The 143,276-nt window shown below is 46.2% G+C and overlaps 2 protein-coding genes across 3 annotated transcripts in view; both read left to right on the top strand.

Annotated features, from left to right (window-relative positions):
• The first annotated feature begins 75,161 nt into the window (after positions 1-75,161).
• LOC130030156 (casein kinase II subunit alpha) lies at positions 75,162-126,374 on the top strand. 2 transcript variants are annotated; one of them, XM_056121363.1, is made up of 13 exons: positions 75,162-75,300; positions 103,459-103,668; positions 106,866-106,977; positions 107,730-107,831; positions 108,334-108,384; positions 110,893-110,952; positions 112,924-113,007; positions 114,696-114,806; positions 117,258-117,359; positions 118,770-118,870; positions 119,657-119,805; positions 121,386-121,472; positions 123,486-126,374. In XM_056121363.1, the coding sequence occupies exons 2-13, from the start codon at positions 103,568-103,570 to the stop codon at positions 123,599-123,601; spliced, it is 1,176 nt and encodes a 391-aa protein (XP_055977338.1). In that variant the 5' UTR covers positions 75,162-75,300; positions 103,459-103,567; the 3' UTR covers positions 123,602-126,374. The 2 variants fall into 2 exon arrangements, with proteins under 2 accessions (XP_055977338.1, XP_055977339.1); XM_056121364.1 differs by lacking the exon at positions 103,459-103,668 and having other exon boundaries at positions 75,219-75,300.
• Positions 126,375-138,460: 12,086 nt separating this feature from the next.
• Positions 138,461-143,276, top strand: part of LOC130030141 (TBC1 domain family member 20) — a 20,147-nt gene continuing 15,331 nt past the window's right edge. The window contains exon 1 of the mRNA XM_056121346.1: positions 138,461-138,654. Coding sequence (XP_055977321.1) covers positions 138,585-138,654 — 70 coding nt within the window. The 5' untranslated portion in view covers positions 138,461-138,584. The remainder of the gene's footprint in view (positions 138,655-143,276) is intronic.

The raw sequence follows: 143,276 nt of genomic DNA, 5'->3' as shown, positions 1-143,276 counted from the left end.
CACTGCTGTTGGGGTCCAGTATGGTTGGCAGGGAAATGTTGTATTTATTTATTTTGGTTTGGGAGTCACACCCAGCTGTACTCAGGGCTTCCTCCTGGCTCTGCCCTCAGGGATCACACCTGGGAGTGCTTGGGAGATCATGTGGGGTGCCGGGGATTGAACCCGGGTTGGAAGCATTGAAGGCAAGCGCCACACACACTGTACTATCGCTCTGACCTTTGAATTTATTTACTTTTTCGCTTTGGGGACCACACCCAGTGATGTGCAGAGATTCCTCCTGGCTCCTTACTCAAGAATTACTCCTGGCAGTGCTCAGGGGACCAATGTAGGGATGCTGGGGATCGAACCTGGGTGAGTCGGTTGAAAAGCAAATGCCATCCCCTTATTTTTTTGTTTTTGTTTTTGGGTCACACCCGGCAATGCATAGGGGTTACTCCTGGCTTTTGCACTCAGGAATTACTCCTGGCAGTGCTCGAGGGACCATATGGCATGCTGGGAATCGAACCGGTTGGCCGTGTGCAAGGCAAACGCCCAACCCGCTGTGCTGTCACTCCAGCCCCCTCCCCTTATTTTTGAATAGGGACCGTATTGCCTCCCATGGTTCTGCCTTCTCCCATGGTTCTGCCTTCAAGGGGCAAGGAGGATGGATGCTGAGGCGCTTCAGACATGAAATTTTTGTATTATCCCCGTGTCTTAACCAAGCAAATCGTGAAAAAAGAAAAGAAAAACTTGTGAAGGCTGGAAAGCTAGTGTGCAAGTTAAGGAACTTCCCTTGCGTGAGGCTGCTGGTGATTCACCCCTAGCACTGCATCTGGTCCCCAGAGCCCCACCAGGAGTAATCCCTGAGCATAGAGCCACGAATAAGCTCTGAACAACGCTGAGTGTAGCCAAGAAACCACCCCCAAAACAGTGTGTACACACATAAATCAGTTTTAGTCCAGTCACACACATATCCCACACGCTTCTTGTGGCTTTTTATTTTTTAATTAAAAAAAATTTTTTTTTTGCATTTTGGGTCACACCCCGCGATGCACAGGGGTTACTCCTGGCTTTGCACTCAGAAATTACTCCCAGCAGTGCTCGGGGAACCATATGGGATGCTGGGAATCGAACTCGGGTTGGATGCGTGCAACGCAAATGCCCTACCCTCTGTACTATAGCTCCAGCCCCTCTCATGGCTTTTTAAATCTCCTAACAAGATGGTCTCGCTGCATTGGAATGCAGAAATCAAGAGCGTCCTCCCAGCTGCAGCTGTGTCTTCATTCTGTCAGTGTCCAGACCATGGCACTCCCTTCACCATGCCATCGGCGCCCTGACTGAGGGGACAAATTCCCACACGTGCCCCCCTTGCACTGGCAGCTAAGGTATTTTAGCTGTTTCAGCTGAGGTGATTTGAAAGTGCGTTAACACTCACAAAAGGCACCTGGCTGGCACATGGCAGCGTGGCAGGGGGAGGTCTCTCTACCTTCCAAATCCAGACCCGTCTTCCCTTACCCCAGGGATGCCTGTGACTGCTGGCCACCATGACACCAGGGGTATTCCCAAGGCTGGAGCAATAGTGCAGTGGGGAGGGCCTTGCACGTGGCCTACTTAGGTTTGATCCACGGCATCTCATATGGTCCCCTGAGCCCCACCAGGAGTGAGCCCTGGGTGCAGAGCCAAGAGTGAGCCCTGAGAACTTATAGGTATGACCGCCCCCCCAAAAAAAAATTGAAAAAACCTGTTCCCCAGAACCCTGGGAGGTGAGAACCCACATGTCCCCATTTGGGATGGCTATGTCCAACTGGGATGTCCACACTGTGTTGGTTATGGGCACAGCTCGTCAGTGGAACCAGCAGTTCTTGGCTCTCTGGCTGGGCTTCCGTCCCTGTGAGGCCAGGACCAGAGACACTTTGGGGACAGGGGGCAGGGGTGCAGGGATGCCAAGACAGGCTCAGAACCAGGCTGCGCCCTTCCCTTGCCCGGTCCACATCATGTGCCTGTGTTGAAATGGATTCATTTCACACTTGGACTTGGATCTAGCGTTTTCTGACGGCTCACCTGTGATCCCCTGGGCTCTGCCACCCTGGGCACCTGGTCCCCTGACAGGCTGCAGGGGGCGCCTCTGAAGAGCAGCACTCACCCGGCATCCTCTCTGCCACATGCAGGCCTGAGCATGACCCACCCAACCTTCTGCTCCCACAGGAGAACCAAGGTCCAGAGAGGAGCAGGAGCCCCAGAGTTGCCAGTCCAGGACGGAGCGCTTGGTGCCATCACCACCCTGAACCGCTTGGGGAGAAGTGGAGGAGGGAGCCCCCATCCCAGCCCCCAGAGAGCTGCGTGAGCGGACGACCCCGCTGCCCCCGTGTTCCAGGGAGACTGGTCTTGCCTCTCCTGTGTCCCAGCGCAGTGGGTCTCCCCCTTGGGGAGCTAATCAGGAAAGCACATTGTGCTCCCACACCTCCCCAGGTCCAGGCCACCCTTGGCAAAGCCACAGGAAAAGGACTGTGACATCGTCAATGGCAGGAAGCCTGGGAGTAGGGCCGGAACAGACTTTTGGGTGCTCTGGGCTGGAAGCCCACTTCTGCCCCCAGATTTGCTGGGCGGCCCCGGAGAAGTTGCTTGACCTCTCTGCACTTCCCAGTAAGAACAGTTAGGCCAGGAACATGATCGTGATGATGATTTGTGCTCGCCTTGAGAGCTGGGTAAACAGTTCAAGTTGCTGAGGAAGCCTCCGTGGAAAGGGTGCACCTCCCTCCCCAGGCCCTACTGGAGGTGCCGTCAGCTGTGCTGAGGGTGCTTCAGAATTGCTCTTGACTCAAATTTCTTTTTCTTTTCTTTTCTTTTCTTTTTTTTTTTTAATTTCTGGGAGGAGGGAGGAAGACACACCCAGCAGTGCTCAGAATTTACTCGTGACTGTGCTCAGAGATCACTCCTAGAGGTGCTTGGGGATGTTGGGGCTCGAACCCGGATCAGCCGGGTTCTAAGCAAACACCCTACCTACTATACTCTTGCTCTGGCCCTGAACTTCTGGAAAAAAATATATATATTTCTAGGTTTCTCTACTTCTGTCTTCACTGCAAAAAATGCACAATGCTACAAGACTGAGAACTCGCACCCACGCCCCAAACCAACCACAGCCAACACGGCAGGTCATGCATTTACTGTAAAACATACCCAGACACATCTTAAACCAGTGTTTCCCGGAATAGACAGTATCACTCCCCCATTCAGGCAGAGGCCCTGGAATAATGGGGAGGGGGACATTTTGGCCTTGGGTGCCATGGGGGTGAGTGGGGGGTTCTGTTTGTTCACTTAAGGGAGATAAGTTTCCAGAAGGGTACAGAGTGATTTTTCTTCTGAAAAGGGGGTGTCAAGTCCAGTAAGTTTGAGGTCTCTGACTTAATCATTCATGCATCCTGTGCAAGTGTCGCACCACTGCCATGAGCTTTGTCAGGCCAAATCCCCAACCTGCAGACTGGGAAATGCTATCAGCAGCGTCCCAGAGCCGCTCCTGCACCCACAAACAAAAGGGAAGACAAAAGGGAAGAAGCTGGTAAGTCTCTTCCCTCGGGCCCATCAGTTCCAGCTCTCAGAGGCGACTTCTGCCCAGGCACTTGTGGGTCTCCGCCGTCTCCGTCTGTCCAGGTGGGTCACTGGGACCACCCGCTTTCATCCCTCTCAGTCTATGATCACATTGATGAAAGGGGAGGAAATTTCCCACCACCATCGCTGCAGCATGAAGTGACATTGTTCCTTTAGTTTCCGGTGAAGTTTCGAAAACCTGAGGAGGGCGCTGAGTGCAACGCCTTCCCACATATCGGGGATGACCCACAGGCCAGGCTACACACATCTTGGACCCCCTGAAAGTTGAGAGCTGCCCCAGACCTTTTCGCTGCTGCCTCCCCCTCCCTTGGGTGCTGTCTCCCCAGGGCCCCAGGAGGGCACAGTTGATAGCAGCTGAGCTCTGTGAGCTGCAGGATTCACCCCTCACAAGGCTTGAGAATGGCCTAGAGCGGAGCAAAGACCTCTGGGGACCATTTGTCTCCCTCCCCTGCTCTTGGTCTGTCCTTCCCAAGGGCGGAGCCCCACCAGGCTTCTCCAGGGTCCTCCAGAGCTGACTTGGTCCAGAGGAATTAAGGAGCTCAGCCCGAAGCGACCCGGTAGTAAGCAACTTCATGAGACCTCCTGAGACCCCGAAGGGAAGACTGACATTTCAGTCACACTCTGCCCCCAAACTTCTTAGACACAGTGACGTCAACATTTAGGACACTGTTACCACCTAGAGAAGCAACTTGCTGAGGTCCCGCCATGAGTCCCTGGTGCTGCTGGCCACCAGGAGCTCGGGGATCCCTCCTTATCTCTCGGGGCTCCCTTCCCTAAATCCACAACAGCAAAGGGGAAGTGCCTCAGAGGTTGCCCACAGCACCAGGGAAAGCAAAGCCCAGAGAGGGACAGCTGTGGTCCACTGTGCACAGCACCTGGGGTCAGGCAGAGATGCAGAAGCCTCCTTCTTGGCTCAGGCCACTTCTGCTTTTTGAGGTGCTACTGGGATTAAAAATAAAAATAAAAACGGGGTGGGGGGGAGGCGGGAGACAGCTCATGTCAAAGGTGCATGTTCTGTGTGTGCCCGAGTCCAAGGTGGAATCCCAGCACCATGTAACTCCTTCAGTCCCGCCCAGCACCCTTGGCTATGGGCCTGGAGCTCCTGAGCACTTCTGGAGTGGATTTGGTGGTCCTCAGCAGTGCAGGGGCTGAGCTGCTCTGCATCCTTGGACCCTCACACTGAACCCCTGGGCCTGGTTGGTCAAGCATTGCTGTGAGAGGTCCCCTGAGTCCCCTGAGCATTGCTTGGGAGTGCCCTCCAGAGTAAAATAACACAAAAAAAGAACCCTGAAAGTTATAGTGTCTGGGAACAGAGCCATAGTACGGCAGGTAGGGCATTTCCCTTGCACGCAGCTGACTAAGGTTCGATTCCCGGCACCCCATGTGGTTCCCTGAGCACTGCCAGGAGTAATTCTTTTTTCTTTCTTTTTTTATTTTGTTCTGTTACTTTGTTTATTTCACTGTTTCTCCTCTTCCTTTGTGTTTTTTAAATTTTATTTCTATAAAGGTGTTCACAATATTTGATTACATTTAATATTCGAACACCAATCCCACCACCATTACACCTTCCCCTACCACCCTATTTCCAACCCAAACCCCAAGCCCTGCCCTCAAAGCAGAACCAAAATAATTTATTTTGTATTGCTCTTTATGAATAATTCGGAATAATTCTTGAGTGCAGAGCCAGGAGTAAGCCCTGAGCACAGCGAGGTATGCCCCCTCCTTACTACCAAAAAAAAAAAAGGTATAGCATTTTTTGGTTTATTTTTGGTTTTGTTTTGTTAATTTTATTTGGAGGCCACACCTGGAGGTGTAAGCCCAGGCTTGTTCCTGGCTCTGCACTCAGGAATTACTTCTGGTGGTGCTCAGGGGAACCATATGGGATGTCGGGGATTGAACCTGGGTCAACTGCATTTAAGGCAAGCGCTTTATTATTGCTCCAGCCCCAAGTTAGAGTATTTCCAGAAAGCTAACTTTGAAGCAAGCACTCATAAAGAGTCCAGAAGCATGATGCATTGTCATAGAAACATTAAAGATTTTATCAGGACATTAGTGCAGGGAACATGTCAATTTGAGCGTCTTTGTTGAAGACTGTCCGCATCTCTTTCTTTCATGTTTTATTCCATGTGAATGTGCCATCAAATCCACACGAACTTGGACGGCTGAGTGCTACACAGAACCCTGGCCCGGATCCCACAGTGTGGGGGGAAATGCTATAAAAGACACAGTTGGACAGTTGACAAAGTTGAAATAAGAACAATAGCTTCGATGAAAGTCTCGAATCAATCTGAAATTTTCTGAATTTGCGCACAGTCTGGTTATGTAAGAGGATATCCTTGTGCTTAAGAAATACACACTGAAGTATTAAGGAAGGGGTCGAGATACGTGACATGGGTGACATACTTTCCAAAGGCTAAAAGAATGTATGTGGTAAGGGTGGACAGGTGGCGGCTGTGGGAGAAGGTGAAGACGTGGTAAATGCAGGTAAAGAAGGTCCCAGCTCTACTTCCGTCACTTCTATGGATGTTTGTAAGTGAGAAGTTCAAGGGGGGTCCCAGACCCTGCTGGGTGGAACAGTGCCAACATGGTCTCCTATCCTCTGTGACCTACCCAGGCGTCAGCGACCCCAGCAGAGGCTGGAAAATCTCTGCAATGGACCCAGGCATCCCTGCTCCCGGCTCTCAGGCCCTGCATCTCCCGGGAGGCTAAGGTGATCCCAGCCCCCGGCCGCCTGCCACCGTGATTGATGGGCCTGTGAGCCCCAGCAGCTGTGAGCACAGGGTCCCGCTGGGCGGCCTGCTGGGGGGGCCAGTGTTTGCTTCCCCGGCGTAGCTAATCCAGACCAGACTCACACACCCTACGGGCCTGGGATCGGACTCCCCGGGGGCCGGGGTCAGAGGGCAGGCCAGCAGGGCCGGGACACTGGGGAGGTGCCCAGGACGAAACGGCTGTGAGGCAGCGCACTGGCCTCTCCTCACGCGGCCTCTGCTGTGTGACTGAGGTGGGTGTCCACCCCCTCGGATCTCTCTGCCCCTTTCCTCACCGTGGCGTACCATGGAGTATTACGTGAGCTGTGTAAACTGGTACAGACTGGCCTTGCGGGAGGAAAATGGTTGACTTTTTTGGTTTTCTTGTCTTTTGTCTTTTTTTTTTTAAACCTGAATGTCCAGATTCTCTAGGTGTGGAAAAATCCCTGATTCGAGGTGGCATATTACTCTCCAGACTTGCTTGAGGTACTGTGATAGTACCATCACTGCCTCCTCTATAAATGCAGAAGCTGGCACCAGGAGACAAGGAAACTTGCCAGGATCGGGGCCAGGGGAGAGCACAGCAGCCTTGCATATGTGGAATCCCGATTCAATCCCTTATACTGCCAGGCACCCCCTACCCCTATCACAAGCTGTGGCTCTCAAGGCCTCAAAGTATGGCTGGGGTGGTCTTGAGGGTCACCCTTGCCCCCATGTGCCCAGATGGGCCCAGTGACCACTCTGCACTGGGCAAGAACCTGCATCTCCCACAAGCTCCCAGGCATGCTGACATCCCTGAACTGGAGACCCTCATACACAGCCCTCTGGGGAAGGCAGTCGGACGGGGATGGGGGTGCTCCCAAGCAATATCCAGAGGGCCTAGTGACCACTTCCGGGAATAACTCAGCCCCGTTGGTGCAGGTTCAGGGGTCCACAGTCCACCGTACAGTGTGGTTCAGGCCGGAGCCTCTGGGGGCCACCAAGCCTCGCACCAGCTCTCAGCCTCCCCAGCCCAGACACAGAAGCTGCAGCGTCTAAAGGGGAGGGCTTCTAAAGCACACAGGGTCCAGGGGGGACACCAAGGCCCAGGGCATGCAAGATGTCGCTCCACTATCACACAGCAAATCAGGGAGGAGGCAGGAGTGGGATCCATGCATCTCCGTCACTGCGTCTATCTGAAGACACTCGCCAGTCCCCAGCCCCAGCCTGGAGAGCTGAAGGCAGCCTGGGGTGACTGACCCCAACCTCCCTTCACCAGGGGCCTGTGGGCACCTCTATGAAGGAATAGCCCACGGCCACCTCCCTGGGCAATGGCAGAGCCAGAATTTGAACCCAAGAGGTCTAAGCTCCACGTTCCATGACTTCAGTTCCAGCAAAGAGCTAAAAAAAAAGAAGCAGAGAACAATGTTAGACAGGTGTTGGTCAGTCAGTCGATCAACACACGAAGGCCAAATCGCTCTCTCTGGAGCAGGCAGGCTCTAGGGGTGGCAGAGAGGAAGACGGAGGTAGTGCATGCCCTTAGATGGTCTCTCTAAAGGGCAAGCTCTGAGAAGGTGATAGAGATGGGTCGCGAAGCAACAGAAAACATTGCTGGCCGTGCGAGGTTCCGCAGAGGTGCCTGGGTTCCCCTGATTGTGACCCCTGCCCAGCCCCCATCTCCAACCTGAGACATCTCTGGGTTCTCCTGATTGAGACCCCCACCCAGCCCCCATCTCTGAGACATCTCTGGGGTTACCTGAATGTTACTCCTCCCAGGCCCTGGGCCCCGTCTCTGAGACGTCCTCTCTGAGCACCTCGAGAACCCTTGACTAAGCCAGGGCTGTGGACAGAGGGAAGGAGAAAGAGAAGAGCTGAGGTTTTCCCGGCCTATGCCAGGCCCTGCTGGAGCCCTGAGCACGTCTGCGCTCCCCAACCCAGCAGGCCCCAGGCCCACGAACCTCCTCCTGCCCGTCATCACAGGGCCACAGAAGGACAGACCAGGGTTCAGACCCAGTCGTGAGGGCCCTGACCCAGAGCCTTCCTGCTTCACTGCTTGACCTCTTTCCTGCGCCACCTAGACTAAATCCTAAGGTCCTGGAGCAGTGGAGCCCTGACCCAGAGCTGTACTTCTCCTACCCCCCCCCACACACACACACAGCAGACACTTAGCAGATTCCCCCTGACATCACACGCACACCCGGGGCCTCATGCTGTCTCTACTCTGCACCACCACCCTGAGTTCATTTCACCCACTTTACAGATGGGGCAAATGGCCAGCCTGGTGTTCACGACCTTGGGGTGCAGTAGGGAGACCTCTAGCCCAGCTCTGCTGTCCATCGCAGGAAGCGAGCCTATGCTGCCTGCAAGATGGGCTGTTGGCAGCAGGCCTCTAATAAGAGAGAGAGAGAGAGAGAGAGAGAGAGAGAGAGAAGGAAGGGAAGAGAGAGGAAAGAGTGAGAGAGAGGGGAGAGAGAGGAGGAGAGAGAGGAGGGAGAGAGAAAGAGGAGGGAGAAAGAGAGGAGGGGGAGAGAGAGGCTGGGAGCTCAGGGACGGGAAAGGCGCTGGCCAGCTGGGAACTTCGTGGGAAAGGCTCTGGCCCCCAACCCCACCCCAGCCCAAAGTGTCCCCCAGACAGCAGGCAAGGCAAGCAGAGGATGGGGTCAAGGGGGCGGGTTTGGGATTCCCAAGAAGCACACCCCATCCCGCCCTCTTTCAGCCTCTGCTGGTGGGTTGAGCAGCTCTCCAGGAGGGGCGGGGCCTGTCCCCCTCCCTCCCCCCTCCTTCATCCCTCCCCCTCCTCTCCATGACCCCCCCCCCCAGCCTTTTCCCACCTCCCCCCACGGCAGGCTCTCAGAAAGCCCTGGAAAGGCTGCTTTCTTTGAGACAGGAAGGTGTCCTCAAGTCTCAGGAAGGAAAAACAGTCAAGCTGAACCTATGGAGACTGTCTCCAAGGGGCCGGGGCTGGCGGCTGGCCAGGCCTGACATCACCTGGGAACTGCCTCGCACAGCTGCAGCACGCCTCCTGGGGGGACGCGCTGGCTATTTAAGAAAATCATGGTAACAGGACCGATAAAACGTTTCCAGTCTGGTGTTTTCAAATCTGCTTTTTATAGTCAGCCTCAGGGCATGGAGGGCTTGGGGGGGGCCCTCCCCTTTTTTTCTCACCTCCCTTTTTTTTTTCTTTTTTGTTGGAGGACCATAACCGGGGATGCTTCGGGGTGGCTTCCAGTGGTTCCATGCATTCCCAGATGGAGCCCTGGACCCCTGCAGGTGAAACCCTGCACTCCGCCTGTTAAACTCGCCAGTGCATGCGCCTCCCCCCCCCCCCGACCCCCGACACACACACACATACCTCCTGGTTCTCACCCTACAGAATGTTTGCCTCGGACCAGTTCCAGCGAGTTCCCCAGGAGGGATCTGGGAAGAACAGCCCCTGCCAGCCGCTGACCACCTCAGATTCTGTTGGTCCAGAACGATTTGTTCCCACTATTTTTTTTTTTTAAGTTTTGGGCCACACCCAGCGATGCTCAGTGCTCATTCCTGGCTCTGCAGTCAGGAATCACTCCTGGTGGAGCTCAGGGGACCATAGGGGATGCTGAAGACTGAACCCGGGTCAGCTGCGTGCAAGGCAAACGCCCAGCCCGCTCTATTATTGCTTCGACCACTGTTTCCAACTCTTCAACAACATGGAAAACCTTTGCCTGTGACACTAAATTCAAAAGGTACCTGAGGACATCTGGTAAAAAGCAAGTTTCTGCCTTGCCCTTTGTCACCTGGGTTGGTCCTCTGAGGCCACCCCTCTCTGACAGGTTCCTCTGCCATCTGAAAATAGAATGTTCATATTTGGCATAAGCTGGAAGGTTATTCTGGGGGTCTGGGAATGTTATTACCATGAAGGTATATGGAAAACATTTTCCCGAACATTCCCAGACCCCAAAAAATAACCTACCAACTCATACCAAATAGGAAAGTCAACTTTCAGAGTGTGGGGGAAACCTGTAACTTATACAACAAAAATCTCTCCCGGTACTTTCTACGGCTCTCTTCTCAGCAATGGGCTAGCAGTCGCTTAATCCATCTTCACAAAAACCACAAGAGACAGAATGCTCCCAAATCATCTTGTTTTCTTCTGAATACCGCCCAAGTTATTCTACATATATAGAAGAAAATCTAGATTTATAATCTTATCTCCTCCTTAAACACACACACACACACACACACACACACACACACACACACACACACACACACTCAAAGGGAGGTTTATTATAAACCATTGTCTACACTTATTAAAGGTAAAGGTAAAGGCCCTCCCGCTGATTGTCGATTTGCTCGAGCGGGCCCAGTAACGTCTCCATTGGAGACTTTGTTGTTACTGTGTCTGGCATATCGAATACTCTCGGTAGCTTGCCGGGCTCTCCGAGAGGGGCGGAGGAATCGAACTCGGGTCGGCCATGTTGGCCGCTTGTAAGGCGAACGCCCTACCGCTGTGCTATTGCTCCAGCTACACTTATTAACTTACTCAAAAATATACCTTGGGCCCAGATAGTATAGTGGGTAAGGCACTTGCCTTGAACTGGCTGACCTGGGTTCAAACCCCAGAACTGAATATATCCCTGAATCCCACCAAGAGTGATCCCTGATCACTAAGAAAATGATGGCTGGAGGAATCAGTCGGGATGGGACATGTAGATAATGGACCAGACATGATGACCTCTCAGTGTCTGTATTGCAAACCATAATGCCCAAAAGTAGAGAGTATGGGGAATATTACCTGCCATGGAGGTGGGGGGGGAGGGTGGGAAGCGGGGTATACTGGGGAGGTTGGTAGTAGGGAATGTGCACTGGTGGAGGGGTGGGTTTTTGATCATTGTGTGATTGTAACCCAAACATGAAAACTTGTAACTTTCTTACGATGATTTAATAAAATTAAAAAAAAAAAAGAGCGATCCCTGAGTACAGAGCCAGTAATAAGCCTTGAGCATTGCTGAGTATGGCCCCCAAACCAAAAAAAAAAAAATAAAATAAAAATTAAAATATATGCATATATCTTGGTGAATCCGGGGAGTTTGTTCAAGGAACGGGATGCATATTTTGCATGTGGGACACCTGGGTGTTTTTTTTTTTGTTTTGTTTTTCTTTTTGGGTCACACCCGGTGATGCTCAGGGGTTACTCCTGGCTCTGCACTCAGGAGTTACTCCTGGCGGTGCTCAGGGGACCATATGGGATGCTGGCAATGGAATCCGGGTCGGCCGCGTGCAAAGCAAATGCCTTACCTGCTGTGCTATCTCTCCAGCCCCTGGGTGTTTTTTTTTAAATACATCTTTTATTCATTATATATTGGTGCATTAAGAGGTTTATATTGACCTTCACAGTTGTATAGCATTCCTTTTGGTTACAAATACTGGGTGCGGGGCTGGAGCTATAGTATAGGGGGTAGGGCATTTGCCTTGCATGCAACCGACCCAGGTATCGATCCCCAGCATCCATATGGTCCCCCAGCACCACCAGGAGTAATTCCTGAGTGCAAAGTCAGGAATAACTCCGGTGCATCATGGGATGTGACCCAAAAAGCAAAAAAAAAATGAATTAAAACAAATACTGGATGCTCCAGTATTTTCTCTTTTGACTAATGCTATAATGAATAGCCAAGATGACTTTTCCAAAAGCATGACAGGTACCTCATGAATTTACTATCCCAACACTCTCTATCTTTCTCCCTTGGGTTAAATCAAGACCCCTTAGAGACTAAGGAAAGCATTGGACATACTTACACCAAATAGTTCCTGAACCTTTAGGCTTCATCTGAGCTTAAAGAAATCCAGAAACCCCACTCTGGATGCCATAGTGCCAAGAGAACCCCCCAACTGTATGATAAACTCCTGACTTCCTAAAGGGTATTTTAGAGCAGGTGAAGTGTTTGCCTTGCATTTGGCTGACCTGGTACCATATATGGTTCCTGAGCCCTCTCAAGAGTGACCCAGAGCACAGAGTAAGAGTAAGCCCTATGGGGCCAGAGCAATAGAGCAATAGAACAGCAGCCAGGCACTTAGCTCACAAGCAGGTGAACCAGGTTCAATTCCTGGCACCCCATATGATCCCCCTGAGTCCCACCAGGAGTGATTCCTGAGCCCGGAGCCAGGAATAAGCCCTGAGCACCACCTGGTGTGGGCTCCAAATTAACAACAACAACAAAAAAAAATGTGTACTTTAAACTACCAGTTGTGTTACTCTGTGTTATATGTCCTTGGGAAAATGGCTTAATTTCACCAAATCTCCATCTCTAAAATATGACTAATTATAGCAACTTCTTCCTTGGATTGTTTAAAATAAAGCATCTCCAGACTCTGGGGTGTTTGACTTGGCACATAGCAAGTCCTCAACCCGACTGGCTAGTGTAAGTTGTTCGTGGGGCATTGTTTTCTCAATCATGTATTCAAGAAATGCTTAATGGGAACATGCTATGGGCAGGGGATTGGAAGCTCAGGGAGGTGAGAAGAGGAAAGGAATTGTGAAAAAAATACGCATAAAAATCCTCTTCTTTTTTCAAAACTGCTCAAATTCCACCTCCATGAGACGGAATTCCCAAGAAGCCTTTCCCCAACTTTCCCAGCACAATCATTTCTAACTTGAATGATCCAGGTCTCTTGTTGTGACAGAAATTACCATCAACAAACACAAAAATAAGTTGTTGGTTTGAAGAATGTATATTGGAGCTCAGGGCACTGGTTTAATGGTTGAAACTGGGTAAACTCTTGATTTATTTATGTATTTATCTATTTTGCTTTTTGGGTCACACCCAGTGATGCTCAGGAGTTACTCCTGGCTCTGCACTCAGGAATTACTTCTGGCGGTGCTTGGAGGACCATATGGGATACCGGGGAGTGAACCCGGGTTGGCTGTGTGCAAGGCAAATGCCCTACCTGCTGTACTATCACTTCAGCCCCTCTTGATATATTTAGAAAACTCTCTCTGTCTCTCTCTCTCTCTCATCTCTTATCCTACATTCCTTCTCCTCCTCATCATCATTCTCAAAGTGCCTCTCCTCTTTTGTTGGAGAGATGGCAGCTTACCACCTGACTCTGAGAAGGGAGGTGTTTTTTTTTAATTTTTATTAGTGAAACACCATGAGGTACAGTTGTAGACTTACAAATTTTTGTGCTTGGATTTCTATTATACAATGATCAAATACCCATCCTCTACCAGTGCCCATTTTCCACCACCACGGGTCCCAGTATCCCTCCCACCCCCCATTCTCCCCATCCCACTCTGTCTCTGTGGCAGGGCATTCCCTTTTGTTCTCTCTCTCTTTTTGGGTGTTGTGGTTTGTAAAAGAGGCATTGAGTGGCAATCATGTTTGATCTATAGTCTACTTTCAGCATGATTCTCCCATCCTGGGGGGATCGTCCCTGAAAAGGGAGTTGCAGTAGGCTCTTCCCGTGGTCCTTCCCACGGGAGTCCTGGGAGTTCTTTACTGGACTGCCCAGGTCACATGCCCAGTCTGCAGCAGCTCCCCAGGGAATGAAGCATTCCGCTTCACCGGGACTAACTCCGGGGCCTACCTTTGAAAGCGGGTGTGAAGTTTGGTGTGAAAGACCAGTACCAAGAGCAGGGAAGGATGGGGTTTCTGAAAGAAAAGGGGGACAAGGCCACAGGACAGGTAAAAACCCCAGAGATCACTAGAGGGGTCTTTGTAAGCTGCCCTGCCTCCTGGATGTGAGGCAGCTTTGTGAGATGAGGCTTTCCCCTAAATCTGTGGGTTTCCAGGGGCAAACTCCAGGCCCACCTAGCTCAGTGTCTACTCAAGATCATGCCCTTCCAATACCACCAACTTCCCTCTGTTCCTTCTCCTTCTCCTTGGTGCACTTGGTCTGTGACCAGGTCAGCACAGTGACCAGGACACGCACTCCCTGACCTCTGGCTCAAGATGTCCCCGCTATAGCTGGGTCTCATTTTCAGCCAATGCCCTAGATGTGACCTTAAGAAAATCCCTTTTACCCGGGGCTGGAGTAATAGCAAAGCGGGTAGGGCGTTTGCCTTGCACATGGCTGACCGGGGTTTAATTCCCAGCATCCCATATGGTCCTCTGAGCACTGCCAGGAGCAATTCCTGAGTGCAGAGCCAGGAGTAACCCCTGAGCATCACCGGATGTGACCCAAAAAGAAAAAAAAACCCCTTTACCTCACTAAACCTCAGTGCTTCCTTCAGTGAAATATGGGATTGCTGAGTTTGGGGGTGCTTCCCCCCATTTTCAAGCCATCACAGACCTCTGGATATTTTTTTTCCTCCCCTTAGTACCACCTGAGCTTGACAGTTACATAATATATTCTCTTTAAAGGGACCTTCTCTTCACAGCATAAAAATATATTCACTTCGAAGGGACTCTGGAGATCCCTCCATAAATGGAAAACCATATTTTGTGCCATAAATAGAAGATAAGCATAAAAATAAGCACAATGAAAACAAAACAATGCCATTAAATTCTTGCCAGATGCAGCTGCCTGCCCAGGACTTATCAGAGAATGGTGGAGGCCCGCTCTCTGTTGAAAGGGGAAGTGTGAAGCGAGGTGCTAAAAACACCCCAGCAGTCAACAGAGACTTTCTCCTTCAGAACTGCTCCATGAGCAGCGGAGGGGAGGAAGGTTTTTCCTTTGGTCTTTGTTCTTCGGTGCAGCTCCACTTAACAAGGTTCAGGTGGGAACCAGCAGCCAGCCCACACTTAGAAGGAGGTGGGCCAGATGGGTTTGAGATTCCCTTGCACCAGGCCTGGTGGGGGGGATCAGACGCAGAGCCAGGATGGAGCCCATACTTGTTGATCTCATTCACGTTTCAGGGTCAGTGAGGGATGGACAAAGTAATGGGACCACTAGGCCCTGGGTGCTCATTTCCAACCTATCCCACATGGCATGGCAGGGGGAATGGACACGTTTATGACACTCTGTACAGGATCCCCCTTTTTTTTGGCTTTTTGGGTCACACCTGGTGATGCACAGGGGTTACTCCTGGCTCATGAACTCAAGAATTACTCCTGGCAGTGCTCGGGGGACCATATGGGATGCTGGGAATCGAATCTGGGTCAGATGCATGCAAGGCAAATGCCCTACCTGCTGTGCTATCACTTCAGCCTCAGAGTATCCCTTTTTAATTTTTTCGTCACTTGAATAAATTACTTGCTCACTTTTTATTTTATGAGGGCCACACCCAACTGTGCTCAGGACTTGTAAGCTAGTTCTGTGCTCAGGGATCATTCCTGGTGGTGGCCAGGGGACCATATGTGCTGCCAGGGATTGGTCTGGCAGGGTTGGTCATGTTCGGGGCAAGCACCCTAGAGCCCTGTGCCCTCTGGCTGCCAAAGCTTTTTTTCCCAGTGGAGAATGGTGGGGGGGGGGCACATCTGGCAGTGCTCAATGGTTACTTCTCATTCTGTGCTCAGAAGTTATTCCTGGTGGTGCTGAGAACCCAAGTGGGAGTGTTTGTAGAACACGGCAAGGCAAGTGTCTTGACTCCTGCACTGTCTCTTCAGTCTTGCTCATATTGAAAATAAGAAAATAAGAAAAAGTAAAAACCATTTAACAACTGCCACGTAAGCAACTTGGTGGTACGTTCTGTGAGTCCACTCCTTTATTCACTTACTCGTTCATTTTCTTATTAGCCCGTTCATTCACTAAACGTGAGAAACAAAAAACGAAGTCGTAAGCTAGGCACTATGGGTTTGCTGGCTTATTTGAATGAGCAACTGTCAGGACTCGAACTCTTCATTTCTGTGGGCTGCCACAGTTCCTTCAAAGAGCTTTTGGTCTAGGAGGAAGCAGGAGTTCTGAGAGACCAGGGAGCCGAGCAGTCAGCAGGCAGGGTGGGTGATGAGAGGTTGTTCGCCACAGAACTTTGCACATCCTCCTGGTGGAGAAAAGGAAGAGGGAGCAGAATGGCAGCACTGGGAGGTGAGTCCAGGCACGGGGTGGATGCCACATCTCAAAGGCCTTGCTGCCCGGGAGAGGAGTTTGGACACGATGTTCCAGGAAACAGGCATGGAAGGGGTTAGGTCTTTGATGCTGAGATGAATTTGCCATTGTTTCTGCCTTTCCCTAGAAAGCACCTCTCCAGTCCAACCTTTTCACTTCCGGTGACATCTTTCATGTCTTTTTGCATCTCTGCCCAAATGACTAGCTGGTCTCCTTGCAAGTCTCAGGTATTTACTTCATTCCTCTCCAATCCGCAAGACAGAGGGGTGTGTGTGTGTGTGTGTGTGTGTGTGTGTGTGTGTCTGTATGTTTGTGTGTTTTTTCAACAAAAATTCAGAGACATTTGGAAGTCAGACAAAAATTCTTCTGAAAATAAGTCTTATAAGAAGTTCCAAGTGAGGGGGCCAGAGAGATAGTACAACAGATAGGGTGCTTGCCTTAATTGCAGCTTATTTGGGTTTTTATTTATTTATTTATTATTATTATTATTTTTGCTTTTTTTTTTTTGATCACACCCAGCAATGTTCAGGGATTACTCCTGGCTCTGCACTCAGGAATTACTCCTGGCAGTGCTTGGGGGACCATATGGGATGCTGGGAATCGAACCCGGGTTGGACGCGTGCAAGGCAAACGCCCTACCCGCTGTGCTATTGCTCCAGTTCCCTTGGGTTGTTTTTTGTAAAAAAAATTTAATTTTTTATTTTTATTTTTTTATCTTTTAATGAATCACCATGATGTGCGGTTACAGACTTGCAAACTTTCATGATAGCGTGTCAGTCATAAAATGGAAGTTGATCTGGATTTAATCCCGACATCTAATAGTGTCCCCCAAGCCCTGCCAGAAGTAATCCCTAAGCACAGAGTCAGGAGTAAGCCCCAACCACAGCCAGGGGTAACCCCAAAACAAAACAAAAACAAAAGAAGATCCAGGTTTTAGAATAATAAATTACTAAATAAAAGTTACAACAAGAAGTCCAGAGAGATAGTCCAGTGGACAAAACACTTGCCTTGCATAGAGTCAACCCAGGTTTGATCCCTGGCATTCCTTGAGTCCTGCTGGAAGTGATACCTGAGTACAGAGCCATGAGTAAGCCCTGATTGCTACCTGGTTTAGCCCAAAAACAAAAAATAAAAAGTTACAACAGGGATGGAGCATTTTCTTTCCATGCAGGCCTGGGATCTATCCATGGCACCTCACAGTCTCCTGAGAACAGCCAAGAGTGACCCCCAAGCACCAAGGTGGAAGCAGCCACCCCCCTTCCCCAGGAAAGAAAGAAAGAATGCAACAGATATTGCAAAAGAAAAATATTTTCAAGAGTTAACTTGTCCAAAATAGGAAATAAAAGCAATTTTCTCATTTAACTATTTTATCTGCAAAGGTAATCACATACTTCCAAACATAATCTGGCAGAAGAAATAAAGTTATTATTTTCAGAAAATTATTTACAGAAAAGACTTCAGGCTTCCCTTATTTGAGGATTTAAAACAAGACAGAGTAGCCTGGTTTTTCTCAGGTGCGAAATGATTTTATAATCTAATAGACAAAAATGTCAAAGACTAGGTTTGGCTTCCAAAATCTGTCTTTCTCCCAGTGCTCGACTCCAGTACCAGAGGTCCAGGAACCTTATACCAGCCTCCCCAAGGGAGCTGCTGTGTCTGTAATGGTTTACATCAGCCCAAATTATCAGATCTAGCACAGTTCTGACTCATATCAGGGAAAACTGTAAAAGACTTTGAAATGACAAACACAAAACAAACCCACAAAGATTATTGGATGTCCTGTGGAATGTGATGCATTGTCTTCAGCTCATTTTTGCATTGACCCATTGTATAAAAGTTATGTTTTTCATGGTCTTTGAGCTATCATGCAAATGTGAGTTGCAACAAGGTATTAATACAAATAATTATTGGTCATAGAGATGCAAATACATGTTGTTTGCTCTAGGTAGAATTGATTTCCCTACCCCATCTTCAGCCCTCTTGGAAGAAAGTAGTCTTTATCTTCAGCAAGTAGCTTCGGCATTCTTCATTACATACTTGCATGCATGCATGCATGTATGTATGTATCCATATGTATAATTTTCTCTTTGGATTCCTCTTGAACTGGTGTTTAATATCTTTCTTCTTATTCTCCCATTAATAAATGATTAAAAAATAATGCTGGGTGGGGAGAGAGAGTGAGAGCAAGAGAGAGAGAGAGAGAGAGAAAAGTACCTGTCACAGAGGCAGGCTGCAAAGGAGGGTGGAAGGGAAACTGGGAACATAGGTGGTGAGAAATGTACACTGGTGAAGGGATGGGTGTTGGAATATTATATGACTGAAATCCAATCATGAACAACTTTGTAACTGTGTATCTCACTGTGACTCAATTTAAAAACAAATGAATTTAAAAATAATCATAGGGGCCGAAGCAATAGCATAGCGGGTAGGGCGTTTGCCTTGCACGCAGCCGACCTGGGTTCGATCCCCGGCATCCCATATGGTCCCCCAAGCACCGCCAGGAGTAATTCCTGAGTGCAGAGCCAGGAGTAACCCCTGAGCATCGCTGGGTGTGACCCAAAAAGAAAAAAAAAGTAATAATGCTGGGACTGGAGCAATTGTACAGCAGGTAGGGTGTTTGCCTTTCACATAGCTGACCGGGATTCAGTGCCCAGTATCCCATATAGTTTCCCAATAGCATTCTCCAATTACCAACAGGTAATTTTTGAGTGCAAAGACAGGAGTAACCCCTGAGCATCACTGAGCATGGCCTCAAACCTAACAATCACTTAATCACTTAACTTCCCGTTAGTCGTTGATTTGCTCGAGCGGGCGCCAGTAACGTCTCCATTTGTCCCTGTCGTGTGCTAGTGTAGCCCAATGGCATCTGTTCGCTCCGGGAACATGAAGGGCCTCAAACCGATAGTTCATGATCTTGACGAAGAAGTCTGACCATCTGGTAGGTGGGCGGCCACGCGGTCTTTTGACATCCTGTGGAATCCAGTCAGTAACAGCTCGAGTCCAGCGGTCGTCTTTAAATCTCATTACGTGACCAGCCCATCTGATTTTCGACACCTTGGCAAATGAGACAGCGTCCCTGATTCTTGATCGTCGACAGATGTCAGAACTCCGGATTCTTTCTCTCATTTGAGTGAAACGTGATATTCCAAGCATAGCTCTTTCTATTCTTCTTTGGGAGACCTGAATGGCGTTCTCATCTTGTTTGCGTAGGGTCCAGGTCTCTGAGGCATATGTTAATGCAGGAAGAACAGTGGAATCAAAGAGATGTGCCCAGAGACGGAGGTTCTTCGTCCTCTTAGCTATTTCTTTGACGTTCTTGAAGGCGTTCCAAGCCGCTCTCTTCCTCCTGCGCAGCTCGGGTGCCAGGTCATTTGTCATGTTGACTTCTCGACCTAGGTACACGTAGCTGTTGCATTCGGAGATCGTCGTTCCGTTGAGAGTGAATGGGGCATCAGGAACAAGGCTTTTTCTCATAAACATTGTCTTCGTAAGATTCAGCTGTAGTCCTACCTTTCCACCTCACGGTCAAAGTCGGCCAGCATTTGTGCCGCTTGGCTGATGTTTGGTGTTATTAAAACAATGTCATCAGCAAAGCGGAGGTGGTGTAGTTGCCGACCATCTATCTTCACTCCCATTCCTTCCCATTCTAGTCGTCGCATGATGTTCTCGAGGGTGGCACTGAAGAGTTTCGGTGAAATGGTATCACCCTGCCTCACCCCTCTCTTGACATCAACGATCACTTCTTTGTAGAATGGTGAGATCCTGGTAGTGAATCCGCAATACAGCTCACGGAGGATCCTGATGTATTGGGCTTGAATGCCCTGATTGGCTAGGGCTTCAATGACCGCTTCCGTCTCAACAGAATCAAAGGCCTTCTTTAAATCAATGAACGTTAAGCAGAGCGGCATCTTGAACTCCCGAGAAACCTCAATGAGCTTGGTTATCGTGTGGATATGGTCGATGGTGCTGAATCCTTGGCGGAACCCGGCTTGCTCGCATGGTTGTCCTTCATCTAGTGTTCTGCCAATCCTATTCAGGATGACTCGAGTGAACAACTTGTAGATGACAGACAATAGGCAGATCGGGCGATAGTTGCCAATGTCATGGATGTCTCCCTTCTTGAACAGTAGTACGGTCCTGCTGGTTTTCCATTGGGACGGAACCTTGCATTCAGACAGGTAGCGAGTGAAGAGCCGAGCCAGTGTATTGATGAGTACTGACGGCAGGTTCTTCAGGTGTTCAGGTCTGACCTTGTCTGGGCCGGGTGCTGTTTGTTTCTTTACCGACGAAATGGCGTGTCGGATTTCGGAAGGGAGAACGTTGGGAACGACATATCCATCCTGTGGAATTTGGTATGTCGGCAAGTGGACATGGCTATAGAAGAGATTTGAGTAGAAGTCATGGATAATCTTCTCCATTGCCGTTCTGGAGGATGTGATGGATCCATCAGGACGTTGGAGGGCAGTCATCTTGGTCTTGTAGTTGGCGAAGGACAGGCGGGCGTTACGAATACTTTTCCCAGCTTCTGCGGCATCTACTAGTACTTCTGCTCTTCTCTCTTTGAGGTCTTCCTTGATCGCATGTCTGCACTGCTTTGCGAGCTCGGACGTTAGCTTGCGGTTGCCTGAGGCATGCGCCAAACCACGCTGGCGAATTAGCTCAAGAGTTTTCGAAGACAGGTGTTTTTTTGTGGCTATCTCTCTCTTGGCGTTCCTCGTACATTCATGGAGGTGCTGAACCAGTCGATCGTATTCCTCGTCAATGTTGTCAACAATGGCATCTTCCCATGTTGCCGCAATAGTACCAAAGAGTTCCCAGTTGGTGGTCATTCTGGGAGTTCTCTTTTTGAACTTTGCAGCCCTTTCTCCCCGCTCTGTGAAGTAGAATTTTGCACGAAGGAGACGGTGGTCCGAGCCCGTTCGAAATTTTGGGACAACAGCGACATCAGTCAGGCAAAACCGTCGATTGAATATGATGTGGTCTATTTCGTTGTGGAATCATCCACCGGGAGACTCCCATGTCCATCGTTTAGATTCTGCCTTCTGGAACTGTGAGTTACCATGAGTGGTCTTGGTCGACATGATGAACTCAGACAGTCTCTCACCCTGTTCGTTCCATTCTAGGCCATGGGTCCTGATGTGAAGTTCTTCAGCTGATCTTCTTGGTCCTATCTTGGCATTAAAATCACCCATGATGATCTTGTAGAAGGTGTGGTCTTCTTTATAGAACTTCTCCAGCTCCATGTAGAACTTCTCGATTTCTCTTTCATCATAATGAGATGTTGGTGCGTAGACAACGAAGATAGAAACTGCAGGCAGTGAGCCACATCTATTCAAATGTAAACGTCCGATTCGGGTTGTTAGGCATTCGAATGAATCAATGCTCTTGGCCAAGTTTGTGTTGACAAGGACACCGAAGCCTCCAAAACCTAACAAAATGTTAATAATAATAACAATGCTGAAACTTTCTTGTCATTTCAACTGGGCCAAGGGAGAAGTTATTTGAATGGAGAGGAGACAGGGTGAGGTTTGAGACTACTGATGATTTAACTAAGACTAATTATTTATTTATTTTTGCTTTTTGGGTCACACCTGGCAATACACAGGAGTTACTCCTGGCTCTGCATTCAGGAATTACCCCTGGCGGTGCTCGGGGGACCATATGGGATGCTGGGAATCGAACCTAGGTCGGCTGCGTGCAAGGCAAACGCCCTACCCACTGTGCTAATCCTCCAGCCCCGACTAATTATTTAAATAAAAACATTGGCACAGGGGCTGGAGCGATAGCACAGCAGGTAGGGTGTTTGCCTTGCACACAGCCGACCTTGGTTCGATTCCCAGCATCCCATATTGTCCCCCGAGCACCGCCAGGAGTGATTCCTGAGTGAAGAGCCAGGAGCAACCCCTGTGCATCGCCAGGTGTGACCCAAAAATCAAACAAACGAACAAACAAACAAAAACATTCGCACATACTCATTTTTATTTGAATGAAAGACAATATTTTATTCTCTTGCAAATATGATCTTCTAACACATAAAATCCCTCACTTAATATTTGTATAATTAGTGGTGGACTGTATAGTGAGTGTGCTCTTATAGGAGAATATGTTTCCTGGGGCTTGAGCGACAGTCAGAGGGTAGGGCGCTTGTCTTGCCAACCTGGATTTGATTCCCAGCATTCCATAGGGTCCCCTGAGCCTGCCAGGAGTGATTTCTGAGTTCAGAGCCAGGAGTAAGCCCTGAGCACCTAAAAAAAAAGTATGTGCTTGTGTGTGTATATTTATATATACATGCATATGTGTGTATGTGTCTGTATGCTTATATATGTATACATAAAACATAAATATATATTCTTTATGCTGACCTCAATCTATTGATAATAATAATATTTCATAATAGTGAAGTGCCTGGGGGCACTCACCTGGGCCCCAGTGAGTTTCTCATAAACATTTTCCCTTTTAAGCTAATACAACCATTAAACCAACCCCTGGGGTTCTTATTATGATTGCAACATGCATTTCAGCAATAACTATCATGAAACTTTGGGGAAAATAGAAATTTATTACTTTCAAGACCTGAAAATTATAGCATACCTGGGCAACAGGGACTTGGTGCACAACTTAGGGTGGAGGAGAAAGAGAGAGGGGGAGAAAATGGAAGGAAGGGGGAGAGGGAGAGAGAGGAAGAGAGATGAAGGAGAGAGAGGAAGAGAGGGAGAGAAACTAAGGGAGAGAGGGGACAGTTTTTACTGAGTTCCAGGGTCGGAGAGATCTAGCATTTCCAAGGTGCAACATTTACTGGTGAATTTTTTTGGGGAAGAGGCTGCATATGGCTGTTTTCAGAGCTTACTCTTGGCTCTGCATTCAGGGATTAGTCCTGGAGTGCTCTGGGGACAATATGAGATGCTGAGGAACAAACCCAAGTTGACCGTGAGCAAGGCAAATGGCCTATCTGCTGTACCATCGCTCTGGTCCCTTTACTAGTGAATTTAAACCAAAAAAATAAAAATTTAGGGACTAGAGTGATAATGCAACAGGCAGGGCACTTGTCTTGCATGAGACTGACCCAGGTTCAATCCCCAGCATTCCGTATTGTTCTCCAAGCACCACCAGGAGTAATTACTGAGCATAGAGCCAGGAGTAACCCCTGAGCATCACTGGATGTGACTCAAAACAAAGCAAGACAGAATGAAAATTTAAAGCATGAAAGAGAGACAAAAAAGAGAAGAATGAGGAAGAGGAGCAGAGGAGGAGGTGGTGGTGGAGTTGGGGGAAGAAGGAGGAGGAGGAGGAGGAGGAGAAGAAGAAGAAGGAGAAGGAGGAGGAGGAGGAGAAGGAGGAGGAGGAGAGGAAGGAGAGGAAGGAGAAGAAGGAGAGGAAGAAGAGGAAGAAGAAGGAGGAGGAGGAGGAGGAAGGAGAGGAAGGAGAAGAAGGAGAGGAAGAAGAGGAAGAAGAAGGAGGAGGAGGAGGAGAAGAAGAAGAAGAAGAAGAAGAAGAAGAAGAAGAAGAAGAAGAAGAAGAAGAAGAAGAAGAAGAAGAAAGAAGAAGGAGGAGGAGGAGGAGGAGGAGGAGGAGAAGAAGAAGAAGAAGAAGAAGAAGAAGAAGAAGAAGAAGAAGAAGAAGAAGAAGAAGAAGAAGAAGAAGAAGGAGGAGGAGGAGGAGGAGGAGGAGGAGGAGGAGGAGGAGGAAGAGGAGGAGGAGGAGGAGGAGAAGGAGAGGAAGGAGAGGAAGGAGAGGAAGGAGAAGAAGGAGAGGAAGAAGAGGAAGAAGAAGGAGGAGGAGGAGGAGAAGAAGAAGAAGAAGAAGAAGAAGAAGAAGAAGAAGAAGAAGAAGAAGAAGAAGAAGAAGGAAGAAGAAGGAGGAGGAGGAGGAGGAGGAGGAGGAGAAGAAGAAGAAGAAGAAGAAGAAGAAGAAGAAGAAGAAGAAGAAGAAGAAGAAGAAGAAGAAGAAGAAGGAGGAGGAGGAGGAGGAGGAGGAGGAAGAGGAGGAGGAGGAGGAGGAGGAGAAGGAGAGGAAGGAGAGGAAGGAAAGAGAGAAGAGGAAGGAGAGGGAGAAGAGGAAGAGAAAGAAGAAGATAAGGAGAAAGATAAAAGAGGGGGAAGGATAAGGAAAAGAAGACAAAGAAAGGAAAAAGAAAGAAACAAGTTACTCTCAACTGGTCAGTTGCCCAAAGCAACCTAGATTTCTAAAACAAGTTGCCTTGGCAGGAGGTGTGATCTGGCTCTCACCTAGAGTGCTCACTCCAGTTACCATCTATGCAGTGGATGTCTGGGCATTTGCAGAGGATACCCAGGCATCAAAGCTTGAGTCAGGCACTTTGATTACCCAAGAAGTCAACTGATAGGGTGTGTACAAATATATACACTCATATCTATATCTACCCCAAAAAGGAAAGAAGAAAAAGAAGAGAGAGGAAGATCCAGGAAGGAAAGAAATAGAATTGGTAATGTTCCCCTCTGTCAGGAACAAGCCAGTATTCTGGAACATTCTCCATCGTTTGTCCAATCCCAGGCCTCACCAAGAGACCACAGAGGGGAAGATGCAGTGTGAGCCGGTGCGTGTTCTCTTGATGGGAGGGCTCGATGACTGCACCATCCCTTCCTCCCCACACTGCTTCCTCCTTTCCAGATTCTTCTCTGCCCCTTCACCCAATCCGGTGCTCTTGCAAGTCACCTTCCTGTGTCTCTCCGCTGCTGCTGGCCGCCTCCCAGACGCCTAGCCCGACCTTTAGTCCCTTCCACTGCGGTCATCTCCAGGCCAAAGGCCTCTGACCCACTTGTTCTGAGTCCACCAAATCTCTCTCCAGGGTCTGAAAGGTCCTTCTAAAGTCCAGTTAGAAGCTGTCAGGGACACCAGGGTGATTCAATAAAGCCCCCTCACTTCAAGGAGCATGTGGGCGAAAGGGCTAGAATCTGTCCCTCTGGAATCTTCCCAGCTGGAGGTCACTGCCCACACATCTTCACTTTGGAGCGGACGCCCCATTGTCCTGCAGAGCCATCCTCTCCTTCTCTTCTAGAAATCAAACCTTTCATTTTCAGCTGAACACTTAGCCACACAGAACCAAGACTACTTTTCCCACCCTCTTTCTTCCAGCTATTCACCGTTATGTGACCAAATCCTCACCAATGATATATGTTTGGAAGGGATGTGAAAATGTCAGTGTTTTGCAACCTTCGATGCCTGCAATTCCCTGGAAATAAAATTATTTTACTGACAGCTAAGGAAGAAATTTAAAATATTGGGGGTCAGAGTGATAGTACAGCAGGTAGTATGTTTGTCTTGTGCACAGCAGACCTGGGTTTGATTCTCATCATCCCGTATGGTTCCTCAAGCATGCCAGAAATGATCCCTGAGTGCAGTGCCAGGGAGGAATCTCTGAGCACCACCACGTATGGCCCAAAACAAAAAAAATTTTTTTAAATCTTAGTTATGGGCTAGAGAAATAGGACAATGGATAGAGCACTTGCCTTACACATACATGGCCAACCTGCATTTACTCTCTGGCACCCCCTACATCTATGAGGAGTAATCCCTGAGTACAGAGCCAGCAGTAAACCCTGAGCACCACCAGGTGTGGCACAAAAAATGAAACAAACAAAAAAATTACTTTTAGTGTATTTTAATAATCATTTAAAAAACCTGTTCACTCTGCTACAGGGTGCAGGGACTCTGTGTGTCAAGTGGCAGTAACTTTTCCGGGACTCTGCAGACGCACACTGCAGTTCATGGGCGGGGAATGGGAAACCACTGTTCTAAGTGGCGGCTGGCCCTGGAGTCTCTCGCTGAACATGGACACGGAGAAGCTCTAGGGAGACCTTGGGGGCCTCACACATGCAAGATGGGGCTCTTTGCTGATCCAGAAGAATACAACTTCACAGAAGAATACAACTTGTATTGCTTCACAGAAGAATACAACTCCTAAGTGTCCCTTCACTCATTTCCTTCCTGTCTCCAATCTTCCCTCCAAAAGCCATCATCTCCTCTCCTTCTCAAATCCATGGAAGCTGCTGGGATTTCTGTCATCTGTACCTGAGAAGGGAGCTGAGACGCAGGAAAAAACCCACTTCACTCCACCTCCAACCATGCTCGGAGAAAGCTTTCTCCTGATTCTTTTTTCTTTTTGGGTCACACCTGGCAATGCACAGGGGTTACTCCTGGCGGTGCTCAGGGGACCATATGGGATGCTGGGAATCGAACCCGGGTCGGCCACGTGCAAGGTAAACGCCCTACCCGCTGCGCTATCTCTTCAGTCCCCCAACTCTCCTGCTTCTTTTCTTTGTCTTTTTGGGTCACACCCAGCAATGCTCAGGGGTTACTCCTGGTCTACACTCAGGAATTAGTCTTGACGGTGTTTAGGGGACCATATGGGATACTGGGGATCGAACTAAGGCCAGCCACGTGGAAGGCAAGCACCCTACCCACTGTACTATCGCTCTGGGTCCACTTCTACCCCTTTTCTTTATTTGCCTACTTTCATTCTAAGTTTAGGAAAATGATAGTAATGGTCTAGAAGACTGTTGACAAGGTTACCAATCTCTGTCCTTTGCCAATTTTCAGTACTGTTGTGCAAATCACTTTCTCACTTTAGAACTCATATTTCCCCCACAAAAACCATCTTGTTGAACTTCTATTCATCCTCAAGACCCAGCCCAATTGCTACCACCTTTGTGACCTCTTCCTTGATTCCCTCAAAGTTTGTGGTTCCCTCTTCCTTGTTCTCCTTGGTGATGATCCTATATATCAGCCATCATGTTATGTAGAACTACTTCCTGCCCTGTCTGTCTCTCTCTCTGTGCGCTGAGCCACCTGAGGATAGACCATCCCTGATCTATCCTAGTGAATATTATCTGATGATTTGGAAAATAAAACAGAATTGGATTAGTGATTGAATGGATGAAATAAAATTATTAAAAGACGTCATGGCTGAGATTAGTACCAGGAATTTTACTCCATGACTTGGAGGCCAACCACACATACTAGGGGAAAAGGGAGCTCAGATAAAGAGGGGAACACCAAATAAAGGTGTTGGGAGGATCCTCCCAGGATGGGAGAAGCATGCTGAAAATAGACTATAGACCAAACATGATTGCCACTCAATGTTTCTTTTGCAAACCACAACAGCCAAAAGGAGAGAGAGAACAGAGGGAAATGCCCTGCCACAGAGACAGGGTGGGGTGGGGGGGATAGGGGGGTGGGAGGGATACTGGGATCCGTGGTGGTGGGAAATGAGCACTGGTGGAGGGATGGGTGTTTGATTATTGTATAATTGAAACCCAAGCACGAAAATGTGTAAGTCTGCAACTGTACCTCATGATGTGTCACTATTAAAAAATTTTATAATAAAAAAATAAAAAATTTAAAAAAAAAGACTTGTATGCCACCTCCATTGATGAGGACAGATGTGGCTAATCACTAATAAATCAAAAGAGGGAATGAAATATCAATGGTGGATGGAAAAGGAATAGATAAATAAATTGTTGACTTGATGATGAGCTTATATATGATAGATAGATATGAATAAATGAATGAAGACTCTTCATTATATGCATGAAAATTGGTGAATGGATAAATGTTGCATCCATCATTCATGATCAGTGAGTTAGTAGATGAAGGGTAAATAGGTGAATTGAATAATGAATGGGTAATGAACGCATGATTGTTAATAGCTATTAATGGCTGGTAAGTAGTAGACAGATGGGTGAAAAATGTGTAACAGAACGGAATAATGAAGATTGACGGATTGGGTGGTTATGTGGGTGATAAGCAGATTGGTGAGACATAGATATTAGAATGGATAATAGGTAGATGGATGGTGGGTTGGTGGTGAATAGTGATGATGGATACGGAACAGATGATGGATGAAAGATGAATGGCTGTTTGGCTAGAGGTATAGTAAACGGGTGATGAATGAACTTCTGGTGTTTAAATAGCTGTATAATAAACAGAAACTGCCTGGATAGATGAATAAATGATAAGTAAGCAATTTATGAAATGATGGGCGTTTGACCGTGGGTATTCTTGGAGGAGTCTTACGGACCTGATAATTTGTGGGTCCCCTCTCCTGGGAAAGGAATGAAACTTATATTTGATGACCTGCCATGGGCCAAACAGCTTCATGGGTGTTTGACATATAAACTCAATCGTTGCAACAATACTGCACAGCTGGTATTGTTATATTCGCTTTATGAATGAGGAAAATAAGGCTCGGGGGAGGAAGTGATTTTTTTCAAGACTGGCTCCACCTTCCTTCTGTGTCTGCTCTCTCTTTCTCCTTCCAGAGATGCTACCACCCCACCCTCGCAGCCCCTCATTCACCCACGTACCCCACTGCTAACCATTGCATACATCCTTTTCCCTTTCATGGCTGATCTCCTCCAAGAACCTCCCACATCCTATCCCTCAGGGATCTCTCCATGTACATTTGATACCTCCATAAAATGTAAGAAAGGGCCATTCCTTACATTTTACTTGGTTCTTACCCTGATTTATACTGTTCTCAAAACCACTCATTGAGGGGTTGGAATAATTGTACAGTGGGTTGTATTTGCACATGGCCAACCCAGATTCAATCCTCAGCATCCCATATGGTCCACTGAGCACTTCCAGTAGTGATTCCTGAGTGCAAAGCCGGTAGTAATCCCTGAGCATCACCAGGTGTGACCCCAAAATAAATAAACAGCAACAAAAAGCCCACCACTTATTGATCACCATGTACTTAACATTCGGCTTGATCTCTAAATAAATACATTCATGGTCACGGTTCTCCCGTTGTTCATCAATTTGCTCGAGGGGGCCCAGTAGCGTCTCCTTTGTGAGACTTGTTGTTACTGTGTTTGGCATATCGAATACGTCACAGGCAGCTTGCCAGGCTCTGCCGTGCGAGCGAGATACTCTCAGTAGCTTGCCAGGCTCTCCGAGAGGGGCGGAGGAATCGAACTCGGGTCGGCCATGTTGACTGCTTGTAAGGCAAACGCCCTACCGCTGTGCTATCACTCCAGCCCATGAAAACTCTAAAGGTATGTGTTAGTATCCTTATTTTAAATGTTAGCAGACCAACACTTAGAGAAGTGCAATGGCATGTTCAAGATCACCAGAGGTATCAGTCAGAGAGGGACCACAGGAAATCAGTCCAGAGAGTAACGTCTTTAACATCTTGATGGCCCCCATGAGAACCAGGGCAGAGAATTAAACCAACAAGCAACATGGTGACTGAACTGGCATTGGAATCTGAGCCTTGGTGCGCAACAAAAAATTTTGAATAAAATTCTGCCTCCTTGATCTTCTGGTCTGGGTGTTAATAATCAATAATAATAAAAATAATAATGATGATAATAAAATATTTTAGAAGAGGAGGAGGTGTAAGAGGAAGGAGAAGGAGGAGAGGAGAAGGAGGAAGAGGAGAAGGAGAAGAAGTAAAAGAGGAGAAGGAGGAGGTGGAGGAGGAGGAGGAGGAGGAGGAGGAGGAGGAAGCAGAAGCAGAAGCAGAAGAAGAAGAAGAAGAAGAAGAAGAAGAAGAAGAAGAAGAAGAAGAAGAAGAAGAGAGAGAGAAAGAAAGAAAGAAAGAAAGAAAGAAAGAAAGAAAGAAAGAAAGTAAATGATGATTATGGGTGCGAGAGCAATAGTATAGCTAGTAGGGTGTTTGCTTTGCACACAACCAACCTGGGTTTGATCCCTGGCACCCCATATGGTCTCCTGAACACACACACACACACACACACACACACACACACACACAAAATGAAGTAGTTCAACTGTCAGCCATATTCCAAATTAGTAGCTTCCAGTCTACTGTGCAGTAAAAAGTTAATCCTGGTCAATTCTGGTTCTATTCTTTCACTCTTTCTCCTTTTTATATGAGCAGAAAGGATCCTGGTCTCTAGGTGCTGTCAAGCCGCTCAGGTAACAAGGAGGATTGCAGCCTCCTTAGGTTCAATCCAGGTGCAAGGCCCTAAATTCTTGTCTCCAGCCCCTCCGGCATACTGTATTCCTTTTTCTGTTTCTGTATTCCTTTCCCTAAGTCACACACCAGTGTTTACATGCACCATAGTTTCCTCTATCTGGCCTTATGGATTACTTGGTATGTGCGTTCAATGATGGTAACACAGGCCAAACTAAGTAGGAGAGTTGACTTTGCTCTCAGAATGTAAGCAGACCAGACGGACATAGTGCCCCAAGGTGATCGAGACTGTGGCTCCCTCTCACATCCTTCTCGTGTGGTTTTCCATTTGTACTCCAAGTTGGCTGCACCAGCTCCTCTCACCACATCAAATTCTTGCTGGCAGGAAGAGAAAGAAGAAGTTAGGTGAGAAGTTGTCACTTTTTTGTCTTTAAATGCATGACCCAGAAGTCCCACACTCCATTAGGTTCCCATATTCTTTGTCACAGCCTGATCACGTGGCCATACCTAATGACAAGGTAGACTGGGAATTGTAGTCTCCAGCTGCCCGGCCAGCTGCAGCGACAAAAGAGGGGGAAGTTAGATAATTGCCTGACAATTAAATATCTCTGCTGCACTTCCCTTCTCTCCACCTCCCAGAGAATCTTTATCTCATTTCCTAAAGAGGAAAACCAATTTGGGCTCATCTGTTCTTCTGAGCCTACTAGTTATGGCAGAAATTGCATACTTTCAAATTGGCTGAATTTCCCTGGTTCCTGAAAAAGAGAAAACGACAAAAGCTTTGACTTTGAGACTCCAAAAAGAATTTTTTGCCTCATTAGTCTCCCCTCTCTGAAGAGTTTGGGGACCCCCAACAAATAGAGGAAAGGTAAAGTGTATAAAGAAATTCAGGAGTTGTCCTCAAGGTGGCCAAATGTTTTCACACACATCCCCTCTTGCCTGCTCAGTCCTTTCGGGGCTTTCCCCTGACCTTAAACTCTTACTCTGGGCTTAAATAGCCACTCTCCACTTATACCTCTCTGTTCACCTTATTTGTTTCATCATGATAGACGTTACAGTATAAACATAGGCACTTAATTGAGCTTGTGAAAAATGTGGGGAAAGGGACCATGTCTGTCTTTTCATTTTGCATGCCCAGTGGCTGCGGACACAAGCCTCTCACACAGTAGATGGAAATATATTTGATTAATTTAGGTATCAGAGCCTTATGAAGTATAACAAATGTTTAGGGGCCAGAGAGATAATATGGCGTGTAGCGTGCTCGCTTTGCATGTGATTGGCCTGTGATCACTGGGGCTTCAATCCCCAACATCTCATACAATCCCCTGAGTCCTTCTTGGAGTGATCCCCAAGCACAGAGCCAGGAGTAAGCCCCGAGCATCTCCAGGTGTGTCCCTGCAAAAAACTTTTTTTTTTGGCTCTTTGGGTCACACCCAGCAATGCGCAGGGGTTACTCCTGGCTTTGCACTCAGGAATTACTCCTGGCAGTGCTCAGGGGACCATATGGGATGCTGGGAATCAAATCAGCCGTGTGCAAGGCAAACGTCCTACTTAACACCTACTATCACTCCAGCCCCATCCTGCAAAAAAAATTAATAAATAAAAAGTTTAAATCCTTGGCCAGAGAGACAGTACGTGGTTAACTTGCCTTGCATGCCACCTTCCCCAGTTTGATCCTTGATACTCCATAGTCTCCCCAAGCACTGCCCAGAGTAGCCCCTGAGCATCACCGGATGTAGCACAAACCACCACTTCCCCCACTCACAAGGCAAAATAGACGTTCAACTCTTTTCCCGGGTGACTGAAACCAGAATAGGTGATACTCTCCTCCCAGTTAGTAGCCCTGGAGGAAATCTGCTTCCCTGACCCAAGAGGTCAAAATATTCACTCCTGAAGGGCTTTACCCAGTGGGTGCCATTAGGGGTGCATTTGAGGGCTAGAAGGAGTTTGCATTTTCTGACACCACGACAAACAAGGAGGCCAGGCAATGGTGAGTTATCAAAATGGAGAGTTCCAGTTCTCACTCTCCTGAGGACCTGGCTGACAGGAGAGTAGAGCAACATCGGGCTAGGGTCACATGGGCTGACTCAGGACACAGCAGGCTACAGTCACTCCACCTGAGAATCTCATAAGGCTAGAATCCCAGACTTCATTCAGAAAGAACAGGAGGGAGTGTCTGTCTCAGTAGGGGGTGAGACAAGGATGTGAGTGCAGTAGGCCAGGAAGCCAGAGGGACGTGGGAGTGTGAGAGAGAACGGAGGACAGCGAGAGAAGGTGAGTGACCAAGCCAGTTTCCACAGCATCTATCCATGTCTCATTCACTGAAGACCTGAGTTGCCAAGGGGACGGGCCTCCACTGCAGAGAGGCTGAGTCATTTATCTGCTAACTGCCATCCCTCATGCTCTGGAGCCCATCAGCTCCTCGAGTCCTGGCTGAGAGGATTTCCCAGGCTTATCCAAAGCCTGGACTTGGACTTGGTGTTTGAACTGGGATGCTGTGAGCGTGCTGGGAAACGCTCAACTCAGGATAAGGGCAAAGACTGAGGCTTCCCTCAGAACAAGAATCCCTTCCTCCTTAAGGGCTGGACTGGGAGTCTCTTGGCTGCATCTGCCTGGGGAGATTAGATTTTATTCCACCAGCATCTTGTTCAGATGAAATTGGAGGAGGCCAGAGAGATACAGGAATTTAGGTACTTGCCTTGCAGGCAGTGGACTCTGGTTTGATGCCTAGCACCATGTATGGTCCCCGAAGCGCTACAAAATGCGATCCCTGAGCACAGAGCAGGAGTAAGCCCTGAGCACTACTGAATGTGGTCTGACCTTCTTCCTCCCCACCCTGCCCCCCCACACACCAAGAAATTGGAGAGGCCAAAGAGTACAGGAATTGAGGTACTTGCATGCAGCTATTCTTGATTTGATCCCCAGAACTGCATATGGGTGACCTGAGCACTACCAGGAGCACTTCAAAGTGTAGCCCTCCCCCCTCACCCCCAACACACGCGCGCGCGCACACACACACACACACACACACACCAAAAATAAACTGAAACTGGGATGGGAAAGTTACATAAAGCAGAGGTGAGAGGGTTAACTGCAGTGAAGAGAATCTAGGCTTTTGGTGGAAATCAGAAAATCAGAATGTACCACAGACAGGCATGGAAGTAAGGCTATACGTTTGAAATGGGTGTAACGCTACAAACCGTTGTTACTTCAATTAAAAAGAAAGGAACATGGAATGGAAAAAAAAAATTTAGGGCCCAAGAGGTAGTTCAGCCGGTAGAGAGCTTGCCTTGCACGACACGCCGCAGCCCATCGGGGTAGAATCCCTAGCACCCCATATGGTTCCTTGAGCCCTTACCAGGAGTAAACCCTGAGCGTAAACCCTGAGAGTGGCCAGGCGTGGCTTCCAAACAAAAACCAAAAAAAAAAAGTTTTAGGTGCCTCCTGAGGTCTTTTAGCCAAATACCCCACCACTCCCCATTGTCCAGCGCTTTCAGATGCGCCGACCTGCCTGGTAGCCAGAAGCCTTTGATTTAGAGCCCCTGCGCGGGGTCCCTTATCTCCAGCTCCCTAACGCACAGCCTGGTCAGGGTCAGGACCTCATAAACGTTGGCCGAGAGGAGCCTGTGCGTGCTCCGTGCTGGGCCTGGGAGCTCACCGGGCTCAGGGCGGCCCTCGGTATTGTCTGCTCCCTGGCCCCCTGCCCCGCCCCCCCAGCCATTCCCAGTGGGGCCTGGGGGGTGAAACTCCCTGCTTGGGGTGAGCAGCAGGTTAATTTCCTCCTGGAGCTTCCCTCAGCAAACAATGAGACAATGGCGAGCCGGAGGTGGCCTGCGTAAGACAGCCGAGAAGGGGAAGTTGTAATCTGTACGTGAAGCCAGTCGCCTGGCAAAGGGGCGAGAAAAGCAGCCCCCGCCAGCCCGGGCCCTCCGCCCTGCCGGCCCCTGGGACCAGCGCAGGCCCCAACCTGAAGGTCACCTGAGTCGCCCTTAAGGAAAACAGCCACAAACCACCATCCTTGAGGAGAAAACACGGATGGGTGGGGCTCCCCCCCAACACACACACACCCCTTCCCTGTCCAGATGGTTCTCCTCTTTTTTTTTTTTTCTCTGCATAACTCCATCTGCCCACCTTCTGGGCCTGGGTGACCTGGAGATGGTCGCAGACGATGCGGTGTGGGTTTCTGCTATGTTCGGGCTGTGTGACCTTGGGGGTGTTAATCAGCGTCTCTGTGCCTTTGGCGCCTTCTCTGTGAAAAGGGAGGGATAGTGACCACCTCAGAAATGTTCCCTCACCCCACGGATCCCGCCGGGCGGTTGGCTCATGTACCTTGGCGAGGTGTGTGGGCTCTGAGCTGGAGGAAGCATCATAGCCAAGACAATGGCCCTGTCCTGGGTACAGTCTTAGGGTAGAAAGAGCCCGCGATGGGTCGTTGCACCAAGTGACAACAGGGAACGGCTATTCCCGGAACAGGAGGCAGCCCCACGAAGACCACGCAACAGGAGACCCAACCTCGCCTGCAGGTCGGGGTGGGCTTCCTGTAGGAAGAGGCAGTTAAACTAAGTTTAACAGGGAGTGGAAATTTACTAGGCCAAGGGGAAAGGGTGCAGGGAGCAAGGCGAAGGCCTGGAGGCTGGATCCAAGGGGGCATTCATGAGGGAGAGTCAGTACTTGTGCCGACAGGCTTCCTCTGGACAGTGGTTTCCAACCGCAAGCCCACGCATGTAAGCTGGGATGTGACAGGCTCTCATTGGGTGCTCTCCAGACCCAAGGGTGCCCTCAGCCTCCAGCTCCTCCTGCTCGTCACGCCTCAGCTTCCCCCCGCATACCTGGGCTGAGCCTTTCAGTGTTTCCAGCACAGGAGGAAACTGAGGCACAGCTGGATTGAGCTCCAGATGGCTCCCAGTCTCCACTGAGGAAGAAGAGCGGAGACTGGGAAGGACCCTGGCCTCCTCCCATCCCTCACCTCTCAGGAGGACCCTGGGGTCCCCTCCCGCCTCACCCCGGGCTTCTCTTCCATCCAGCTCCAGATGAAGGCATGAGGGGAGGGGTGCTTCAGTGACATAGGATGCCCACCGCAGATCATGCAAGAGCCCTCCCGTCCCCCACTGTCCCCAACCTCTGAGTCTCCATATTCAAAGCCTCCAAGGCCCGCCCGCCAACGAGAAGCTTCACTCTGGCTTGGTACAGAAAGAGCAGCTCCTGGCACGGACACCTGAGGCTCCAGCCTTCCTAGTCCTTCCTGCGGTGGGAGAAGTGTCCTGGGCACGCGGGAGAAGCAGGAAGCAGCTTGGCCCAGCTCCTCCTGCCCCTCCTGGCTTGTGCTGCTCAGTTGCCAGCACTGTCGTCGTCACAGGTGCAGAGCCTGGCACGGCTGCCCAGGGGCCAGCTGAAACCGCGCGCCCCAGGACTCTGCTTCCCCGGGGACACATTCTCCACCGTGCTCCGATCAACTCACTCACACTAGGCCCAGGCAGAGAGGCCCAGCCCTCACCCTCACACCACGTTTCATTTTCCTTCCAGGACTCAGCCTGAGCGTGCAAGCCTTTGGTTGATGGTCCGTGAGCCCCAAGACAGCGGTACAGAACTGGTGTCTTCTTCTTTTTTTTTTTTTTTTTGCTTTTTTGTTTTGGGTCACACCCAGCGATGCACAGGGGTTACTCCTGGCTCTGCACTCAGGGGACCCTATGGGATGCTGGGAATCGAACCTGGGTCGGCCGCGTGCAAGACAAATGCCCTACCCGCTATGATATCTCTCCAGCCCCAAAGACCTGGTGTCTTCTATTGGCCGCCAAGCCCCAGAGCACAACGGTGCCCTCCAAACACGTGCTGCATGAATGATATACAAGGATGCGGAGCCTTCCCATCATTCCTGCCCCGACGGCACGCCCCCAAACCCGTGCCCCCTCCAACCTGGCACCTCCCAAGCTGGGTTCAGTTGGGCTTTCAGGCTGAAGGAAGGGCCGAGCCAGCCTCTGGTGCAACTTGCTGGCTGGGCAGTGGCGGGGCCTGACCACAAGCCCCGCTCTGAGAAGTTTGTCATAGAACCCGCTCCCCTCGGGGGTGTCTCATTGGGTCCCCCCCAACACACACCCCTCTCCCCTGCTGCTGCAGCCCACACCTTGGGACCTCAGGTGCTTTTGCTCACAGGGTCCCATGGAAGGAACTCGGTCCTGGGGCACCTACCCCCGCCTCTGCTTTCTGCAACGGCTCCTTGTGTCTTGTGTCGAGGGGAGGGGCAGGGGTGTCGCCGCTGCCAGCAGCTTCCCTCCGCCCAGTGCTGGGACTCCAGCTCCACATGTTCCAGGAAATCCAGGCCACATTCCCCTGCAGGAGCCACCGCCCAGAGTGACTCTCAGGGGACCGACTATGGAGCATTTTTGAGGAAAAGGGGTGGGGGTGGGGGGTGTGGGAGAAAAAGTCACCAAAAAAAAAAAAAAAGGAAAACAGTGGCTGGGCCAGGAATGTGCCTGGGTGAACCGAAGCCAAGTCGCCTGTCACATCCACAGCTGTGCGGGCCAGGGCAGGAGCAGGGCGGGGCCGGGCCGGGTCACTCTCAGGACAGGACGGGACACCAGCTGCCAACCTGCTCCTGACAGGCGGGCAGGCACCCAGGGCCTGAAGCCAGGAGGGTGCGGGTGGGGGCATACTGGACACCAGGTCGGCCACCCTGAGTCTAGGCCTCAGTTTCCCCCCCTATGCCAAATGATGAGATTTGGAGAAACGCCGAGACAAAGGTGACTTTCTGAATCAAGTGAGAGTCACGTTTCTTTTAGCAAACATGTGAGGCCTGTGATAGAGAACTCGGAGACCCCCGTGGACTCGGGAGAGGGGACGGGCACTTGCTGGTCCCTGAGCTCTAACTGACATACAGCGTTTCCTGCAGCTACAGTGGAATGGGGGACACCCAGAGCTGGTGGGGGTGGCAGACTGCACCCTGTGACCTGAAGGAGGTGCCTCTGTGCCCTTGTTTCAGGGGCCCTACCCAGTGGGGTTCAGGGGCTACTTCTGGCTTGGTACTTGAGGGAGGGTCTCTCCTGTCAGTGTTCGGGAGACCCTGGGGAGAGAGCCCAGGGCTCCTACATGCCCTGCAGCTCCCTCGACCATTGACCCAGTCCACATCTGGTTCTAGAATGTTCCAATAAAGAAGCTCCTCGATTGTGGCTCCACACGTCTCGTGACCCGGCAGCGAGACCCTTTGCTCACTGGCTTCCTGTGTCATCCCAGGCGTTTTGTTGGAGGCACTGAGAAAATGTGATGATAAGAGGCCCATCCTATCACCCAGAGGGGAACAAAACCCCGCAAATTCCCACCTTCTGTGCAGCTCCATTTATCTCTGCGAGGGGAAGTGCTCTGTGTGCTGGCTTGGAGTGGGGTCAACGCACTAAGAAAACCTAAGACGTACAACATCTGTGTGGGGACAGCCTGGCTGCCTCAGTTGGCTCCAGCAACTAACATACCTGCCCCAAGCCCAGCCCAGGAACAGTGGCCCTCCCTGGGGCCAGAGGGAGAAAGTGTCACTTGATATCTTGATGACTGATTTTCTCCCCATTTTTTTTTCTATATTTCTATTCAGAAAGAGCTGAGATGCTGGGAAGAGGACTGTGAGTGTGATGGAAACTGTTTTTTTTTAAATCCTCCTACATCTACCAGATAAAAGCAGTTTAAGCAACAGGCAGCAAACCAAACTCCTGTGGACAAGGTTTTCCACAAAACCCCTACCCCCACCCCCAATATGACACACACAGTCACACATGTGCACACACGGTCTCACACACACACAGCTCCTCAAAACGGAAACAGTCTTGTGGAGTTACAGGTCCTGCACAAAAGAATATTCTCACGTGTGGCTATTTTCTGGGAGGTACATAAATTAAGAATAAGGTTCTTGGGCTGGAGAAAGAGTCCCGTGGGTAGGGTGCTTGCCTTGCACATGACTGACTAGATTTGTTCCTCATCACTCCATATGGTATCCCAAGGCCCCCAAAGAGTAATCCCTTAGGGCAGAACCAGGAGTAAGCCCTGAGCACTGCCAGGTATGACACTGCAAACAATAAGGTAAAGGTAAAGGTAAAGGTAAAGGCCCTCCCGTTGATAGTCGATTTGCTCGAGCGGGCCCAGTAACGTCTCCATTGGAGACTTTTGTTGTTACTGTGTCTGGCATATCGAATACGTCACGGGTGGCTTGCCAGGCTCTGCCATGCGGGCGAGATACTCTCGGTAGCTTGCCGGGCTCTCCGAGAGGGGCGGAGGAATCGAACTCGGGTCGGCCATGTTGGCTGCATGCAAGGCAAACGCCCTACCGCTGTGCTATCGCTCCAATATTGCAAACAATAACAGTAACAAATAATAATAATAACAATAATCACTTGTGTCACTTGCCATCCCGTTGATCTTCAATTTGCAATAATAATAATAATAATAATAATAATGATGATGCAGCTCTCACCTCTTCCCAAGGGGCCAGGATAGTACAGGATAGAGGTAATTCCAGACATAAAGCATTGAGTCTGGCTCAAGGACTGTATTATCTATCATAACTCTTAGGGCAAATTTGATAGCTCAATGGGACACAGAACATGCTTTGCATGTGGGAGACCCTGGGTTCAACTCCCAGCACTCCTCGGTTTCCAGACCACCACAAGGAGGGACTCCCAAGCACTGAGAAAGGAGTAGCCCTTGAATACCAATGGGGCAGGCCACAGAACAAAACAGAATAAGTATTCTTAGAGTTTACTAGAAGAATATCAGGAGTTAGAAAAAAAAAATAAAGAAGAACCAGGAAGAAAGAGCCCAGGAGACAGCTTAGCACCCGCAGAGGCCGACTGGGGGCTTCTGTGGGATCTGTGCTCAGCTGTCCAGACACACGGGCGACAGGGAGGCCCCTGCCCCCAGGTCAAGCCTCGGTGCCTACTGCCCAGCATCCTTCTTGGGATGAGTCATGTGTTTGTGAGCTGAAAGCAGGGTTGTCCAAGCCAGGAAGTCCTCAGAGTCATCGGCAAGGTGGCAGCTCCTCAAAACGGAAAAAACACAGACCTCATAGTCTGGAGATGTGGGTTCGAGTCCCAGGCCCGTCATTTAGTCGCCTGGATGTCAGAGGCACAGAGAGAAGGCACCTGCCCGTGCCAATGCATGGCAGGCCCACAGAAGCTTCCACGCTCCCGTAAACACTCCTCTGGCCACACCACTCCTCGCTTTGGAGCGCCTGAAAACCCCGGGTGGCCACCCACTGGCGTGGCGCAGGGCTGAGCACAGTCAGCACAGTTGGGCAGAGTTGCCCAACGCGCTTCTGTTCGCTCTCAGGAGCAAAGTCACCACGGAGGTATCCTTCTTCCCATTTCGCGGATGAGGAAACAGAGGCTCAGAAAAGGGAGGAGGTGAACTGAGGTCACACAAGCTTCCACCCAGGTGACAAGCGGGGGGCCCTGGCCCAGCAAGCCCCTACCTTACACAGTCTGGGGCCCCTGCTCAGGGGTTTGGCTAGTCCCTGTGAACGGGGCTATTTTTAGTGTCAGCAGCAGGGGCTAGGGGCTGAAGCCAGGAGTGACAATGGGGGGAAGGGGGTGGGGCAGCTGGCGGCCGCCCCCGCACCCAGCAGCCGCCCCATTTCCTCGAGGAACCAGGCTGTGCACAATACAAGGAAAGCCGAGTGGGGAGCGGCGGGGGGCTCCTGGGGGGGCTGACCTGGCCCATCAGGGCAGCTGGGGGCCCAAGGAGGCCTCCGGACCAGGAGAAAATGGATCATTAGTCCAGCTGCCTGCCAGGGCAGAAGCACCACGCGCGCACACACACACACACACACACACACACACACAGAGGCACGCACGCACATACACATGCACACATACAGTCACACACACAGTCACATGCACATGCACACACATGCACATACACCATCACATGCACACATCACAGTCACTAACACACATACACACAACATTACATGCAAATGAACATACGCATGCACACACACAGTCACACACAAGCACACAGTCACACACAGAGAGGCACACACATGCACATTCTCTCACATGTAAATCTCACACATGCACGTTTTTGCACTTTTTCACACCTACGCACTCATTTTCATTTATTTACTGACTTTTCTCACACAGACACACACACTCACTCTCTCTCACACACAGCCACATGCACACACAGTCACACATGTGCACACACGGTCTCATACACACACGCACACCATGAACATTGTATCACACCAAATCTCACACATACATGTTCATGCACTTTTGCACATATACTCACTCATTCTCATTCGGTTACTGCCTCTTGTTCTCTCTCTCTCTCTCTCTCTCTCTCACACACACACACACACATTTTTTTCTCTCTCTCACACATACACACATATCTTCAGTTAACTCCGAGGCCGGCACCAGGCCTCCCCTCCAGCTTCAGAGTCAGAGAACTGGGGCCTCGGGCCCAATAAGATGAGATTCCCTCAATGCCCTGTCACAGAGGCAGGGTGGAATTGGGGAGACGGGAGGTAGGAGGGATACTGAGATCATTGGTGATTGAGAATGGGCACTGGTGGAGGGATGGGTACTCAATCATTGTATAACTGAAACCCAAGCACAAAAATTTGTAAGTCTACAACTGTGTCTCACGGTGTTTCACTAATAAACATTTTTTTAAAAGATGAGGTTCCCTCAAAATTAAATTGGGAACCAGGCATAATTGATCTCATGAGCATCCCCGACACCCTGCCAGGGTCCTGACAGCCTAGAGAGGATGTCCCTACCTGACTGAGGTCTGGGGCTCTGGGCCAGGTGGGCTGTGGCAGGACCAGAATGAAGCTTTGCACTGGCTGGCACCGGGTTTGTCTGCATGGCAGGACGGGGCTCCTGCCAAAGCGGTCCAGGAGCCCCAGGAGGGGACAGCGGGATGGAAGAGACAGGAGAATATTAGTGGTGACACCAACAGGATCAGGACTAGCTGAGCAGAAGACACACAGGGCAGGAGGGCAGAGCAGGCAAGGAGGGCCCCTTTACTGAGCCAGGGAGAACGACAGGAGCATATTTGACTTCATCAGTGCCTGGACCTCAGGAGATGGATGGACATTCCTGATCTGCATCAAAGAATCCACATGGGGTTGGAGAGATAGTACCGCAGGTAGGTAAGATGCCTGTTTTGCTTCTAGCCAAGCCTGGTTAGGTCACCGGCACCACCTATGGTCCCCTGTGTCCCTCTAGGAATGATTCTTGAGCACAGAGCCAGGAGTAAGCCCTGAGCACTTCCAGGTATGACTCAAAACATTTTTTTTTAAACGGGGTTAGAATCTCACCTGGAGTGAGTCCCCTGGGGAGAGAAGATGGCAGAGCTTTGTTAGAGTAGCCATTGCTGACTAGGGTGAGGTTCACTTGTTTTGGAGTGCTCCCCCAAATGAGGGCTTGTCCCTGCTCACGTGGACCTACCCAGAGTTAAAGTCTTCTTCCCCACAGGATGGAAAAGGATCCAAAGATCAGGGCACTTTTGCAAGTGAGCTGGCAAGCAAGTTGTGCCCAGAATGAAAAACAGCCCAATGAAGGTATGTAAGTCACCCCCCGCCAAGGTGTGTAAGCTATTCAACAACAAGGAGAGACAGGCTGCTGGTACCTGCAGCAACAGGGTTGAGTCTCCTAGACCTCTGATGAGTGCAGGTGCAAAGGAGGATGTGCTGGGTTGGAGCGATAGTACAGTGGGTAGGGCACTTGCTTTGCATACCGCAGACCTAGGTTCAAGCCCTGTCACCCCGTAGGGACCCCCAAGCCCCCACCAGGAGTGATCCCTGAACACAGAGCAGGAGTAAGGGAGTAAGTCCTGAGCACTGCCAGGTGTGACCCCAAAAGCAAAAAATAAATTGAAAAGCATACACTTCCTGATTCCACTTATGTGAAATTCACTAATAGGCAAAACCCCTTTCCTCATAATGGTACCCAAAGTAAGGGTGGCCTGGGCCTAGGAAGTAAGACTGGCAGTGAGGGGCCACAAAGGAGCTTTCAAGGTCGTGGAAATACACTGCATCATGATTAGGTGGAAATATATTGCATCACGACTAGTGATTTTATATGAGTGGACATCTGTCAAGACTCCTGGAAAAAAATTCATGAATAAGTGATAGGTATCTTGGATTCTAGATAAAATAGATCCTGATACACTGATTATTGTTTGGTTCGGGGGGGCATAACCTGTGATTCTCTGGGCTTGCTTCTGGCCCTGCACTCAGGGATCAACTTGGTTAGCTTGGGGGACCACATGAGGTTCCAGGGATTGAAATCAGGCTGGCCGTGTGCACAGAAAATACCCTACCCACTGTACAGCCTCTCTGGCTGATTTTTAAATTTTTTTGGTATGTTCCTTCTCTACCTTGGCAATGGATGATTTTGCTCATGAGGCAGACTTTGTTTTTCCTCGTCATGGAAAGCACCTCATCTCTCTAATGGATTGTGTCTAAGGATCTGCTCGCTGGACTCCAGGAGGGGAGAGAGCTGTGAAGAGAATGCAAGTCCAACCTCAGTGCTCACACTGTGTGCACCCTGAGTTTTATCCATAGAAACATGCTTTCCCTGGGCCTCAGGTGACATGCCTGGGTCATTTCTACTTCACGGGAGAAGAAAGAGATGGACAAAGGGACCAGAAGACAACCCAGGGTTCAGGGAAGGCTTTGCACATAACCGAGCCCGGTTCAATCCCCAGGCTCTACGAGTGTGCCCTGGGAAGTGTCTAAGCACATCCTACCAGGAATGGACACATTCTTACTTGGAATGGACACATTCTTACTCGGAATGGACACAAACATACTCGGAGTGAGCACACACACATACTCGGAATGAACACATGCATACTCGGAATGGATACATGCATACTCAGATTGGACATATACGTACTAGGAATGGACACAAGCATACTCGAAATGGGCATATACGTACTCAGAATGGACACATACTTACTCAGAATGGACACATATGTACTTAGAATGAACAAATGCATACTCGGAATAGACACACACATACACAGAATGGACACATATGTACTTGGAATGGACATAAACATGCTCAAATCGGACACATGCATACTCAAAAATGGACACACACATACTTGGGCTGGACACACACACACTCAGAATGGACGCACACATACTCGAAATAGACACACGCATACTCGGGAAAATAGCCATAGGGTCAGGGAGACATCTCAAAGGGCTGGAGTACATGCCTGGCAGGAAGAGGCCCCTAGTTCCATCCAGGCACTGCTGGCTGTGGCCCTGGTGGTCCCTAGCGGTACTGCATCTCCAAGTTGAGCACCTCACAGTCAGGCTCAGAATCCCTGGAAGTGGGTCTGCGTAGCTCTGAGCAACTCTGGGAGGCATTCCCCTAACCCCATGTGGGAAAGAAAACATGGGGGCGAGAAACCTAGTACTTGGATAGGGCACTTGCCTTGAGTGGTGTGGCCCAAGTTGGATCCCCAGCACCGCATATGGTGTCCAGAGCCTGCCAGGAGATTCCTGAGCACAGAGCCAGGAGTCAGCCTTGAGCACCAATAAGTGTGGACTCTAAAAACCAAAAAATAAAAGAGGAACAAACTCTCTACCTAAAGGTGATGAGAATGAAAAAAAGCAGAGAATAGCAGTCTTTAGAACAGTTACTAGGGGCCAGAGCTTGCACTTGGTCGGCCCAGGCTCTATTACTGGCATCCCATATGGTCCCCCAAGCACTGCCAGGAGTAATTCCTGAGTGCAGAGCCAGGAGTAACCCCTGAGCATCACCGGGTGTGACCCCAAAAAGCAAAAATGAATAAATAAGTAAAATAAAAATAAAATAAAATAGTTACTATGCGACAGTAACTAGGAAGGCATTTGTTCCCACCGACTTTCAGCATCCCTGCTGGTTGGTCCACCTGTGAGCAGCCAGCTGCACCTGTCTCCTTGTTGGTCCTGTGGCTGGGCTCCCTGCTTCAGCCCTGGCTTGCTTGCCTCCCTGTCTTTGCTCCAGCAGCAGCTAGAGGGTTGGGGAGATCCCATTAAAACCTCAACTAGCTTTGGCACTCCTATGCTCAAATCCTTCCAATATTAGGGGCCAGAAAGAGAGAACAGGGCTTAAGGCATTTGCCTTGCATGTAGTCAATGCTAGTTTAATTCCTAGCATGGCGTATGGTCCCCCAAGCACTGCCAGGAGTGATCCCTGAGCACAAAGTGAAAAAGTCTTGGGTACTCCTAGGTGTGGCCCCAAGCCAAAAGCAAACAAGCCAAAAATTCTCCCGGGGGCCAGAGCAATAGCTCAACTGGTAGGGTGTTTGCCCTGCACGCAGCTGACCTGGGTTTGATGGCATCCCACATGGTCCCCAAAGATTGTTAGGAGACATCCCTGAATATAGAACCAGGAGTATCTCCTGAGCATACCGGGTGTGGCCCAAAAGTCAAGAAAAAAATAAATGAATCTCTCCAATATCCCCTGATGATATGCATAAAATAGCTAAAGTCCCTACAGCAGCCTTTGACACGGTACACAATCTGCCCCTCAGCATCTTCCATCACCCCCCTCACTCAACTGGCCTCCTTACTTACCTTTCATCCTCCTCCACCAGACCAGTCATGCATCTACCCCAGGGCCTTTGTACTGTTTCCTAGCTGCTGTCTCCTTCAGGTCCCTTCTTAAATGTCACCTCCACAGAGAGGTCTGCCCTGACTATCCTTACGAAACAGTGATGCTCTGAACTCTCATCACTCCTCATCAGCTTCACACCCTGACATGATGCTATGCATCATGTAAGAAATGATGTATTTCCTGCCCACTCTCGACCGCCATGGGAAGGCCCCTTTAGGAGGAACTGAACTTCTCTTCAGAGGCACTTTGCTTCATGCTGTGAACCCAACCTGGCTCCTGGGAGGCCTCCATAGAGAGTGGCTGAATGAATGAATGAATGAATGAATGAATATGCTTGCACAAAGCCCAGCTGATCATTTAGCTGAAGGCTCTATAAATAAACATTTACCTTCCAGGAATTTGGGTCCTAATAAGTAAATGGCAAGCCAAAAAAAAAAAAAAAAGAACTGCCCCCCGAGGAGTTAGCTAATCCTTGAGGAGGGATGTTTGCTGGCAACGCTCTCAGGTTGCAGAGAAGAGAAGATCCACGTCCACCTGCTTTGCTTCTTTTTCTTTTCTTTTTTCCTTTTTTTCTTTTTTCCATTTGAGTCACACCTGGTGAAGCTCAGGGTTACTCCTGGCTCTGCATTCAGGAATTACTGAATGGTGCTTGGGGGATTTACTGATTTACTGAATTACTGACGGTGCTTGGGGGACCAGACAGGATGCCAGAGATTGAACCCAGGTCAGCCGCATATAAGGCAAATGCCCTCCCCACTGTACTAATGCTCTAACCCCTCACCTGCTTCACTTTAACCTGAGAATGCAGTCATGGAGTCGAGGGTGTTCGCGAATATTAAAATCCTGACTGCCTCTTGTCTTGTTATTTGTGTAATAAGTCTGTTTACCAGACTCAAAATTCCAAGAGCACCTCTTAAGCAGTCCCATTTGTTCACCAAATGGACTGGAGAGTGAGCTAGGAATGCACACAAGACTGAACTGTTTACAGACTTGGCTTTTTGTCTTGTCTTTTTGGACTGCTATGCTTTGTTTTGGTCAAAACAATTCAAACTTTTACTTGTGATCAGTTCAGTGTCACTTGACATCAAGCCAACATTCAGAATAAATAACAAATCCTCCTTCAAATGATAAAGTTACTTTCTCATTTCATTGATTTCATTGACTGCACCCGATCTCCGTACAGGTGCAATTTGCCATTCTACTAAATAATTAGAAAACTTTTCCCTGAGTCCCAAATCAAGCGTGCAATGCTAACAAAGACCAGGACTGTTGTGGTTCCCTGAAAATCAAATGCTGAGATGAAGGGAGAGTTTAGACTGAGTGTTCCGAGGATGAAAAGGAAAGGAAAGAGAAGGAAAGGAAGGAATAAAAGGTGGGAAGGACGGCAGTAAGGACACAAAACGGTCCCTGCTAGCACCCCAGGATTAAGGTCAGGGGTCAGCGTGGCTCTGGTAGGGGGCTTGGACCTTATGGCAGGGTAGACAGCAACCACTGCTCTGGTGACAACAGGATCAGCAACTGGGAGAGTCAATCCTGGGTTCATGACAGGCCAGCTTCCACTCACTTGTAGCCAAATCACAGTCTCATGCCACCAAACAGGTGTTTGACTAGCCCCAGGCCTGGGCCAGTGATGTGCTGGGAACTCAGCATCTTCCTACTTGCCAAATTATCAACAGCCCAGAGGGATACAGCAGACTTACCTGGAGAGCCTCTTCCTTGTCAGACCTGTTCATTGTTATTTTCTTCCAGAGCGCTTGGACTAGGGGAGAGGGATACGGCCCTTCACACACCTGGCAATACCCTCTCCATGGGCTCTGTGCCCAGCCACTGATGCCTGGGGAGAGACTGACAAGGCTTCGGCTTCTCTTATTCCACAATGAGTCCCTGGGAGTCACTACTGCCAAGTGCGGGACTGAACATTTAGAAGAAGCAGCAGACAAGAGCAAACCGAACCCTTGCTCTCTCGAAGTCGGAGATAACTCCCCACTATGGGGGCGCTGGAGCCATCCAGGGGCCTATTGGTAGCCTTGGTGCAATTAGGAGGCACTTTATGATTGTTCCCTGAAGAAGGTAGATATCCAGGGAGCGCTAAGTAATTTTCTTCCTAAAAAGTAGTCAGTGGGTCAACTACGTTTGGGTCTTTCTGGTCTAGAAGCTAGACACAGCACAATGAACCTGGAGAGAGGCTAAATCACCACAAAAAGACACGAGTGCAGAGAAGGGGGAGGACAGAGCTCACATTTTGTAGGGAGGTACTGTGGGCAGGGCCGGGAGGTACCATTCAAGCTGGGGCACGAGGAATGAAACACCAGTTGATGGAAAATCTTGGGAAGAGCATCTCAGGTGAAAGGCATTGCTCCGGCAAAAGCAAAAATGGCCTTCAAGAAAGGCAAAAATCATGCTAGGGGAAAAGGCAGCTCAGACAGAGAAGGGAGCACCAAATAAAGGGTGTTGGGAGGATCCTTCCAGGATGGGAGATGCATGTTGAAAGTAGACTATAAACCAAACATGATTGCCACTCAATGTCTCTTTTGCAAACCACAGCACCCAAAAGGAGAGAGAGAATAAAGGGAATGCCCTGCCATAGAGGCAAGGTGGGATGGAGGTCATGGGGGGTGGGAGGGATACTGGGACCCGTGGTGGTGGAGAATGGGCACTGGTGGAGGGATGGGTACTTGATTATTGTATAACTGAAACCCAAGCACAAAAATTTGTAAGTCTACAACTGTACCTCATGGTGTTTCACTAATAAATTTTTTTTAAAAGAAAGGCAAAAATGGTATGGCCGTTATAGGCAGACTGGTGTGAGGTGGTGTGTGGGAAGGAAAAGAACCTGCTTGTTGCTAAGAAGCATGCCTTGCATGTGGGAAGCCCTGGGTTTGATTTCAGCACTGCAGCAATTTAAAGGAGCGGGGCCGGAGAGAGTACGCAGGCACGACACTCACCTTGAGTGCAGTCAAAGCTGGTTCGATCCCCTGCACTCCACATGGTCAAGCACCTCCAGGAGCGATCCCTGAGCACAGAGGAACGAGTAAGCCCTGAGCACTGCCAGATGTGGCAAAAAAAAAAAAAGGTAGGGTGAAGGCAGAGGGCTGGAAGAAAGGAAGGTGTGGTGAAGGAGGTGGGAAGGGAAGTGGATAGAGATGAGACCAGAATCCAAATCTGATTCTAACTGTGGCTGGAATGTCGGGAGTGCTTGGTCAGACGTCTCTGCTTACGCTACCACCCTCCACCCTCCCACCCCCACCCCGCGAAATGCAAGAGGCAGTTCTGGCTTCTATATCAAGAATAAACAAGGACTTTTGAAGTAAGTTCCCCTGAGAGCCAGGATGTGGCGAAGCACTTGTCTTGCTTGTGCGATGCCTTGGATTCAACGGGGAGGAGGATGAGGAGGGGGAGACGGAGGAAGGAGGGGGAGAGGGGAGGGGAAGGAGAGGGAGGAAAGGGAGGAGGGTGATGAAGGGGAGGAAGAGGAGGAGAGGAAAAAGGAAGACGAGGAGGGGAGGAGGAGGAGGAGGGGGCAAGGGAAGGGGGAGAGGGGAGGGGCAGCAGAAGGGGAAGGGTGATGAGTTGGAGGAGGAAAAGAAGAAAAGAACAACAACAAGGACAACAAGATTTGAGGGGCAGAGGATCCTTGAACAGTAGCCTCAACATCACCTGGACAAGCTGGAAATGCAGCTTTTTGGATCCCAACCCTGACCTCCAGACCAGACACCCTCTGAAAGATTCGGATGACACACACATTTGGGAAGCACCACTCTGGAAACCCACGTATTGGAAAAATGACCCCGAGTCGTCACCTGGTGGTACTTGGTGGAACTACAATGTGCCTGCCTCCAGCACTCACACCCGGGAAAGGAGACTGGGTGGGTGCACATGGACATACACACACAGGGGACACTGCTCAATCACGCTGCGAAATGAAATTTGATTTCTTTTTTTTCCCTTTTTGTCCCTCTAAGAAGGAAATGTCAAGCACAAAGGTCCTGAGGCAGAAAAAAATCATTATACCCGGCAATGTTCAGAACTTACTCCTGGCTCTGGGGTCAAGGCTCAATCTTGGCAGTGTTTAGGGGATCATATGGAGTGCTGGGGATAGAACCATGGTCAGTATCGTACAAGGCACATGCCTTAACCCCAATACAATCTTTCTGCACATAATCCTGCTTTTTGCGACAACATGGATGGAACAAAGGGCGGGCATCATCTAAGGGAAATGGCACAGGAAGAAAGACAAGGGTCAGACAATCGCTCTCATCCGTGGAATGCACAGCAGCAAATCAAAGGGACAGGCCAAACCAACCCCAACAGGCAGGTCGACTCACATTGCTGACTAGAGGGGCACCGGAGTGTGAGGGCACTCGGGTACATATGGTGAAGGGGGGCAGATAGACTGTGGTGGAGGGCTATGCCGAGCATGTGGCTATGGCTGTTGCAAGCCTGGTTCCAATCCTGGCACTGCATATGGTCCTCCAACTATGGCCCGTATGGTCCAAATCTCCCCCACAACCACCACCACCACCTAACAACAACAACAACAACAGCAACAACAACAACAACAGCAACAACAATAATAAGAGAGAGAGAGAGATTTCTGGAAGCTGAAGTGTGAGATATGGCCACTGTGGTACCATGATGTTTCCAAGGCAGGGGAAATTCATTAATCATCAGCCACATTTCCATCACCCAAGAGCCACGAACAAACAGCTAAGACTCCTAAAGGCCTGTCTTCATGATAAAGGGTCCAAGGGCAGGGTTCAGTTTCGCTCTCCCAAGAGGGCAGCACCACCAGGAGCAATGGGCACACCCCAGTGGGGGCAGGGGGTACCCTGGGCATACAACAGGAGGGGAGCAGGGATTCAGATATTTCCGCTCAAGGTCCCAGTTCTCCATGGGATTCAAATCTCCCTTTGGCATGAGCGTAGGTGAAAACTCTCTTTTCAATGATCTGAGTCTAGAACCAAGTTCTACTTTACAGGCAAATGCGGTATGTGGGAAGTTTTGTTTTGTTCATTTTTAACACAGTTTTTTTAGAGCAGTTTTAGGTCTCCGGGGAAAAGTGTTGCAGAAGTGACATCGAATGCCTGTCCGTTTCCTAACACAGTTTCCCCCACCAACACCCTACTTCAGTAGGATTCATTTGCTGTGTTTGAAGAACTAAAATGGAACGCTGATTCATGGTGTGCACTGGGCCCACTCTTTGTGTCAAAACTTCTGTTGGAGGCATAGCATGGTCCAAGCTTCTACGGACTCATTGGCAGAGCACGACAGTGGTCCCAGGGAAATGAGACTGTGTGCAAGCACTGGTCATTTGCCTCTGGTCTTGGGATGTCACCCACAGCCCACATGCTCCATGAACCTCCTTTGGGAATAGACGTGAATTTTGGCTTACATATTAATCTTAAAAATTGTTTTTAGGAGCTGGAGCGATAGTACAGTGGGTAGGACATTTGCCCTGTATGTGGCCAACTCGGGTTCAATCCCTGACATCCCATATGGTCCCCTGAGCACTGCCAGGAGTAATTCCTGAATGCAGAGCCAGGAGTAACCCCTGAGCATTGCTGGGTAAGATCCCAAAAGTCACGGTCACAATGATCACGACCATCCTGTTGTTCATCGATTGCCCCGAGCAGGCCCCAGTAACGTCTCCTTCGTCCTAGCCCTGAGATTTTTTTAAAGTGCCATATTCAAGGCTCTTTCAGGGTTAGGAGAATGAGACCCATTATTGTTACTGGTTTTTGGCATATTGGGTATGCCATGGGGAGTTTGCCAGACTCTGCCGTGTGGGCAGGTTACATTCAGTAACCTGCCAGTTTGTCCAAAGTAGGAAGGAGATAATAAGATGTCCAAGGGGCCCCGGCCCAAGGGGCTCCAAGGGGCCCCAGCAAGGACAGCCAGGAGCGGGGGCAGGAGACTCTGCGCTGTTCTCTTCCGGGAGCTGGGTTTTATAGTCTCTGGGTCTTGGCCGTTGATGGGATTACACGGCGCTAGGGGTCCAGTTGGTGGGTGTGACCCCGCCTTACTGGAATATGGAGGATCTGGGTAGGGTATGCTCAGCCCCGATCCGAGCAGGCTTGGAGATCTCAGCCCCGGGACCCAGGATCTCAGATCCCAAAAGTAAGAACAAAAATCAAAACATTATTTTTAGTTTCACTGTTTTTCTGTTCCCGTGCATAACCCTTTCACCTTGGCATTTAACCACCTTCATCCCTGCTCAATAAATGTTTGCCCAGCCGAGGAGCTTCCTCCCAAAAGAATATTGCTCCCCAGCCATCCAGTTTGCAGAAATGAACACATGCTGTGTCTGATTGATCTGCGGCAACCTTCCGTGGGGTTTTGACAAAAGCAAATCCTGTATCCACCATTACAGAATCCTACAGAGCATTTATCAGCCCTAGAACTGCCCTAACTTATATCTCTTCCTCCACTACCTGTCTTCACCCCCATCCTACCCCCAATCTCTGGGAGCATTGATTCTTTCATTGGTTCGATCATTTGCAGCAGAGTTTGTGTTTGCTTGACTTTAAGACACAGGCTGAAGCGACAGCATAGCAGGTAGGGTACTTGCCTTGCACGCGGTTGACCTGGATTTGATCCCCAGCAACTCATATACCCTCCCCACTTTACCCCAATCTCCCCAGGAATGATTCCTGAGCACAGAGCACCAGGTGTGTCCCCAAAACAAACAAACAAACAAAAAAGAATATCCTGGTCTGCCAGGAAACTGACCTCCCCTAAGCAGGGAAGATCCTGCCTTGTGTTTGGTTTGAAACTTGACCTGGAACCGTGCACAGCTGGGAACACGTTAGGGACCTGGGACTGTTGGTGCCAGCCCTGCAAGGGTCGTGTGGTTCCAATTGTCAGAGCTCAGGTCTCAGCTACAGATTCCCCCCTCATTTCACCTGGAGCCGCACATCCTCCACCTACACAGTTCTGTCTCCTATGTGCGATGCCTGGTATTTACATACTAATTGATTCTAAATTATTTTCATTTTATTTTCTTTTATAATGCAACTAGGGATGACTTACGCTTCAAAATATGTGTCCATAGGCTATTTATGAATTTTGCTCTAGAAGAGGAGCATTCCAACTGTCTAAAGGAACACCAAGAGGGCTGGAGCAATAGTACAGCGGGTAGGCATGCGGCCGATCCGGGTTCGATTCCCAGCATCCCATATGGTCCCCCGAGCACCTCCAAGAGTGATTTCTGAGTGCATGAGCCAGGAGTAACCCCTATGCACCACCAGGTGTGACACAAGAAGAAAAAAAAGTTAAAAAAAATAAAGAAACACCGAGTCCCATGGCTTTCAGGTCACAATCATGGGGCAGTGGCCTTGCAGCAGCAGTGGGTACTGATGGGTGCTGGCCCTGCAGAGGACACTGTGCTAGCTTAGGCATTCATGAGTGCCATCCATCATGTCCACAAAGTTCCCTCACCAGGGGTGTGCTGCTACCCCTCTTTGCAGAGAGAAACTGAGCCACTGAGTGAGGGTGCAAATCGACTTTAACTCACACCCTAATCACATCCCTGGATTTCCAAGGCCTCCTAGAAAGATCATGTTTATAAGCGGAGCATCCCAAACCTGAAGAAGCATCCCATATGGTATCCTGAGCACTACCTATAGGAGTAATTCCTGAGTGTAAAAAAGATAGGAGGAAGTCCTAAGCATTACTAGGTGTGTCCCCAAAACAAAAAGAACCCTCAACAAAGGGGGTGGGAAAGATCATACAGTAGGTAAAATGCTTGTCTTGCACACCCAACCCCATTGCAATTCTGAGCACTGTTGGGTATGGCCCAATTCTGTGCATGTGCACACACACACACACACACACCACAGGAAGAAAGAGAAAGTTGAAGTGAACACAGAAGACATGCCTACAGATTTGGCTCAGGATCTGGTCTGGGCTGAGATACTTACTCATGGGCAGCCCTGGGTCTGTCCTCTTGAGGTCTAGCTGCCTTCTCTGTACAATGGGATGAGGTCACCAAAGTGTGCAGGTACTGAGCTTGTCTGTGGTATGTGGAAATCATGGCTCACACAGGGCAAGTGACTTTCCCAGAATTCAAAGGAGGGTAACAAGACAACCCTTAAGGACGCACTCAATCTTTTTTTGGCTTTTTGGGTCATATCCAATGATGCTCAGGGGTTACCCCTGGCTCTGCGCTCAGGAATCACTCCTGGTAGTGCTTGGGGGGACCATATGGAATGTCAGAGATCAAACCTGGGTTGGCCGTATGCAAGGCAAACGTACTATCGCTCTGGCTCTGGACCCACTCAATTTGCCCAGTTAGGTCAAAGCCCAATTGAGACTCAAACATCTCCAAGAAAAGGCAGGAAGTGACTGTCCCTGACTGTCCATGTCTCCTGACTGTCACTGTATTGGACAAAAAGATCTAGAGCCCTTGATGGTCTAGAAGAGCTGGGGCTTCTCCTCAGAAGCACAGGCCTCCTCAGTTTCCCTGTAGCAGTCTCCGACCCCCAAACAGATTCCAAATTGATTCATTTGGGGCCTGAGCAATAATGCAGCGGAAAGGGCACTTGCCTTGCATGTGGCCAACTCAGGTTTGGTCCCTAGCATCTCATATGATCTGGAGCACCAACAGGAACAAATCTTCAGCAAAAAGCTATGAGTAACCCCTAATCACCACCAGGTGTAGCCCCAAAACAAATAAGCAAGCAAACAAAACCATCAAACTGATTTCTTCCTCTCCATCCCTGCTGTGTCCATTCTAGTCCCTGCCATGGCACCTTCTTCTCTCACACAGTCCACCTCCTTCCCCCTCCTTCCTCTACCTCCCTCTTCTGCACTCCCTGCCAGCAACTGGGGTTTTGCACAAATATAAAATCCCTCTGAGTCACTCCCTTGCTTAAACCTTTCATGGTTCCTGATGGTTCTTAAGCCAAACTCCTCTATGAGCCATGCAGGGTCCTGCCCATCTCTCTGTCTCCTTGCCTACAGTGCCCATCGCATTCTCACCTACCCCATGTATGCTGAAGCCATACTGGCCTCTTCCATGTGCCCTTCATGTGCCAGCCATGTCTCTGTCTTAGGTTAATATTCACACCCATATTGTTCCTCCTCCTTGGTCAGCTATTCATAGCCCAGCTTTGACTTTGTGGAACACTCATATTTTGGGGGAATCACACCCAGCAATACTCAGGGGTTACTCCTGGCTCTGCACACAGGAATTACTCTTGGTGGTTGCTTGGGAGACCATCTGGGATGCCAGGAATCTGGCAATCTGGGTCGGCCACATCAAGGCAAACACCCTCCCCACTGTACTATGGCTCCGGCCCCTCATGGGGCACTCTTCCACCTCCAGTAGATCACTTTTCCTTTGTGCCTTCTCCTGCCCCTTCCCCTGTCTCTCTGAACAATCATCTGTTTGTGATGAGAGATTTGTCTGATTGGAGTATCCTTGTCTCACTTGACAGAGTGCATGCCACACACACTGACTTGTGAACCGCTGTGCACTGAGAATCTAGACGCTTCTGCCGAGTGCGTGCTCAAGACTGAGTGGAAGGCATGAATGAACAGACACGCAAAGGAGAGGTGGGGCCAGGATCGACCACACGAGGACTAAGACTCCAGAACAACCTGAAGAGAAAGAGAAACCTGAGTGAAAACTGGGAGGCCAAGGGAGTCCCAGGAACAACCCATTCACTGTACAGTATGTACCCCTTGATTTACTTTGCCCTGGGGACAACAGTGTCAGCTAGGCTGCTAAGAGCACAAATCCAGAGATCAGCTTCTTCCTTACCTGCTGCACTTCCTCAACTGTTTGAATAAATCACTAAAGCTCTCTGTACTTTGACATCTCTCCCTCCAAAAGGGATGGTGCATAAAAGTTACTTGGCAAAAAAACCCCATATCTTAGGCCATCAGGATTCTCTGGAAACTCCAGTGGAATCAGTGATTCCGCTTCATTAATATTGTGGCATCACTTCTGTATTTAATGGCTCAAGAAAACTTTCCATTTCTCACTTTTAGTTTTAGTCAGAAATTGGGATTGGTTTGACGGAGCTGCAATTGTCAGAAGGTTTCTTAAGGAGCACCAAAACCTGACCTTTCCATCCTGGGGGTCTTTAGGTAGTTGACTCATGACATGTGTCTCCTGTACACCTTCCATTGTGATATGTAATGGTTTAATTGCAGTTTTTGCTCTGCCTTCCTTGTACCCTTGGAAGTAAGAAATGCCTTATCTTGATGTATTGCTTCAGAGATGGGAAAGTTAGAATCATAGACAGGTTGCTAAGCACAGGGATCCAGGAAGGCAGCCAGGGGCAGAAGACCTGAGTGTCCTGTTCTAGAAGCTAGGCAGAGTGAATAGGTCATAAATCATAAAACTGACCACAGCAGAACAGAAAGGCCCAGAACAACATGTTACCGAGGTGGGAATGGGAGGTGGCTCGCCAAAACAACTAGTAGACCATCAAATGTCTAAAACAGAATGCATCCCCCACGAAGATTCCCCACAACAACAGTCCCTTGTTGTGCCCCTCCTGCCTCAGTGTCCCTCAGTGTATTGTCACCAAGGAACCAATCGAGAAGCCCAGTTGTTTTGCTTTTCTCCCCCAGTGTTTTGCTTCTGTCCCAGTGTGCTGTGTTGCCAGGAATTGTCCTATTTAAAGTGCTCTGTATGAGGCGGGGTGGGGGATGGGGGTGGGAGGGATACTGGGATCATTGGTGGTGTAGAATGGGCACTGGTGGAGGAATGGGTACCCGATCATTGTATAACTGAAACCCAAGCACAAAAATTTGTAAGTCTAGGGGGTATAGTGTCGCCAGCAGGTCAATCTGTACCTGTGAGGCAAGTGCATCAGCAGCCTCATGGCTCCTTCAGACTTCCAGATACCCCAAAATTGCTGCTGTGCCTTTGGCCAGACCCCAAAAACTTGGGGCAAAGTTTACCAAAAAAGTAAACGGTCAAAAGTTAGGTATGTGGGAAACACACCCACAAACCACCTCCGGCTCAGCTATATAATTGGAGGCAAGGCCTCTCTGGTTCCTGATTGAACTGCTTAACGGCCATGATCCCAGAGACTCAGAAACAAATCTCGAAACCCAGCAGCTTTTGGCAGAAATGCGTCTGGTCCCTGCAGTAGGTTACCGGTGCTGGACCAACCCAGGAGGGAATAGGTTTCGTGCCTTGGCCTGTTCCCCCGGGCGGCTCAGTGGCCACCATCCTTCAGAAGCCACTGGACAGTCAGGTTTGGGCCCCCAGTGACAAGACACGCAGGGCCTCACAGGATGTGGGGGGAGCTGGGCCTGTCCTCTCCACCCCAACGAGACCCCAAGTCATCACTCATGATCGGCCTCTCTGGCTCCTGATCAAGCTGCTTAATGGCTATGATCCCAGAGACTCTGAAACAAATCTCTAAACCCAGTGGCTTTTGGCAGAAATCTCTCCAGATTTAAGTGTTAAAATTTTGGAATTTCAAAATCGTGTGGCCGCTACTGCAGCCACGCGACATTATATGTTATTCATAACCAGCAATAGAAAACAAATTGTCTACTGTTGCCTTTTCAGCAGATCTGAGTGTTGGGTAAAAATCTCAAATAATAATGGTGGGTCTGGTGACGAAATATTGAATGTGATCAAAGTAGAGAGAGAGAGTAATGTGGAAATCATCTGCCCCACAGGTAGGGGGAGGGTGTGGGATGGGGGTATACCGGGGTTGTTGGGGGTGGAGAATGGGCACTGGTAAAGGTACAGGTGTTTCATTGTATGACCGAGATTTAGACTTGAAAGCTTTGTAACTGCTCTCACGGTGATTCAATAAATAAAATTATAAAAAATGAAAAAAAAAGTAAGGTGGAGTTCATGCACAATTCAATCAGCTAATCAGTGGCTGAATAAATAGCAGTACTCCTACATTAAAAAAATTTTGTAAGTCTACAACTGTACCTCATGGTGTTTCACTAATAAAAATTTTTAAAAAATTAAAAAATAAAACAAAGTGCTCTGTAGGACTCATAAATAACTCTTGGAAGAGATCAACTAGCTGCAGAGATACCTCCAAACCCCTCGCCAGGCTGAATCTTGTTATGGGCACCCCGAAGGGGGACAGGTGAGCCCACTATCCTCTCAAACAGAGCACCAGCAACCAAAAACCTTCAAACCCCAATTACCAACATGCTCATGGCCAGATTCCGTGGACTCGGGACAAGCCTCATCCAGGAATGAATCTGTTTTTAAAATACTTCTGCTATGTGGGTTGTGTGACAGAAATCTTCAGGCTCTCACGGAGTCAGAGATGGGAGACCTCCCCCCATCTCCCTGTTTTTCTGGAAGCTTGGCAGTCATGCCCATGAGCTGCCTCTGGTGTCAAATATACTCATTCACTGGCTATGATTCAGAGACTCATAAATAAATCTCAAAAGAGATTTATCTGCAAGCTGCAGAGATGCTTCCTGACCCCAAAGTCACCATCCAGTTAACAATTTAACTCTAGCTATATCAATCCATCAAAATTTTAGGATTTCTGTACCACAAGGCCACAACATCTCATACTCTACACCACTTATATAGCACACCACATTGGATGGGATGTAAATTAGAAGGCAACTAATCTCAATTAAGAAAATATTAACATACAAGGCTTAGACTGTAACAACATGTTAGTAATCTCTCATACAAGGGCTTAATTGCTCCAGGATGTTTTTTTTTTTTGTTTGTTTGTTTGTTTGAGTCACACCTGGCAAAGCACAGGGGTTACTCCTGGCTCTGCACTCAGGAATTACTCCTGGCGGTGCTCAGGGAACAATATGGGATGCTGGGAATCAAACCCAGGTCGGCCGCGTGCAAGGCAAACACCCTACCCTCTGTGCTATTGCTCCAGCCCTGCTCCAGGATGTTTTATCAACAATCTTCACACCCTTTCTTTTAAGGAAATATTTTTGATTGTTTTTAGCAAATTATTCATAACAAGCAACACAAAATCATTCATTTAGGGCCCGCTATTGGGCAGATTTGGGTGGTGGTTGGGAAAATTGGAAATAATGGTGGTGGAAAGGTGTAATGGTGGTGGGATTGGTGTTGGGATATTGGATGTAATAAATCACCATGAACAACTTTATAAAAATTAAATTAAATTTTTTAAAAAATGCTCTGTAATCCTGTTCTTACCCACATTTTTAGATGATTGCCTAGTTGCAGGCTGTCTTCTACTGTTAAATAGGGGCTGGAGAGATAGTACAGCAGGTAGGGTACTTGCTTTCCACACAACTGACCTGGGTTCAACCCTTGGCATCCCATATGGCTCTGAGCACTGCCAGAGTGATTACTGAGTACAGGAGTAATCCATGAACATTGCCAGGTGTGGCCCAAAAACTGAAAAGAAAAAAAAAACTCCTTAAATAATTAAACCTCCTTACTTCTTTGCCTAAATATGTTTTTGGTGTAACTGATTGAATGAATTCCATTATGACATCATTACCTCCCATTCAAGCAGTGAGGCACATCACTTTCTACCATTCTGGCTTATTCTCTTCAGGGTCCCAACTTCCACTTCAATGAGCCCACCACCTTCCTCTTCATTGACTCAAGTCCATGAGGCATCATTGCACAAGTGGTGTTGGGAAAACTGAATAGCTACATGCAAAAGAATGAACTCAGATCTCTGCCTAATGTCAAGTACAAAAGTCAGATCAAAGTGGATTAAAGACCTTAGTATCAGACCTGAATTCATAAGGTAAGTAAAGGCCCTCCCATTGATCATCGATTTGCTCGAGCGGGCCCAGTAACATCTCCATTGGAGACTTTGTTGTTACTGTGTCTGGCATATCGAATACGTCACGGGGAGCTTGCCAGGCTCTGCCGTGGTGGCGAGATACTCTCGGTAGCTTGCCGGGCTCTCCGAGAGGGGCAGAGGAATCGAACACGGGTCGGCCATGTTGGCTGCGTGCAAGGCAAATGCCCTACTGCTGTGCTATAGCTCCAGCCCTCATAAGGTACATGGAGGAAAATTTAGGCAGAACCCTCCATGATATTGAAGCTAAAGGAATCTTTAAAACTAAAGTAAAACTTATTCTTTCTGAAAAAAATTAAAAAATAAAAAATAAAGGCATCTTTAAAGATGAAACACCATTGGCCAAGCAAGTGGAAACAAACATACACAAATGGGCCTACATTAAACTAAGAAGCTTCTGTACCTCAAAAGAAACAGTGATTAAAATACAGAAAGAGTCCACAGAATGGGAAAAAATATTTACCTAATACCCATCAGATAGAGGCTTAATATTCAGCATATACAAGACACTGCTAGAACTTTACAAGAAAAAAAACCTCTAACCCCATCAAAAAATGGGGAGAAGAAATAAACAGAAACTTCCACAAAAAAGAAATTCAAATGGCCAAATGACACATAAAAATGCTCTACATTGCTAATCATCAGGAAGATGCAAATCAAAACAACAGTGAGGTATCATCTTATACCTTAATTAGATCTTACACCTTAATCTTACACACATTAATAAGAACAAGAACAACCAGTGCTGGCGAGGATGTGAGAAGAAAGGGACTCTCATTCATTGTTGGTGGGAATGCCAACTGGTCCAGCCTTTTTGGAAAACAATATGGACAATCCTCCAAAAACTAGAAATTGAGCTTCCAATGACCCATCAATACCACTCTGGGAATATTTCCCAGAGATGAAAAAAATACAGTAGAAATGATATCTACACTTGTATGTTTATTGCAGCACAGTTTACAACAGCCAAAATCCGGAAAAAACCCAAGTGTCTGAGAACAGATAACTGTTATTGAAGAAACTCTGGTACATCTACACAACAGAATACTATGCAGCTGTTAGTAGAAATAAAATCATGAAATTCGCATATAAGTGAATGAACATGGAGATTATAATGCTAAGTGAACTTATTCAGAAAGAGAGGGACAGACAGAATGACTGCACTCATCTGTGGAATATAAAGTAGCATAATATGAGACTAACACCTAATAACAGTAGATAGAAAGGGCAGGAGGATCACACCATGGTTTGAAATCCGGCCCCATGTGCTGGGGGAAAAGGCAGTTGGGACTGAGAAGGAACCACTAAGTAAATGATGATTGGAGGGATTGCCTGGGATGGGAGAGATGTGCTGAAAGTAGACAAAGGACCAAACACGATGACCTCTTAGTATCTGCATTGCAAATCATAGTGCCCAAAATTAGAGAGAGAGTAAGAAAGATTGTACCTGCCACAGAGGCAGGGATTGGGATAGGGTGGGGTTGGCGGGTGGGACACTGGGAACAATGGTGGTGGGAAACGTGCACTGGTAGAGATATGGGTGCTGCTTTGTTTGACTGAAACACAATCATGCAAGTTTGTAACTGTATCTCACAGTGATTCACTAAAACTTCTTAAAAAAAAAAAAAGACTGCCAAGACCTCCCTGTCCCTGTCTCCTAAACAGTCATCTCTGCCACGTGAGCTGTTTTGACGTGACTTACGTGATGGCTAATTCACTTGAGGCCTTTAGTTATGGCCTGATAAGAACACCACAGGTACATCTTGTTATGGCCTGATATGAACACCACAGGTACATCTAGTTTCTCCAGGAAGTTCCTTCTATTTTATCCCATTTCTAGCACTGTCCCCCTCTCGAAAACTGAGGGCTTTTGCTTCAAATCTCAAAGGGAAAGTTGGAGTAATCGGGTGGTATTCCACAAGCTTCCGCTACACTACTACCCACCTCTGCTCACTGCAACCCATTTGAAAGTACTCAGCCTCTCTTCACTGACCCTCAGCAAGTTATCTACACTGCGGGTCAGTGCTAAACTCTTCCCTCATGTGTAGACCCCATTCCCTTCTGTCCTTAGGAATGTCACAGAAGTCACTCTCTTCTCCCTCTCAAATCATCATTATTTTCCAATCTACGGATCACTCTCGGCAACATTTTTTTTAAAAAGCATGCTCACAGTTCAGTCTCTTAACAACTTCTCTCAAGCCCACTTTGCTCTCCATCAACCACTCCACTTTAGTCCTCCAGCAAAACGCCTCAGAAAAAGGGCCAGAGAGAAAATACAGGGGCTAAGACACTTGTCTTTCATGCAGCTGACCCTGGTTGGATCCCAGCACCACATTTGGTTCTGTCAGCACAGAGCCAAGAGTAGCCCCTGAGCGACACTGAGTATGACCCATAAATAAGATATACAAAAACTTCTCAAAAAGTTGTCTGGGGAGGCCAGGGTCATAGTGTAGCAGAGAGGGTGTTTGCTTTGTACGCTCTGACCTGGGTTCTATGCCCAGTAGCACATCTGGTCCTCTAATCCCACCAGGAGTGATCCCTGAGTGCAGAGCCAGGAATAAGTCCTGAGCACTTCTGGGTTGGTTCCCCGCCCCCCACCTCGGGAAAAAAAAAGTTGTTTGGGAGAGGGAATACAGTTTAAAGGGTAAAACTATGCCTGATACTACATGCCTCCCCAAACACCCTGGATGTGGCCCTGGGGACAGCCCTAGTGGCCCCAGCACCACTGTGCCAAACAGCATCGTATCACAAGGCTGAACACAGAATGGTCAGGCCCTCAGTGTGGACCAGGTATCTCCCAACCCAGCTTTGTTCAACCATTAGTCCACAGACAGTGCCAGTCTGCAAGAATAAAATGGTTGCGTGCTGGAGCAATAGCACAGCGGGTAGGGCATTTGCCTTGCACGCGGCCGACCTGGGTTCAATTCCCAGCATCCCACATGGTCCCCTGAGCACCACCAGGAGTAATTCCTGAGCGCAGAGCCAGGAGTAACCCTTGAGCACCGCTGGGTGTGCCCCCCAAAAAACAAAAAATAAATCACTGTATCACTGTCACTGTCATCCTGTTGTTCATCGATTTCCTCGACAGGCACCAGTAACGTCTCCATTCGTCCTAGCCCTGAGATTTTGGCAAGTGCCACATTGGAGGCTCTTTCAGGGTCAGGGGAATGAGACTCATCATTGTTACTGGGTTTTGGCATATCGAATATGCCACGGGGAGCTTGCCAGATTCTGCCATGTGGGCAGGATACTCTCAGTAGCCTGTCGGGTTCTCCAAGAGTGAGAACTAGACAACAAGAAGTCACGCGGCCAAGAATGTGGCCGCAAAAGATATATAAATAAATAAATAAAAACACTGACTTTTAAAACAAATGGGGGAGAGGGAGAGCAGAGCAATAGTACAGCATGTATAGCATTTGCCTTGTGAACTGTGGCCAACCAGGGTTTGATTCCCAGCATCCCATATGGTCCCCTGAACACCACCAAGAGTAATACCTGAGCGCAAAGCCAGGAGTAACCCCTGAGCAATGCAGGGAGTGACCCAAAAAGACAAAAAAAAAGAGCTCTCTTTGATCACTGCCTTAGAAAAATAATATAAAAAAAAAAAAACTTGTCACCCAGGTTTTCATCTTTGCTTATTCCTGTCACTTTATCTACTTCCTCACTGTTTCCTCTCTCTGTCACCCTCTCAGCCTCCCGAACACACTTACATTAAGTTTATAGAGAAAAGATGAGCCTCGTTATCCTGAGAGACCAGTGAATTTCCCAAGAGCAAGGACACTCTCATACAACAAAATTCGTGATTACTGCATTGATCCAACTATATGCGCTAGCCTACACAATCTGTTCAAATTTCACAAATGAGACCATCCATATACGTTTTAGTAAATGAAAATTTTTTCCCTGGTATAGGATGTCCCGCTGCATCCAGTTTCCATAATCCAGAATCATTCCTCAGCCTCTGTCTTTTGTATCCTGGATACTATAAAGGAGTACAGACCAGTCATACTGTTGAAATATTCCTCACTTTGGAACCATCTAAAGTTGCTTATTAATCCTTTTGCAGTTCCAGAAATCAAATGTAGGCTGCACACATGCCGAGCAAGCCCTTTGCCACCAAGCCGCCTTTCCAGCCCTCCCGTCAAAATCTTTGGCCAGCAACACATTCAAGAGATGCTGTTTCCTCTCTGTGCTGCCTTGGGGAGCTCACGATGCCAAAATGCTGCACTGCTGGAAACACTCACTTTAGTCACTTGGTGGCTCTAAGTGTCTGCTGGGTTTCCACACTGTCAAGTCACTACTTCACCTTGGCAATGACTAAGCAGCCTGTGAAAGATACTCTTAAACTATGCACATATTCTGCTTCTCTTCAAACCTTAATCCATCATCCATTAATGATTATTTTTCTTTGCTTGTTATTTGTTTGGGAACCATGCCTTGTCGTGCTCAGGACTACTCCTGCTCTGCATGCAGGGATCACTTCCGGCAGTGCTCAGGGCACCTTATGTGGTGATGGGATCAAACCCAGGTCAGCCCTGCGCAAGACAGTGCCTTACCCACTCAACTCTTTCTCCCACCCCATTTATAATTCTTTCCTGAAATGAGTATTATGCAGTTGCCAAATAGCTATTTCCTATTCTTCTATATTTATTAGTTGACCTTCTACCTGAGGAAAGAGATTTCTCTGTGTGTGTGTGTGTGTATACATATGCATACTTATGCACATGTGTGTCTTACTATAGACTTATAGTAAATTAAAGAATATTGTGTTCTTTGGGCTGGAGAGATAGCACAGCGGGTAGGGCGTTTGCCTTGCACACAGCCGACCCGGATTTGATTCCCAGCATCCTATAGGGCCCCCTGAGCACCGCCAGGGGTAATTTCTGAGTGCAGAGCCAGGAGTAACCCTTCTGAATCGCCAGGTGTGACCCACCCACCCAAAAAAAGAATATTGTGTTCTTTCAGAATTCCTTAATCACACATCAGTCAGGTTTTTGCTCCCATCACTCTGCCTAAACAACCCCCTGTTGAGGTAACAATGCTCTCCACTTTGCTAAATCTTCTCCGTTCTCATCTTTCTTGACCTCTCAGCAGCATTTGCCACAGATCATCAATTTCCCCGCTTTGAAATGTTTTCCTTACTTGGTTCCCAGGACACACTTCATGGGTTGCTTCTTCTCAGGGTCTTTGTTGGTTGCTTGTCTCTCACCGCCGGGTTCCCTGGGCTCAGCCCTTGACCTTCTTCTCTTGTCTGTCTCTGCTCCCCCCACTTGGAAATGGCACCCAGGCTCACGACTTCAAAACTCATTTCTACATTGATGACTTTCTTATTATTCTGATGGGGCTGCCAGAAATAAAATGCTGGGTGGCTTAAAAGAAGGAACTTATTTTTCTTTCTCACAGTTCTGGACGCTGGAATTCCAAGTTCAAGGTGCCAACAAGATTGGTTCCTGGCTGGCGTTTCTCCCCGTGTCCTCACATGGCCTTTCCTCTGCGCGCTGGTGGAGAGAGTGTGTTCTGATGTCCCTTCTCTAAAAACCCAAGCCCTGTAGAATTAAGATAGCTCTCCATCCCTTCTAGAGCCACATTAAATCTTAATTACACCCTTAAAGGCCATTCTCCAAATGCACTCACATAGGGACATAAGGGCTTCAACATTTAAATTTCCAGGAACCTAATTCAGTCTGTAACAAATCTTGAAACTGCAGTGAGCAGCCTGGCTCTTTCTCCTGGGCTCTTCTAATGAGGCAGATCCACTTGGAAGTGTGACAGGGGCCACAAATGGAACAAATGCAGTCTGGAACGACTAATTCCTCTCTCCTTTCCCTCCTCCCAAATTCTCCTCCTAGGCTTTTCCCTTCTCTGTTGATAATGGCGATTCATTTATGACCGCCTCTGTTACAAAACCCTGGGATCATCCTCGATTCCTTTCTTTCTCAAACACTTCGTACTGTCCTTAACTTTCAAAGTAACATCATGGTCTAACTTTGTATTAAACCATCACTGTCTTCCACCTGGCTTGTGGCAGTGGCCTTTTCCTGGACTCCTTGTTTCTGCCCTCATCTCCATTTTATTTCTTCTACTTTCAGTAGCCAGAAATGCCCTATAAAAATGCAAAGCTGGGGGCTGGAGTGATAGCACAGTGGGTAGGGCGTTTGCCTTGCATGTGGCCGACCCGGGTTCGATTCCCAGCATCCCATATGGTCCCCTGAGCACCGCCAGGAGTTAACTTCTGAGTGCAGAACCAGGAGTAACCCCTGTGCATTGCCGGGTGTGACCCAAAAAGCAAAAAAAAAAAAAAAAAAAAAAAAAAAGCAAAGCTGGTCCTGTTCTCCTCTGACCCTAACCCTCTAATATCCCCTACCTCACTCAGAGGAAAGCACCAGTCAGAATGCTGACAAAGACCTCTGACATGGGCATGACTGATCCCCTGGGGATCTCCATGACTTCACCTTTCTCCTATTTATTAAATCCAGTCACCAAACCCACTGTTGGTTCTCAAAACCATGATGCGTAAGTCCACTTTACAGGCTGCCCATCCTGTACCCTCTGCTGGGAACAATCTTCTCCCATATACCCTTGGGGCCCTTTGCCTTATCTCTTTCAGATGTGTGCTTAAGAATAAACTGTGGGGCTGATAGGACAGCAGGTAGGTCATTTGCCTTGCATAGATCCAAGCTGGGTTCGATCCCCAGCATCCCATATGGTCCCAGGAGCACTGCAAGGAGTAATTCCTGAGTGCAGAGCCAGGAGTAACCCCTGAGCACCACCAGCTGTGACTCAACATGCAAAGAAAAAAGAAAAAAAGAAAAAACTTTGTAGGGGGCAGGGAGGTAGTTCAGTGGGTAGAGTGCTTGCTTTGTATTCTGCCACACCAACCCAGGTTCAATCCCTGGCATCCCGTATAGTCTCCTGGGCCCCACCAGAGTGATCCCTATGCAGAAAGCCAGCTGGGTGTGCCCCATATCACAAGAAAAAACCTCCGTAGGGGCAGAGAGAACAGGGGTTCACTTGCCTACTACCTCTCCAGCCCAGTCCAAATCCCAGGTACCATATATTGTCCCTTGAGCATTGCTAGAGGTCATTACTGAGCACAGAACCAGGAATAGGTCCTAAACACTGATATATGTGGCACAATCCTCCTAACCCCCAACCCTCACTTTAAAAATATTGCCTTATAGTTCAAAGGGTTAGAGTGCATGCTTTGCATTCAGGAAGCCAGGTTTGATTTCTACACCACATGGTCCCCGAAAAAGCACACCAGGAGTAGCCCCCAATACTGCTGATGTGAGCTCAACGCAAACAAAAGTGTCACCTTCCCAGTGAGGTTTGTCACCGCCTGACAGAGCATGGGATTTCGAGAATAGGACTATGTCTGCTAAGGCTCCAGAGGCACCCTGGAAAATAATGTCTTCCACAAACTGCATCTTTGGTATGTGCCAGCATATTCTCAAGGACTTTTCTAGAGTCATTGTTTAATTCTGACAAGAGTGGTATTAAGTGGGCATATCAGTTCACTATAAAATGCCAGTGCTGAGGGATAAATTATCCCCACAGTCTGTGACTTACAGCAGCAAATGTTGAGTTCTCCTCTCTCAGCGGGCTGGAGCGATAGCACAGCGGGTAGGGCGTTTGCCTTGCATGCAGCCAACATGGCCGACCCGAGTTCGATTCCTCCGCCCCTCTCGGAGAGCCCGGCAAGCTACTGAGAGTATCTTGCCCGCACGGCAAAGCCTAGCAAGCTACCGTAAGGTATTCGATATGCCAAACACAGTAATAACAAAGTCTCACGATGGAGACGTTACTGGGCCTGCTCGAGAAAATCGATGAACAATGGGAGGACCATGACCGTGACCTCTCTCAGCAGCAGTTATTTGGGGTTTGACTCCAGATGACACAGGCCTGTGCAGGGCATGGCTCCAGGCTAGGTCCCCTATGTGTGTCTTTCACTCTTCTAGGATCAACTGCCTTGACGATGGGATTTGATTTTTGTTTTTTGTTTTTATAAATTTATTTATTGAATCACCGTTAGAATAGTTACAGAGCTTTCGGGTTTAAATCTGTCAATGATGAAACACCTGTCCCTTCACCAGTGCACATTTTCCACCACCAAAAACCCCAAACCCCAGTATATCCCCCATCCCACACCCTCCCCCTACCTGCATGGCAGATGATTTCTACATTACTCTCTCTCTACTTTGATTACATACAGTATTTTGACACCAGACTCACTGGTATTACTTGGGATTTTCCCCCAACATTCAGACCTACTGAAAAGGCAACATTAGACAATTTGTTTTCTATTGCTGATCATTAATGGCATATGATTTTGGAATTCTGAAATTTTAATAATTAAATCTGGAGGGATTTCTGCCGAAAGTCACTAGGTTCCAAGATTTGTTTGTGTGTCTCTGGGATCATGGCCGCTAAGCAGCTTAATCAGTAGCTGGAGGAGCCACAGTTTGTGGGTGGTGACTCGGCATCTCGTTGGGGCAGGGGAGGACAAGGGCCGGCTCCACCCCCATCCCATGAGGCCCCTTGTGTCTCCTGACTGTTGGCTCATACCTGACTGTTCACTGGCCTCTGGAAGATGGCGGCCACAGAACCACCAGGGGGAACAGGCGGAGGGATGACACCTTTTCCCAACTGGGGTGGCCCAGTGCTGGTAACCTAATGCAAAGTCTGGAAGCATTTCTGCCAAAAGCCACTGGGTTCTGAGATTTGTTTGTGTGTCTCTGGGACAATGATGGAATTTGGAGAGAAGCTATTGCTTCCTTAAATTGGCATAGCATTGTCTTCCTGTTTTGCATAAAATACAGTTAAAAACCAAATTCTAGGAACCAGAGAGAAAACTCAGTGATCAAAGGTGCATGGGTTTCTGTAGGTCAGGTTTAAGCCCCAGTACAACCACATAGTCCCCTGAGTGCCACCAGGAGTGACATCCAAGAAAAGACTCAGGAGTATACCCCAAAACTTCTAGATATGGCCCCCCAAGAAAAACAAAAGCCCCAAACTCTACAATACAAAACAAATTTGGGATTGAGGGATGTTTTATTTTCAGTGCTAAGAATCAAATCTTTCACATACGAAGCATCCACTCCACTCTACTACAGATTCCATAGCTCCCAAATATTCCTTTTGTGAGGGGCCTTTTTAAGCCACACGTGGTGGTGTTATTCAGGACCCATTCCTGGTTCTGTGCTCAGGAGTGACCCCTGGCTGGGTCCATTAGGGCCGGGAGGGCTCTTACCTGCACCCCACTGGGGCACCCCACAGACTGAAATTTCAAGAGTGATATTTGAAAGCATGAGAGATCTCTGAGGCCTAGGTTGAGACTTGCACATTGTGACTTTTGTATCTATTCCCCTGACCAAAGCAGTTAAAAGGCCAAGGCTTATGTCAATGGAACAGAGAGTAGCAACCACTTGTGGACTGGGTGGGGAGACACGGCAGTCATTCAAGAGTGAACTCCTTTGCCACAAAATTTGTCTTATTATATTTGTCTTTTCTTCCTTTTCTCCTTCCTTTCTCCTTTACCTTCTTTCATTTCTCCTTCCTTCCTCCATTCTTTCTCTTTAACAGATAAAGAAACATGGGCTCAGAAAGGTCAAATATTTGTTCTAAGGTTATACTGCTAGTAAATAAAAGAACTGAACTCTAATCAAGTTGGAATGAATTTTACAAACACTGGAACTGGGTTAATAAAGAGGATAGAGCACTTGTCTGGCACACAATGGGTTGATCCCCAGTAGTCCGTATGGTTCCCCCTCATGACCAGGTGTGATCCCTATTCATAGAGCCAGGATTAAGCTGAAGCCAGGAGTAAGCCCTGAGCACCACCAGGTGTGGCCCCAAAACTTAAAAGGAAAAAAATGCCATGTATAGTCAAGAGACTTAAACTTTCCTCAAAAGCAATGCAACACCACTGAAAACTCTTGAACAACAAGGTAACATGGTGGCTAATCAAATCTGGTGGTGTGCAGGGTACCTGGGTGAAAAAGAGGAAGAGCAATTTCTACTAGGCCCAAAGCTTCAGGCCAAAATTGTTTGCTTTCTGGTTTGGGAGCTACATCCAGAAGTGCTCAGGGCTTATTCCCAGATCTGCATTCATGGATCACTCCTGGCTCAGGGTACCGTCTGGGATGCCAGGGATCAAACCTGGATTGGCCCTGTGTGGGCAGGTACCCTACCCACTGTACTATCGCTCCTGCCCCTCAGGTCAAAATTGATTAGGGGTCAGGCTGGGGAAGCATCAAGGTGGGGAAAAAAAATGAAGACAAAGAGAAACAGTAAAAGACAAACAAAAAGATGGGGGAAGGGATGCGGTGCTACCAGCAAGTCAACCTGTACCCAGAGGGCAAGTACATCAGCAGCCTGGTGGTACCTTCAGGCTTCCTGATACCCCAAAATTGCCACTGTACCACTTGCCGGACCCCAAAAATGTGAGACAAAGTTTCTCGAGAAATTAAATAACCAAAAGTTAGGTATATGGGAGTCATGCCCACAACTCATCTCCAGCTCAGCTATACAACCTCATTTATTGACCTTACTTCAGAGACTTCTAAATAAATCTCTAAAGATATCAAAAGCAGCAATTAATCTTGGACCCATGCAAGGCTGAACAGATCAGGGTAAATCGGAGGGGTGGGGGGCGTGTCAGCCAGTTGCCTACCCAAGCAGAGGCCCTGGCATCCACTTGCTTTCACAAACCAACATTGCCACCAATCCCCCAAGCCAGACTCCACCATCTCAGGACAGACCTCACTGAGATATAATCTGCTGAAAATTAGGGTATCCAGTTTTTGTGACTGAAATCTCCAGGCTTTCTGGGGTAAGGATGAGCTACCTTTCTCCACCTCCCTATACTTCCAGAAGCCTCGGCAGTCACATCCACACCCCAAAGCTGCCACCCAGTTAAAAAAGCTCCTCTAGCCTTACAGTCCCAGTAAAAATACTGAACACTCTGAACAAGCACAATGACCTCTTAGTACCTGCATTGCAAACCATAATGCACAAAAGGAGAGAGAGAATGAAGGAAAGTGCCTGCCATGAGATCTAGGGGTGGAGGTGGGGGGAAGCAAGGATATTGGTGGTGTCTAGCACTCAATGGATTGATACCCAGTAGTCCATATGGTGGAGGGATGGGTGTTGGATCATTGTATGACAGAAGCCCAATCACTAACAGCTTTATAATGGTCTAACGCGTGGATATTCAACAAAAAACTAAAAAACTAAAAAAAGAAAGAAAATACAAAGGAGAAAGTCTCTGAAATTGAGCACTCCAGCTCAGGGTGTATCATTTCTCTTACTTTACTTAAAGTACTCTTTCTCTCTCCTTTCTCATATTTCCATAACAAAACTACTGATTTATTTTTGCCTTTTTGGGCAACACCCAACCGTGCTCAGGAGTTACTCCTGAATCTTCTCTTAGGAATTACTCTTGGCAGTGCTCAGAGGACCATATGGGATGCTGAGGATCAAACCCAGGTTGGCTGCAAGTAAGGCAAATGCCCTAAGTGCTGTACTATCACTCTGGCTCCTGCTGATTATTATTTTTTTAAGATAGGAGAGAGACAAGAAGGACAATTAAAAGCAACTTATTATTTATGGAGTATTGAAATTAAAATTCATATTGGTGAATTTTTTAAAAAAAATCAAACAAAAATGTGCACAGTGTAGAAATATTTAAAGTAACAGTTCCCCCTCCTTCCTTTCTACAGAGATATGCTTCCTTAATAGTTTGTGGTAATCCCTTCCTGACCCGGATCTTACTTTTTATCACTTAATGGTAGGTCAAAATAAATGTTCCATGTCAGAATATTACAATGTCCTCATTCCTTTTTTCCCCATTATTGTTGCAGTCCCAGATCAAACTCAGGCCTCACACAGCTGAGGGATACACTCCACCACAAGTCACATCCCTCACCCTTCATTCTTTATGAGTTGGTTACTCACTTTTTTTTTTAAATTTTGGCGGTCCATTTTTTGTGGTGCTCAGAACTTATTCCTGACTCTGTATTCAGGGATCACTCCTGGCAGGATTGGGGGACCATATGGAATGCCGGAGATCAAACCTGGGTTGGCTGCATGCAAGGCAAATCGCCCACCCACCATACTATCACTCTGACAGTTGTTTAAAGTCATAGAGTGCTCAGCCTCTTCATAAAACCACAAGTGCCACATCTTGTGCAGTGTCTGACATATTCTAAGAACTCAAATTGATTAGTTCTCCTGGTTGTCCAAGTTTAGCTGCATCATATTTTATTTTATTAGTTTCCCACATATGGTCACTTAATGTATGGTGTGTTTGCAAAGATGTCCACAATAATTCTGTTGACCTGCTGGAACCTGACTCTAAAGTATCATTATGATGTTTCCACCATCAGTAGATAGAGTCTGTTTCTACTTCTCTTGAATGTCATTTGGCCATGGAACTGACTTTGATCAATCAAATACAGCGAAAGGGATGCTTTAGCATTTCTGCCTCAAGAGGTCATGCTACTTTTGCCTTTTCCCTTTTAGAGGCCTGATAAGAGGAAGCCTTGGCTGACTGACCGAAGAAGTCACATGGAGAAGAACCCAGTCACTCAAGCCAAAAGCCCAGTCAATGGCAAGACACGTGAATGAGGCCATCTAGGACCTGCCAGATAGCCAACTTGCTGACTGCAAATATAGGAGAAAACTCAGCAGGAAAGGAGCCTGGACAGCAGAAAATAACCCTCCCAATGGAGACAGCTCCAAACTGCTAGTCTACATATAAATAAGTAGATGTTGATTTAAACTTCTGTGTTAAGCAGCAACTGAAAACAATACATTTTGAGTCATCTTTTTATTTATTTATTTATGGGTTTTGAATCACTCTCAGCTGTGTTCAGGCTTTCTCCTCATTCTGCACCCAGGGATCAGTCCTGGCAGTGCTCTGGGGACTGCATGGGGTGCCGGGAATGAACCAAGGTCTGCCAACCCCCCCGGTATGCTTAGTACTATTTCTCCAGTCCCATTTTTTTTTTTTGGCCAGTATGACTCTAATATCCTAGGCTGGAATGCAGCATTCATTTCTGGCATGTGACCCCGAGCATATCCTGTAATATTTTTGAATTTCCCAATCTGCAAAATGGGAAACGTTTTAGTTCCTAATTCATCTGGACAGACACACGGCAAGGAAGGTCAAGACTTTATCAATGTTTATTGTTATTGTTTAATTGCATGCATTGAAGCATTCAAGGTAACACCTTTAATGTCATCACCTCCCTCCCCACCTTCAGTGATGATGGGAATTGAACCCAGGTCCTCACACATAGAGCAAGGCAAGTGTTCTATTACTATGCTCCATCCCCAGCTCATTGTGAATGAAGGCTATCCTGAGAGATGTTATGTGGGCAAGTAGGATGAGTAAGTATTAAAGATAACAGCAACAGTATTTGGAGGTTCCATAACTAATTAATACTGAATACCAGAAACTTCTTGGGACTAGAGACCTAACCAGGCTAGCCTGGGAGGCAGTGAGAGTTGGGTCTCAACTATGTCCTACATAGTTCAAAGATTGTACTACTGTGTCTGGGCAAGCACTCTTAATGAAGTCATGGGTGGAAGCTGGAATTGGGTGGAAGAATGAAGAACAGGCACTACAGGAGCGGTGGTTATGGGAAAGCTATAAGGAAAATGTCACCGCCCCCCTTTCCCTGATGAAATCACCTTCCCATGACCTGAATGGGCTGGAGCGATAGCACAGCGGTAGGGCGTTTGCCTTGCAAGCGGCCAACATGGCAGACCCCAAGTTTAATTCCTCCACCGCTCTTGGAGAGCCTGGCAAGCTACTGAGCTCCCCGTGACATATTTGATATGCCAAACACAGTAACAATTGTCACAATGGAGACGTTACTGGGCCCGCTCGAGCAAATCAATTAACAATGGGAAGACAGTGACAGTGACAGTGATGACCTGAACATCCTGACCACCTTTCCCATCATATCACCTACCACTTTTTTCCTCATGGGTGAGTCATCCACCCTGGTCTCTTTCCTCAAATTTATTAAACTCTTGGAGCTGCAAAGACAGTACAGGGATTTAGGCGCTTAGCTTGCATGCAGCTGACCTGGGTTCAATCTCTAGCACCACATGTGGTTCCCCAAGCACAGCCAGGAGTGATCCCTGAACACAGAGCCAGGAGTAAGACCCTCAGAATCTTTGTACTTACTTTGTCCTTCTTAGAGGGATCTCCTTCTGAACCACTTAAGCTAACGTTCTTCCCTTTTTTCTTCCTTTCCACAATTTTCATTCTTTTCCTTCATTGCGTTCCTTACTACCTAAAAATACATTATTGATTTGTTTACTTATTATTTCTCTTGGTGTTAAAAGGTGAGCTATGGGAGAAATTGGTATTTGTCTTGCTTAAACAAGTCCCCAGAATCTAGCACAGTGTCTGGCTCATAGCAAGTGATTCATAGCTGTGAATTGAATGAATATAAATAAAGGAGGGCGTGGGGTAAGAGCAACAGAACTGATAAGAAGACAGGCTTTTAATTTTTTCTATTTTTGGTTTTTGCACCACACCTGGCAGTGCTCAATGATCTCTCCTGGTGGAGTTCAGGAAACCATGTGGGTTGCTGGGGATCAAATCTGGGTTGGCTATGTGCAAGGCAAACTCCTTACCTGCTGCACTATTGCTCCAGCCCCAAGAAGATAAGGTTCAAGGGCTGAGTGGAAGACTAGTTCTTTCTTTGAAACACTTCACAGGAGATTTTGTGTTATCTTTTTGTGTATTTTATTTGTTTTGGGGGCCACACTTGGTGTGCTCATAGGTTATTCCTGGCTCTGCACTCAGGAATCACTCCTGGCAGGTTCGGGGGACCACGTTGGACAACAGATCAAACCCAGGTTGACCATGTGCAAAGCAAGTCCCCTACCTGCTGTATTATCACTCTGGCTGCATTTTTGTGTACTTTTGTTTTTGTACTACATCCAGCTATGCTTAAGGCTTACCCCTGGCTCTGTGCTCAGGGGTTGCTCCTGATAGTGACTGAATCTCGGTCAGCCACATGCAAGGCCACACACTGTACTCTCTGGCCAGTCCTTTTTTTATCTTTTTTTTTAAAAAAAATTAATTGAATCACCATAATCCAGCCAGATCTTGCCTTACCTCCTCAGCCCACAGGTGGGGGCAGCCAGCGGGTATGAATTCTCAGCCCACTGGGCTCAAATGTCACAATCTATGAGTCTCCATGAGACTCAGAGAAAGGTCGCAGCCATCTAAGGCCACTGCTGTCTGTCTGCGGCCACAGACACCCCACAGGAAAGCTGTGTCTTTGGGAACAGAGGTGCCAGTCAACTGACAGAGTGTGAAAGGAGGGTTGGAGAGGGATGTGGGAGCCCAACCCCAGGCCAAAGCAAGCAAGGATGATGGCAGGGACCAAAATAATCCAGCTTCCTCGCCCTTGTGAAGGTGAGGCTGACACGTGGGCCCCTCTCAGTAACACTTGAGTACACTGGTTTATAGCAAAGCCTGCAAGAACGGTCAGACGCTGTCCTGTGCACTGGAGGCTCTGAGGGGAGGCTGGTGAGGGGCAAGAAAGGGTAGCTGCGTGTGGGAGAGAGGGGCAGGAAGATTCCCTAGAGGAAATAAGCCCCATCTCTCCCACCTCCAATTCATCTGATGGACACAAAAAAGTGGGACAATCCTAGACGTGACAATAACACGTGACCACCAGGTAATGGGAGGCAGGTAACGCAGCTCGGTTCCAGGAAGAGCTGTTCCAATAGGTATAGGGAATTTGAGCGGGGTGGAGGAACAGAATAGAAGACTAGATAGAGGGCAGGCGGGAATCTGTCCAAATTGCATTGAACTTGGATGACAAGAACAGAGCTCGGGCTATCTTGGTTGAGCAAGGGAGAGTCTCAAAGTATTTTAAATCAAGAGAAAGCCCCAATCAGCAGATTGAGGTAGAAAGGACCCCGAAGTTGATCTGGATGGTTCGTACGTGAAACCGGGGACGGGCATCCTGAAAAGGAGAACAAGCTTTATTCTGGGACCTAACACCAGGACAGTTGTAAGCAGCAGGGCTTTCAGTCTCTCGAGAACTAATGACGTCACTTCCTCGACTACTGAGCTGCACCACTTCTTTTCCATAACTTTCAGTCGCTTGTCCGGGACTCCCAAGTTTAAACAGATCGGGAAAAAGGTGCCTCTAGAACCCCTAACCCTGGTCTGAGCGATGCGCGCAGGAGACTTCAACTCCCACAATGCCTCGCGCTGCGGCTCTGCAGGTCGCGCATGCGTCCTTCCGAGAAAGGCGAGGCCGCGTAGGGATGGGTGGGACTCGCCAGCTGGGAGAAGTGCGGGAAACTTAGGGACCGCCATCTTGGCTTTGGGTCAAACCACTTGGATACTTGGCGGGAGATCCATGTCCTCTCCTTAAAGCAGCTCGCACAAGAAGCGAGGTAAACTACATTTGATGGTGGAAACTCTCTTGATTGTGCTTTTTCGTGAAAAACGCCGTCCGTTTCGCGACTAAGTTCCGTGACTGAACTCCCCCCGCCCGTCACGATGGAACGGCCCAGCAATGGCCGCCCTCTGCGAGAGTCCGCGAGGGGCGGAGTGGGAAGTGGTTTCGCCCCGCCTTCAGGTCGGAGGGGGTTTCCGCTTCCGGCATTGGCGGCCGCAGCCTCGCTCTGGTTCCTGCGGCTGGCGGCCGAGCCGTGTGTCTCCTCCTCCGTCGCCGCCATATTGTCTGTGTGAGGAGAGGGGAGAGCGGCCGCCGCCGCTGCCGCTGCCACCACAGGTACCGTCGGAGCCGCCGGGCCAGGTGGTTGGGGCGGGTACGAGCGGGTCCCGGATGCGACGGCGGGATGCGGCCGCCCCTTACGCTCCCAAGCTGACTGCACTCTACGGCCCGTCGCCTGCCCCTGCACCCCCCCCCCCACTCACACACACACCAGCGAGGTCCCTGCAGCCTATCGGGGAGGCCCGGGCCACCGATCCCCCCCGGGGCGGGGAGAGGCTTGGGGACTGGGTGCCGGGAGGATGGGAAGCGGCCTGCGCGACTTGGGCGTATTGTGGGGGAAAGGCTGAAGTGGGGCGGGGACTAGGGGGGAACAACTTGGAGACGGGGGTGGTGGGGGGTGGGGGGTCTCCGTTGGGGGAAGGGAGCTGCTGAGGGGTGGGGCCCGCCCGGGGATGCTGGGGGAGGTGGGAGGGTGCCCCGGGGAGTGGTGACTGCTGGGAAGGGGGGTGACCCCTCGTGCGGAGCCCGGGGCGCGGGGGCCGGCCCAGGGTCCCTCGGGGGCGAGGCCGGGCTTCCCACCTGCAGGCTTGGGGCGCACGGCGGAGGGGGAGCCCCGGACGGGGGTCGGCGGGCCGGGGGCGCGCGAAGTGGATTCGGAGTCGGGGGGCTCGGTCGGGGACCCGGGGGGTGGGGGGGTGCGCGGAGGGGAAGCGGTCACGCGGGGTGAACGGCGGGGCCGAGGGTGCCGGTGTTAGTGGGTGACCTTTCGGCGAGGACTTGGTGGTGGCGGTTTTTTTCCCCCGTCGGTCGGCGCAGCTCTGGACCTTTTTTTTTTTTTTTTTTCCCCTGGCCCTGGGCAAGGCTGGGGGGTGACGGCGGTTTCGGGGAGTTTGGTGGGTTTTTTTGGGGGGGGGACGACGCGAAGTCTCGGGGTCGGAAGTTGCTGTGGGGGGTCAGCGGGGCCGCCCGGGAGATGAGGGCCCGGGGTTGGGGGGCCGCGCGGGATGGACGCGGGGACGGGGGTTTGTAGGCGTTGGCGCCCGCGTTCCATCCCGGGAGAACGGGACGGAGCCTTGGTGAAGGGACCCGATCGCTCCCCCCGGTACTCGATGCCCGCCCGCGCCACTTCCCGCGGCGGTGGGGGGCCGGGCCCCTGTCGCTTGGTGCTCCCGACACGCCAAGTGTAGACTCGAGTGTCAGAGCCTTTGTGACGAGTGTGGAACCCGCCGGCCGTGCTCCTCGTGAAGTGCCTGGTCGGTCGGAGTCTCCAGAAACTGTCGGAGGCACGTGTTGGGTGTGGGAGTTTGGGGTGGTCGTGTCCCCCCCCCCCCCGTCTTCCCCGCCCCCCAGGTTAAAAGTTCTGGCCGAGAATCTGACCGTCGGGGACGCTTCGAGACAGTCGTCGCAGCCCTTTTCTTCGGTCATCCGTAGTCATGGCGGGGTTGGGGTGGGAGGCACTTGGGCCGACAACCTGGGGGGCGATGTTTCGTGTCCCCGTCGTGTGTCCCTGTTTCCAGAGTTTGCCTCTGGTCGTCGTGCCTGGGTAGGTGCGTCCTCCTGTGACTTTGAAATACTTGACTCTGGTTTGCTGTCAAGGTAGTGCCCGCATGGGGCTTGGAAGAAGGGAAAGATGGGCAAACGGTTTGCTTAGGTTGATGTATCCGAGGAGTCACCCAATCCGGTCACTGTCGGCCAGGACTTGGCCTGAAAACGGCCTACCTTGTTTGTTAGTTTGTTGTTGTTGTTGTTGTTTTCCTCGTGCTCGCATTCAAGGGGAGCAGCAGTGGAAACATTTCCGGGGGAGGGGGGGGGACTGGGCTACTGTCTGGGAGTATGGCAAGCGAGTCCGTTGCACCGTCTAGTTTTCGTTGCCCACTCACTTACCACCACCCTCCCCTCTCCAGGGTTGAGTCCATGCACTTTTCTCTTTCTGTATGCCTCTTCACACACTCTTGAGAAGGGGGGAAATTCTCTTTGGGAACTGAGTTTTAAGCCGTACATAGGATTTTAAGCCGTACATAGTAGGCAGAATGATTCCCACAAAGATGTCTGTGTGCTAATCCAGAATCTAAAATGGTAAAAAGGACTTGGCAGATGTAACTAGGGTTAAGAATCTTAAAATAGGAAGATTATCCTGGATTGTGTGGGTAGGCCCAGTGAAATCACATGAGCCCTTAAAAGAAAGTACTTTTCTTCAGCTGAGTCAAGAAAGATGAGGTAGAAGAAGAAATCAGAGATGAGTATCACTTGGAGCCATTGCTGGGGGGGTGGGAGGGGTTACATGGAAAAATGAGAAAGTACTCCAGCAACCCCTAATTGCAAAAAAACAGGCCTGCTTGACAGCTTGCAAGGAAGTAGCAGCCTCATTCTTACCACAGGGAACCAAATTTGGCCAAGGGTCAGACTGAGCTTCCAGTGAATTGTTAGGCTTTTTTTTTTTTTTTTTTGCAAGGAACATACCTTGATTTTTGATCTGGTGAGACCTAGACAAGCCCATTCAACCTCCACCCTACAAACACTAAGGTAATTATTGTTTTAATCCAGCGTTATGGCATAATGTGTTATGGCAGTGGTAGAATGGAAGGTGTAGATTTTGATACCATGAGTCTAGAGCCCTGTTAATTGAAATGGGGATGATGGTCAAATGAATGAGCTTGAAAGAAAAGGTTTCAACCAGATGGTCAGAAGTATGGGTGTTGACTGCTGGTGAAACAGGTGAAGTGAAGAGTGCAGTGGAGATGAAGGAGTGTGGATCTCTCTTGCATATGATGGCAGATAATTTTAGAATTGTATACTATAGTTAAGTGGGAAAGAGCTTAGTTGTCGAACTTGGATATTTTGATGAAGATTTCCAGACAATGTGTTGAAGGTGCAGACTGATTAATTTGTAGATGTACCTACAGCCAACTGCTGTGAAATTACTGTAAAACCCACTAGATTATTAAGGATTTTATAGTAGCAGACAATGACAATCGAAAAGCCAGAACTTGAAGTAGTCTTTGGGGGGGGGGGGGCACACCCAGTGATGCTCAAGGGTTACTTCTGACTCTTCACTCAGGAATTACTCCTGGCGGTGCTTGGTTACTGGGGATTGAACTGGGGTCATTCACACTGGGGTCATTCACGTGCAAGGCAAATGCCCTACCTGCTATACTGTCGCTCCGGCCCTCTTAAATTCCTTTGAATCTCCCAAATTCTGCTGGCAGGAAGAAGGCTGGTGAAACTATTGAAGACTTGCGATTTTCAGTAAAAGAAGGGGAACTCGGGATAGAGCCAAGAGTCCAGAGGGGTAGAACTCTGAAAGCCAAAGATTTCTTGATGACTTTGAAGTGGAATGGCGTTTGCTCATATTTTAAAACCACTTTGGACCAATGGATCTGTTCTTTATTTCCCCTGTATGAAGTGGACTGTTTCTCGCGTTTCCCTGTGTTTACCAGTTCCACCTGTGTAGGCTGGAATCTGGTTACTTGGGATGTTTCATTTCTTGAGAATTGTTGTCCAGGAGTTGTACTTAAATGTACCTTAAAGCTGCATCCTTATCCAGTTTAGATTATGAGATTTAGAACTTAATTCTTCTTGCTTTTGGGTGCTCCAGGAACCAAGTGGAACCAGATTAGCCAAATTTATATTCTCTGACCCTTTCAGCCATCTCCCCAAACCTTTAAACTCTCTTGTTTTTGTTTTAGTTTGAGTCTACACCATCAGTACTAAAGGGGCCATAAGTCTTGCTGTAGGGGATTAAACTGAACCTCACATGTGCTAAGTATGTACTTAGCCATCTGACTATCTCCCTGGCACAGAGTTTTGGGACTTTCACTGTTTTGTTATTTTTTGGGCCATACCCGACAGTGCCCAGGAATCATTTCTGGCAGGGCTCAGGGGACCATATGAGGTTCCAAGGATTGAACCTAGGTCGGCCACATGCAAGGCAAGTGCCCTACCCACTACTATTGCTCTGGCCCCAAATTTGGGTTTTTGATGAAATTCAATTGAGATTTTTGGACTTTGATGATCATGATTGAAAGAGATCTTAGGAAGGCACACACATGCATGTGGGTGTGTATGTGTGCATATGTTAGAGATCAGAGGGTGGACTTTGGCAGTTAGATGACACTCCCCAGGATGCCTGTATTCTTAGATTCTGAATATATTAGCATTATGTGACAGAGTATTTTATAAATATAGTTCCATGTTACTGAGAGGGAGGTAATCTGGATTTGTTGAATGTGTCCAGTCGCAATCCCTTAAAGGCAGAGTTTTCTCTGCTTTCTTTCCTAAAGATGGAGCAGAAATCATAATGATGAAGAATGAGAGGGATTCAGCCTGCCATTATTGGAGGGGACCACATGGAATGCATAAGAAGGAATGTTGGAAGTTCTAGTTTTAATCAGCAATGAAATGGGGGCCTCAGTCCTATGTCTACTAGTATCTAAATGTGACTAATAGTCTGAATGAGTTTAAAAGTAGGTTGTCCCCAGGTCTCCAGTAGGGAATGTGGTTCTAGAGAAACACCTTGATTTGGGGCCTTGCCTACCTAAGATGGCCAGCCCAGCCTCTCTAAATTTCTGGCCTGTAGAAACTTGAGATAGTAAATTCTCATGTTGTTTATTTTCAGTAATTTATTGTAGCAACTATAGAAAACAAGTAGAAGGGGCCTGGAGCCATAGTACAGTGAGCCAGTCAAGTGCTTGTCTTGCAGATAGCTGACCTGAGTTCAATTGTTGGCACTATATATTATCTCCTGAGCCTGCCAGGAGTAGGCCCAAGCACAGCTGGGTGTCACCCAAAAACAAAAACAGAAGGATTAGTTGATTTATTTATTTAATCTTTTGCAGTGCTGGAGATTGATTGAACCCAACGTCTCACACATGCAAGGCGAGTGCTCTACTGCTTAGCTTTGTTCCTGGTCCCTTGTTCATCCTAAGAATCTTGGATGAATCTTGAGTGATAGTACAGTGGGTAGGGCGTTTGCCCTGCACACGGCCGACCCGGGTTCAATCCCCGGCATCCACCCTTGAGCATCACTGGGTGTGACCCAAAAAGCTGGAGAAAAAAATCATACGGAATTATTTTCTAGAAAACAAAGGCAGCAAGGAGCATACCATAAAATGATTTGGTCCTAGAAGACTTTATGGAACAGTGATGTTGAGTGACCCCTTCCTTGGTGTTTAAAATTTCCACTGTCCTTAGATGTGGAGTCCAGATAATTTGGGGGTGAGAGAAGATAGTAGTGTACTGGGTAAGGAACTTTTCTTGCATGCCTGGGTTCGATCCCTGAAGACCTCCGTGGTTCCCCAACATTACTCAGGATCCATCCCCAAGTGCAGGTGCTAGGAATAGGCCTTACACATAGCTGGGTGTGGCCAAAAAAGATACTTGAAGAGGTTTGATAACCAGTAAAATGTAGATTTCAAAGCTCTAAGTCATTCTGGTACGGTTTCTATAAATCAGTGATACTTCATGTTTGTGACAAACAGCCTAGTTAAATTGCATTATTTCTTTATTAATATTTTTGGAAAATAAAGCAATGAATGCCATTACATCACAGCTTTCTAAAGACTTTTTTTTTTTTCAGAGCTGAAGTGGCTGGTACATTTTTTAAGAATGATAACCATCCATATATAGTGGTTATGGGTGATTATCTGGTCTGTTCTTTCATGACTCCCACTCCACCCCAACTCAGAAGTTGTTTAAGATCTTTTTTCATTGTCATTTAAAGTTAAAAGGCATGTTTGGGAATTGTAAATGCAGAACAGAATTCTAACTCTAAGTTAGAATTTTAAATTAGACTTGTATTTATTCTTAATAAATATCCTATTGATTAGATTCTCAACTTTAAGAGATTAAGGAAATTTTGGAGAATGGCAGAAGTGAGAGTTTCATTTTGAGTTGGTTACCAACACAATAGAAATAAAAATTTACAAAATTAAATAATCTTTTACTTTTGAGTTTGGAGTAAAGGAAATTGAACTACTGGAAGCCCTAACTTGAGGGGCCAGGAGATGGTCAGTGGCTAAAGTGCCCGGTTGCAAATCCAATCCCCAGTGATTAAACACTGATCAGAAGCCCCAGCTCCATGTGAGCATGGCAGCTAAAGGGTGAGATCCCCAGTGAGCACTTTAAGACTTTGAGCACTTCACACAGTTCAGTCCCTGGCAAGCATGATGGTTGAGTGTTTGAATACGACCACCAGATGTCTGAATGCCACGATTAAGCAAAAGTTCCGTGATCCAACTAAGCATCCCATCGTAAGGCTCTCCTGGAATCTTGGTCCAGGAGATGGAGACTTAGAACTTTTGAATACATTCCTTTGCTGGTACCATCATCTTGCCCTTTCTAGATTTGACTATGCATGGATTCTTTACTACTCATCTTTTTGTGCTATAAGTTGAGATAATGCTTAAACAGCATAGTGCACAGAAGTACCCCCAAAGATGATAACTGCTAACATTTAAGGTAACTTTTTTGACTGCTGTATTACAACTTTTGCCTAAATGTTTTAGTACAATGTGTATTAAGTTAGATGCTGAGAACTAAGAGTTTGTCATTAGGATAAATAAGGGTTTAAGTAATAATAATGATTATAATATCACTATCATCCCTGTTATTCATCGATTTTCTTGAGCGGGTGCCAGTAATGTCTCCATTCGTCCCTGTCGCATGCTAGTGTAGCCCGATGGCATATTGGGGGCTCTTTCAGGGTCAGGAATGAAAACCATTATTGTTACTGTTTTGGCATATCGAGTATGCCACGGGTAGCTTGCCAGGCTCTGCTGTGTGGGCGGGATACTCTTAGTAGTTTGCTGGTCTCTCCAAGATGGATGGACGGTTTTGGGGCAGCTTCTAGTCACCTTTACTGGTGTTCCCAGTCAGGCATATATGCAGGCAGGACACTCTCTGTATAGCCTGCCGGGTTCTCTGAGAGCGAGAACTAGACAATAGGAGGTTGCACGGCCGCATTTGTAGGAGCTTGGTTTTATATTCTGGATCTTGGCTGTCGATGGGGTTGCATGGCAGTTGGTAGATGTAACTGTCTAGCTACTGGAAGATTATAATACTTGATTTAAAATGAGAAATGATTTGATCCTTGGTCAATCACTATTGGGTGACCTGGGCCAAGTTTGTTTCACAAGAGTGTTAGTAGATTCATCTTCCTAAATTTCTTTGAACTCCTAGAATATTTTCAAAAATAGTATATCACTTAGTTATTTTTTATGGAAATGGATTTCTAATGGATAGAAATCTAGGCCACCTAGTTTTTCAGAAGATATTTTTACATCAGGTTATAGACAATTGGTAGTTTTTCTTAAATATTGGTGTGCTCCCAGGGTAGATACTAGCCCTAGTCATTGTCCAGATGCCCTTTATTTCCTTTATTCTCACATTTTAAGCTTAAGGTGAAATAATTCACAGCACAATGCTAGAAGTGGCATTTCACTGATTGCTATGCATTCTGGTTTTTTAGACTTAAAAAAAAACCTACCCAGCAACAGTTGCTATGGTGGGCAAGCTTTTTTTTTTTAAGTGTTGATTGTATTTTCTTGCACTTAAAAAATATGTGTTATTTGAAGTAAGGGTTTTAGGATAAAAAACAGGATAAACCTAGGGAAATCTTTTATAATTCTAGGTGTCACTTTTTAAGAAATTAATTTTGTGGGCCCCTCCCCAAGATGTTTGGCCTGGTGATGTAGGCCTGATGGTTGGGTGTTTGGGAGCCATGTACTAGGGTCGAAGCCTCACAACATGGTAAGCATGTGCTCTACCACTTAAGCTGTCTCCTCGATCTTGGCATCACATCATTTTGGGAGGGTTTTGGGCTGCACCCTGTGGTGTTCAGGTATCATTCCTGGTGGGCCTTGGGACTGAATGGGGTACTAGGGGATAGAACCCAGCTCAGATGTGTACAAGGCAAGAATCCTATCCTCTGAATTGTCAGACTGGCCCTGTGTATCACATCTTAAATACCTTTATATTTTTCTCCTTCCTCCCTCCCCCTTTTAAAAAGTAAGTCATTTTATTATTTGGGCAGGGGTCAGGGTTTGAGCACAGGCAGTGGTGCTCAGGGACATTTCAGGCTCTGCTCAGGAGTAAACCCTGGTGGTGTTTAGGGAATGAAATATAGTGCTCGGGATTTGAACTGGGGTTGGCAAATGGAAGGCGGACACCCTGACTTACGTACTATTTCTCCACTTATATTTCTTTCTATACTTTCTGATTTTGTGGACTTTTCTGCGTGGGTTTTTTTTTTTTTTTTTTTTACTGAAACGTTGCTTGGGAAAGCAAATGCTTGGAATTTTTCTGAAGCTATGGCTAATGTGCAATTGGATGTTTCTCTATTTCGCTACTTCATTAACGTTCTTAAGTTTTAAGAAAGCCATCTGTTTGGGCTGGAGAGATAGTACAGCTGTTAGGGTTCTTGTCTTATACACCGCCGACCTGGGTTCAATCCACAGTATCCCTTATGGTCCCCTACAATCTGGGTGTGGCCCCAAAACCAGAAGAAAGAAGAAAGTCTGGTGGGGGGCGAGAAGAGAGAGAGAGAGGGTGTATTTTCCTAAAAATTGAATCATACCAGAAATGCAAATGAGCTTTTATGACATCAGTTTTATAATGAACTATCAATAAGCACAGCGGCAGGGCGTTTGCCTTGGGAGTAGCCAGCCCGGCCGAGCCTGGTTCGATTCCTCCGCCCCTCTTGGAGAGCCCGGCAAGCTACCGAGTATCTCGCCCAAATGGCAAAGCCTGGCAAGCTACCTGTGACGTATTCAATATGCCAAACACCGTAACAAGTCTCACGATGGAGACATTATTGGACCCGCTCGAGCAAATCGATGAACAACGGGAGGACAGTGTTTGTTTATAAAGAGGTTACTAATTTAATAGACCATCAATGTCTGCTTCTTTTTAGTTGTAGTAGTGTGCTGTGCTAAGACTCTCCCAGTTTCCCTGACCTAAACCTTAGAATTGGTATTTGATAGTAACATATATCATCTCACAACTAAGTAAACTGAGATGTTTCCTTATGAAATATTTTCTTGACTTTTAGGTATGGTTAGGTACATTTCTCTGAAAGAACTATAGAAATTGGGGGCAGGGAGGCGACAGGTTAAGGGGCGGTTGAACTCCAGGCTTCCCATACCCAGACATACCTTCTACCACTTAGGTTTATCCCACGGGGGGGGGGGGGGGGGCACACCCAGTGGTGTTTGAGGACCGTGCAGTGCTAGAGATTGTTGGGCATCCCTCATCCCTCATGCATAGCATGCGCACTAGCCCTTTCATCTCTCTCCAGCCTGGAACTTTTAATTCTTAATGAAATTCGTGAGATTGCCGAGGAGCAGAAGGAGGTGGCAGAGCATAATGGTTGGAAGAAATCCAGCTTTGAAGTGCAATAGACCGAGTTTGGGGAAGGTTTCTCAACAGATGTCACTTAAAAGTGGTTTTGTCATCTCGTTAACTGGGATAACAACTGGCTTGGGCAGTTTGTTAACCTTTCCTTTCTTCATCTGTAAAATGAGGATAGTTGCATCTACCTCAGGGTTCTTGGCAGATTAATATACCAGATTATGTTATCTCAGGGTTGCTGTATGGATTATAGGAGATAATCATGAAATACTAAATTCCTACCAATTCCTTGTTTTTCAGTATTTCGGTGTGTTTGTTGCCATTTCTGTTCCTCTTTATTTCCTTTTCTATTTCCACTCGCTCTTATTTTCTAATGAAACCTTTTGACTTGGCTTGTGTTTCTGATGTGGCCTGTGGGTGTGTGAGGTACTGCTGCTGTTCAAGAATAGAGTTGTATATGCCAACGCCCAGTGTAGATTGCTTTGGTTACTCATGTACTGTGTACATTGCCAGAGTAGTTCTCTACGTGTGGTGAATCTAGATAGTGAAGTGAATCTTCCCATCTATCTGGGGGAAAGTTCTCAAGGTTTGCTCAACTATATACACGTGAGCCTGGATTAGAAGTCTTTTACCCATGGATCTTTGATCATAACTTCGGCAATTATTAGTTTATGTGTTAGGGATTTGTTTGAAGTAAAACTTTTTCAGCAGTTATATAGCATGTCTATCTATCCTCTCGGGAATCCACTAGCTTGCTTTCTTGTTTTCTCAGTATTCTGGTTGGTTTTGTTTTTTACATTCCTAGTGGTAGTGGCTGGAGCGATAGCACAGCAGGTAGAGCGTTTGCCTTGCACATGGCCAGTCTGGGTTCAATTCCTCCACCCTCTCGGAGAGCCAGGCAAGCCACCGAGGGTATCCCATCCACACGGCAGAACCTGGCAAGCTCCCTGTGGCATATTCAATATGCCAAAAACAGTAGCAATAAGTCTCTCAATGGAGACATTACTGGTGCCCCCTCTAGCAAATCGATGAACAATGGTAGGACAGTGCTACAGTGGTACTGGGGAGGGGGTGGGAGAAGATGGCTTTTTGACCCAAAGCATGCATATTGGGGTGGGAGGTTGGTCAGTTGGACCACATATAACAGTACTCAAGGAGTATTTCTATAGGTTTGGTGCTTAGAGAACCTTATGTGGTGCTTGGGGTTCACTGTCGGTGAGGTGCAGGACAAATGCCTTAAAAAGCCTGTGTTCTAAGGAATGTCTCTTCTGTATTATACTCCTTAAGCAGAATGGGCAGCTTTGTTTATCTACTCTTACAGGTTGTTAAAAGTGTTCTGTGTATTTATAATTTCAAGTAGAAACTACATAACCCATCTGCCTTGGGTTACTTTTATTTCTTTTTCTTTTTTCTTTCTTTTTCAATTTACTCTGATTTATTCAAGGATAAGGAAAAGAAAAGAAAGACCTAAAACTAAGAAAATGCAAACTTCATCTGAAATTAACACCTTTCTTTCTTTCTTTCTTTCTTTCTTTCTTTCTTTCTTTCTTTCTATTGTAGGAGTACCGTTGTTTATTCAGCCATTGATTAAGTTGTATTTCTTTTTCTTGATATTGAACCCAGGACCTTGTCTATGTAAGACGTAGTTGACATCGGTGGGCCCTCTTCCATCTTAAAGACTTGATTTTTACATTGTTGGGTAGAGGGCATTCAGAAGAATAAGGTTTTCTGATTGTTGAAACTCATATTCTTCACCTTGCTTTTAAGTTTAAAACATCTTTTATTATAGTGTTTATGGGGGGCTGCTTAATTAATTTGCTGAGTTAGGAAAATAACGTTGAATTAATGAAAATAGTCTATTTAGGTCTTTTGTTTGCTTGGTTGTCTTGTTTTTGTTTTTTGTGCCACACCCAGCAATGCTCAAGGGTTACTCCTGGCTCTCCATTACTCCTGGCATAGCTCAGGGAACCATTGAAGTGGGTTATCACCCTGGTCCCAACCTATTGTTTTGAATCAGAAATAGATTTGGATATAGCTCTCATATAATACCTGGTTTATAAACAGCATTCAAATGAGGGGTAGAACAGAGAACTTTGTGTGCCAAGCACGTGCTTGGCATGCAAGAGACCTGGGGTTCAATCTCTTCTACAACATGGCCCCCTTATCACTGATAAAAGCAACCACCCCACCAGCACTTCCTAGTGTGAGCCCCCCTTCCCCCCCAAAATAAAGCAGCATTCAAATGGTTGTAGTAATTACATACATAAGTGCTTCATTACATTTTATTATCATAGGTCTCAAGTGACAGTTTTCTGTCTTGGTTCTTGATTGTGGTAGAGATAAAAAGTTTCAGGTTATGGCTTTATTTTGCCCAGTATTCTGAACTATTGGAGACCATATGAACTTCAAATTTAATTTTGTTTGAGGTAGTTTCAAATCTTTTAAGTGCTTCTGCAGATCAAATGGCTTAGGTTTTTTTACTTAGCTTCATTGGAAGATGTCCCATTGTTTGTTATTTATATAACAATGATTCTTTTATTCATTTTTTTGTCTTGGGGACACTCGAGGCAGTGCTCAGAGCTTACTCCTGACTGCATTAAGGGATCACTCTTGATGAGTTCAGGGGGATCATATGGGATGCAGAGGATCAAGAACCTGAGTTGGCCATGTACAAGGCAAACACTGTACATGCTCTACTATTGCTTTGTCCACTGATTCATTTTTTGACTTAAAGGAGGGGAATTAAATTCATATAGGGGTCCCAATTTTTGTTTACAAAACAAAACTATTATATAATAGAGTAGGCCACCTTAAAGAAATTATAAGGTTAAAGAAGAAGAATTCTAAGGTAAAGAAAGATAACTCTTTAATCTTAGTAATTTTTACCATTACTGTTTTTTAAATGGGTGCTCCCAAGCAGTGCTCAGTGACCTGGAGACCGCTCCTGGTGATGCATTGCTACTCAGCCTGGTGGTGCTAGGGGCCTCCAAAGGTTCCTCTGAAGCACTTTAGCAGTGCTGGTAAGGGATGGGGATGGAGGAGGGGGACCAGTGTACTGGGCGGAACCTTTGGTACTAGAGAACACACTTTGAAATCCTTTGTACAAATCACCTTGGGCCACTATCCTCTTTTCCTTTGGTTTACTCATCCAAACTGGTTTAGTCTGTTTTTTTTTTTTAATTTGTTTTTGTTTTTGCTTTTTGGATCATACCCAGCAATGCTCAGGAGTTATTCCTGGCTCTGCACTCAAGAATTTCTCCTGGCGGTGCTTGGGGGACCGTATGAGATGCCAGGGATTGAACCTGGATCGACTCCGTGCAAGGCAAATGCCCTATCCACTGTACTATCGCTTTGGCCCCCTATAGTTTGTGTTGTTTCATTTTCTACTTTTTAATCTGTGTACTAGCCAGTTACCTCCAGATAGTTTCTGAGAAGAAATGGTTCTCTCTTCATGGTGTATCTGGACTATATTTAAAAGTTGAGAAAGATGTTGATAGCAGATCTCTAGAAATGAAGTTTTGAAACCGTTTTCAACCTACAGCAGGGATCTTGATTATTGAGTTCATGTTCTCTATAGGTTATTTAGGCCAGAACTACTTTAGCCAGTGTATACTAAATTGAGTAGTTGGGATGTAATGAGATATTGCTCTGCTTAGCACTCTCACCATTCCTGCATATGACACAATATCTACACTAGTGATCTTAGGTCTTAAACACTTCTTGCGGGGGGAGGTTGAGAGGAGGGTAGGAAGGGTCATATCTGGCAGTGCTCAGGGCTTACTCCTGGCTCTACACTCAAATTATTTCTGGTGGTGCTTAGGGGAGCAAATGGGATGCCAGAGATCAAACTTAGGTCTGCTGTGTGCAAAGCAAACGCCCTACCCACGGTATTACCATTCACCCTCAGGGCTTAAACTTTCTTGATCAGTTGTGCCATACAGACAGTATTTTCATTTAAAGTTTTTTAAATGTTTTTTAATGTTTAAAAAACAGCACTGTAGCACTGTCCTCCTAGTGTTCATCGATTTCTTGAGTGGGCACCAGTAACATCTCACAACAAATTGTGAGACTTGTTGTTACTGTTTTTGGCATATTGAATATGTCACGGGTAGCTTGCCAGGCTTTGCCGTGCAGGCGAGATACTCTCGGTAGCTTTTCCGGGCTCTCCAAGAGGGGCGCAGGAATCGACCCTGGGTCGGCTGTGTGCAAGGCAAGTGCCCTACCAGCTGTGCTATCGCTCTTAGTTTTGTTTAGAAAAGATCATTATTTATAAATTATCTCTCAGCTATATTATTATATAATATAGTTCTACATACAATTCAAGAAATAATTTATTTTTTAATTTTTTTGGTGTTTGGGGCTCAGGGTACTGTATGGGGTGCCATGGATCGAACCTGGGTCAGCCGTATTCAAGGCAAGTGCTCTACCTACTCCAGCCCATCAAGATACACTTTAAAATGTAGAATAAACAGTTTAAGGTTAGACTTGGGGAGGAGGTTGATTCCTAATTTTTTTTCCATGCAGAAATGTGAAAAAAGTTCTGTGTGAAACACCCTCACCTGACTCTTGGGTGCCACTGCATCTTTTCTGAAGCTGACATTTGCTGATCTCATGCAGGAGCATAAGTTGAAGCCTAGAAATGAATGGGATATACTTTGAGAAACTTGTTTTAGTGTAAATGATCAGTTTGTGTTTTTTTAATTAATAATTAAAACATTTTCATCTTAACTCACTGTGGTTCTTAGTTCTACAATTTAGGGATTCCTCTGAGCTTGTAGTAAATGTCAGAGACTTTCTTTCCCCAAAAATGTGCCTTCACATAGAGGGGTTCCTGGACTTCTGTTCTCATTGATAAACTCCATTTCCAGTGCTATAATTTGTGTCCTTCAAAGAATACTTTCCTCTTTCCATTACTTCTAATACTGTAACATTTGTCCGATTCATCATTTGTCACAGTATTAGTCTTTCAATAAATATTTATGGGCCGTATCCCCTGTTTTCACTTCTGTGGTAGATTACTGCAGATACAGACGCACTATTTATTTTCTGTCCTGGAGCTTTGTTTAGCTAGAGAAATTAATGTGTAAACATTCCATCATGATGGATAAAAACTAAAACTTTTGGTGAGAAGTTTCAGTGTATATGGATATAAGTGTCCACATGAAACCTATATGGTGTTAGGAACCATTGTTTTATCAGTTTAAGAAATAAATACAAAATATTTTAACAATAATTACTAAAAATAAAACATAGGTGCTAGATGAAGAGGTAAGCAAAAGGATTCTTGAAGTTTTTGTTTTGGGGGTATATTATATGGCAGCCTTGGGCTGGGGATAGTACCAGAATCACATTCATGTATATAGTGTTCAGGTGTTCATAGGATTGTACCATACCAGAGATTGAGCCTGGGCTTCCTGTGTGCATGGCATGCACTCCAACTTGTTGAGCTATCCTTCTGACCCAACTCAGGGTTTTTATTTCTTGTATCGATTTGGTAATTTTTTTTACCCTCTTAAGAATTTCAGATTTGCTGGCATTAAATTGTTGGTGTTAAATCACTTCAATTAATCCAGTGTAAGAATGCAGCATGTGATCTTTACACTTCCAAACTTGCTATGCAGTGAAATTGATTGTTTTATGGGACAGGTATGTTGCTCAAATATAGAGCACATGCTTTGTGTTTGTAGGGCTCTGGGCTTGATCGTCGGCACACCTCACACTCCAAAAAATGATACTTTTTTTATATATACAGTTCTGTGAAATTTAACACATTGATTCTTATAACTTTCAGCACACAGTGCAATTATAGCACATTTTTCATCTTACTCTTGGATTCTCTGGCAACCACTATTTTTGTTCTTGGTTACTATAATTTACTTTTTCAAAGTTGTTGAAGTTGTATATACCAAATGTTGGTATCATTTTATTGCATGGGTGGACCTCATTTTGTTTATCCATATAGTTTACACGTTTTGTGATTATGAGTAGGGCTGCTATAAATCTTACGGATTTATGGGACAGAGAGATAGTACGTACAAGGGTTAAGGCACTTTCCTTGCATGTAGCTGACCCTGGTTCAACCCCCTGCACTGCATATGGTCCCCTGAGCACCGCTAGGTTTGACCCAGAAACTTTAGAAAAAGAAGGGGAAAGGCGCTGGAGAGATAGCACAGCGGGTAGGGTGTTTGCCTTGCTCTCGGCCAACCCGGGTTCGATTCCCAGCACCCCGTATGGTCCCCTGAGCACCAACAGGAGTAACCTCTGTGCATCACCAGGTGTGACCCAAAAAGCAACAAAAAAAAAAGAGAGAGAGAGAAAGAACAAGAAAGGGAAAAAGGAACAAAATACATTTTATAGTTTTTTTACTTAAAGTGCCAGTGGTGTTCAGTCTCTGCCCCCGCGCAAGGGTGTTCCTTCCCGGAGTCCCTTGGAGGGGAGCGGGTTGAGCTTTCCTCCCCGCCCCGACCAGGGCTACGGCAGCCGAAGACCTCCAGGACCAGCCACCACCATGCTGAGACCACTCTCCGCACACCTGAAGGTACTGGCAGAGGGACAAAGCCACGCGGGTTCCGGGGCCGAGACCTCCAAGCCTACTCGATTTGGAGTCGAGCATCTTCCACCCAGATCCTCCAAATTCCAGTAGGCGGGGGTCACACCCACCACCTGGCCCCCTGGCGCCGTGTAATCCCATCAGCGGCCAAGACTCAGAGACTATAAAATCCAGATCCCGGACGAGAAAAGTGCAGTCTCTGCCCCCGCGCAAGGGTGTTCCTTCCCGGAGTCCCTTGGAGGGGAGCGGGTTGAGCTTTCCTCCCCGCCCCGACCAGGGCTACGGCAGCCGAAGACCTCCAGGACCAGCCACCACCATGCTGAGACCACTCTCCGCACACCTGAAGGTACTGGCAGAGGGACAAAGCCACGCGGGTTCCGGGGCCGAGACCTCCAAGCCTACTCGATTTGGAGTCGAGCATCTTCCACCCAGATCCTTCAAATTCCAGTAGGCGGGGGTCACACCCACCACCTGGCCCCCTGGCGCCGTGTAATCCCATCAGCGGCCAAGACTCAGAGACTATAAAATCCAGATCCCGGAACATCTTAACAGGACTTTTTTTTTTTTTTTTTATGACATCTTATTATCTCATTCCTACTTTGGACAAACTTGCAGGCTATCGAATGTAGCCTGCCCACAGGGCAGAGTCTGGCAAACTCCCCGTGGCCTACCAAATATGCCAAATACCAGTAACAATGATGGGTCTCATTCTCCTAAAGAGCCGTGAATATAATCTCAGGGCTAGGATGAAAGAGACGTTACTGGTGCCTGCTCGAGGCAATCGACGATTAACAGGATGATGAAATGAAAAAATGAAATTTACTTAAAGTGCCAGTGGTGTTCACAGGGATCAAATCCGTGATTTCTAGGGTAAAGTCCTGTAAGTGGGATTTCTGGGTTATGTGACAAATACAGTTTGACCTATGAGCCAAACTTTGGTTTAGAGTAGGCAAACTGTTAGCAGTAAGCATTCCATTAGCAGTGCATACAGATAATTGCCTGCACAAATATTGTGGGAATTTACTGATGGGGGCACCCCCCCATTGTATTTGTTTGTTTGGGGGTTTTGTTTTGTTTGGGGGGGGGTTGCCCCTTTTACTTTTTTTTTCTTTTTTGAGTCACCCTTTCACCCTTGAATTACAAAGTTATTCACAATTGACATTCAGGCATACAATGTCAGCACCAATTTCTTGACCCGTGTCCACTTCCCTCCACCAGTGTCTACAATTTTTCTCCTGTTCTCAGCCTGCCATAGAGGCTTCTTCCTCCTGCCCTTTTTTTCCTTATTCTTTCAGACACTGTGTTGGGTTTTTTTCCCCCGCTTTTTGGGTCACACCCGGCGACGCTCAGGGGTTACTCCTGACTCATGCACTCAGGAATCATTCCTGGCGGTGCTCGGGGGACCATATGGGATGCTGGGAATCGAACCTGTGTCGGCCATGTTGGCTGCGTGCAAGGCAAACACCCTACCTGCTGTGCTATCACTCCAGCCCCCAGACACTGCGTTTTAAAATGTTAGTGATAGGCTATCATTCATATCACTTTAACTCCTTTCAGCATCCCATCATCATCTAGAGTGACCACTTCCCTCTATTATTATCACAGTTGTTCCTTCCCTAACCTGTCCTCTCTTTGCCACCCCCAGTGGCAACTTTCCTACTAGTTTTGCTGCACTTTGATTCTATTTTCTTTCAGCATTAGATATTCTCCTACCATGTTTCTTTATCCCTCATATGAGTGAGATCTTTCTGTGTTGGCCCCTCTGACTCATTTCACTCAGCATTGATACTCAAAATCCATGTAGCAGTAAATTGCATGACTTCATCTTTTCTTACGACAGAGTAGTATTCCATAGTGTATCTGTACCATAGCTTCTTTATCTAGTCATCTGTTTGGGGGTACTTGTTGTTTCCAGATTTTGGCTATTGTGAATAGTGCTGCAATGAACATAGGAGGGCAGATGTCTTTTCTGCGTTGTTTTTGGACCCTTGGGTTATGTAGAAGCTCAATTTCTAGCTTTTTGAGGAATGTTCATACTGTAGTCTTCCAAAAAGACTGAACCATTAGTAGTGAATAAGGTTCCCTTCCCCTGCCCCCTTCCCACCACATCCATGCCAACACTGGTGGCTTTTGTTCTTTCTGATGAATGCCAGTCTCTGTGGTGGGAAGTGATAGCTCATTTGGATTTGCATTTTCCTGATGATTAGTGATACAGAGCACTTTTTTCATATGCCTTTGGCCTTTTGTATTTCTTTGCATTTCTTTGAGGAAGTTTCTATTCCTCTCCCCATTTTTTTTTAATGTGGTTGGGTTTATTTATTTGGTAAAGTGCTTTTGTATATCTTGCATATTAACCCTTTGTCAGATGAATGATGGGTGAACAGTTTTTTCCCAGAGTGTAGTCTTCTATATTTGTTTATTATTTCTTTTGCAGTGCAAAAGTTTCTTAGTTGGATGCTCCATTTGTTGATCTTAGCTTCCATTTGTTTGTCCTATGATATTCTCTTCATAAAGATGCCTCTAGCTTCTTGGAGAGTTTGTGCAGGTATCTCGCCTCTTGTACTATCTGTCTGGCTCTTGCCCTCATATTCTCTGGTTGTGATGCTCATTGAAGGGTCACACGTTCTTTTGTTTTAGTTCTTGCACGTTCCGGACTGCAGTATTCTGGACATTGCAGCACCAGGCATCTCTTCTCAAATAGCAAAGCTACTGGGACTGCTTGGAGCATGTGGATTGGTGCCAGGGATCAAACTAGCAATCTCATGCTTGCAGAACAGCCTCTTTGCCACTGAGTCACTCATAATAGCTTCATTTTAGTGACTGCCAGGCTTCTTCTCTCTAGAATTATCAGTTCCTCTTTCTATACTTTTCATTAGAAGGATATTCCTATGCTCAACTCAGTTTTGAAAACAATTTGGTTGGGGGAGCTGATTTATTTTGGGGACCTTTTGTGACTCTGTGCGCTGGGGGGTCACTCCTACTGGGGTTCAGGTGACCATTTAAGATGCCAGGAATTGAACCCGAGGCAGGCGCCCTACTCCCTGTAGTATTGCTCTGGCCCCTGGACATATGTTAAAATCACCACAATAGTTAATTACTATCCTGGAAGAGGTACTTAAGAATTCATGCAAATAAATTCTTCTGTTACTTTAGTTTGTCATCCGAGTCCATTATCTGTACCACTGCTGTCTCAAATAGCTCTTTCTGTGGAATTCCTCCTAATGGTGCACTCAATAAATGTTATTTTTTATTTGCTTAAAAAATTGGTGCAAATACCATTTTTCCTAAAAGTTTTACTCAATAATTTTAGTATCTGTCAGTGACTCTTGACCTGAAGCAATTATTATGTTCGTCTAATGGTGATTTCTGTTTCTTTCTGCATGTACAAATTGGAATCTTTAGGGGGTATTTAAAAAAAGTTATTGAATATTTTATACTGGATCATGGATATTTTCTTCTTTGGGGTTACATTCTAAATTAATTTATTCAGTTTTTTCAAACTTTGGCTTTCTGATTGACTTCTGTACCCTTTTTGTACTACTATATATGATTGGCCAGATATCTTGTATATTTCCTCCCTTTATTGTAGAATCAGCCATATCCCCAAGGAACCATCATTACTTTTATTAGAGAAAGGTATTCAGAAACCACTGTTACTTGCTACTCCTCATTAATACTATTTCTAGCTGCTATCAGTGGACAGACAAAGGAATTTGTGGTATACATTTCTATGGTTTTTAGTATGCTTAGAGTAATAACTTCATTTCTCCTCTTACTGTATTTTTGTTTGTTTGCTTTTGGTGGGGGCACAGGGCACACTTGGCAGTACTCAGGGGTTACTCCTAGCTCTGCATTCAGGAATCATTCCTAGCGGGCTCAGGGGACCACATGTGCTGCTGGGATTGAACCCGGGTCAGTCGCATACAAAGTAGGCGCCCTCATCGTTGTACTATTGTTCTGGCCCCTCTCACTGTATTTTAGAGAACTGTTTTGCTGCCAGGGGGCAATCGCTGATTTGTCTTATGGTTTTGCTCTTTTGGTCAACTTCACTTTAAAGTATCACTCAAATCAGTATGCAGTTTTCCATTGTGTGATAGTATTTTTTATCCACCTGTTGAACTTACTTGTTTTCTTTTTTTCACAATACAAATAAAGGCTGGAGCGATAGCACAGCGGGTAGGGCGTTCGCCTTACACGCGGCCAACATGGCCGACCCGAGTTCGATTCCTCCGCCCCTTTCGGAGAGCCCGACAAGCTACCGAGAGTATTCGATATGCCAGACACAGTAACAACAAAGTCTCCAATGGAGACGTTACTGGGCCCGCTCGAGCAAATCGACGATCAACGGGAGGGCCTTTACCTTTACCTTTTACAAATAAAGTTCATAACATGTATACAGGTTTGGCTCACAAAAATATGATTTCTAAATACAGAATTTCTAAATACAGAGAAGTGAGAATGCTGCATTCCATGAGAAATGTATGTTTAAATTCATAAGAACCTTTTAAACTTTTTCCAAGATTGCTATATCATGTCCTGTTTTCATCAGGAACTAGGTGTATCTGGTTGGGGTTTTTTTTTGTTTGTTTGTTTGGTTTTTTTTTTTTTTTTTTTTTTGTGGGGAGGGTGGTAGTTGGGGCCATACCCTGATGTGCTCAGGGCTTCTTATTCTGTGCTGAGTCACTCTGGAGGGGTTAAGGAAACCATATGGATGTCTGGTATCAAACTATATCCACAACATTGTTATAGGTATGTCTGTGTGTTGCCAGGGATCAAACTCAGGACCTTACAGGTGTAAGGCATAAACTCACACATTTTGTATATGGGGGTGGGGAGACCTGGGTGTTGGAAGTGCACACTTAAGTGTGCTCAGAACTTATTTCTGGCTCTGTGCTTAGGATCATTCTTGGTGGAGCTCAGGGACTCTATGCAGTGCCGGGGATTGAACCTGACTGGATCAGCTATGTTGGAAGCAGGCATCTTACCTGCTATGCTGTTCCACAGCGGGTAATGTTTTGTTGTTCCTTTTGAGCCACTTTTGAGGCACCTATGGTGCTCAGGGTTTACTCCTCACTCTGCCCTCAGTGATCGACACACCTTATGGGGTGCTGAGACACCTCAACTCAAGTCAACCACTTGCAGTGCAAGTGCCCCTACCTGCTGTGCTGTCTCTCTGGTCCCTCCTTAATTTTTAAAGCATCTTGTTCCCTGCAGGTTCTTTGACATTTTATCTAGTTCTGTAAGCATAGACTGCCTCATTTTTCAGTTTTAAGCCAGAAGACTGTGGGTCATTTTGTATTCTTATTCCAACAGTGCTTACAGTTGGAGTCTTTTCCTATAATACTGGTTAACTTTGATTACAAGTTAGATACTATGTTTGAAAATTGTATTCCTACATAATTCCAGGTACATAGCAAGATGCTTTTCTTTGAGACCTCACTTATTTCAGGCATTTCTGGATGTTAATGTCCCAAGAGATGAACATGAAACAGAGATTCCAAACTTACTTGGTTCACTACTCCCTTTTCAGGAAAAAATGAAGACTCGGTGCTCCTCCTGGAAATCTTGTCTTCTTTAAGTGAACAAAGTAAATTTTTCCAGAGCAGGGGACTCTATATCATCCACTTTAGGAAACAGTGACAAGATCAAAATATTTCTTCCCTAGGACTTTCACTATTCGCAACATCTTTCTACTCTCCATTCATTCTTTCTAAAATTGTAACCCTGTGTGGGCTGGAGAAATAGTACAGTGGGCAAGGTGCTTGTCTTGCATGTAGCCAACCTGCGTTTGATCTCCAGCATCCCAGATGGTCCACCAAGCCCCACCAGGAGTGGATTCTGAGTGCAGAGCCAGGAGTAAGCCCTGAGGACTGCTGGATGTGGCCCCAAAACAAATAAAAGCAAAATTTCTGAATGTGAAAACTGTTAAGCGGAAGAACTTGTTCTATACCTGTGTAGTCTAGGGACCACTGACTGAGCTTAAAGTCTTAAGTGTGCTGAGATTAATTCACATGAACCTCCAGCCATTCCAGGAGTGATCTTTGAGCACAGAGCCAGGAGTAAGCACTGAATACCACCATATTTGGCCCAACAACAACAAAGCTATTAAAAACCTTTATAGCCTTAGCCTTTTATGAAGAGGGTCTCCTATTAGGCTTACTTATGATGAGTGCCCATGGATTTGGTAGCCTCCTGAACACTATTTTAATTTTCAGCAATTGTCAAAAATTCTTTGAATTTCTTTGCTTTTCTAGGTTTATTTTTTTCTTTTCACTTTTGGCTATAGGGGCTGGAGCGATAGCACAGCGGGTAGGGCGTCTGCCTTGCACGCAGCCAACATGGCCAACCCGAGTTCAATTCCTCTGCCCCTCTCGGAGAGCCCGGCAAGCTACCGAGAGTGTTCGATATGCCAGACACAGTAACAACAAAGTCTCCAATGGAGACGTTACTGGGCCCGCTCGAGCAAATAGTTACTAGTCTAAGGAATATGAAGAGGAGTCTGGGGTGGAATGCATGGACTGCATGATTAAGGCAGGCCCTTAGTTTGATGCCCAGCACTACATCTCCCCTCCCCCCAACCTCTAGTAGCACAGCTCGAATTCCCTAATCCCTCGTAACTATTGCAGGGAATGGCCCTTGAGGGCTGAAAACCCCCAGGGAGCCCCTATTTTTTTTTTTCTAAAGAGTATGAGTTTAAGCTATCCATTCCCTTTAGTTCTCACTGGGAGGGTTGACCTAGATACCTAGATCATTTATTACTGAAAACAGGAAGACTGAAAAAAACCTTGATTTCTAGGTCTAGAGATAGCACAAAGGTCTAGAGCATGTATCTGGCATGCACAGGGCCCTGGGTTCCATGCTAGGCACTGTACGGCTTCCCTAGCACCTCAAGGTATAACTTTAGTGGATTACAGCACCACTGAAAGGTCCTAGAAAAATAAAAATATTTTGATTTCTTTGAAAACTGAGACATTCTAAACACATTTCAGGGATCATTCATATTCTATACCTTCTCTCTAGCTGGCACCCCAGGTGGTCCCCCAAGCTCCCAGGAGTAAGCCCATAGCACTGCCAGGTGCCTTATTTGCTATACTTTCTCTCCGGCCCCTATCTGAAATTTCTCAGCTTCGCTTCAGAAACCCTCTGGTTCATTCCCTCATTAATTAATGAAGGTCAGCGATTTGAAACTTGTGTAAAAGAGCTAGCTATAAGTAGATCATTTGGTATGCATGATAGTAAAGTGAAGCTCTGCTGAGCTACTGCAAAACATCTAGTTATCCTCTGTGGAGAAGCAAGTTCACTATTTCATAATTAATTCCCAGCTGATACACAAAGCTGCACGGTCAGTCAAATAACTGCTTGAGATTCTCTGGAGTTTCATTAGTGATTGGTTTTGCTGTGCTCTTTACAAAGAACTGCAAGGCCTTATATAGCAGAGGAAAGTTGGGTGATAACACTACAAAAGGTAACTGGATTTTTTTTTTCCCTTTGCTTTTTGGGTCACACCCAGCGATGCTCAGGGTTATTCCCGGCTCTGCACTCAGGAATTACTCCTGGCGATGCTTGGGGGACCATATGGGATGCCGGGGATTGAACTCAGGTCGGCCGCGTGCAAGGCAAACGCCCTACCCGCTGTGCTATCACTCCGGCCCCGGTAACTGGATTTTTAAAAGAAAATATTTCCATATGAGCAAGTGAGGGAAAGTGAGGTCTCAGTTTGTCATGTCATTCCCACACGTTGCTGTGTTTTTCATATTTTAAACAGTCACAGTCACAGTCCTCCTGTTCATCGATTTGCTTGAGCGGGCCCAGTAACGTCTCCATAGTGAGACTTGTTGTTACTGTGTTTGGCATATTGAATATGTCACGGGTAGCTTGCCAGGCTTTTTAAAGAAAAATAAAAATGGGGACATGCCCCTTTAAGGTTTTTGCTTGGTAATTTCTTTGCGGAGCCATGGCATAGCAAAGAACTTACATATTTTTTGAGCCCTTTCAGTAAGATCATCTCACTTGATCTTCCCTGAAGTACCATTAAAATGCTTTAAGTGATTAATCTGTAAGTAGAAGCCTACTTGAAGGTCCTTTATAGCCAGATCAGGGATTTGAACCCTGGACTACATGGCTTTTTAGTCTTTTGCATCTAGTTCGCTATTACTAAATTTGTGTTGGTTTCACCAACTTCTTTTTTTATTTGTTTATTTGGGGGCCGTACTTGGCACTGCTCAAGAACCAGTGCTATCTCTATTCAGGAACCACCCCTAGAAGGTTATTCAACTATTTTTTTGTTTTGGTTTGGTTTGGTTTTGGGACCACAGAATTAAGCTCAGGACTTAATCCTGACACTATTCAGGGGTCACTCCTGGCAGGCCCCAGGTGATCTGGGGGTCTGAGGATTGAACCAGGTTAACCTTGTGCAAAACAAGTACCCTCCCCACTGTACAATCTTTGCAGCCCCTGTTTACCGTTTTTTGTTTGTTTTGATTTTGATTTTTTGAATCACACCCAGCAGTGCTCAGGGATGTGGGCTCTGGGAATAGGGATTGAACCTGGATCAAGTTCTACTATACCGTCTCTCCAACCCCCAATTTACCAACTTCTTAAGTTGAAAGGGAAAAGAAAAGAAAATGCCTATAAATAAATATAGAAATTGAAGGGAAAGACCCTTTTACTTAGGGAAGATGCTAAGAATTTAAAAGTTGAGTGTCCTTGGGACCTGGAAGATAGTGGAGCGATAACGGGGTCCCTGGTTTAAAGATAATTTTGGTGCAGTCTTTAAGTCACCATGAAATTACAAAATTATTCATGATTAGGTTTCAGGTACATCATGTTTTAACATCAGTCCGTACACCAGTATCCACTCCCTCTACCAGTTCCACACCCCAACCCGATTAGTCTCCTACTTACCAGTCTGCTTCTATGAGAGACACTTTTTGTTGTTTTGTTTTTTATTTATTTTTAATTATTATTTTTTAATTGAATCACTGTGAACTACAGTCACAAAATTTTCAGGTTTGCATTTCAGTCATACAATAATCGAACACCCGTCCCTCCAACAGTGTCCATTTTCCACCGCCAATGTCCCCAGTACCCTTTCTCCCCTAGAGAGGCACTTTTTTTAAATAAAAAGTACTGTTGCTGATGGAGTTTCATACATTACGCTTTACCACCTTTCAGCACCACCTCCTCCTCTCGCTGGCACACTTCCCTCCACCGGAGATGTTGCCCTGTTCTATTCCCCAGCCCCTCAAGTGCCTTGTTTCCTACTTAGAGAGAACCAGTTCTCATGTTCTTTGTGTCCACTGTCTTTGGGTGTTCAGTATTCCACCATTATGTTTCTTTACATCCTGCATATGAGAGAGATCATTCTGGTTGTCTGTCTCCCTCTGACTAACTTCACTCGGCATAATACTCTAGGTCTCTCCATGTAGCAGCAAATTTCATGATTTTTATCTTTTGACTGAGTAGATTCAATGTTTCTTAAGTAATTTAAAAACTTTATTGTTTTCTGGCCATTTATATACTCATGGGCACCAGAAAGTTTGAGTTGAACAGAGGCAAGGTTTTTGTGAAAGGAGAATTCATATGTAAACCCATGGTTCTTTGGATCTCTTAGATATTGTAGGATCATTTAATGTGTTTGTTTTTCTTCTGGAGTACTTTAACCTCAACCTCAAGTCTCTTTAAGCTATGGAAACCAGGACTTATCTTGGACGTGGTAAATAAGATACCACTTATATGCAGTATTGGAAAGAGAAGCAGCTTGTAGTAAAGATGTCTCTTACAGCTCTCAAATAGCCATAGTTCTAACACCTTATTAAATCAGGATACTCAAATATATGTGGTAAATTGTTATCCCTATTTTATAGTATGGTTGGATATTAGCTTTGTGTCTGTTCATAGTTTTAACCTTCAGTTTCCTCATCTGTAAACTGGGAGGTAGTAAAATTGGAATAATAGCAACTTTTACTTCCTGCGTGATGAGAATAAAGTAAAATAATCCATATTAAAAGACATAGAGAATATGCATATTTGGCACATATTATTTGTACTTACAGTTTGTGATTACATGGCAAAAGAGCAGGTGATAGGGTGCCTGTCTTGCATGTGGCCCATCTGGGTTCAATCCCTGGTACCACATCCTGAGCACAGCCAGGTGTGCTGCCCACCTCCCCACCCCCCCAGAAAAATAAAGTGAATGCACTTTAATTGGTCATTTTATGTATCTCTACTCTGGTTTTAAGAAATGTGTTTCGGGGCTGGAGCAATAGCACAGCAGGTAGTACGTTTGCCTTGCGTACGGCTGACCCAGGTTCGAATCCCAGCATCCCATGTGGTCCCCTGAGTACCTCCAGGAGTAACCCCTGTGCATCGCCAGGTGTGACCCAAAAACCCCCCAAAAATGTGTTTCAAGGTAAAGTGCAAATCTTATACATGGGACTTGGGTTCAACAGCCCTCCCCATCCCTCCAGTGACAACCCCCCATATAGCCAGTAACCCTTTGCCCAAATTTACCTGCTGTAGTTTGGGCGTTTCTGGTTGGTTTGGGGTTTATTTTTGGCCTTGAGTGTGCTTTGTGTGCACTCAAGGAATTGAACCCAAATCTCTCATGTACAAAACATGCACTCTACTGTTGAGTCACATCTTTGTCACCCGTTGTAGAACTTGACCTTATTTACCTATTTTGTGTGTGCGCGCGCGTGCATGTCTCCACAATCGCCCATCTAAATTCTAGGGTTTTTAACTAATCAAATTGTATCTATATTATAGCACTTTCTTCAGCATATAGTCTAAGGTAGGACATTGCATTTAGTTGTCTTATCTTTTTAACCTTATTTTGTCCTTTAGCCATATGTGACTTTTTTTGAGAGCTCAGTGTATTTCTTCCCCATCCCTATTCTTTTAATAGAAGGTTCCTTGTTTTCTATTTGTCCAATGTTTTCTTTTAATTAAATGGTTACATGCAGTTTTGTTAAGAAAATGGCATGTGTGATGTATCCTCAGTTTGTGGCATCTGGAGGCATTGCGTTTTCAATTAAATGCTGAGTGAAAGGAATTAACAAATGCCATGGGAATTTCGTAGAATGGAGAATAACTGCATGTGTTATAAAGAAGACTTAGTCTACTGATTTTTTTTAAATAGATGATATTTCTCAAAGGTGGACATTTTTCCCTCAGATTTTGTATTTCTTTGTCAGCCAAAATAAATGTTAATGTCTCCCATCCACAATTATGAAACTTGTTCCTATAATAATGAAATCAAACGTGTTTTTTAAATGGTCACAAATGTTTGTTGTTGGGTTATTTATTTATCAGTTTTATTTGGGGGACACAATACTCAGGGGTTTCTCCTGGCTGTGAACTCAGGAATTACTCTTGACAGTGCTCAGGGGATCGTGTAATGTGGCCGGGGATCAAACCCAGTCAGCCGCAGGCATGGCAAGTGCCCTACTTGCTGTATTATCTCTTCAGCCCCTAAAAGGTCACATGATGATCAAAGGCTTTGATCTCTACATAAAGTTCTGTAAATGATTTGGATTTATGTACAATGACATTGGGATTTGTTGTATAATAACTTGGTCTGGGCTTTATTTGTTGTATAATAACTTGGTCTGGGCTTTGTTGTATGATAACTTCATCTGGGCTTTGTTGTGTGACAACTTAGTCTTTATTCTTTTTCTGGTTTCATCAAAGTTTAGTCAGGCTGACACCATTTATACTCAGGTTTGCCACATCGTAGAACTTTTTAGCACCTCTCTGAGCTGTGGAGAGATACTGACCAAAAAACACTGCTCTTGCCAATACTTTCCATAGAATGATAATATTTATGGGACTGTCCTCATGTCACTTTCCCAGTTTGTTTTGCTACAGGTTTTTGGGTTTGGGGGCCACACCCACTATTACTGGAGGATTTATTCCTGGCCCTGTGTTCAGGGTCTCTCCTGGGCAATACCCAGGAGATCATGTGGTCTCCAGAGTTGAAGCCAAGCGTCCTGCATAGAAAGTATGTGCCCCAACTTCTTGAACTCCCTACCCCATCAAGTCTGTTTAAGAGGGCCCAAACTTTTCATGAAGAAATAACTACAGAATAAGATTAAGTCAATACCAGTTTACAATGTGGGTTTGTGGGTTGTGTGTGTGTGTGTGTGTGTGTACATATGTATACACACACATATAATGGGGAAACACTGTGGTTGGTATCATTTAGATTCATTAACATGAGAGTATGGATACAGTTAAGGCCATTTAAATTTTGACCTTTTGTTTTCTCTCATATACTTTAAAAAATAATTTGTTGGCCTTTGTGAATTTTGTTTTTGCAGTTTGAAGAAAGCAGGTCTGAAACAAGGTCTAACCCCCAGCTGCCTCGCAACACGGTGACTGCCAGATCTCCAAACATCAAGTTTAGATTTGTCCGCCAACCTGTCTGACATGTCGGGACCCGTGCCAAGCAGGGCCAGAGTTTACACAGATGTTAATACACACAGACCCCGAGAATACTGGGATTACGAATCACATGTGGTGGAATGGGGGTAATTGTTTCTGTTTATTTCGCTAATCTTGCTTCACCCAAAGTTCTGTGACACTTCTGGGTTTGTTAAGTAATATTTTACAGAAAGCCTTCCAGACTACATTTATACATATCATTACTGGCATATTAGTGGTTTCATTTGGGCTAAAGAGTCTTTTCTCTCTCTCATTTATAAAGCTGGTAATTATTAAGCTTATCTGAGCTCAGGGCTTTGCAGTTAGTTGAGAACTGATAAAGTATTTTTGAGGCTAAAAACAAAAAGTATTTTTGAGGCTAAGAGAATAGTATTGTCACTTGATACCACAGAATGAAAGTTTTTCAGAAAGACTGTTTATGATGAGAAGGAAATTAAACCCTGTTAAAAATGAGCCCCCTGTCATAAGACAAACCTTATGACAGAATTTAGCCCAGATTTTATCTTGAATAGTTGCAGTCTGCCTAAATAGTTATGTTTGTCTTCCTAATTCTCTGCTGTCTGTCTTATTTGGATGTTTGCATTTCTTTCGTGCGTATTTCTCCCCCCCCCCCCCCCAAAACACGTTGTATGTTAAATTGATCACAATCATACTTTGCAATAAAAGCATATGAAAAATCTGAAGCAAGTTGAAAATTCATATTCAGTCCCGTACAGTTTAACTATCTTGAAATAATATTCTTAAGCCTGTAAATGTTTGAAGTGTCTTCCCAAATAGTTGAGTATGTTTTTATCGTCTTAGTTCATGATTCTTAACAGTGTGTATATCACCTCTACCCAGACAGCATAATTTGCTTCACAGATACAGGATCAAGAACCAATGATACAGGGCTTTGAACATGGCTAAGCTCTGCCTGTGGGGAACCATAGGTTCAATCTCTGGCACCACATGGTTCCTGGAGCACTGTCAAGTGACCCAAAATTAGAAAACACTGGTGGGGACTAAATAGCTCAAAGGCATAGGTGCATGCTTTGCATGCATATGGCCTGGGTTCCGCCACATGATCCTCTTGAGCACTGAGCCAGGAATTGCTCCAGAGCATCACCAGGTGTAGCTCAAAATGCTGCTCCTTCCCCCCCTAGTGATTTCTCTGAATCACCAGTGATACAATACCAGTAAATGTTGTTGATAACCTAACAGTATTCCTTAGATAATAGGTTTAGAAATACTAGTGTTTTAGTACAGAAATATTAAGCACGCTTTCAAATTTAGTCTTTTGCACTTAGTTATATAAAACACTTGGTACTAAACACCCCTTTTGAATTTTTTACAGGGGGGTTTTGTTTATATTTGTTTTGTGTACCCTTCCACAGGAAGACAGTATAACCAGACATGCCATGGTTATTACATTGTGCATTGTCCTTGGTACCTTTTTGTCTTCACTTTTTAGTTGTGCAAAAGAAATAAATAAAAATGGCTGGGTCAGTTGAATTTAGTTTTTAGTTATTCTTCAGAACAAAGTAAAGAAGGACAGGAGGAAACTGTTCACATTTCTCAATCTTTTTTTTAAAAACCTCTAATGCTTATTGATAATGAAATATGGATTAAAGTAAAAGAAGAGTTCCCCTCACCGCAAGTATTATCTGTAGTTCTTGGTCCGTAGTGTAACTTGAAAATGTAACTATCTCACAGTGATTCGATTTTTAAAAATAAAGAATATGAGGGGTGAGGGAGAATACTTGACTCAGAACTTGCCTTGAGGGGTAGGTGACAACTCAGGCATTCATGTTTGAAAGCAATTTATCTGCATAGAAACCTATTTAAAACAAAACAACAGCTGCTTTCAAAGTATGGCTGAATTAAAATTTTAATTAAAAATTAAAATTTAAGCTTGTATTGACTTTCTGCTAGGTACCAATATGGAATCAAGCATTGTGGGCCAGGAATATATAAAGGGCCAGAGAGATAGTATGTGGGTAAGGATACATGCCTTGCATATTTTTGAATCCTCTTTTCTCTAGTACCACATGGCTGCTGAATATCAGTGCATATCCTTGGACCCTTGGGCCCTAGCTTTGAGTCATCAGGGTTAGTTGGCTAAGTGTAGCCAAAATCAAGCCCTAGATTCCTGGGTACCACTTGAGAGCCCTATCCCACCCACTCTGGTAAAAATTTTTGTTTTCGTTTATTGTTTTTTGAGCCATACCCTGCAATACTCAGGGGTAACCCCTGGCTCTGCACTCAGGAGTTACTCCTGGTGGGACTCAGTACCATATGGCATGCTGGTAATTGAACCCATTTTGGACATATGCAAGGCAAGTGCCCTACCTGCTGTGCTATCTTTCATCTCCAGCCTTATTCTTCCACCCGCCCCCCCCCCCCAAATACATATACACATGTATGTATATATAATAAAATTGTAATCTCTGGAGATAGTTTAAGGACTAATGTGCATGCTTTGCGTGTGGGGAAACATGAGTTTGACCTCATCCCTGCCACTCTATGGTCACCCAGCACCATTGACTGTGGCCCAAAAAAGAACTGTAACTATTCTCTGGGTCAGGGATATATAACTCAGTGTGGGGTGCTTGCCATACATGTGGGAGGCTCAGGCTTCAATCCTCAGCACCACAAAAGGAATAAAAAAAAAATTCAGAGGTAAACCTGTTGTTGGAGATTGTGTGTGTTTTATATCAGCCCTAGTGCTAGAGTGATAGCTCAAGTGGTAGAATACTACGTGCTAGAACACAGCAGGTAGGACACAGCCCAGCATGTGCAGGACCCTGAATTTAGTCCCCAGCACCAGGTGGTCTTCTGAGCAATACCAAGTATTGTCCTGCTGGACCAGGAGCATTGATGGATGTGAATCTTTTGACAGGGAGAAAAAGGATGTTTTCGATTAGCTGATGTGCCAATAGAAACATAAAAATTTGGACTAAAAGTCCTTTTTTTAAAATCCTAGAAATAAAATTTGATTTTTATTAAATTATATGGGGACCAGAGAGATAGTACAGCATGTAGGGTGTTTGCCTCTCACATGGCCAACCCTGGCTTGATCCCTGCACCCCAGATGGTCCCCAAAGCCCAGCAAGGAATGAACTTTGAGCACAAAACCAGGAGTAAGCCCTGAGCATCAATGGGTATGGTCCATAAACCAAAAAATAAAAAAATTCTATGACGCTAATATAAAAATCCATTCCTGACAGTAGAGTTCGGTAAATTGAACTGGTGCTTGGTAAACTGAAGTTTCTAAATCATTGTGACTTTGACTTTCTGTTTGCAGAAATCAAGATGACTACCAGCTAGTCCGAAAATTAGGCCGGGGTAAATACAGTGAAGTATTTGAAGCCATCAACATAACAAATAATGAAAAAGTTGTTGTTAAAATTCTCAAGGTGGGTAAAAGCGGACTGTTTTTAAATGCTTTGTCTTACTATATTCCAAAATAAAGATAATATTTTTATTTGACAGATACGGAAACTTAACAAAATACATTACTCAGGACATACCCTAAATAGTGGCAGAAGAGAGGAAAGATTCAGTCTCCTTTCTCCTAGGTCTTGCTTACTGATTCCTGTGACTTTAGTTATAATCTATGCTTTTGTTTTCAGTAAATTGTTAACCTCTACTGTATAAGATTAAGGAATCATGGGGCCAAAGAAATGCTTTTTCGTGCAGGAGGCTGACAGTCAATCTTCAGCACCACATGGTCTCTAGAGCACCTCCAGGAGCAACCCATGAGCATCCTGGGTGTGGCCAAAAAACAAACATAAGCAAGCAAAAATACTCTGAGGAGTCACAAGCAAAACTTTAGAGTTTAAGCAGAGGATGTTCATACAGGTGTCCTGTGAGTTGCCTTGTTTGAAGAATATGAATGATGGCTATTATAGCACATGTTCTGGCTTCCTCTGATTCTTATACTGCAAATCAACTGAGGATTGTAATTAAGAGCTAATTCTATGGAGATTTTTTTTTCCTCAATTCAACTTTTGCTAAGTACCTATAGAGTACATGGGACTCAAGGAAGGGGATTCAGAGATGAATCTTGACACTTTTCCTTCCTTCAAGGAGCTCATAAGTAAGACATGTATGTATTACATTCCTTGTTAGAATACTCTGAAATTATTTCACTACTGTGCTTTTTCAGCCAGTGAAAAAGAAGAAAATCAAGCGTGAAATAAAGATCTTGGAAAATTTGAGAGGTGGCCCTAACATCATTACATTGGCAGACATTGTAAAAGACCCTGTGGTAAGTATAGCAGGTGCTCGCAAGGCCCACCAGGGCTGAATCTTGACTTTGAGCACAACAGCCCTCTCTTCCCTCCTCCACTTTTAAGTGCTGCTTTGAAAGTGCTTGATCACTTATACGTTTAACTAGATTGGGTCTTTCTTTCAAAGAGACCTCCACCCACGGACTATTTCTTATTCTTCTAGGCTAAGAGACTGATAGCACTGGAAACTGAAATGTGTTAATCCATTTTGCAAACTCAGGTCCGATGCCGATGGGCGATGGGCGCATTGTCGGGCTGCCTAGAGCCTGGTGAGACTTCAGCTCCATGTCTTCTGTTTGAAATCCATCCCCCCAAAATGACTAAGTGGTGATGACTAGCGTGGGGAGGGCTTATAGTAATAGGGGGTTTCCTGCTACTGAGGCAAGGACTACCAAATACACCATGTAGCATCTCAGACATTGTGCCCACCAGAGCTACAAGGGCTATTGCTAATGTGTGTTTTCTTTTTCTTTTCCCTAGTCACGAACCCCTGCCTTGGTTTTTGAACACGTAAACAATACAGACTTCAAGGTATATATCTATCTTAACAATTCCAAGCTCTCGAGGGTTGAAGCCTTAACTTAGAAAGCTCTGTAGAAGCAGGGCCCACTTTCACACCTAATTTTGCCCTTTTGTTTAATACTCTTTAATAAGGAGTACATTTCTTTCTCACCATATTTAACATTCATTTGATTTTTCCATTGAGGTCAAACCTAATAAAAGCAGCAACACATGTTGAATTGGGATCTGGTTTTAGGACATTTGCTTTAAAAACAATTAAAGCATGTATTCTGTATGGAAAAGCATGGACTGCTTATATCTTCAGATTGCTCAGAAATTCTGGATTATCGATCTTAAGGAGGTGAATTGGGAAAGGGTAATATAAAAATCTGCTGTAATAGAAATCTGCACAACTTATATCTCTGACTTCCTGCCCATCTAGTGTCCTACTTCAGACAATTCTCAGGCCCAGTACAACAGAAGAATGTGGGCACTCTCTTGAGTTACACGTTGCAAAGGTATTTGACTTGCCTTTGTACCAATCCAATACCAAAATTAATTAGGTATCAATAAATAGGTGGATTCTTATGCTGAGAGAAGCAAAACAAGGAAGAACTATTTTAAACTCAAAACAGTAACTTTGGGGGGGCCAGAGCAGTAATATAGCAGGTAAGGCACTTTCCTTGCACACAGCCAACCCAGGTTTGATTCTTGGCGCTGAGCTCTGTCAGGAGATTCCCTCAGCTTCAGAGCCAGGAATAAGCCATGAGCAGTGCCAGATGTGGCCCCAAAAGAAAACAAAAAAACTAACTTGTGGGGGCTGGAACAATAGTACAGCGGGTAGGGCATTTGCCTTGCACGCGGCCAACCCAGGTTCAATTTCCAGCATCCCATATGGTCCCCTGAGCACCACCAGGAGTAATTCTTGAGTGCAAAGCCAGGAGTAACCCCTACGCATCACCAGGTATGACCCGAAAAGGGGGGAAAAACCTAACTTTTGGATCAGAGAGATAATTCAGTAGGTAAGGTACTTATTGCACGTGGCCTACCTGGCTTTAATTCCTAGCACTCAATTCGGTTCTTGAGCCCACCAGCACAGAGCCAGGAGTGAGCACCTCCGGGTATGACCCCAAAACAAGCTGCCGGTAACTTTCAGAGGACATCGATAATGGTTTAATAGTAAGGGCATTTTTAAGTCAGCAGCTCTTTGAAAACTGGAAAGGATACATAATGGTTTCCAGAGTTTTCTCTCTAATCGGGACAGGAATAGTTAATATTGATTCTATACCAAGAAAGAACTGGGTTGGGAGATAGTGGGCCTCCTCTGAAGACTCAGAATCATAATAGAAGCACTTGTTGAACATTACAGTGACTAGATTGTGATTTTGACTTCCACTTGTTAGTAGGCTAATCAGAAGGACCTTTATAATACCAAAAAAAGTGTCTATAGGAGAGTGTTGTCAGAGGGCTGCTTAGAAGCAGTAGTTAGCTTCATGGGCTACCAGCCATGCACTTGGGAGTCAGCCTCAGATTGCAGGAAACAGCTACAAGTGCAGAGAAAAAGTGGTATAGGGCTCCAGGAAGCCTCACATGAAATGAGAAAGAAATGCAACCATTGCTAGAAGTATGTAAGGTCTAAACTTAAGAATGTCTAGCCATAAGAGGACAGCATCAGAAGAACAAGCTTGGAAGCTTTATATAATTTAATAGTGAGGTGCTATTTTGTAATTAAGATAATTAAAAAATTATCTGTCCTGTTGAGTATTTGTTAGTTCATTTGTTTTGAGTCAAGGACAAAATTCTTCCCTCCTAAGCTTTGACATGAGAGAATTGTCTAAATATAGCTGTCACAACTTTTGAAGGACAAGTTGAATTTAATCAAAGGCATTATGAACCAAAAAAATATAGATTTGGTAGCAAGCCCTCTGCCTATCTCCTGGTGATCAGCAACACCTGTAATTTTGTAAGCCAAAGATCGAGTTAGCTCCCTACTGAAAATTGCTAAAATGCCTTTTACTAGACAATCTGGAGATCGGAGCCAGAGTGATAATACAGGAGTACTTGCCTTGCATCTTGCATGCAGCTGACCCAGGTTCGATCTCTAAGCACTGTTGGGTATACCAAAAAAAAAATAAAGAGCTCACCTAATCACCTCATCAATGCAAAAAAGGGTGGGGTGGGGTCTGGAGGTAAAGAGCAAAAGGGGTTGCTGGAGAAATGGAATAGCTTTCCTTAAACATGGCTGACCCGGTTCAATCCCCATCAACTCACATCGTCCCCTGAGCCCACCAGGAGTTGCGCCTGAGTGCAGAGCCAGAAGAAAGCCCCAAGAAACGTGAGGGGGGGCGGGGAAGCAATCAATTGGTGAATCAGTACAGTGTATGTTATGTTAGAAAAGTAGAATCCAGTGAACAGATAGATCTTGAAACAAGGGAAAATGAGCCAAGTCTTAGTTTGCATTACGACGTAGTGAGGATGAAAAATTGCATTTCTATCAGTATTATTTTATGGCTTAAATATTGTATTTATCTTTAACAGCAATTGTACCAGACATTAACAGACTATGATATTCGGTTTTATATGTATGAGATTCTGAAGGTAAGAGAATATAGATATAATTTGATCTTCTCTTTGTTGAATAGTGATATAAAAAAGCAAGTGAATTAACGTACAGTGTGTTGAAAGAAGGGACCTCTTTATAATAATAAGTTCTTAGGTAAGTCAGTGGCATCAAAATCCTTGTGCTAATGTAAGGGTTATGAGGTAGCATCTAATAGGAATAAAATATGGAATGCTTTATAATCTCCATTTTATTTGTACAGATGTTATCAAAACTTGTAAAAATTAGCTTCTAATGTGCTGGATTCTGGTATACCATTTTCATTTAAAATTCCATAAGTAAAGCAGTCAAATTAACTTTGCGCTCAAAAGGTCATTGCCCTGATAATTTACGTAAGTGTCTGCTTAAGCACTGCTGACTTAGATCAGACTTTGATTTCTAAAGTGGGATCACAAAATACTTTGCTTCTAGTCACAAGGTCAGCTTTATAGATGAGAAAATTGCTTAGTGTTGGCTAAGATTTCTTATTAAGTGAGCATTGGAAAGCCTGCCTTTGAACCTTGAAAAAACCCTAAAGAGACTGCCAACAGAAATACTTGCTCTGTCCTTTGGCTCGTGTTGTCTTGTGGTTAGCATGTCTTAACAAAAACAATACTATGCTTTCTAATTGTACAAGCCCTAAAAACCTGGTTGCCCTTCAGTAAGGGTGTGGACAGGGCCGATGAAATCAGTTGACTTAAGAGTGTAGAATTAACAAGCCCAAAGGTTATGCCACTCAGAGAATGGACATAGTTTTCAAATTGAATTATATACCAGAAGTCATGGGCTGGAGCGATAGCACAGCAGTAGGGCGTTTGCCTTGCATGCAGACATGGCCGACCCGAGTTCGATTCCTCCGCCCCTCTCGGAGAGCCCGGCAAGCTACCGAAAGTATCTCGCCAGCACGGCAGAGCCTGGCAAGCTCCCCGTGACGTATTCGATATGCCAAACACAGTAACAACAAAGTCTCCAATGGAGACGTTACTGGGCCCACTCGAGCAAATCGATGAACAATGGGAGGACAGTGACAGGTGACAGTGACCAGAAGTCATGAGTTGGCAAGCTTGGAAGCAAACATAAAATGTGTTAGCTTTGTGAGCGATAGGGTCTTAGTCATGCTTTTACTGGACAATATGCATGCATATACTAGTCACAAAAGACAGTCAGCAATCCTTACTTATAATGGACATCCTTTCAGTAGAGTCTTGCTGCTAAAAATAATAGGAGTAATTCAGGGGATATAGCTGGAGCATGAGGCCCTACGTTTGAGCCCTGCGCTGCATGTCCCCAGCACTGCTAGTTTTGCCCTGTAGTGGGCCCGATATCATTTAACCCCATCACAGTGGATCACCATGCCTTATCCCTGAAATATCAGGCCTGCACACTGCCGGGCCAGGTATTTCTAAGAACAGCCCTTTGGTCCTCAAGTACCACTGGAGAGGCACCCTTCCACACCCTCCATAATAATATGTGATTGAGAGGTCTTTGGCATAGGCAGATTTATCTCCCCCCGTGGAACCTATTAGTGAAATTTTAAGTTTTGATTAAGAGGGAAATAGCAGAAGTGATGCAATTGATGTGCATTGGTTCTTTCTCAAAAAGAAACACACTGTAAGAAAGATTAGAACTTGAAGTTGAGGGAACTGCATTTATTGATTGGGATCTTAAACAACTGCTAAAGAGTAGTTGGTGGGGCCAAAGCGATATTTATTACAGCGGCCAGGATGTTTGTCTTCACATGTTTGACCCAGGTTGTAATTCTCATCATCCCATATGGTCCCCTGAGCACTGCCAGGAGTAACCCCTGAACATCGCAGGGTGTGACCCAAAAACAAAATTTAAAAGACCACCAAGGAGAGTTGTGCGATTTAGGCTAAAAAGAATGCCAGGGAGAAAAATGAATAGAGCTTTATTGTAAAAAATTGTTTGCGCGAGCTCACTCTCTTATTTCTTACCTCATCTTTCCATAGGCCTTGGATTACTGTCACAGCATGGGAATTATGCACAGAGATGTGAAGCCCCATAATGTAATGATTGATCATGAACACAGAAAGGTAAAAGCAATATAGCATGTCCTGTTTCAACATGAATTTAACACTTCTCCAACACTTCCTAGGAATTTTGTTTTATGATCCTTGGTACATATTAGGCAATTGATAAATACTTGAATGAATTAGTTAACAAATCACCCTATTGGGGGTGTTGAAGAAATAGTATAGCAGGTAGTTTCATAGATGCAGGTTTCATAGATGCAGAAACCCTTCAGAATATTCCTAGCATGTTGGGGCAACAGCAAGGATATAGCTGGGATCAAAGGGAAGGAAGAAGAAAATGAAGTCACAGAGGTAAAGAGAACCAGATCATAGAAAACCTTAAAAATCATTGCCAGGGCTTTTCTCTGAAGCTGTGAATCTTTTGCTGGGTTTGAGCAGATAAGCATATTCTTCCTTATATTTTAAATTTTTCACTTCACATGTATTAGAAAAGCTAAAATTCAAGAATAGTGGGCCAGAGAGTACAGCAAGCAAGGTGCTTGCCTTTCATGTGACTGACTGGTTCAATCACCGGCATCTTGTATGATCCCCTGCAGCAGACACTGGGAGTGATGTCTTGAGTGCAGCACCAGGAATATGCCCTGAACACTGCTCAGTGTGCTTCAAAACACAAAAAATGTACAAAAAACAAAAATTCAGAAAGAGCTCTGGAGTTCTGGTATAAAGGATTTAAAAAAAAAATGTTAAAAACTTTCATGTTTATGCCTGTCTGCTTGCATGTGCCGGAGACCATAGCTCAGACCTCACACATACAAGTGTATGCATTCTATTTTGCTGCATTCTCTTGCTTTTGGGGGTTGGGGGGGATACTTTTTTTAATCTTTCCCTTTGTTGTTAAAGCAAGATACTGCTTGTTAAGAATGCTGAAATAGTTAGGCACTACACAGGTATTACTATTCATACTTTAAATCGTGGTCATGCTTTGCACAGTGCATATAAGTTTCTTGCTGTTTTCTACTTTCAGGATATATTTTGTTTCGTGTGGCTTTTAATTTCCCCAACATATTCTTTTCCTGTCTATCCCCTATACTGGGCACAGTATAAAATAGTCCCGATCCTAAATGAGCTTATAATTCACATCAAAAAAAAAAGAAAGGCAGAAAATATACAGTAAAATAATATAGCTGAGGTTCTAGAGAGCTAAAGACAATGGTTAAGTTCACTAAATTTTTGAAAAACACTTCCACTTGGTAGGTGTCAGAAAATGTAATGATTGCCCGTAGGAGTATATGGTTGGATTGTGGAGACGTTATTCTCAGAATAGCAGATTCAGCAATATTTTTGTTTTTGTTCTTAGGCCACAACGCAACAATGCTTAGGGCTGACTCCTGGCTCTGTGCTCGGGGATCACTCACGGGCTCTGGGAACCATATGCTGGGGATTGAACCCAGGTTCGCCGCATGCATGACAGGCACTCTACCCACTATACTGTTGCTCCCATTCCAGCTTCAACAATTTTTAGAAGCCCAAAATGAAATTGTGTATTTTGCAAGAACTTTGTCTCACAGGTGCATAGCAGTCCAATGATTGAGAGCCCTGTATGTTGAGTTTGATTTTTATCCTATTCTCACTGAAGAATTTAAATAGAGTGACGTGGATTTGTAAGAAAACTTCAGGGGCAGTGTGAGGGATGGTTTAAAAGATAAAATTGTTTATAACTTGTTCTTTTTCTTCCCCATCTCCCTTAGTTACGGCTAATAGATTGGGGTTTGGCTGAATTTTACCATCCTGGCCAAGAATACAATGTTCGCGTTGCTTCCCGATACTTCAAAGGTCCTGAACTTCTTGTAGACTATCAGGTGAGTATAAAAGAGGCAATAAAATTCTGAACCCAGGGGTGGAGCAAATAGTACAGTGAGTAGGGTGCTTTTCTTGACTGTGACTATCTATCTGACTTCAAACCTCGGTAACTCTTATGGTCCTCCAAGTTCATCAGGAGTGACCCCTGAGCACAAAGCTGGATGTGGCCCCCCTAATTTTTTTTCTTATTCCAGACTTGGAGGATGTTACTCAGCAGTAGAGTACTTGCCTTGCATATGTGTAAATCCCTAGATGTGATTCCCAACACCACCAAAAGAAATTCTCATCCTGAGTTTATTCAAAGATGTTTATTTCAGTGAATGTAAAATATTAGCCATTTGATTTATCTACTGTAGCTTATTGTAAAAATATACTACCTATTTTATCATAACTAAGGGGAAACTGAAACAAAAATAACTTTTCTAATTGAAATTTTCCTTCCTAGTTGAGATTGCGAGCTACATTTGACCATCCTTAAAAGTAAATTCAGGGGGAAAAAAAAGTAAATTCAGGAAGAGAGTACAACAGATAGGGTGCTTACCTTGAACAAGGCTGATGTGATTCAATCCCTGGTACCCCATATGGTCCCCTGAGAACTGTAGGGTGTGGCCCATAACGTCCACCACCACCACTCTACCCCCCAAAAAAGTAAATTCAGAAATACAGAAATTAGGCACTCGATTCTGGTTCAGTTCTCAACACTGCATGTGTGATCCGTGATGTGTGTGGCCCAAATAGCCCCCTCTGCCTTCCAAAAGAATAAAAAGTAAATTTAAAAAATATTCTTTTTAACCAGAGGGATACTTCAAGTGGTTCTGAATTTGATCCCGGTGCCACATAATTCCAGAGCAGCACTGAATTTGTATCCCAGGTCTAAACCGTTATGCCTGTGTGACCAGAGGTTATCCCTATTAAAGAAGACAGTGTTCTCGTGATTTTTCTAAACTGTTTTCTAGGTGCAAAGCTCTTCCCCACCCTCAAATGATAAAGCCCCTTTTCACAGTGAATTTTGGGGGGGATACTTTCATGCCTGGTTCTCCCAGGTATTTATCATCAATTACTCTAAAAGTTTGTGTTCTTTGTCCTGGATATTCATATTCTGAATTTTGAGGATAACCCTGAAATCAGAAAATGTTCAGACATTCAAGTATTTGTTAAGGGCTGGAGTTTGTAAAGGGGTTAACTGCAGTTGACCAGCCCGGTTGAATCTGGGATCACATCCCCTCAAGCATCATAGTGTATAACCTAGGTGACCCTGTTAGTCTCTAGGACCACGGGATCCAAGCAGCATTCTAGTATGCCCCAGATCCTAGAATTGTGTCCTTCCCCCCTGAGATCCCCCTCAGTAAAATTAGGTAGATACAATTTAGTGCCTTATACGTTGTACTATCTCCAGCATCTTGAATTACTCTTGTTCAGCTTACATAAGAACATCCTCGGGGCTGAAGGGATAGTAAAAGAATAAGATGCTTGCCTTGGCACACAGCCAACCCCAATTCTGTCCATGGCACTATATATCGTCCCCTAAGTACCACCAGAAGTAATTCCTGAACACTGCCAGATATGGCTCCCAAACAAAAGTAATTAAAGACCAAAGAGACAGCTTAACAGACTGAAGTACATGCTTTGCAGGCATGAGGCCCAGGTTCAATTTCTAGCACCTCATGGTTCCCCAAGTACATCTAGAGTGGCCCCTCAACAGTACAAAGCCGAAAGTAGATCCTTAGCTCCACTAGGTATGGCTCCAGATCAAAAAAATAAATAACACAAGTATAGCTAAAAAAAGAGTATACAAATTTTATTTTGGGGTCACACCCAGTGGTGCTTAGGGCTTACTCCTGACTCTGTACATGGGATAGTTGATAGAACTCCTGGCAGTTCTCATGAGAAATACAAGATACCATCAATAAGGGGTAATAAATAAGGGGTGATAAATTTAAAGGGAAGGAATATCTTCAGTTAGAAGATACAGGATGCCAGGATACCAAACCCAGGTTGGCCACATGCAAGGAAAGCCCCCCTGCTCACTGTGCTACCTCTGTCCCAGAGTACAAATTGACTTTTAAAATGGAGGAGAGAGAATGCATTAAACAGACTGGAAAATATGAAAGGACTGGGGTTGTAAAGCTCTAAGCTCTTGCATATAGTATGAGGTCCTAGGTTCAATTCCTGATGCTGTAAGAAAAAGAAGTTAGTTAGTGATATGAAGATAGTAGTTTCGGTGACTGAAAGTGTGGCTGTAGTAGAACGCATGTTCTGGATTTGGTCCCTGTCACTTCTATGCCCTCGTCCCTCAAAAGTATTATTGGGTATAGCCCTGGTGACCCACCCAAGCATTAGGAATGCCTTGCTCTAAACAAAAGATACTAATATTTGGATGATCAGTTTTGTAGTTGAAATGACCAGTTGTTTTTGTATATAGTAACTAACTGACTTTTTTTTTAATGCAGATGTACGATTATAGTTTGGATATGTGGAGCTTGGGTTGTATGCTGGCCAGTATGATCTTTCGGAAGGAGCCATTTTTCCATGGACATGATAATTATGATCAGGTGATATATGTTGTTCACATTAGACCAGATCTGTCTCATTAGAAACTTCAGAAAATCTTGTTAAAACTAGAATTTCCCATGAGGCAACAGAGAGTACAGCAGACAGGCTCTTGCCTTGAACCCGGATTCAATCCCTGGTATCCCATTTGGTCCCCTAAGCACTGCCAGGAGTAATTTCTGAGTGCAGAGCCAGAAATAACTCAGCATCACCTGGGTATGGCCCGAAAAGTGAACAAACTAATAAAAGCCCTAGAGATTCCTAGCCCGCTTTGGAGACCTACAGAATCTCTTGAGTGTACTAAATTCAGAGCTTGTTCTGTCAGCCTGACAGTAGTACTCAAATAGGGATTTTGGGAGGTACCTTCTTATAAACACTTGTTGCTTGCTTATTGCAAAATATACATTTAAAATATAGGTCTTTACCTTAGACTTTCTCAATGTGAACTTTTAGAGCTGGGATTGATTTCTCAAACATGTTACTTTTTTGTGCTATTTTTGTGATTCTTTTGTCCCTTTGTACAAATTAAGTTGAATACAGATGTTGTTTTTTGTATGAGTTTTCCTTCCTTTCGAAGATCAGAGAACATTTTTTTCAAGAGAACCTAAATTGTTTCCAAAACCTTATGTTACTGTTGCCTTGCTTGAGCAGAACTGATAGCAGTTGAAGGCACCTGAATTCTTTAGTAAAGATAGCAGTTTGGGGAATGGAGAGATAGTATAGCAAGTAAGGCAGTTGCCTGGCTTGTGTTTGACCCAGGTTCAGTTCCCCGGCACCACATGTAGTTTGTTTCTCCCCCACAAATACCTGCCAAGAGTGATCCCTGAGTGTAGAGTCAGGAATAAGCCCTGAGCACTGCCAGGTGTGGCCCAAAAACAGACAAGGGGGGAAAAATCAGTTACCACTAAGGATTGAGAAATAAAGAGTAGTTATTCCTCAGATTGCTCAGCGATTATCTAGTAAGGGAAATAAACACACAAATAAGAAACTACAGGCAACTGCAAGAATAGTCTTATATGCACAGGGAGCTTACTAGAAGTGATGGCTTTACCTATGTTGAGAGTTTTTTAAAAAAAAAAAACCTTCATTAAGGTGATAAATTTAAAGGGAAGGAATCATGTTGAAAAGTAAGATTTCCTGGGACTGGAGAGATAGTGCATCAGGTAGGTCACCCCCCAGTGTTGAACCAGGTGTGGCCCCAAAACAAAAAAAGGCAAGATTTCCCTTTTTGGATATCTTCAGATCAAGTGGTAACAGAAGAAGTTTTATTAGAAATAACCCCGCTGTGCACACACATTTGAAGTAAATTGCATTGGGAATCATGATTATCCCATTCTGTTACTCTGTCGTGTTTAATTGTGATTTAATCATGTAATGTGCTTGTGGTGTGGGTTTTTGTCTTTCAATCCTAGTTGGTGAGGATAGCCAAAGTTCTGGGGACAGAAGATTTATATGACTATATTGACAAATACAACATTGAATTAGATCCACGTTTCAATGATATTTTGGGCAGGTAAGTCACAAAGCAAAATCTGTGCATCTGTGCCTTAAGCATTTTGGTTGTAAGCTGATACTTTGCTCAAAATACATATCTTCTATATCCAAACACTGCTGAATTATATCAGTAGTCCTTGTGCCATGGGATGGACCATGGGCAGGCCTAATATAAATGTTGGATTGAGTGGTGATTCTAGTTAGAAGGCTTATAGTTTTGTCAAAATAAATTCGGGCTGGAGAGATAGTATAGGGAGTAAAGTGCTTGCCTTGCACACATCCAACCTGTGTTAGATTTTCAGCACCCCGTAGGGTGTCTCCGGCCCACAGGAATGAGCCCTGAGCACCTCCTGGTGTGCCCCCGCCCTAAAAAAAGAAGGGAAAGAAAGAAGTTGACAGTAGATGCTTCAAGACTTAAATGCAGACGGCCAGATTCTGAAAAGAGTGACGAGACAGAATATTCATTCACTGCTTATCAGGAAGAGGTGGACTTGTCTGATGCAAATTTGCTGGACAAGTGGCAGAAGTGCGATGAATCTCCTTTTCTTGCTACATAGGAGAATTCAACTCTATAAAATATCCTGAATGGCATTTCCCAGATTTTATCCTCTACACTCCTTTTCTGCTATTTCAGTCTCTTCAGGTAGCTTTTTTTTGGCCTTCCCAGCGGCAGGATGGTACGTGACTTCTGAGGTTTTGGTCCTTTGCTATTTATTGCCTAGGCTCCTAACCATTGAAGAAATTTAGCATTGAAATATTCGGCTTCTCTAGCCCTCAGCCTGATCCCTCCTTCTTAACTCCGCAGGCACTCCCGTAAGCGATGGGAGCGCTTTGTCCACAGTGAAAACCAGCATCTTGTCAGCCCAGAGGCCTTGGATTTCCTGGATAAGCTGCTGCGATACGACCATCAGTCACGGCTCACTGCAAGAGAGGCCATGGAGCACCCCTATTTCTGTGAGTTCAGCTGTTCAAGAGCCTGCTGAGGCCTACCCAGTAAGAGTGTACAAGGCAAAGATGAGTATATGCAGAGAGAAAGACTCTAGGCCCAGAGCCCTGTAGCACTGTCCTCCCATTGTGCATCTATTTGCTAGAGCAGGCACCAGTAACGTCTCCCTATTTTTGGCATATCAAATGCGCCACGGGGAGCTTATCAGGCTCTGCTGTGTGGCGGGATACTCAATAGCTTGCCGGGCTCTCCGGGAGGGGTGGAGGAATCGAACCCAGCTCAGCCACATGCAAGGCAAACACCCTGCGCGCTGTGCTATCGCTCCAGCCCTACAGAAAAGATTTGAATCCAGCATTATAGCTCACTTCACCCGTGAAGTTTCTCATTTTTATCACATGGAGATAGTTCTGGCACCTGTCCTATAGAATGTTGGAAAAATTCATGTCTCAAGAGTCCTGACACATTTTAACTCCTAAAGAAGCTGCTTTTCTTGTGGTGTGGGTGACACTTGTCAATGGCCAGTTTGATTTGGTTGTATTAGAACAAGCAGTTCTATTTCTCTCCTGTCTTTGACAAATATTGGAAGAGCTATTGGGTTTTGAAGATGTGTGAACATCTTGATCTAAGTTTTTGAGAGTTATGCTCTCCTGGAGAAAGCAAGTGAAAATGCCACTTGGACACACCCTTTTCACACTGTGATGTTAGCATCAACATTAAGTCAGTCTTGAGTGAAGGGGTAGCTTTGTTGTAAATCAGTTATACTCTTGCCTGCTCTCCTCCACCTGTAGCAAACTGACAGATTGCTTGAGATTGAGACTGGCATCTGGTCATAGCCCTGATCTGCACAAACTTGTGGTGCTATTCTTGATGGCTGAGCTGTGAACAGCAGTAAAACAGTTCACTGATCATCTGTTACTGTTTGACCAGATTCAATTATATATGTTTTGTCTACTTAGACCTTAATGGGATTCATTTTAACTATACTACGCTTAATTATCTCTACTCTCTACTTTAGGAATTTAGAAGTTTAAAATGTTTAAAAGGCAAGATAATTCTAATTTATATTACTTGTTATATTCATAATAAAGGTATTTACTACCTTAGCACTCTGGAAATAATGCAGAATATAGGGGCCAAAGAGATAGTACAGCATGTAGGGCGTTTACTTTGCACGTAGCTGACCTGGCTTTTAACTCCAGCACCCCATGTTTTCCCCCCAAGTCTGCCAGGTGTAAACCCTGAGCACAACCAGTTTGGCGCGTGCGCGCACACACACACACACACATACACACACAATATAAATAAAATGCAGTTTATGAGGATGATTGCCAGATCACTAGTTTAATCCTTCAAGCACATAAAAGCTTAATATTAAAGCTTAACCTTTTGGGGGCCAGAGAGAGAACAGCGGGTAAGCCTTGCACATGGCCAACCTGGGTTTGATCCCTGGCATCCAATATGGTCCCCCGAGCACTGCCAGAAATGATTCCTGAGCACAGAGCCAGGAGTAAGCACTGAACAGCCTGGGTATGTCCTCCATCCTTCTACTCTTTCTTCAAAAAACTTATATCTTTTATTTCTTTTCTAGACACTGTCGTGAAGGACCAGGCTCGAATGGGTTCATCTAGCATGGCAGGAGGCAGTACGCCGGTCAGCAGCGCCAATATGATGTCAGGTCAGTATATTCGTTTTAAAAAAAAAAAACTGCATGTAGCAATCAGTTCTTACTGATTTAGCTCCCTCTATGTGATCCAATTTCTTCCTTTGGACCTCCTATTGTCTTAACATGTTGGTGCCCTGTACCAGCAGTGGCTACCACTGAACGATCATATGGACAGACTCTACTACCAGATATGTACAGTAGTTTATTAAATTAGTTTGGCAAACAGGAAAACCATCATATCACCGGAGGTTAATTTACTTACTGATAAGTCAGGTCAGTATATTCGTTTAAAAAAAAAACAACTGCATGTAGCAATCAGTTCTTACTAATTTAGCTCCCTCTATGTGATCCATTTTCCTCCTTTGGACCACCTATTGTCTTAACATGTTGGTGCCCTGTACCAGCAGTGGCTACCACTGAACGATCATATGGACAGACTCTACTACCAGATATGTACAGTAGTTTATTAAATTAGTTTGGTAAACAGGAAAACCATCATTTCACTGGAGGTTAATTTACTTACTGATAATACCTAAATTTTAATAATGGTCTCTTCTAGACTAACATTCCAAAAGAAAGATTCTTTATCAGTTTAAAGTAACATTGGTTGCCTGGTCTTTATTCATTTGGCACACACATACACACTTTTTAATATTTGCATTTTATTGTTTTTGGGGAACATGCCAAGCAGCCCTCAAGACTTTACTCCCAGTGATGCTCATGGGACCCTTCATGGTGCTGGGATCCAACCTGTGTCAGTAGTGTGCAGGCACCTGGGTTTAATCCATGGCACAACGTGATCCTCTGAGCACAGCTAGACGTAGTCCAAACCTCCCACCCTCCAAAAAGAAGGAAAAAGAAATTGGGGGCAGTCGAGTAGGGTTTGTACAGGATACAATTATTCTAAAACACGCATAGGCCCATCTTGTATGAACTCGACATGTTGGCAACAGCCATCAGGGTATACTTGTGGTAGTGAGGCTATTTATTTATCCAAAGAATTTTAAGGACTAATTACTGTTAGGTGAACTATAGGGAATCCACTTAGGAGGATAATTTAAAGCCAGAGAATATTGTTTCATGTTCTTCTCTAGCTTCAATTCCAAGATAATGTGAAATTTTAAAAGGCAATATACAGAACCATGTCCAAGATCACAAAGAACACATAACCAAATCTTATCTTTGATTCTTATGTGCATATTCTTATAAAAACTGTGCTTATGTGTATGCATAAAATATTTGCCAAAGGGTATTTTCCCCCCAAATGGTGCTGTCAGTTGGCCAAGCAATGTGACAAGATTTTTCAGTGAATCTTCTTTGGAACCTTTTGTATTATGAACCATGTGACCATATTATTACCTGTTCAAAAAATACGTGTAATTGTTGAAAAATAAAGAACATTGGGGCCGTAGAGATGGTACAGCAGGTGTGAGGCACTTGCCTGGGTTTGTTCTCCGGTATCCGGTATGGTCCCCTAAGTCCACCAGGAGTATGGCCTGAGCATAGCCAGGAGTAAGGCCTAAGCACTGCAGGATGTGGCCAAAACAATAAACAAAGAAGAAAGAAATTTAAAGAACAGGCTGGAGCCAGAAAGATAATACAGTGAGCAGCACCACATATGGTTCCCTAGACAGTGCCAGGAGTGATCCCTGAGAGTAGAGCCAGGAGTAAGCCTGAGCACAGTGAGGTGCAGTCCAAAAACAAAGAAAAGGCTGCTTGAGAGCAAACATAACAGATAATGAAGAAAGCAAAGGAAGGTAAATTCTCAAACAACTATTTTTATTTATAGATGGGAAGTACTCTTTCCCACTGATAATGGCTTTTAGTGTAGTCCTAGCCTTACATATGATTGTCCTTTTCATGGTTTCAGTTACACAGGGTCAAACGCAGTGCAGTATTGTGTACAATAAATATTTTGAAAGAGAGACCACAGTTGCATCACTTTTGAGATTTGTATCATGAAAAACTAATGAGTAAGATTTTCATAGTGGATATGTCTGGCTCACGGTGAGTTGTTTCTTTCAGGGATTTCTTCAGTGCCAACCCCTTCACCCCTTGGACCTCTGGCAGGCTCACCAGTGATTGCTGCTGCCAACCCCCTTGGGATGCCTGTTCCAGCTGCTGCTGGCGCTCAGCAGTAATGGCCCCTTCATTTCTCCTGATGCCTGAGCAGAGGTGGGAGGGAGTCCACTCTCTCCTTGATGCAGCTTGCGCCTGGCAGAGAGGGGTGAAATTCTTCAGAAGCACCGTGTCTGAACCGTTGCTTGTGGATTTATAGTAGTTCAGTCATTTAAAAAAAATTATAATAGGCTAATTATCTCTCCCTGCCCCCCTTTTTTTTAACTCGAACTTTTCATAACTCAGGGGATTCCCTGAAGAATTAACTTGCAGGTGGAATATTTCACGGACAGATTTTTCTCTCCCCGTCCAAATTCAGTTCCTTATCACTAAAAACAAAGGTAAACCAGTCCCAATCCCAGCCGCTGCTTTCGGGTAGAGACTTCTTCCCATGCCCGTTGCTCCCCCACCATTCCACGGTCTGAGGGTTTGTCTCTCATGTTCTTCTCCAGAGATTGCAAAACTGGAGCTTCTCAAGGAAGGTGGGAAGGAACAAAAAGAAGGGGAGGACCCAGCCTGTCAGAGCAGTGTACTGCTAATCACTATCACTTTACTCCAGAAGTGCTTCGGTGGGGTTATCCTGGCAAACCTGGTGGAAATCTGTGTTACATTGAGATGCTAAAAGTCTACCCAAAGTGCAGACAGATCCTGAAAACTTGTTAGGTATGAATCATGTCTTATTGACCTATCCCCCAGTCCTCCTACTCACTAATGATTTGAGTTTCCATTTAAATTCTTAATTTTTTTTTTCTCCCACGCTTCTTGCCATGGTCTTTTTTGCCCCATAGATCTCTTAACATGCTCTGGAGCAGAGAGGAGGGGGGGAAGGCAAAATTTTTTCTGTTTCGACTTGGCCATTTTGAATTCAGTTAGTTACTGGGTATAACTTATTGCCTTTTATGAAAGAAGCAGATAATAGCGTGTAAAGGTTTCATGCTAGCAACTTTTTGAAGAGAGCTATTGGGAGATGTGGCCACAGTGATTTCTTTTAAGCTTTCTGCGTACTTTTCTTCCTGCCTTTCCCTTCCCTCACTTGGCATCCAGTGAGAAGGCCTGCCCCTCGCTGTGATAAGTGTATCTGAGAGGAGAAGCAGAGCCGCTGTCTCCAGTGAACCTGAAATGGTAGACCTGTAATTGTGGGGAAATGATAAAACTCTCTTGTTACAGCCCTGCCATCCCTTGCTGTGTGTGTATATAATACTTTGTTCTTCATATGTGAAAGACCCAGTGTTGGAATTCTTTGGTGTAAATAAACGTTTGGTTTTATTTATCAAGGTTAGATTTAAGTTCCCTCTGTAAAGGTCTCGCTGGGTGGGTTTCTCATGTTCACATCTGAGGGGCCTACAGCCCAGTACCGTGGAGGCTTCCTAAGGCCCCTATTTTTATACACCCCTCGTTCAACCCATGGTACTGGGCAGGGCAGAGAGGCCTTAAAAAGCACCACAAGCCAAAGCGTCTCTGGGGATTAAGGATCCTTTGCCATAAAACTCGTTTTGTCTCTCAGCAGTGCAGGGATTGGGGGAGGGGGTGGGAAAAGTCGCCAGTTTTGTGTGTTTATGTGTATGTAAAGTGGATTTTCCACTGTAATCCAACCACCTAAGTTTATCAGGTGCTTCACTGAGGAAGCCTAGTTTTTTAAGCACAATAGCAAAACCATCAGCTCTGTATTTTCTCCTTTTACTTCATTGCAGTAGCTGCTTATGGGGACTAGGAAAAATTCTTCCAATGTATTTTGAAGTCTGATGTCTTAGTTCCCCATTTTGACTTAATAGATTCACAAGCCCTTCTCACCTGGCGTCACAAAAATACTTGTTTGAGGAGTTGAACTTAATGAACCTTAACTGTGTAACCCATCTTGGCTTTAGTAATAACTCTTATCAAGGTGGTGGCTTTGGTGAAAATAATGGCAAATTTTTAAGAGGAAGCTACAGCCTCCTGTAGGGAAAACTTAAAGGAAAACATTTGGACTATGTGGCAGGGTGATTTTTTTTTTCCTTGTGGCCACTGACAGAGGGTATTTATTGTTCTTGACCTTTTTTGCCCTTGAATGCTGTGAGGGTTGTGCTGAATTTGTGCAAAAGCTAAAAGCACCAGATGTGCCAGAGATGCAATTTGTGATTACATTTGCACTGGATTGTGATTTGAACAGGACACTTACAACTAATGAATTACTTCTTCTAAGGTGGGGAGAAGGGTTTAGATCGAGACTTCAGATCCTACCGTTGTAGCTCAGAGAATTTAGGTGTAGCTGGGACTGATGTGGGGAAACGCTTCAGACCTTGCAAGAAACTGAAGGTGAATGAATGCAGAGGACTCTGAAATGCCACCCAAGAGCCTTTTCAAGTAAAATGGAAGTTTTTTCAAAATGCTACTTAAGGAGTCACTGCAGAAGCATGAAAAAGCAAAAGAAAACAACCAATGGAGGGGGAGGGGGGCAAGGGTTTACAGAGTAACAACTTCTGTGTTGTAAATTACCTCATCTGTATACCTTATATTGGGACACTATTTCTCAGCACTTCTAGATGGCTGGAATCAGATTGTCACTAGAAGACAGTTCCATTGGCAATTACTCAGAAAGTTTTTTAAAGTATTTTTTAACCTTGTTTGAAGTAGGGCACCTAACTTTTTTTTTTTCCAAGTTTGAAGTCAGACATTCCCTTCACCCCACCCCTTGATTTATTGGTTGTAATTGTATTGTAATTGGTATAACTAAAACAACTGTGCTGGGAAGAAGTTGTGCCATGAAGGTCTTTAATTTTTTTTTTTTAATAAAAACATTTAAACAAATGAAATGTCCCCGCAGCGTGAGCAGTATGCTTCTCCGACACCGTGTGTGATGGATGACTTAAAAGTTAAAATGTGCTTTGGATTTAATGTTTGGCTGATAGAAATGTGAAGGGGGATGGATTAAAACTGGCCAAGGAAAATGGAAACCAGCGAGTTTTTTAACATTGAGCTACAGTAAAGAAAGTGTGATATCAGTAAACAGGATTGGTGTCATTTCTGCCACTGTCACATATTTGGCTTCTTGAGTTTCTTCAGAATCTGTTTCACCATCCGTAAAATGGTATCACTGTTTCATGGGATTGGTTAGGAACAAATGTCAGGAGTTTGGCCCCTGTTATGCCCTTAATAAACTTAACCCGGCCTCTCAGGGATGCATTTTAGTTCTTGATCCTAGCTTTACAAGTTATTCGCAATATGATCTCTGGCATCAGCCCTTCTTTCCTTAGGAATGCTCTATTCCATCACACCAGGCAAACTGCCTTCTATGTTCTTTTTCTGTCCTGACACTGATCTTATAGACTCTTAGGTGCTGAAGTAAAAAGGTCTGTGAATACAACTTTATTCCTTAGCAGAAAAAAACTAGTTTCCTGTGAATAGTAGTTAGCCCTGTGGGGAGGGTCACCCAGTCTTGGGCTGGAAGGAAGATGTACTGGTAAGCCTATAGAAGCATACTTGGTGGCTTAATTAGAAACAATCAAAATAAATGAAACCATTTTCTTATTGGCATGAGTAAATGAGTAAATTTACATTAGTACAAATTTGAATTGCATTTTTTCCTTTCAATTAACAACTTTTATCAGTTAACAATTAATAACCTTTTTTATTGTTTTTTGTTTTGAACACCAGTAGTGCTCAGGGTCTATTCCTGACTCTAGGTTAGGGATCACAGTTTGCGTGGTTCAGGGGACCATATGGGATGCCAGGGATGGAACCCCAATCTGCTATGTGCAAAGCAAGCACCCTACTCCCTATACTCTCTACCTTAACCACAACTTTTAATTGAAAGTTGAAATCCGAGGAAATGCCATTATCCAAGTATCTCATTTCCTTCAAAAGTTGACTCTTCATGCATTCTTGGGGGGAAGGGGGTGTGCCACATCTGGAGGTGCTCTGGTTACCCCTGACTGCACTCGGGAATCACTCCTGGGGATCAAATTCAAGTCAGCTGCATGCAGGGCAAGCACTTTACTGTGCTATCTCTCCCACCCCACTCATGTATACTCTTAAGACATCAAGTATTTTGTTTGGGGGCCACATCCAGCAGTGCTCAGGGCTTACTCCAGGCTCTGCACTCAGTGATCACTCCTGGTGGGCTTGGAGGTGCCATATGGAATACTGGGGATCAGATCAGGCGCGTGCAAGGCAAACAAACAACCTTTACCCACTGTATGATCACTCTAGCCCCCTATTCGGAATAATACAGGTATATTGGTAGATGAAAGTGGTTTAGATAAAAGGACCCTGTGTGTGTGTGTGTGTGTGTGTGTGTGTGTGTGTGTGTGTGTGTGTGTGTGATGTGATTTATTCCCACTTTATAATATAACGACAAATAGGAAAACTAAATTGTTAGAGCAGGGCCCTTAGACACATACCTTGTAAAACAAGATCTTCAGGAAATGACTTAATTGCTTCTAGTCCTAAAATTATGGAGAAAATTGAAGATTGGTTAACAGATTCTGGTTTTCGTTTCCTGTGTTACCTGTTGTCAAGTATGGTTATAAATAGAATTGATCACTTACCACCTTTCAGACTGTTTTCACCACTTCCTACAGCTAACCCCTAGCAGTCTCTGATGATCAGAATAGAGTGTGAGTAATTGTAAGCCCTTGCCCACTTCCCTGCTGGTAATTTCCTCTACCCTTATCTTAATTTTAGATATTGTCGAATTATTGGCGATCTGTGTCCTACAGAGGTTTGCCTTCTCAGGACCTTTTCCTGTTTGAGGAAAAAGTTCAGTTAACTAAAATACATAAGTAAATTAGTCCTTTTTCCCCTAAAAAAATATCTGAAAGTTAACATCTCAGGGCCTGAGTGATAGTACAGTGGGTAGGGCACTTGACTTGCACACAGCCGACCCAGGTTTTATCTCTGGCATCCTATCTGGTCCTCCAAGCTCTGCCAGGAGTGGTTTTCTGAGTACAGAGCCAGGAGTAACTCCTGAGCATTGCTGGTAGTAGCCCAAAAACAAAAACTCAGCTGATACTCTCACCACGTCTAAAGTTACTTGCTGATGGTCTCACCCTATCCAAAGTTACTTCTTGCTCTCCTCCAATACATGATGATTCCTTTGCCCTTTTCCACATAAGACCTGAACTTTGTTGATTATGTGTTGTTTCCCAGCCTTACCTTCATGGAGACTTCCGTGTCTTAGAAATCTATACATCATCATAGAATCCATTTTTAAAGAGTGGACCAGTAATCCTCAGGGCTGAGGGGGTTGGAGTCATACAAGAAATGCTTGTCTCCATACCTGGCTCAGGAGCCGGAGTGATAGAACAGCTGCTAAGGCACATACCTTTCACGTGCTGAAACAGGTTGATCCCAGCATCCCGTATGGTCCACTGAGCATCACTGAGTGTGGCCCAAAAACAACCAGCCAACCTGGCTCGTAGTATATACACAGTCAATGATAATTTCATCCTTAGTTCCACTTTCACCTCTCCCCCAAGTACTATGAACTGTTATAGGAAGTGTCTGAAAGTAGGAGAATCTTGCTTTGCTTTGCTGCTGTATTTATGAACAAAGGTTAGCATAAGTTACCAAAGAAACGTTTATTTATAAGCCCTTAATGAAGCATTGGGCTGGAGCGATAGCACCACAGGTAGGGCATTGGCCTTGCATGTGGCGGACCTGGGTTCGATTCCTCCATCCCTCTCGGAGAGCCTGGCAAGCTCCCTGTGGCGTATTCCATATGCCAAAAACACTAACAAAGTCTCACAATGGAGATGTTACTGGTGCCCGCTCGAGCAAATGGATGAATAATGGGAGGACAGTGCTACAGTGTTAATGAAGCATTAAATGGCTGAAGGCTAAGCACTGATTCTCAACAATTTAGTAAACACAGGTTTTGGGAAAGGTCAGATCGAAGCTCCGGCAGCGGCACCCACTCAACAGCTGCCAACTATGCCTCTGCATGGACTCCACCACCATGAGTAAAAGTGAGCTCCAAAGATGCTAACATACCAGAAAGTTCAGGTACACCAGGTTGTTTTTGGCTGAAAATTCCAGGCCTTCTCGGAGTAGGTGACCTTCCCCTACCTCCCCCCACCTCCCATGCTTCTGGAAGCCCCAGCAGCCACATCCAGATCCCCCTGCAGCAGCCATGTAACTTCATCTACTGGCCCTCTTCCAAAGACTCATAATTAAATCTCAAAAAAGTAGCCACAAAAATTTCTCGGATACCTGGTCTCCCTGGCAGCCACACTCAATCCCAGAAGTCCTATCATGCCTCTGGCTGAATTGCCCAGTTAAATATCCTGACTTTTCTGGACGAATATCTCCAAACTCTACAATACTAACATCTCAGTCGGGGCACCAGAGATTGGATGAGAATGTAGAATCCAACTCGTCTTGACTAACATCACAGAAAGGCTTAACTAGCAACAACTGCTTTAGTAAACCTAAAAAGAAGAACCTTAAGAACTTGTGAATAGTTACAGAAACTCTGATGATGAAACCTAAACACCTACAACTCTGCACATTAGGCAATAGGTGTGCACTTGTCAAACTTTTTTTTTATTGCTTTGTGGTCACAATTACTTCAAAAGTAATTATACTCAAATAACATGACATGCTTTTGCAATTACAGAACCATGATTTTGACACATGGCAATTTATAAGTTAGGCAAATGTGAAATGCTGGAAGATGTACACACCTAGTGTACACCTCACTCTGTCGCTCAGACATGCAGCTAGTCCTGTCTCGTCCCAGAATTCCTAATGCACTCATCTTGGATGGTCTTTCCAGAATTTGATTGTTGATCCAAGATGCCCTTTAATATTTGATCGTGTCTATGAACCTGGCCCTGTGCTAAACATAGTTTGAAGACATGAGAGTAAGTCCATGGAAAGTATATTGTCAAATAAAAGTGAGAAACATGCATATGAAATAATTTCAATTAATGGGGGTAAGGGGTGGGTATTCCCAGGGAGTAAAAATCAACTTGTCAGTCAACCTGATAGAGCTACCTAGTAGAAGATGCCTATCTCTTACAGGTGAGGATAGTGATTAAGTTTCCTTTCAAGGAAATGGGTGCTTTCATAGAAATGGGAATTCCCAGGTAGCATCCTGAAGGTAAGTGGATATAAAAATTCCTATGTTGGTTGAACTTCAAGCTGCTCCCCATGAATCCTGTGTCTCCATTCAACCCGCAGGGCATGTTCTCATCTATTGCTGGAGCACACAAGACTTCATGACAAGAACATTCCAAGTATCTGTGTCATATGTATTGTCATTCCATTTATTACAGGGAAGTGGATAATTGAAACCAGTATTAGTCATCCATATTCAAGTAGGCAGGAAGACACCAAGATGTGTGCAAAAGATTATACCAACTGTTAACTGTTTATCACTAGGGTAGAAATTGTGGGTAATTGGTTTGTTTTATGGGTCATGCCTGGCAGTGCTCAGGGCTTACTCCTAGTTCTGCACTCAAGGACCACTGGAGCAGGCTTGGGGAACCATAAGGGGTGTCAGGGTTCAATTCCAGGTCAGCCGTGTGCAAGGCAAGCTCCCTACCTGCTGTATTTCACTCTGCTTCTGTATTATTTACTGACGTACATAAATCTATATAAAACATCCTACACATAGGGAGTCCAGAGGCTACCATTGTTCTGTATGTCTTGATAGAGGCTAAGTGAATATTTGCTCTAATAATTTGCTAAATTCAGCCTTTCCGGGAGGCAATATGGACATTCCTAAAAAAGAAAAAAACTGGGAATTGAGCTTCCACACAACCCAGCAATTCCGCTCCTTGCAATTCCACTCCCTAAGGGCCCAAAAACAATGCAGAAGAGACATCTGCACTCTTACGTTCATTGCGGCACTATTCACAATAGCCTGAATCTGGAAACAACCCAAGTGCCCAAAAACAGACTGGGTAAAAAAAGCTATGGCACATAGACACAATGGGATACTACACAGTTTTTAGAAAAGATGAAGTCATGAAACTTGCTGAGAAATGGATGGATCTGAAGACTATCATGAAGAGCAAAATGTGTTGGAGATAGCCCGACACAATTATCTCACTGATTTTCAGGATATAAAGAAACAGCAGGGGAACAACTAATGCCTAGAGACAATAGAAATAAAGACCAGAACTGACAGTAGGAAGCTTGCCACTGCGGGGGGAGGACATGGCAAGGGACCATTACAACAATGATAGAGGATTGCGGTCACTCTAGATCAGAACTGGGTGCTGAAAGGAGGTAAAGTGATATGCAGGATACCCTATCGGTAACAGTACTTGAGCCACAGTACCTGAAAGGGAAAAGGGGGCCAGAGTGATAGCACAGCGGGTAGGGCACTTGCTTTGCACGTGGCTGAGCAGGATTCAACCCCCAGGAGTGTGGGTGGGAAGTAGGACATTGGTGAAGGGATGGATGCTCAAACACTGTACCCCTGAAATTCAATCATAAATAATTGTAACCATGATTCAAGGCGATTCAATAAATTTTTAAAAATAAAATATATGATGTGCTAAACTCTATGTTTGGAGTGCTTTATATATTTGTTAGAGTTCAGATGTTTCAAAGTCGAAAAAGTCGAGGTTGGAGCAATAGCACAGCGGGTAGGGCATTTGCCTTGAACGCGGCCGACCCGGGTTCGATTCCCAGCATCCCATATGGTCCCCTGAGCACCGCCAAGGGTAATTCCTGAGTGCAGAACCAGGAGTAACCCCTGTGCATCACCAGGTGTGACCCAAAAAGCAAAAAAATAAATAAAAAATAAAAAAATAAAAGTCAAAAAAGTCAAAAGGGCCAGAGATCTAGTAAAGGGATTAAGGTGCTGCCTTGCATAGGCCAGTTGGTTTGGACCCATTTGCTACATCTCCTGATTACTAATTCATCCTATACCTTACTAGTACGGGAGCTACTTCAAAGTGGGTGGAGCTAGGGTGGGAAGAGAAATAGGAAAAGTCCCCTTTCCTATTTCTACGTGAGTTGAGAATCTTGACAGTTTAAAGATGCATGCGAGGTCTTTGGGAGAGCCAAGCTCCAAAGACGGTTAACTGGCCCCAAATAAAAAGGGCGGTGGGCAAAAACCATAGAGCTAAGGCGCGAGCACTTGTTCACCTGTTACCTGGCTTAAACTAGTGGACACCGTGTGAGGTAAGAGAAGGCAGATAAACTGTGTCTTCACCCTCTTAGGGGTTTTTCTCCTGCCTGGAGCCCACAGAAAAATGGTCAAAGTTTTAATGCCTTTTAGGGCTGGAGCGATAGCACAGCGGTAGGGCGTTTGCCTTGCACACAGCCAACATGGCCGACCCGAGTTCGATTCCTCCGCCGCTCTCGGAGAGCCCGGCAAGCTCCCGAGAGTATTCGATATGCCAGACATAGTAACAACAAAGTCTCCAATGGAGACGTTACTGGGCCTGCTCGAGCAAATCGATGATCAACGGGAGGGCCTTTAAATTTAAGGGATAAATCTAGATAAAGGGAAACACAGCTGCTGTAGACAAGAGGAAACACCCACTATATTCTGCACAAAACTTTCCCCAACACCCACAGCAGACAAAAGTCAGATCTGCAAAGGCAACTCATACCACATCTTTGTGATACTGATAAAATTCACTTGCGGGGGGCTGGAGTGATAGTACAGAGGGTAAAGTGCTTGCCTAGTACTCTGCCACACCAAGTTCAATCCCTGGCACCTCGTTTGGTACCCCAAGCACTGCTAGGAGTGATCCCTGAGCACAGAACCAGGAGTAAGCCCTGAATAACCATGGGTATGGCTCAAAAACAAAAATCCCTTGCAACTGGGAAATAAAGTAGGGGTGAGGTAGAGCAGGCAGAGAAAGACTCACCCCTTGGCAGGAACTGGAATACAAACTAGGCCCAGAAGTACAGCTACAGTTGGAACATTAAGGAGTGTGCTACCCACCTACACCACACACACACATGCACACACACACACACACACACACACACACACACACACACACACGACCCAGGAAATTGGTTCCTGAGAGATTTAAACAAGATCACCTTCCTTTACCTACTAACATCAATAGCAACAGTAAAACTCAAGCCTGGGCTCAGGCTCACTCAACCGTCAGCTTAACCCTGACCCTCCTAGCAAGGGGCTCAGAAAAGGGGTGCCCTTTTCCACCCACAAAAACCCTTTTAAAATCCAACCTCTACTATCTTACGTCGGAGGGCAGTCATCTTGGTCTTGTAGTTGGCAAAGGACAGGCGGGCGTTACAAATACTTTTCCCGGCTTCTGCCGCATCTACCAATACTTCTGCTCTTCTCTCTTTGAGGTCTTCCTTGATCGCATCTCTGCACTGCTTTGCGAGCTCGGACGTTAGCTTGCAGTTGCCTGAGGCATGCGCCAAACCACGCTGGTGAATTAGCTCAAGAGTTTTCGAAGATAGGCGATTTTTTGTGGCTATCTCTCTCTTGGCGTTCCTCGCACATTCATGGAGGTGCTGAACCAGTCGATCGTATTCCTCGTCAATGTTGTCAACAATGGCATCTTCCCATGTTGCCTCAATAGTACCAAAGAGTTCCCAGTTGGTGGTCGTTCTGGGAGTTCTCTTTTTGAACTTTGCAGCCCTTTCTCCCCACTCTGTGAAGTAGAATTTTGCACGAAGGAGACGGTGGTCCGATCCCGTTCGAAATTTTGGGACAACAGCGACATCAGTCAGGCAAAACCATCGATTGAATATGATGTGGTCTATTTTGTTGTGGAATCATCCACCGGGAGACTCCCATGTCCATCGTTTAGATTCTGCCTTCTGGAACTGTGAGTTACCATGAATGGTCTTGGTCGACATGATGAACTCAGACAGTCTCTCACCCTGTTCGTTCCATTCTAGGCCATGGGTCCCGATGTGAAGTTCTTCAGCTGATCTTCTCGGTCCTATCTTGGCATTAAAAGCACCCACAATGATCTTGAAGAAGATGTGGTCTTCTTTATAGAACTTCTCTAGCTCCATGTAGAACTTCTCGATTTCTCTTTCATCATAATGAGATGTTGGTGCGCAGACAACGAAGATAGAAACTGCAGGCAGTGAGCCACATCTATTCAAATGTAAACATCCGATTCGGGTTGTTAGGGATTCGAATGAATCAATGCTCTTGGCCAAGTTTGTGTTGACAAGGACACCAACGCCTCCAACACCTCTTTTATCGCATGTTCCGAGGAACAATTCTTCTCCAGTGTCGAAAACGGCATGGTGAGATTCGTGCCTTCTTGTCTCAGTCAGACCAATGATGTCGTACTTGATCATTCACGCTTGTACCATCAGGTCCTCGATGGATGCATCTGATGCTAGCGTACGTGCATTGAAAGTACAGACGATCATTTTTGTCTTCCTTCATTGTGGCAGCCTAGGTCGGCCTTGAGATTTTGTCGGCCTCTCCTTTCTCATCCTTCTCAGTGCTGCCATGTCGGTGAAGCCTTCAGGATCAGGTGAATGAGACCAGTTGTAGTTACTGGTTTTGGCATATCGAATACCAGGATGTGGATCCATCACATCCTCCAGAATGGCATTGGAGAAGATTATCCATGACTTCTACTCAAATCTCTTTGATAGCCATGTCCACTTGCCGACATACCAAATTCCACAGGATGGATATGTCGTTCCCAACGTTCTCCCTTCCGAAATCCGACACGCCATTTCGTCAGTAAAGAAACAAACAGCACCCGGCCCAGACAAGGTCAGACCTGAACACCTGAAGAACCTGCCATCAGTACTCATCAATACACTGGCTCAGCTCTTCACTCGCTACCTGTCTGAATGCAAGGTTCCGTCCCAATGGAAAACCAGCAGGACCGTACTACTGTTCAAGAAGGGAGACATCCATGACATTGGCAACTATCGCCCGATCTGCCTGTTGTCTGTCATCTACAAGTTGTTCACTCGAGTCATCCTAAATAGGATTAGCAGAACACTAGATGAAGGACAACCATGCGAGCAAGCAGGGTTCCGCAAAGGATTCAGCACCATCGACCATATCCACACGATAACCAAGCTCATTGAGGTTTCTCAGGAGTTCAAGATGCCGCTCTGTTTAATGTTCATTGATTTAAAGAAGGCCTTTGATTTTGTTGAGACGGAAGCGGTCATTGAAGCCCTAGCCAATCAGGGCATTCAAGCCCAATACATCAGGATCCTCCGGGAGCTATATTGCGGATTCACTACCAGGATCTCACCATTCTACAAAGAAGTGATCGTTGATGTCAAGAGAGGGGTGCGGCAGGGTGATACCATTTCACCGAAACTCTTCAGTGCCACCCTCGAGAATGTCATGCAACGACTGGAATGGGAAGGAATGGGAGTGAAGATAGATGGTCGGCAACTATACCACCTCCGCTTTGCTGATGACATTGTTTTAATAACACCAAACATCAGTCAAGCGGCACAAATGCTGGCCGACTTTGACCGTGTGTGGAAAGGTAGGACTACAGCTGAATCTTACGAAGACAATGTTTATGAGAAACAGCCTCGTTCCTGACGCCCCATTCGCTGTCAATGGAACGACCATCTCCGAATGCAACAGCTATGCGTACCTAGGTCGAGAGGTCAACATGACAAATGACCTGGGACCTGAGCTGCGCAGGAGGAAGAGAGCGGCTTGGAACACCTTCAAGAACGTCGAAGAAATAGCTAAGAGGATGAAGAACCTCCAGCTCCAGGCAAATCTCTTTGATTCCACTGTTCTTCCTGCATTAACATATGCCTCAGAGACCTGGGCCCTACGCAAACAAGATGAGAACGCTATTCAGGTCTCCCAAAGAAGAATAGAAAGAGCTATGCTTGGAATATCACGTTTCACTCAAATGAGAGAAAGAATCCGGAGTTCTGACATCCGTCGACGATCAAGAATCAGGGACACTGTCTCATTTGCCAAGGTGTCAAAAATCAGATGGGCTGGTCACGTAATGAGATTTAAAGACGACCGCTGGACTAGAGCTGTTACTGACTGGATTCCACGGGATGTCAAAAGACCACGTGGCCGCCCACCTACCAGATGGTCAGACTTCTTCGTCAAGATCATGAACGATCGGTTTGAGGTCCTTCATGTTCCGGAGCGAACAGATGCCATTGGGCAACACTAGCACGCGACAGGGACAAATGGAGATGTTACTGGCACCCGCTCGAGCAAATCGACGACTAACGGGAAGTTAAGTGATTAAGTGACTATCTTACACTGGATAACACCCAAACTTTCAAAGCATAACCAACACAAAAAAGAGAGCAATTTTAAGAACCAGACTGGGCTACCACACAACTCTCGGGACTGTCCAATGAGGAACGCAAAGTTGCTGACTAGAACCAGCGAGAGCGCAAGCAGTGGGTCCCCGGTCTGACCCCAGCACCACTAGGTGTGGCCCCTACTGGAATAAAATGATAAAAGCTCTATTAAAAAGAGCAACATAGGGTCCCAAGAGCAGATAGGGTACAAGCAGATAGGGTACTTGCACACAGCTGACCCAAGTTCAATCCTGGGTACCTCATATTTGTACCCAAGCCCCGCCAGGAGTGATCTCTGAGCATAGAGCCAGGAGTAAGCCTTGAGGACTGCCGGGTGTGCCTTGGCCCCCAAAAAATAAATACACAAGGTCAGATGTGTAATTCAGCAAAAAGATGGGAACAAAGTTGGAGTGATCATATCGCAGGTTAAGGTGCTTGCCTATCACACAGCCAACCTGGGTTCAATGTCCTATACCACTTATGGTTCCTCAAGCCCTGGTATGAGTGACCCCTGAATACCACTGAGTATCTCCCACGCCAAAAATAAAGTTGCCGGCTGACGCGATAATACAGCAGGTAGGGAGTTTGCCTTACACGAAGCTAACCCGGGCTCCATCCCCAGCATCCCATATGGTCCCCTAAAGCCCGTCAAGAGTAATTCCTGAGTGCAGAGCGAGCATCGCCAGGTGTGACCCAACACTGCCGCCCCTCCCAAAAAATAAACCCCCTGAGCACCGAAGGATGTACCCAAAACCAAAACAGAACGAAAAAGAATGATGAGGAATTCAGGGGGCCTTGCCTAAAAGCGATTGGGTGAGGTTATCTTAGTACAATAGGGGTGTGACCAGGTGAATAGGTGTCTGGAGAAAAAGAACTCTACTAGGGGATAAGAGGAAGATCAAACACTTGACCATCCCAAAGCTCCCTTTGGGTGAGCAGCCAGATTTGTCTGATTCAGAGGGCGCGGGACAACCTCATGGGCTGTGAACGGCTCCTCCTGGTTCTGCTAATCCCCGAAGTCTTGTGAGCAAGTGAAACCGGAGGATAAAAAAAATCCTTCGTAAAACAAAGAGTTCGCGGGCCGGAGGCTTAGGAGAGCGGGTAGGGCGTTTGTTTGCCTTGCACCCGGCCCACCCGGGTTCGATCCTCGGCATCCCAGACAGTCTCCCGAGCTCTGCCAGGAATGACTCGTGAGTGCAGCGCCAGGAGTCACCCCTGAGCACTCCCGGCTGTGGGCCCAAAACAGAAAAATAAACAAACCAAATAACCCAACTGTTCCATACTTGGCAGTATGCGAAGCCTATTTCCAGTAACTCTGAGCAGGAAACTTTTATCCTCATCAGATAAGAAAAGGATACGGGGTGACAGACCCAGCCTGCCTACAACACCGGGTCAAAACCGGACAGGCTCTGCAGTCCCCACAGCGCTCCCGGCCGCGACCCGGGTCAGCGAGCTCGCCCGGGGCGCCGGGTTCCCGCCCCCGCACCGAGCCGCTGCGGGTCACACGCGGCGCGGGGCGGGGCCTGCGAGGACTGGGCCGGCGGGCTGGCGGGTCACCGACGGATCGGGGGTGGGGCCTGCGAGGAGGGGCGGGGCCTGAAGGTCACGTGCGGCGCGGGGGCGGGGCCGGCGGGGTGCTGCGCGCAGGCGCGCCGCAGGCGGACGGAGCCGAGCCTGCCGGGCCGTGCGGGCGCTGGGTCCCGGGGGCCGCCGCCGCCGCCGCCGCCGCCGCCGCCGCCGCGTCCGGTCCATTCCGTCACCAGCCGGGGCTCGGGCCCGGGCCCGGGCCCCCGGGGCATGGCCCTCCGGAGCGCTCAGGGCGACGCCTCCACCTCCAGCCGCTGGAGCGGCGGCTCCGAGAAGACAGGTACGGAAGCCGGCCGGGGCGCGCCGGAGCGGCCTGCCCGAGGGGCCCGCGACAGCTGTCGGGCGGCGGGGCCGGGCCGGGCGAGGCCGAGGGGGGCCGGGCTTCTGTCGGTGGGGGCGCGGGACGGCGAGCGGTCCTTCGGAGAGGGGTCCGTGGACGCGCCCGCGTCCCTGCGGGGAGGACGGGGCGGGGTCTCCCGGACCCCCGCCCGCGCCCGGCCCGAGGACGTGGCCCTCGGGAGCGTCCGCTCCGTCGCCGCCGCCGTCCGCCCCGGCCCCGCAGCCCCGGCTCGCCCCCGAGTTTGCAGGTCACTTGGCTACGTGAACGAACGGCGGGCGACCCGATGTTGTCCCTGCTTTTCCTGTGTCCCGCTCGCGCGAGAGGGCGGGCGGCGGGAGATGAGTTGGCCCCGCGCGTGGCGGTCGCCCCGAGGGGGTCCTGACGCGCTCCGGGCACCGCGCGGGTCGTGTTTCCTGGTTCTTTTTGTTTGTTTGTTTGTTTCCTCTCCATATCCCTGGGTGGAAGTGGAGCTTAAGTGCCCCCCTTGTTGACAAAGAGAGACCCTTTGGCATTGTCACCCTTTCCGGGTGATTGTGAGCTGTCTGCCCTCGTGGCATCATAGTGGCCCTGAAGGTGGGGGTCTTGTCACTTGCTGAGGCTTGACGTCCCCCCCCCCCCCGCCCCAATCCCCACTTTTCATCGTTTTTTTTTTCTTGCTTCTCTGGATGAATGGTGGATGAATGGGGGACCGATTAGCCATAAGTTTTAGGAGTGGGTTTTTTGGGGGGAGGAGGGGTTTGGGTTTGCCCTCTCATTAATCATATTGAAGAATTGATTGACAGAGTTCAGACGCTCCTTTGTAGAGTTCCTCATCAGCCCCGTTTGCTCTGAGATTGTTCCCCCCGGGTTGGGGGAAAGCGGTCTTTTTTTTTTTTTTTTTTTGGGTTTGTGTTTCAAGTAGCACTCTAGCACTGTCATCCCGTTGTTCATCAGTTTGCTCCAGCGGGCACCAGTAACATCTCCATTGTGAGACTTGGTGTTACTGTTTTTTGGCATATCTAATAAGCCAGGGGTATTTCAAGTAGTTAATGAGTTTCTCCTAATTTGAGTGCTGTTTGTTGAATCTAGCCAGGGCCATCCTGAACAGAGGCTACTTTGTTGTACTTTGTTTTTTAATAGGAACTTGCTGGGAATCAGGTAAAGTTTTCCTCTTTGGCTTGGCTAGTCCTCCATTATCGGATAATCTGCTGTTCAGATTCCCAGTGTCATCCTCAGGAAGGAGTGGGATCACGGCGGTAGGGGTGTCTGTGTAAGGGACATCAGTTTGTCTCTCACTCTTTACTGACCAGCTGCAACACTTGTATTTTGGTATTTGGACTACACCCAGTGATGCTCAGAACTTAATCCTGATGGGACTTGGGGGACCGCATGGGGTTCCAGGGCCTTGCAAGACAAACATCTCCTTACTAGCGCCATCTCTCTGGTCCCTCTTGCATTGTTTCTGATTAAGGTAATCGCTGATTATTCTGAGCTTAACTTCTGTTTAAATATTGTGAAAACTTGGGGCTGGAGAGATAGCACAGTGGGTAGGGCGTTTGCCTTGCATTGCATGCGGCCGACCTGGGTTCGATTCCCAGCATCCCATATGGTCCCCTGTGCAATGCCGGATGTGACCCAAAAAGCAAAAAATAAATAAATAAAAATTGGAAAGCTTTCTTTGGGGGGAGGGGGCATACCCTCCTGGGCTCAGGGCTGACTCCTGACTCTGTACTCAGAGATCACTCTTTGCAGCACCCAGAGGACCATATGGGGGGGGAGGGCAGGGATCAAACCCAGGTTGGCGGCATGCAAAGCAAGTGTCCTACTCACTGTACTCTCACTCTAACCTCCCCTCCTATGCTTTTTTTGGGGTTGTCACACCCACTGATGCTCGGGGTTTACTTCTGGCTTTGCTGGAACTACTCCTGGCGGAACTCAGGGGCTGGGAGTGGAGGGAAACCATCTGGGATGTTGGGGAATGGACCCAGGTCAACCACATGCAAGTCAAATGCCCTGCCCGCTGTCCTATCACTTCTCCCTCTCTCCCCCAAAATGCTTTTTTGATATGCAAGTTAAGTCAGATACTCAGCATGGAATTTTTTCTTTATAAGATTGTGATTGGGGCTGAAGTGATGGTACAGTGGGTAGGGCACTTGCCTTGCATATGCCCAACCCAGGTTTGATCTCTGCCATCCCATATGGTCCCATGGTCCCCTAAACACTGCCAGGAATAATTCCTGAGTGCTGAGCCAGGAATAACCAGAGAGAGAGAGAGAGAGAGAGAGAGAGAATTGTGATTAGTGGGGCTAGAGAGATAGTACAGCAGTTGTAAGCTTCTTTCCATGCAGTGTTCAGCCCAGGTTTTGATCCATGGTACCCCATATGATCTCTCAAGCCCTCCAGAAGTGGTACAGAGCCAGGAATAAATCCTGAACAGCCAGGGATCAAAAAAAAAAATTCTTTAAGTATGTAGGTTCTTTACTTGATTGATATATAGCCATAATGTTTATTGAACTGATGTGAAAAGAAATTTTTAAAGTGTTTTTTTATGCTCATTTTTGGTCTTCATTCTTCCCTGGATTTTAAATTCCCCAAATCCAGGTGTTTGAGAGATACCTGTTGCTTTGAGGCAGGAATCTTCACCTGGATTTTCAGCCAGAGTTGGGAAAGCTTTGAGTCAATGGGCTCAACCATCTCTGTTTTGTTTTGTTTTGTTTTGTTTTGTTTTGTTCTTGGGTCACACCCAGCAGTACTCAGAACCTATTTCTGTCTGTGGGCTCAGGGATTATTCCTAGCAGACTGGGGGGACCATACAGGGTGCCTGGGATTGAACCTGAGTCAAGCATGTGTAAGGCAAGCACCCTATCTGCTGTTTTATCTTTCAGTCCCCTCAGCCATCTTTATCTGAAGGGTTTAGAGTAAGTACTTTTAGTGTCCTGTATTCTTCCTCCTAAGTATCCTTTCTTTCTTTCTTTCTTTCTTTTTTTTTTGACTTTTTGGGTCACACTTGGCAATGTTCCTGGCTCTGCACTCAGGAATTACTCCTGGTGGTGCTTGGGGGACCATATGGGATGCCGGGGATTGAACCCAGGTCGGCCTTGTGCAAGGCAAACACCCTGCCTTGTACTATCGCTCCAGCCCTGAGTATCCTTTATTTCTCTCTCCTCTCTGCTAGGTATTGAACCCAGGTTCTGTACACATTTGCACTGCCACTGCACTACATCCCCACCCTTTATTGTACCTTTTTTTTTTTGCTTTTGGGGTCACACCCGGCGATGCACAGGGGTTACTTCCTGGCTCATACACTCAGGAATTACTCCTGGCAGTGCTCAGGGGACCATATAGAATGCTGGGAATCGAACCCGAGTTGGCCGCGTGCAGGGCAAATGCCCTACCACTGTACTATCGCTCTAGCCCCTATTGTACCTTATTAACATGATTATTTTCATGGAGAGGAGACCAGGAAGTCCCTATATTATTTCTTTTATCTTTGTTGAATGAATTACTTTTCAGGCACCAGCAGTTTATTTATAGCACTGTCCTATATTTTGTAGCCAGCTGTGGGATAGTTGTTTCATTCTGTGGTAGTTATGATATCCAAGACATCTTTGCTATGAAGGAATTTGGACACTATCAGCTTTGAAACATAAAGTAAGTCTCCCTCATAAGTGGACAGTGAAGAAATAAAAAAAATAGTTCAGGGGGGTTTGTTTGGGTTATTTTTGCAGGGGGGTGGGGAGCAGGGAAGGGGTTATTGGGCCACACCCAGTGGTGTTCAGGGGCTATTCCTGGCTTTGTACTCAAGGGATCATTCCTGGCAGTACTCAGGGGACCATATGCTGTGCTGGGAATGGAACCAAGGTCATCCGTCGTTCAGGCAAGCAGCCTACCCCTGTACTATCTCTCCAGCCCCAGTTGAGCTATTTGGATGTCATGTGCTACTTTCATATGAACTTTGGTCGTGACCCTGCATGTAGCATTCTCAAGTCCACCTCCGCAATCCACTTAAAAGAATTTTCAATAAAATGCAGTAGGTATTAATTTTAATCTTTAAGTGTCCAAAGAATAGTTTTTTCCCTTTTCCAGGATGAAGAAGATAGATGTAAACTAGTTGTTTGGCTGACACTCTGCCAACTTCCTCCTCCCCCACCCCCCATTTTGTCATTTATTAGTTAACCTTGTTTCCTGCCTGAGAAGGTGAGGCAAAGGGAAAGAACAGAGGCTGAAAGCACTGAAACTTACCTGAGTTTTCTCCTCCCTTTTTATGACATGATGGACTCTCCTTTAGGTGCAGTGAAATTGTGGGCATGGTTGTCCCACCTCTCCCACTGACATTGAATGCCTAGAACAGGGGAGAGTTGAGTAAGGTGCTATTGGAGCCGAATGTACACCTCTACAATCTACATTTGGACCACCCCAGCGGGTGCTTTCTTGTTCGTTTTGCTTTGGAGGCCACACCTAGCAGTGCTCAGGGCTTACTCCTTACTGTCTGCACAGAATCTTTCCTGGCAGGACTAGGGTACCATATGGGTGCCAGGGATCGAACCTGGATCAGCCGTGTACAAGGCCCTATCTGCTGTACT

The sequence above is a fragment of the Sorex fumeus genome, unplaced genomic scaffold (assembly GCF_029834395.1).
Source record: "Sorex fumeus unplaced genomic scaffold, SorFum_2.1 ptg000044l, whole genome shotgun sequence".
Taxonomy (NCBI): Eukaryota; Metazoa; Chordata; class Mammalia; order Eulipotyphla; family Soricidae; genus Sorex; species Sorex fumeus.
The sequence above is the reverse complement of the archived record's forward strand: the minus strand, read 5'-3'. Positions and strand labels throughout refer to the sequence as shown.

Coding starts and splice junctions, on each gene's coding strand:
- LOC130030156 (XM_056121363.1), top strand. CDS start 103,568: ATGTCGGGACCCGTGCCAAGCAGGGCCAGAGTTTACACAGATGTTAAT. Junction 106,978..107,729: donor TTGTTGTTAAAATTCTCAAG/GTGGGTAAAAGC, acceptor GTGCTTTTTCAG/CCAGTGAAAAAGAAGAAAAT. Junction 108,385..110,892: donor TAAACAATACAGACTTCAAG/GTATATATCTAT, acceptor TATCTTTAACAG/CAATTGTACCAGACATTAAC.